Raw genomic sequence first — 131,660 nt, 5'->3', positions numbered from 1 at the left:
CCCGGCCACACCGAGCATGCAGTAGTGGTGGGCTGAGCTCAGGCTCCAGCCGTGCCTCCCCAGGGCTAAAATTAGCAGCCGAGGCCTGGCCGGGGAGTGAGCCCAGGTCCCGCCGGGGAGGATCGGGTTTCCCCCGCCCTCCCTGCCACAGGCCTGGCAGCCGCCGGGCGATTCCCGGAACCCGCCGGGCTCCCCCTGCCCCCGGCCCCACGGGCAGCCCTGTGAGCAGCTGCTGCCAGACCCTGTCCGCTCCCCCAGCCAAGTGTCCCAGCCCTGGGGCTCAACACGTGTCCCCTCTGTGGGGGCTCCAGGTGTGGCTTGGGGCCAGGGGGAGGCATGGTGGCCAGCACCGGCATGGCTGGGCCTCTTTGGCCATTGCTGGGCTGGGGCTGAGCAGCCTGCTGCCGGCACTTACAGCTGCCCTGGGGACCGGGCTGGTGGTCAACACTGCTCCCAGGCTCCTGGCAGCACTGGCAGCTGCAGACCATGGCTGCGGGCACAGAGCTGCTGGTGGCACAGACAGCACCATGGGCATCATATGCCGGGTGGCTGGAGCTGGCGGCAGAGATGGGCAGCAACCCCAAGTGCTCCCTGTGAGCTCAGGAGTCTTTTCCTGCTGTGTTGCTTTGTCCCCATGGCTGCACTGCCTGTGCTGCCTGCACTGCCCACGCTCCCTGCACTGCCTGCAGTGCCTGTGTTGCCTGCACCGCCTGCACTGCCTGTGCAGCCTGCAGTGCCTGTGCTGCCTGTGCCTCCTGCACTGCCCACACTCCCTGCACTGCTTGTGCCGCCTGCACTGCCTGCACTGTCCATGCTGCCTGCACTGCCTGCGCTGCCTGTGCTGCCTACACTGTCCATGTTACCTGCACTGCCCGTGCTGCCTGCACTGCCTGTGCTGCCTGAACTGCCTGTGCTGCCTGCACTGCCCGTGCTGCCTGCACTGCCTGCGTCGCAGTCTGCTGTAGCTCATCCTGTGAGCTGGGGCTGGCCAGCCTGGAGGGCCCCCTGCTCCCACCCGAGCAGGGGGGAGCCACCATCAATCATCCCTGCAGGGGTAGGAGCCGTGGAGCCAAGTGATTTCCTACTGTCGGGAACTGCGGAGCAATGCCTGGAAGAGCCGGGACGTGCTGGGCTCCTGGCTCAGCCTGCCAGCGATACAGCCAGGCCTCCAGTGTGCTGTGCCATGCTGCAGCCAGTGCCAGGCCATGCTGGGGCTGGAGGCGGCACTAAGGGATGGGTGCTGACCTTTCTGCCAGCTCCCAGCCTTCCACTGTGTAACGGCATGTTGAGCCCGGGCTCTTTGGGGCATGTGCTGCCCGCACACGTGGCATCCAAAGGAGCCTGAGCCTGGACAGGCCCTTGGTGGTCAGTCCATCGGGATGCTGATGCTGGGCATCGCAGCCCCAATGTGGTGGCACAGTGCTGGACAGAGGGCCGGCAGGGCTGGCCAGCGCAGCGCAAGGTTTGGCTGCAGCTGCCATCACTGTGGGCTGGGGCGGGTGATCCCCATGGCACAGCCACGGGGGGGTGGGGGGCAGGCAGAGCCCCCCCCCCGCCGGGCAGCAGCGGGCAGCCCCCGGTCCCCGGTCCGGCTGTGCGCATCCCGCACCGGGCAGCAGCCAGGCCAAGCCTCCGCGTCTGCCCGAACGGGCAGCGAGCCCCGCGGGGCCGGCGGATCGCCCGGAGCCCAGCGGATGCTGCCGGTCCCCGGGGCTGCGGCCAGCCCGGCCCGCGGGAGGTGCAGTGCCGGCCGGTCCCCCCGTCCCCAACCTGCGGGGCTGCTCGGGTGACCCCTCCCTCCGGCGGCAACAACTTTTCCAGTAAAACCACCGCAGAAATCCCGGCTTCCCGACAGGCCCGCCCCTCGGCCGCCGGGGGGGAGCGGGCCGCCCTTAACCCTTCCCGGCCCGGGCCCGCGGCCGCCCGCCGCCCCCCGCGCTGCCCCGGCCGGTGGCTCCGAGCCCGAGCCTGGGCTCCCCGCGGAGCCGCGCAGGGGTCTCTGGTCACCCGTCCCGCTTCAGCCGTGGCCCCGCTCCCCAGGAGGGTCCCGGGGGCGGCCGGGTGGCAGTGCCAGAGCAGCCTGGCCCACCGGGCAAAGGGGAGGTGGGTGCAGACACGGACCCCTCCTTGGAAGGTCTCTGTGTCCGAGTCCTGGTCTGGCCGGGCCATAGGAAGGGACCCCCATGCTCACAGTGCCAGTGGTGCCATGGGTTTCCCTTCCCAAGGTGCAGCTGACACGGGGGGAGCAGGGACTGGACCCCGCAGAAGGAGCATCCCAAGGCGCCAGAGAACCAGCTGGGAAAACAGCCCCTCTCCAAGGGGCACAGCCTGGGCCCTAGGGCTGTGGGCAGAGGGGCAGTGGGCACTTGGGTCCCCAGGCAGGATCCCATCCTGCCTGGGGACCCAAGTGCCCACTGCCCCTCTGCCGAGTAGGAACGATGTGCTGTGCAGGGTCAGCAGTGCTGGGAGCCAGCTGGTGGGACATGTGGGCTGCACATGGGCACACTGGGGTGAGACCCTACGTCTGCGCCCTGCGGCGAGGAGCGGTGCAGGCGGCAGCCGCTCCTGAGCCCTGGTGCTGGGGCACCCTCAAGAGCACTGCTGCCCATTGTGGCTTTGGGCTGGCTGGTTGTGCTGGCTTGGCAGCAGCAGGTAGAGCCCCACAGGGTGCTGGGTGGGCAGTGCCGGGACTGGCTGGGCTCATACCTGGCTGTGCCGTGCCTGCCGCCAGCCCTGGCCCCACGCTGGCTGCTGCACTGGCCGAGCCAGGGCTGAGGTAAGTGCTGTAATTGTTTTCTCTGTGGCCCGAGATGAATAATTGAGAGGTCTTTGAGGAGAATTAATTAGCCCGTTTATTGGCAGTAAACGCTTTTCTCCAGATGATGAAATAGATCCTGAGCCACACGTGGGGCAGGCGGATGCAGGTCGCTGAGGCTGCTCAGGAGCTCGCCGGTGCCAGGTCTGACAGCCAGCCGTGCCGGTGCCCTGTGTCCAACACAGGACAGGCACACCAGTGCCAACTCCCACGGACTCTTAGTAGCCCCACGTGCCTGGAGCTCACAGCACCCATGGCCAACGCTTTGTGTGGGGAACCCAGCGTGGGTGGGAGTAGGGCACATCAAGGGGTGGTCAGGACCCTGTCCTGGCCCCGTGGGAAGCTCATTCCGGGCTGCTCTGTGCAGGGTGGACTGGTGAATCCCTCTGGGACAGCACCAGCCTGCAGCATGGCACAGTACAGCACAGAACAGGAGGCTGGCTGGTGGCCCTGGGCAGAGGGGCAGGACTGAGCCACGCAGCCCCTTGAGCAGCGCTGCCCTTCCGCGCCGGCCCTCGGTTGCCCATTGCTGCCACCCCACTGTCCCTGTATCCCCACTGGTTCCTAGTGATGCTGTGGCAGTGCAGGGATGGCAAACCCCAACCACCGCTGTGTGGGAGCCCTCTGCCCCCCACCATGTCCCTGTGGCTCCCCTCTCTGGCTCAGCCTGTCCTAAGTGCTCCCTCCCCCTGCAACCCCTCTGCATCCCGTTGCATCTCCTTCCTTGTGGCTGCAAAGGTGGTGCCAGCATGGGGCTTGTGGCCTGCACCTCCTCCTCCTCCTCCCCTGGGTGTGAGGGGAAGGGCCCTGCATGGCCAGAAATGCTTAAACAAGGATTTCCTTGTTGCTGCACGCGCTGTTTGCCTTGCTCCCAGGCCAGCCGTTAATGAGGTTTGGCAGGAGACGCTGGCAGCCCCAGCCATTGGATTTCTATAAATCAACCTGGTGCTAATGCATGGGGCTTGCTGGGATGGAGCTGCTCCACCTCGGTGCATGGGGACCGCAGCCCGCGGGCGGCTCAGGGCTGGGATGGAGCTGCTCAGCCTCCATGTGCGGGACCACTGCCCATGGGTGCAGAAGGAGGGGTGGGGGGGCACAGCCTGAGGGGCTGGGGTGCTCTGCAGCACCAAAGGACAAACATCCCCTCAGCTTTGGGGTGGGTGCATGAGCCACTGCTGGGTTTGGGGGTAGGCTGGGCTTGGCAGCCGCAGCCCAGGGGGGACATGGGGGCCCCTCTGGGAGCCCCTGGGTGTGGAGCAACCTGGCAGGGCAGAGGGGTGGGGGCCGAGGGGGCCGTGGCTGCTTCCCAGCAGGCAGGTCAGGTCGAAGCAGCTCTCCGGCTGTTTGTTTCCAGGAATCACAGAAAGTGTAAAGCAAAATCAAGCAGCTTCCCACAGCCGAGGTCCCGCCGTATCCTGCTGCAGCCCCACAGCCCCCACCTCCCTTCCCCAGACCCGGAGAGGCTGCGGGGCTCAGTGTGCTGGGGGCTGGGGGGTGGCTCTGCTCCCCCGCCTGCCCTGCTTTGGGGTGGGGGCTTCTGCTGTGCCCGTCACACCGCGCGTGCCCTGCACCCAGTACTGCGTCAGGCATGCAAAGCAGGGCAGGCAAATTACCCAGCGCTCTGGGAAGCTGCAGCTGGGGCCGGTGGCTACAGCAGGGCTGGTGGCCCCTGCCGGGAAGTAACACCGGATGGCCGGGCCTGCACGTGGGCTCAGTGCCCCAAAGCTGCTGCAGCAGATGTGCCCGGCAACCCCTGGCACAGGAGGATGTGAAGGCTGCAAGTCCTGCGACCCCTCGGGGTGACACCCTGCTCGGGGACGCTGGCTGTACCCAGTCTCCCTGGGGCACCTGAACTGGGGCATGGAGGAGATCTGCACGGAGAGGGGCCTCCTGGGACCGGGCTCTCTCCTGTTTTGTTCCCACAGCCCTGTGCCCAGGAAAGGAGGCGCCGGGAAGCGGGACCTGTTATCTCTGGTTTCCTGCAGTCATACGCTCGCCTCACCAGTGCAGTCCCAGCGGGGCCTTGGGACGCCGGCGGTTTGCTCTGCCCACTGCGGGATGGTTTGTCTGGGGAACCCGCATGGCCTGTGTCCCCCACACTGTGCTTGCCGCAGGGCAGCAGCTGCTGCACCCCAAAGGTGCTGGGAGAGCGGCTGGGCTGCACCTGGGGCAGGACACCAGTGGTGCAGTGACGTTTCAGTTCCCGCTCTGAGCACACTTTCCTCGGCATCAAGAAACCTTCTGCTCTGTCTGTCTCTGCAGCACGTGGACACTGAGAGAAGCCCCAGCCCTTGCGTGGCCCTCAGACCGTCCAGCCTCCTGTGGGGTCACCGCTGGCTGCCAGCAAAGCCCCAGCCCACTCCCACCTCCCCACCAGCCGGAGTCTGGCCATGGGGCATCAGCAGCCTCTGCTGCAGCAGCCCCTGGGAAAGTGGTGTCCCCTCAGTCAGCAATGTCCCCCACAGTGCCCCTGCAGCTGGATGGCATTGGAATGATGGAGAGGGCAGCAGGTAGGTGTCTGTGGCAGCTTCCCCTCCATCTGCTGCCACATGCTTCCACCCCAACAGCATCCCCAGCTCCATTCCCAAAAGCCCAGGGTGCTGCCAGTGCTGCCAGGGTGTGATGTGCCCAGTCAGGGTACAGGGAGGATGCTGCCGCTTGTGTGCCCTCTGCGGCTGGGTCCCAGCATTTCCTCTCTGTTGGCACCTGCTTGTGGGTGCGAGTGCGGCAGGGGGCTGTGGACTGTGTCTGACAGCCTTGGTGACAGCCTGCTAGCAGCTGCAGCCACGGGGCGCTGAGCACAGGCAGCACCGGCAAGCCCATGGCCCCACGGGGACGTGTGTCTGGCTGGGGCAGCTCTGCGGGCACCGGCAAGTGCAGGTCTGGGGTGGGGGCACCCAACACCACATTGGGACCCCAGTCTGGTCCTAGCCCAGTCACCGGCTATGGTCCTGCCCCAGGCTCTGTGCCTTGGGTGGGCAGGGACCCTTGTCACCACGGTGACCGTGCCTGTGTGTCGGCAGCTGCGAGGCCAGGGCTGGGAACAGGAACCCAGGCGGTTGTGCAAGGGGGACCCACACTGCCGGGAGGGCACGGCGTGCAGCGGCCATGGCCGTGTCGAAATTCCACGCTCTTACAGAAAAGCCCCCAGGCAGAATTCCTGACAGGGGTGATTCATCCCCGCTGGAAGCGATGACTGCGCCTCTCCAGTAAACCCACTTCAGCCCCGCAGAAGGAAGGGGCTCAAGTGTGCCACCGCACCCCCACCCCCCACCAGCACCCACGGTGGGGTACCGGGGCTGCCCTGAGCCCTGTGGGCAGTGCCAGGGTGCCAGGTGAGCCAAGGAGGGATGAGGGTTAGTGGGGGGGCTGAGCAGCGCTGGGCAGCGGAGAGGCAGGTGGCCGGGTGCAGATCGGGCTCCCCAGCTCCCATCCCTGTGGAGGCCTCCCTGGTCCTGCTGCCACCCGAACCCCCAGTCGGTGCCGCAGCCAGGTGCTTCGGGGGGCCGGTGCCCCACCGCCGAGGGCACGCGGGACGGCCCTTTCCAGGAAGCGCGCGCGAGGGCAGCCAGGCTGCAGAGTTCCCGACAGCAGCTCTGGTTTTAATAACAGCTAATCAATGGATGCCCAATTCCGGCCAGAGCAAACTCCTGCGCTGCCTTCCCTGGCTTCCCGCGCCGGTTGGCGTCCCTGTACAGCCGAACCAACCGGGATTGGCAACCCCGACCCTGCGACTGCACGTGCGCTTCCGAGTGCTGACAGCCCACACCTGCCTGCCCGGCCTGCTTCACCCTCTACCTGCACCCCAGCCCTGCCCAGCTCGGCCACACTACACAGGGAGGGGGTGAGGAGGGGAGGATGGGGGTCCTCACCACCCCTGCCCACCCCCCACTTTGCCCCACACAGGTGCTGCTGGTGGGGTGGCTCCATGTCTGGGCATTCCTGGCTGCTCCCAGCTGTTTGCCTCCCCCCAGCCCCGTAGCTGTGATTCAGCCCACCCCCCCCTCTCCTCTTTCCCCGCGGGGTTTGCACAAACCTCCCCGCTCGCTCGCTTTGTGCTTGTTTTGAGAACGGATTAGTCATGGCTCTTAGCTGGCTTCCAGCAAACTGCACAACAGCACCATGGAAAAACGAGAACAGCAAAGTGATGACTCAGCAGGGCTCACACTCCCATCACTTGGGTGCCAACTGTCCGCTGCTCCTGTGCGGCTCCGGGGCACTCGTGGGGACCACCTGGCAGTCCCAGGAGCCAGGGTGGGTGGGCGACACAGGGAAGAGACCCCAAGGGCAGCACCTGCCTGCAAGCAGTGGTGGGTGAGCAGGGATGGCTGGGCGGGATGCTGGGTCCCTGGCGTCATGGGCTCCATCCCCGAGCCCCCTCTTGTGCCTAGCCAGTGGGGTCCCCCCACCTCCTCTGCTGGCACCTCGCTGCCCCAAGCCCTCCCCCTCACTCCCTGACCAGAGCATCCCACCACCGGCAGCACGAGCTCAGCACCACAGGGCTGCTGGGGAGGGGGGGGGGGCAGTCCTACCAGGGGCAGGGACCGCTGGTGAACGGGGCCCTCCCGGCCTGCACCTGTGCTCCGGGGACGTGACAGTGACAGGAACTCCTGGGGCGGGTCCTTACCGTACCTCGCACCTCGCTCTGCCGCCCTTTATTGCCCTGCCTTGGCTGGCTGCCCGGCGACAGGGTTGCGCTGCCAAGCCTCCGTGCCAGGTGGCTTATCGTGATCCCACGGTGCTGGACACCAACCGGTGCTGGCTGCCAAGGATGAACAATGTAATTGCTGGAGTTACAGTAAAATGCTCCCCTTCCCACCCGTTCAATGCTGAGACAGGGCCCTTAGGTCCTTCTAGGGAACATCTGGCCCAGCTGTGCCCTCTGCAGCTGCACATCCTGGCTCTGCTCCGCTCAGCGCCGCCTCTCCCATCACCCCAGCCTAGGGCTGCCGATGGGCCATGGGAGCAGTGGGACAGGTGGAGCCCACCAGGCTTGAGGGCACCTCTGTCACCCCCCGCCAGATTGTGCACCGGTCCCAGGGACACAGGGTTCCATGTCTGGGAGCCCTATCCCCAGCCACATGTGCAGCATTGCCACTGCCTGCTCCAGAGCCAGAGCCAGGGCCAGGGCTGATGCAAGGCCAAGGGATGCTCCAGGGCTGGGGTTTGGCACCTGCCCATGGCCACTCTGCCAAGGTCATCCGAGGACTCTGCCCCGTGCTGGGCAAACACACCCAGGCAGCTGGCAGCCTGCACCCCGGAGTACCCATGGCCACCTCTCGTGTGGTGCTATCGGTGTGCCCATGCTCAGTGCTGGCGGGCAGCTTGCCCCTCACTGCAGGAGCAGCACTGTCTGGGGCTGGGGTCACAGGGAGCAGGAGAGACGTCACGCCAGGGAGGGTGCAGGATGGGGGGTCTGCCCGTGTGCTTCACCATCTGCCCGCCCTGGGCATGATCATCCCGGTGACAGCACAGATGGTACTTGGCAATGGGACTCTTGGTCCCCAACTCAGAGTCAGGGCTGGGGTTGCAGGATGCAGCTCACCACCATCCACCCACCCAGCAGACCCCACACCACCGTTGCTGAGCTGCTGCCCCCCCCACCTTGGCTGTGTCCCCGGCTGTGGAACGGGGAGGGGGGGGGCCTGCGGCTGCCATTGCCACAGCAACGTGGCTTTGTTTGAAACCTTCCTCTGAAATGTCAAGCCTTTCTTTGAGCTCCAGCTGCCGGGATGAAAACTTCCTCCTGGGCTGTGGAAATGTGCTTGGGGGGGGGTTTCCACCCTGAGCGTCCGCCTCTGCGTGGGCAGCAAGAGCTCTGCCCTGTGCCGTGGCTGAAGGTCGTGGGGTGCATGTCCCACAGTGGGCAGGGGCTGCGGGGCTGAGGGGAAGGCTGCTGCCCTGTAGAGTGCATGGGGCTGGGGACAGGGAGGGCAGCAGGACCCCTGGGCATGGAGGGGCAGGAGGGGGTCAGGGGCTGGTGGCTGTGGCTGCAGGGCGCCAGGGCGGCACAGCTCGCAGAGCTGCTGATGGAAGGAGTGAGGAATCCAGCTGCTGGCGTCCTGGGAGCTGACTGCAGGCCTGGCCCGAGGAGCAGCAACAGACAGGTTTCCATGGGGATGTACACAGGCCTCTGGGCTCTTCTGCACTCTGAAACACCCCCTGGCCAGGGTGCAGGGGTCCCGCTGCTGCCCCGCCCGCCCTGCCTGCTCACAGCCCTGCGCAGGCTGGGGAGAGCTGGGGGGGCCCAGGCTGGGTGTGTGATGAGGGGGTCTCAGGGTGGACCCTGGGGTGGGTAAACATGGGCTGTGCCCCCACGCTGGCCAGGAGTCTCGTGCCATGCCACAGCGTTGCACTGCATGTGGGCAGAGGGACAAGTCAAAGGGATGCCGTGGGACCTGGGGGGGCTTGTGTGGGTCCTGCAGCAGTCGAGCTGCAGGGCTGCACAGCCCCACTCCACCCACAGCACAGGGATCCTGAGCCTGCAGCCTGGGACAGCCAGCACCAGCTCCAGGCTGTGCCGCAGAGCCTGAGCTCTGCTTCCCGGCAGCACGCTGGGGAGCAGATGTCTCAGTGGCTGTTCCCAACCGTCCCCGTGGCCCCGGCCCGCAGAGGAATTGCCATGTAAGGAGCAGGTGGTGCCATTTACAGTAAGTCCCCGGCTGCTGCTCGGCCCTTTCCTGCATCCTACTGGGAAATGCGGCGGTGGATGTGGGAATGTCCTGGCGCTGCAGAGCCGAGGCAGGAGGAAGTGTGCGAGGGGTGTGCCGCAAGGTCGGGGTGTTCACAGTGAGCTCCCTGCCTGGCTCTGCCATCCCGATGGCCCCAGGTGCTGCTGCTCTCTGCCACCTTCCTTGGGGCAGCTGCTGAATCCTGATGCAAGGGCAAGAGAGGCTGGTGGGTGACCAGCCCCCAGGGTGATGGCTCAGCCAGCCCTGAGGGACACCCCTTGGGTGCTCCGTGCCATGCCACCGCTGTGGTGTCCTGCCCAGCCCCACAGCTGCCATGTCCCATGGGGTGTCATGGGTGGGCTGGCATGGGGCTGGCATCTGCTGGCCGCCTGCCCTGCCTGTACATCGCACCTGGACGAGCCGGCGTGGCACAGGTGGGACAGGAGTGCTGCAAGCAGGAAGGTCCTTCAGTGCCCATGGCTGGTCCTTGGGCTGCCCTGAGTCCCTCTCTGGGGATGCTGGCTGATCACACGAGCGCATTGCTGGCAGCATCCCTGCCCAGACCCAGGAGACATGGAGTGGGGGGGGAATCCACAGGACTGCCATGTCCCAGCCCCATCCTCAGCCCCCTGAGCTCCTGCCCTACCTCCTGTCAGTCTCATGGCAATGCAGGGACAGGGTCTAGTCACCGCTGAGATTGCTTTCCCCATGCAGGAAGCCTCTGTGGGGGGTGAGCTCAGCCAGCCCCAGCCCCTGTTGCGGGGCAGAGGGGAACTGGCTGCCTGTGACACGCGCGATCAGCCGCTTACGAAACGCGGGGCCAAGTCCGCTTGGCTTTTCTGGGGAAGGCGAGAGGTTTGTGAAACCTTCGGCAGGGATTTGCCCGCCAGCTGCCGCGTCACCGCTGCCGTGAGGTTGGGTTTATTCCAAGAAACCCGCGGGGCCGGTGGAGCTTCCCGGACTCTCGACTCAGCAGCGGGTTGCAGAACTGCCGCGGCCAGAGCGGGAGGGGAGAGGCCCCTGAACGGCCCCTGAACGGGAAGCAGCAAAGTCGGGGCTGTTCCCGCAGGGACGGGAGGGCTGGGTTCTGCTGCAGGCAGCCCAGCCACCCTCCCTGAAGGGCAGCTGCCCGATTCTGTCCCACCGTGGCGTGCTGTGAAGCTCCTCACTCTGCCAGGGGGGCTTGGGGTGCTCAGCATCCCCGTGTCCCCCCACCCCAGTCCCAGTTCCCCATCCCCTGCTGTGCCTTATTCTGCCTGAGACCTACTCCAGCACCCCACGTTGTGCTGCGAGCGCAGTAGGGCGATGATCCCCACCAGCCCTGAGATGCTGTGCCCCGCGGCACTGCTCCCACCCTGCTCCCTGGCACAGGGCCGGGAGTCACCGGTGCTGCCGGGAGCCCTGACGTCGGGGATGTGCCTCGGCAGGGCCTGGCGGGCGGCCACCCGTGCGCATGGACATTCCTCACATAGCACCGGCGGGCGTCCGGGCAGGCCGCGTGGTGCTTCCTGGCAGCCCGCGAGCCACAGCCCAGAGAGCAGCACCAAAATAGTCGCTGGGAGCATGCTGGGCCTGCGGCCCGAGCGGGTACATTCACTGTCCTTGTGCTCCCTAAGGGAAGCATTCTCCCAGTGGCTGCCCTTTCCTGGGCGGGAGCACAGTGCATGATGCCTGGCATGATGCCCATGGTGTGGGGATGGGGGTGATGGAGGAGAGGTGCAGGGCGCTGCCCCCCACTGAACGCAGCTCTCTGGCCAGGCACCACACTGCCCTCCAGCCAGGGCTGGGGGTTGACACCCAGGCTGGCTCACACCCCCACAGCCGGTGCCTGTGAAGGCACCAGTACAGGACTGGGAGACTCCGGGGGAAATCCTCCTCTTCTTGCCCTTTCTCACGCATTTGTCTGGGCAGGATGGGGTCTGCAGGGTGGGGGTCTGCACAGGGCAGCCCAGGTGCCTCAGGAATAGAGTTGTGGGGGTGAGCAGGACGTCGGCTCCCCTGTACAACCCTCCCTGTCCTGAGCCCACTGCACTCGCAGGGGAAGCACCACGAACCCTCTTCTAACCCCGCACCCCTGTGTCCTGCTTGTGCAGCTCTTCATCCCACCTCACACCACCTCCCGCTCCCAAATGTGTGCTGGGGGCAGGACGGGAGGCAGCACAGCCTCGCTGCAGAGCACAGCACGAGCCCTGCGGAGCCGACCCTTAGCCACCAACTCAGCCCCTCCATGCCCAGGATGATGGGCTGTGTCCCACGATCCAGGGACAGCTTGTGGCCGCACCACATATCCAGAGCTGGGAGCAGGTCCTGTCCCCACGGCACCTCCCAGCTTGGCACAGCCGGCAGAACAACATCGTGGGGCTCAGACATACCTGAGCGCTGGGGTAGCGCTTACGCATGCCGGGCTGTGAGTCACCGTGGAGGGATCACCCCAGCACTGAGCGGCTCCAGGAAGCCAGCGCTTATGTGGCATAAACACCATCCCAGCATCACAGCGTCCGGCAAGAGATGTGAGTCAGGCCAGAGGGGTGGGGTAGGGGGGGGCCCAAGCAGCCTCATGGGTCCAGGGGAGGAAACAAACCAGATCTGGTAGGGTTTTTTTTTTTTTTTCATTAAAAAATAGTGCTCTTTATTATAAATTATGGAAACATTTCCTTTTTGAATATAAATATAAATATGTGCAAAGTTTCATCTGAGTTTTGTTTTGGTTGAATTTTCAAGCATGGTTTTTGCTCAGCCCTCAAGGCTGGAGGTGAAGATGGAATCTTTATAAAAGACAGTGATTCACGTTGGCCTGTAAACATCCCTTTGGTTAAAAATAAAATAAGAATAAAAAAAAAAAAAAAAGAAGCCAGAGAAAGAAAAAAAAAAAACACCCAACCACTTCTCCGAGAGGCTGCAGAAAAGCGCTCACGAGACGCCGTGCTCCGTGGGATCCTCCCATGGAGCGTTCCGTGGGAGTTGTGTCCCTGCAGAGCAGCGTGGCCGGGGGGTCTGTGGGGAGCAAAGAGGTGGGATGCAACACTCGGGAGTAATGGTCCAGCGGCAGCACCGGCTCCCTGGGATGCTCCTTGCAGACACAGTTACCGCAGGACTCTCGGCAGCATCAGGACGCACCGTTTCCCTCCTGGCTTCGTGGCATGTCACCGGGACCGTTCTCACGCAGCGTCACCAAACGATGTGCAGTAACCCAGACCACGGGATAGGGAGAATATTAAGGCTTAGTCCCCCCCCATGGAAAATGGCAGCGAGGGGAAAAAGGCAGCGACCTCCAAGTGTGGGGGCCTGGTGTGAAAGGAGCTTCCACCCACAAGGAGGCAGCAAGAGGTAAAGTACAGTACGGGCAAAAACTCTTTCCCCTTAAAACGGAGGAAAAGCGATCAGGCACTAGCTGGACTCCAGTGCTTTCCGTTCTCTGGAGGGGTGCTCTCACCAGGACATCCCCCCCGGAGTGGTCCCGCCGCAGCAGCAGGGATGCGGCTGTTGGGGCACACGTTCCCCCCCATGTCACGGGTGCCATCCCGGCCGCCCGAGCCCGTGGGGACTTTGCAGACAGGATCTCCCCAGCCATAATGGGGAGGCCGCTATGCTGGGCACACTGTAACATCCACAGTCTCACTGAAGCAGCCTCTTTCCCTGCGGAGAGGGGGTGTTGCGCTTCCTTGGGGTGTCCCTCCACCCCAGCACAAAGGGTGCCACCCTGTGCCAACCACAGCCCTGGGCAGCTCCCCCCAGTCCTCTCCTCTCCTTCCCAGAGGGAGAGGCTTGCTGTGCCCTGCGAGACCCCATGCCGGTGGGGCGTTGTGCGTGTCCCCTGCTCTCTTGTGCTTGTAGCGTGTAACCTCGCTCCGGATGGCCCTTTTAGAGGGGGGCATCGTACTGGTCCAGGAACTCCTTGATGGGGGCCGGCAGCTGAGTCATCTTCTCGTAGGAGTCCAGGTGCCCATTGACGGTCTTGCGGCAGAGGTGCTGCAGGGTGGAGACGCTGGAGGAGAGCGGGCGGCTCAGCACCAGCGGGATCTTTTCGCCACCCGAGTAGATGTAGTAGGTGCGCTTGGGGTGCAGGGCTCCCCCGGGCTGCTCGGGGACAGTGCAGGGCGCAGGCGGCATGTAGTGATGGACCAGCTTGAGGACGCAGTCGAAGCGGGGCACGGGCTGGCTGCTGCGTGGGTCGCTCTGCAAGGAGAAGCTGCCACCCTCACACTGGATGCGCAGGTTCTTGGTGCCCGACTCCGTCTTGACACTGAGGGTGAAGAAGTGCCGCTGGTCTGAGCTGTCCCTGATGAGGAAGGTGCCGGCTGGCTCAGCGCTCAGCAGCACGTTGGCTTCGCCTCCCGTCACCGTGCTCCAGTAGAACCCGCTCTCCTGCAGCTTGCGCACGGTGTTCACCACCAGCTGGTACTCGCTCTTGGAGCTGAACGTCTTGAGGCGCAGGCTGGTGTCGAGGGGGCGGCTCATCCCGGCGGCGGGGAACTTGCTGTGGGTGACCATGGCGCAGGGAGCCAGCTTTGCGCGCCCGGGTGCTGCTGCTGCCAGGAGCAGCGGCTGCTACACCATCACCTGCGGCAGAGACAGCGGTGAGCCACGGCACCCCCGGCTTTCCCTTCCCCTCCCGAGGCGGGGGGGGCACCGGCATCCCCGGGTGCAGGCTATCGCCCCTTCCCCCGCACGGCGCCGGCATCCCCAACCCCGGCGCTTCCCGGAGGGGGAAACCGGTATCCCCGGTGCCCGGCACTCCCCGCGGTGCACGGGCATCCCCGGTGCCTGGCTATCCTCTCGCCGCGGGGCACCGTCTCCGCTGGCCCCCGATTGCCTCCCTCGCCGAGAGCGTGGGGCGGGGGGGGGAAGGGAATGAACGACACACAGCGGCATCCCCGGTGCCCGGTTATCTCCCTCCCGAGCGGGGAGCGGGACACGACACCGGCATCCCCGGCTGTCCCTCCCGGTGGGATGCACTGGTCCCCTCCTCTCCCTCCCGGAGCCCGTCCCGGTCCCTCCGCGGGCAGCGCCGTACCTGGGGCGCGGGTGTCGGTGCCGGGGCCGGTCTCGGTACCGGAGCCGGTGCGTGGCGGCGGGCGGCGACAAAGCTGCCGGGGCCGCCCGGGGAGGCCCTCTTATAGCGGGCGCAGAGCCCGCCCTCGGGTTCCTGGAACTGCGCGGCTTCTTGTAACGCTCCCCGGCGCCCTCCCGCCGCCCCGCCCGGCCCGGCCCGCCTCGGCGCGCCGCCAGCCACCGCCGGCCCATTCCGGGCAGCGCAGCCACCCCCTCCCGCTCCCTTTCACGCTCTTTCCTTCTAAGAAGAGGAGAGTCCCGGCCGGCCCGGCCGCGGGCCCCCCCCCCCCTCGCCGCACCCCGCGCCCTCCCCTCCCTGCTCTTCCCGCCGGGAGAGCCGGGCTCGGCCAGGCCGGGTTGCCCCGACCTGGGGTGTGGGTAGAGCCGGGCCTGCCGTGCGCCTCTTTACCGCACTCCTTCTCTCCCTCCCCCTCCTCCCCCCCCACCCCCCCACCCAGTGCAGGGCGGCCACAGCCCCCTCCCCGTGCTGTGGGACACCCTGGCTGGGGTGGGAGTGCTGCCCACTGGGGACCCCCGGGGGGTGACAGCTGGGACCGGGGACACCGGTGCCCCAGGAGGGTCCTGTGAAGCCCTCGTGCCTCTGCCCGGGGGGCTTCTGGACCCCAGTTGGGCTCACAGTGCTCAGGGGGTTTTGGTTTGTCAGGGTCTGGTGAGAGGGGCTGCGTCATGTGTGGGGAAGCAGATCTGGCGTCCCCTCACCATTGGCCTTTATTTCCACGGCAAGGGGCTAGGCTGCCATGGCCTCGGAGCTAATCCCTGGGGGGAGACCCCCCCCTCGGTCTGCACACCTGGGGAAAAGGGGCACATTGTCTCCCAAAGCTGCACTGGGGGTACCAGGAGCCAGGCAGGTCAGCAGTGGCTCAGCCCCACACCCAGACGGCCGTGCCCAGTGAGGGCTGGTGGTGCCAGTGGTTCCGATGGTGCCTGTGGCTGGCAGCTGTGGCCAGTGCTGACTCTGGGAGCCCTGGGATGCTCCGTGTGGTTGGTGCTTTGGCACCTGGCACGGCCGAGGCGCCTGTCTGTGTAGCCACCGTGGGCTGTTGGGAGGCCACTGGGAGGCTGAGAAGCCAGGGCCCCCCTTCCCTGGCTGCAAGTCCCCCACACCATTGCAGGGCTCTGTCCCAAAGGGGTTTCCTCATCGCTTTGCCCAGCCTCAGGCCTGGCAGCCGGAGCCAGCAGCCGCGGTGCCAGTGCCCTGGGAGAGGACAGCGCTCGGCCCCGCAGAGCTGGCAGCCAGCATAGCTGAGGGGGGCCCCGGGCCCCCCCTTTCCCACCTGGTTTCTCTGCATTTTCTCTTGGCAATTATCAGTTTCGACCTCGAAAACAAACCAGACTTTGTCAGTGGATTTTATTTTAAATAGTTTAATTTGCCCTGAGGAGCTGCGCCGCTGCCAGTCAGGAATAAACAGCAGAGCGGCAGTTCTGGGAAGTGAGGCTGCGGTGAACCAGCTGGTCTGAAATGCAAACGAGCTCTGGAGCTCTGCCTGCGGCGGGAGTGGTGAAACACGGGGGAAGGGACGGGGAGGGGAGCGGGGCGGGAGGCTCCGGACGGGGGCCGCCACCGGGGCCGGGTGGGTGGGGGCTTCGTGCCCCCGCGGATCCCTCAGCCGGGGCTGGGCGGTGGGACCCGCACCCTCCCCACCCCCCCCAAACCTTCCTTCCCCCCTTGGGCTCCGCTTCGTCCTGCCCGGTGTGGGGAACCGCGGGGGCCGCCGCAGCCGAGGCTCAAGCCCTTCCCTGTCCCCGGGGGGCTGCCCTGCCAAGGGCGGGCGATTCCGCCGCGAGAAGGGGCCGAGAGGGACGGGGGGAAGGCGAAGGGCTGCACGGGATCGGCGGGGGAAGGGCTGGCGCTGCCGGGACGGCGGCGAGGTGCCCGGGGCGTGTGTGAAGCGTCTGCGCGGGCAGCGGGGAACCCCCGACCCGGCGAGACCGGACAGCGCGGCCGGACACCGAGCCCTTCCCGGGCCCCTCCGGCGGCGGCAGCCTCTGCCTTTGGAGCGGCCTCTCCGTGCTGCCACCGCGGGCTCTGTGCTCAGCGGGGCCCGGCGGCCGGGGCTCTGCGGGCACCCAGCGCCGACGGCCGGGCCGGACCCGACCCGGGCTCCCGCGGACGGCCCCGGACCGGGGGCGGGCCACGCGCGTTAGCGGGGCGGAAACGGAAGCCTCGGCCGGGCGCGTCGCCATGGCAGCGTCCGGAAGCGGAAGGCGCGCGGGGCGATGGCGGCGGCGGCGGGGGGCGCGGCGCTGTGGCGGCGGCTGTCGGCCTGGCTGCCGCGGGGCCGCCTGGGCCTGGCCGCGCTGCTCGGCCGCCTCTCCGACCGCCTGTCCCGCGGCCGCGACCGCCGCGCCCGCAGGTAAGGAGCCGCGCCGGGCCCAGCCGGGCTCCTCTCGGCGCGGGGCCCCCCCCCCCCTGCGCTCCCCCTCCGCTCCCCTGCCGGGACACCCTCCGCAGGCCGCGGCTGGCGGGAGCCCTCGGCCGCCTCCACCTCAGCCTGGCGCGGTCCGGGAAGGCCCGGGCGGGAAGCGCTCTGCCCGCCTGGCTCGGCGCGACGCGACGCTGCCCGGGGAGGATCCGGTCCGTGTGTGCCCGGCTGAGCCCGGGCAGCCACGGCCCTGCCGGCAAACGGGACCCGGCTGCTCTGCACGGGGAAGGCGCGTTGGGGCCGGGCCTGCTCCGCCAGCCTCTCTGATGTGCCTGGCTCCTGCCGCCTTCCAGGCGCCAGGCCGCACCGCTCGTGTGCTAGGGACAGTGCTGCGCCTCGCAAGCGCCCATCAGCCTCCGGAGGAGCAGCACTTCCCCGGGGTTCAGGGGTGCGGCACAGCCCGGGATGGGGCTGTCCCTGGAAGGCGAGAACCCCCTCCCCGTCAGGCACTGGGTGAGAAGAGCTCTCAGTCCTCTCCTTGCTGGGGCCGCTCCTGGCACAAGAGGTGAGGGCCGCTCCTTCCATCGGCACGCACCCTCCTGCCGCAGTAGGTGAGCTGTCAGACCGCCCGCAGAGCCTGTCCTCCCCTGTCGTTTTAAACAGATCTGAGCAGGCTGCTGTGGGAAGGAGTGGTCCCTCCTTCCCCTTCCCACAGCTTCTTCCTCACATCTCCATGAGGAACTGCATGTGAGCGGGGTCCAGGAGCTGACCTCTGGGAACTGCCCAAATCCTCCCTTTCCTCTCTCTCCTTCCCCCGGGGAGCGAAAGGGCTGGGGAAAGTGCAGCTGTGGGGAGCAGCTTTTTGTTGGGCAGGTTGAGTGCCATGTGAAAGGGAATGCAGAGCTGCAGCCTCAGTCTGTGTGTCCTCCTGTCAGTCCTTCCCCAGCTGTGCTCCCCTGAACACCACCTTGGTTTTGCCACTGCGCCGCTGCCTTGCTTTTGCTGACAAGAAGCTGCTCCTCCTGTGGGCCTGTGTGATTTGGAGCACAATTCACACTAAAACCAAAGTCTCAACAAACTGGGGGTGCTTGTCATTTTGTAGAGCCCTGTCCTGGGTTCAGAAGGGATCAAACTGAATGCTTTGGAGTATTTAAACACAAGCTTCCCCCCAGTCTTTGGGCATTGCTCTGCACTGTGCTTGGTAAGGGAGCGCTGGGAGGATTCTGTGGTTTGTTTTAGCTAGTGCAATGCCTGATACAATCTTCTGTTGGAGTTAAACTTGTTCTGTGAGGGTGGCACCTCTCCTGTCACGACATGTCTTAGCTGCCCTTTTCCCTGGACAGCAGCTGTGCAGCAGCCATCCCCCCTGTTGCCTGGGAGTGCCACGCCAGCCCGCGTGCTGCTCTGTGTTCTTGCTTAAACCAAGGAAATTCTCTTCACACTTCTCTTTTGGTTTCCTGAGTGTTTTTAGTGTGATACATTGCGAGACTGAGCCCTTGGAAAGAGATGACCGAATTCAAAGCCGAGCGATGTGTAGATCCCCCCCTGGGGTGGTGACGTCCGCGTGGGTGAAAGGACGGCGCCGGGTCCTGCAGTTTCACTTCACCCCTGGTGCTGCAGCTGAGGTTTTACACTGAAGAAGACTGTTTCAGCTCCATCATGAGTTTGTCTACCAAAACCACAATTTTTTTTTTTTTCTTTAAAAATAGAACACACCCCCCAAAAAAAAAATCCCTTGTTTATATTTAGGATCAAGTCTTTATGCAGAAACAGACTTGAGGTGGTTCCTTTTAGTTCTGCTTTCTCTTTCCGCTTAACTCGGTGGTGTGGAGTACAGGGGAAGGGTTCCCCCCCCTTCCCTCCCCCGCCCCCTTTTCTGTTTCTCTGAAAGCTGCTTTGTTGAAGGCTGGAATTTTGATGATTTCTTCATAATGTTACGTGGTTTCTGACTGGTGTGTGAACAGTCGAAGGGTTGCGTTGGGCTTGAGGTAGCTGCTTGAGCTGTTCTGTCACCGGCGGGTAGAAGCTGTTGCTCTGGTAGATGGTTGCTGTGCTGTTGTTAGTGGTGGCTGGGGCAAAATGCTGATTTGTTTGGTAATTATAAAAGCCTTTTGGGCTCTCAAGGTGAAGTAGGTGTTGGATTGGAAGACCAAACAGGGTAGATACACTCTGAATTGCGTGGGTGGTAAAAAATCCGGAGCACAGAATTCGTGGATATCAGTAGGTGTGTGGAATTAATGGGAAGGCTCAAAGCACACAGTGCTGGTGACACAGACCAGGCTGAGCACCTCAACAGTGCCAGGACAGGCTGCCTGCTCCGTCCATAAGCCTGACATTTTGGTGTGGAGCACCAGGGTGTAGTTTAACTTGCAGTTGCCCTGCTTGTTGCCAGAAAATGGCTTCTTGGAGTCATGTTTCTGGGAATCATGGAATTGTTAAGGTTGGAAAAGACCAACCATCTAGTCCAACCATCCCTCTACCACCTATATTACTTCCTAACCCATGTCCCTAAGTGCCTCATCCAACCTTCTCAGCCACTGTACTGGCTCTCAGAAGTGGAGTTGCTCAGGATTAACCGATGGAATAACATGGAATGGATTTATCTCCTCTTGCTGATTAATTGTTCTTGCCTAATGCATAATATTTGCCACTGTTACCTCAGTGGGAATAATCCCAGAGAACGTTAGGTGGGCATTTCATTGTTTTTTCAAAAAAAGGGGCTTTGGATGCTAGCTTGAGTTCCTGTAGCTCAGTGGGTTTGCCGTGCTCAGCTGCGGGGACTCTGTCCCATGAGAGGTGAGCTGAACACAGACGTGCAGAGGTCCTGCTTGGGCCTGTGAAGGTTGACTGGAATGTGCTTGAAATAGTGTTTCCTGAATGGCTTTTCTGCTTTGCTGGTTGGTTGGGTTTTCTGCTTAACATCTTCTCTGGAATACTTCATTGTTTTTAACAGCCTCTGTCGGTAATGTGTGTAACTTCTGCCTGTCAACCCTGAGCTGGGACCATGTGATCCTTTGGAAAACACCATCCTAGGAATTCTTGCACAAATTGACTCAGATTGCTGTTGTGATGAATAGTCAGTGACAAACCAGTGGATTTTCCAGGAAACACAACTGCAAACTGGCTGGCTTCTGCGTAAGGGTATTCGGAAACCCTGTGAAGATCCAGAGTTTTATCATGAAGCAAACGAGTGAGGTCATCTTCCTGGAATCTCTGGTCACTTGGGTTTTGGATTGTGGTAAAACCTAAAAGTTCCTCGTAAGAAATTCTGGTAAAGGTCGTGATCAGGTTTGTTCTTGGTAGGTGGTGATGGCAGGATGCATCGGGATGGCTCACCAGCTGGTGGCTGCCTGGTGGCCCCAGGGACCTGGCGTTCCTTGGGAGGAGATTGGCCGCCTGGGCTCTGTCCTCACAGCATTCCCCACTCCCATGAGGGGGGTTTGCAGAGCAGGATGTTTCCTGTTGGGATGGGGGGATGCAGTTCAGTCCCTTGCTCATCATTCCTGTATCTCATGACAGTTGCTGTTGCTAATTGTACTGAAACGTGGTTTTGTCATGTGGACAAACCCCTCTGGGGCTCTTGCATGACTCATGACTCCATGAACTTCCAAGCATGAAGCTTCCAGAGAAGAAAAGATGCTGTTTTCTCATCACCCCCCTGAAGCAGGACTCTTAGCAGTAAATCAGTTTCTTCCCAAAGTGACTTCAAAGGAGTTAAATTTGTTCTGAATTTCTTTTGAAAGAACAAGGCTGCTGCAGTGCCCCTCACAGCTACTGTGGAGTTTGCATGAGGAGCCTCAAGCTTCTTTTATCACATGCAGGATGAAAGGCTCATGGTGTAGAGGGTCACCTGATGGTTCTTGGTTGTGCTTGGCTCCTACCTCTTGAAACACACTGGATGCTTTGGTAGATCATGCTGGTGCTGTGGCTTCATTGCTTTTGCAAGGACTTGCTCTCAGGCCCTGTGTGTCTGGTAGATTTGGTTTTTGGCTGAGTTTGAGGGGTTAAAGTAAAGGAACTTTCAGAGCAGTGTGATTTTTAAGATACCTTTACCTGAAATAGAAGCAGCTGATTGTTAGCCCAGCTAAGAACTGTGCTAGACATGAAAAGTGACTTGGCCATGGCAAAGCCGATGGGCCTGTGATAAAGGTGATTGAGAAGGGATTGATCACAGAGATAGCTGGTGCCACAGCAGCCTCTGATCTGGGGCTGTTCAGCAAAGCTCTCCTCCTCTGTTTCATAAGCTTTCCAGCCTGTTTCCTCCCCTGTGTTCCTGTTCTGATGAGAGAGTGGTTTCCCCTCACCCCCTCCCCCCCCCAGCCAGTTCGGGGAAGAAGCTGATGCTAAAATCTGTTCTCCCACTTATTTTCTGGTGTTTTTCTGTTTCTAGATTTGGCTTCAGCATTTCAGCTGGAATTATGGAAAGGGAAAGGCATTCTTGCCATTGTGGATCCTTACACTATGCTGGCCCTGCCTGCAGCTTGCTCTTTGGAGGCTTTTTGTGGGAAGCAAAGGCTCCATCACACAGACTTTCTGCACCTTTCTTTTTGCAGGTCATCATGGCTTCTTCTTGCCCCACTGCTCACCCCTCCTGTCCCTGTGGTCACTGCCTCGCCTTGCTCCCTGTGCCCAGAAGGAGCACACAGGTTCCAGTGGATCAGGAATCTGGTTCCAGAGTTTGGGATCTCCAGCTCACATGTCAAGGTGCTTTCATCCCCAGCTGAATTCTATGAACTGCTGAAGGTGAGTCGTGGCTTCTGGATGGGTTTTGGGGAGCTGCAGTGGTTATGCAGACTTGCTGAGGAGTTGTGAGGATGGATTACCTGCAGGTTACTAGTCCAAAGCTTCTACTCAAAGCAGGTTTGTTGTCAACACTAGATCAGGTCAGGCAGGCTTTGTCTAGCTGAGACTTGAAAACAGCTGAGGATGGAGTTTCACCTCTGGTAAGCAGCTCTGGGGTTGCTCTCTCTTAGTAGTACACGTGTTTTTCTGATGTCAGACCTGAACTTTCTGCAGCTGCTTGTGCCTGCTGCTCAGCTGTAACTACCAGGAAGGGCTTTACATTGTTGTCTTGCTAACTGCTCTTTAAGTAGGTGCAGGCTGCTGTTGGATCAGCCCCCAGCCTCCTCTTTGCAGTACAAGCACAGCTCCCTCAGTCCCTCTCAAAGGTCTCTTGGGTCTTCACAGGGTGACTCCTATGAGGTTGCATCTCTTAGCTGAGTCTCTTCATCTTTACAGCAAGTTCCAGAACTTTTGAGACGTGGTCCTAGATCGCAGTGGTAAGCTGCTGGAGGGCAGCAAGGCTTGGGTGGGCCATGATGGGGGCAGCTCCCACCCCTGTGGCAGTGGGAAAGGAGGAGAGAGCTCTGTAAACAAAGGTCTCTGCCTTCTGCCTGGTCACAGGATGGGATATAAAGGATTAAAGCAGTTGCAGAATGAGAGCTGGGATTGCCAGTAGGTAGTATTACCAATACAACCCCAGCCTTGCAGTGGGTAACTGCTCTGTGTGTAGCAGTTGTAGCTGCAGGGAATGTGTGTCCCCTGTTTTACAGAGAGTACTGATGTCTTCAGTGCTGTTCAGATCCACGGTGCTGATGTTGCTCTCTAAAGATCTGAGTGTTTTGCCTCTTTGCTCTCAGTGTGTCGTCCTTGTGCCTCTTTGTACGAGGCAGGGGGGACAGAGCTGTGGTTTGGCTAAAGTGATTCCCCTCAGCAGAGCCATGACCCTTCTGTGGTCTGAATCATTGGCTCCCAGTCACCACAGAGATCAAGGATGAAACTGAACTTGTTTTCTACTTCTTCCAGGTGCAGATAAAAACAGCCCAGCAGAGAGTGGTGATGGCTTCACTATACCTGGGAACAGGGCTCCTCGAACAGGAGCTGGTGAGTCTGGCAAGGGATTGGGAAGGGGAGAAGGTGAATGCAGAAGGAAGCTGCCTGCCTTTGCAAAAAAGCTTCCTGCTCCTGCAGGTACCAGAGGTGTGTGTGAGCTGCAGTGTTCTTAAAACTCCCCATGCTTTATATACCTTGTCTCATCTCCCTGTGAGTTTTCTCAGGGGCCCCTTGTACGTGGGGTGGGGGAGGGAGGCATTGGGAAGGGAGGCAACTAAGCCTGGTACACAGCCATGCAACTCCTGAACTTCTCCATGGGATAGCAAGCCTGGAGCTTTCAGACTCTCAGAGGTTACTGGGATAATGTTCAGAAGGGTTTTACAGAACTCTGGGATCGTGGGCACTTTCACCTTTTGTCTGGTGTTGCTGTGGTGTGGTGTTGCTGGTTGGCTGCAGTACCAGCTCTGCATTTAAGACAGAGGTCTACTAAACAGGGTTTACTTCATGGGATTTACCTTTCCTGCTCTGCCCCATAGAAATAAAAGCATTAACCTGAGACCTTAAGGGAGAAGCCTGACCTTGGCTAATTTCTTCCCTTAGAATGCAAATTCTAAGGTAAGAAATGTTCCATCAGCAGAGGGGTGGCAGCAGGGACAGGGAGGGGATTGTCCCTCTCTGCTCTGCCCTCATGAGGCCCCAGCTGGAGTCCTGTGTCCAGAGCTGGGGCCCCAATACAAGAAAGATGGGGAACTGTTGGAGAGGGGTCAGGGGAGCCACAGAGATGCTCAGAGGGCTGGAGCAGCTCCCCTACAGAGAGAGGCTGAGGGAGCTGGGCTGGTTCAGCCTGGAGAAGAGAAGGCTGTGGGGGGACCTCATTGCAGCCTTCCAGTCCCTGAAGGGAGCAGAGGAACAGGAGGGGAATCAGCTTGACAATGGCAGGACAAGGGGGATGGAGTGAAGCTGAGGGAAGGAAGGGTTAGTTGAGATACTAGGGGGAAGTTCTTTACAGAGAGAGTGGTGAGGGGCTGGAACAGGCTGCCCAGAGAGGGGGTGGGTGCCCCATCCCTGGGGGTGTTCAAGGCCAGGTTGGCTGGGGCCCTGGGCAGCCTTGTGTAGCTCCAGGCCTGGAGGTTGGTGTCCCTGCCTGTGGCAGGGGGTTGGAGCTCTGTGACTCTTGGGGTTCCTTCCAACCCAGCCCAGTCTGTGATTCTGTGATTCCATGGCAGGATAAGGGTGGACAGCATCCTGCACAGTGCTCTGTGCCTGGTCTTGTATGTGAGATTTTAATTTGCATGTGACAAAACTGCCTCCTAGTTAAGGGATAAATTTGCCTCTGCGTCATTTGTGATCTCTCTTCGTTAATGCAAATCTGCAATTTGGGAAGGACCTTGGGACTTTTTCTGCTGAAGCTGCCTACTCTGCAGGGGCTCAGAGGATGTGAGCATGCAAGATCTACGCCCTTTCATGCATTGCTTCAGGCCTGCAGAGTAGGATGTTGGGCTGGCAGATGCAAAGCCTAAACTAGCAGTGTTTTGCATGACTAGGGAGGACTTGTACTAGGGTGTGGAAGCTTTTGTGGCCACCAGCCTCTTGGCTGCTGAACACTTTGCTTATAAAACCACGTCTGTGTTCTGTAATGAGTAGAGAAATCTCTCTCTGCAGGTGGATTGCTTGGAAGAAACACTGGAGAAATCCCTGCAAGCAAAAGGATCATCTAACCTTCGAGTTTCCATTCTTCTTGACTACACCAGGGGATCTCGGGGTAGATACAATGCTTTAGGCTTATTTTGCAGTAAGGCTGGATAAACTACAGGTTTTTTTTCCAGAAAGGGGCTGTCCTGACCTATTGGACCCACTTGCTTAAACCAGACACCTCTCAAAAACTGGCCTTTTGTATACCAGTAACTACTTGTTCCCAGAAAATCCTGAAGCTGAGCACTTTTTCATCCAAAAAAAATAGGTGGTAGGAGTGAGAGAGGCTGAACTCAGCTCTGTGCACCTTGTGCTTTCTTGTCTGCTTAGCTCCCTTGTCACTGTGTTTGCCTTTATTCATCATGCTCTTTCATATTTCATTTTTAAAGGGAGGTGGGAGTTGTTGGAAGTTGTGGAGCACTCAGCCAGAAATCTTGGTGGTGACTCTTTGTGGCACGTGATACTGCTGCGAGGTGTGTCTTGATTGAGAAGCTTGAATGGTGGCAGACGTGCTCAGAGAGCGTTGCCAAGGCCCCTTCAGCAAAGAACTTACAGTTCTGGGTGTCGATTTCAATATTGACAGAGTGCAAATGAAAGTGATTTAAAAAAAGAAGAAGGGGGGAAAGGTGTTAAGTGCCAGCAGATGAGCTGGCTGTTCCTCTCAGCAGCTTCTAGCCCGTGAGTGGTGCCGTGCAGTGATGTGTCCCTGCTCTGGGGTGATCCCGTGGCTGAAACTGCCCCTCTCTCCCAGGCAGGAAGAATTCCAGAACAATGCTGATTCCACTGCTGCAGCGATTCCCCGAGCAAGTCAGGGTGTCCCTCTTCCACACCCCAAACCTGCGTGGGCTTCTCAGGCTGCTGATTCCAGAGCGCTTCAATGAGACCATTGGCCTGCAGCACATCAAGGTCTATCTCTTTGATGATAATGTGATCCTGAGCGGGTGAGTCCTGCCTCTTCAGGCCCTCGTGCTCTTTCTTTAGCTGAGCTTTAGAGGCAAGGTTGCCATGCTGTTGGTGCTGTCTGCACATCATTATTTGCATCTGGTCTTTCCATAGGTACCATGTCAATGCTATTTTGAGATGGAAGAGCAACTGCAGCTCTCCCATGTGAGATTATAATACAAAAGTCTTTCTCAAAAGGGAAAAAAGAAGAATTCCTCCAGATTCAAAAGGAAATGGCCAATTGGTTCTTTAGTCATTACATGTGGAGGGAGATGTGTGGCTGAGGCTGGGGTGTTCAGAATCATATCCCTCCACTCTGCTGTGGAACTCAACTCTTCTTTTTCTCTCCTAGCGCAAACTTGAGTGATTTGTACTTCACCAATCGTCAGGACCGCTATGTTCTCCTGCAGGACTCTCCTGAGATTGCAGACTTCTTCACGGAGCTAGTGGATGCCATTGGAGATCTGTCTCTGCAATTACAGCACGATGATACAGTCCAGATGATGGAGGGGATGGTACACCCCTACCAAGGTAGGAAGGAGTCGTCTGACCTGGATGGGTGGTGTGGTCCAGAGGAGATCAGTGACAGCAGGGCTGTAGGGATGCTGGTAACCATCCATTCAGTAATTACCAAGGGTCTGACCAGTCTCTACAGACTGTGGGGTGTCCCATTTCTGTGCCATCCATTATAAAAGTTGGAATCGCTCGAGATCGGGGATCGGCTCTGTCAGTGTTCTGGTCCAGTGGCTATCACCAGCTACTTTGGCAGAGAGTGCAAAGGCTAAAAGCTCCTCCATAACCATCTCATTGCTCCTTCATTATTCTGCTGCTTGTGGCCTTAAACAAGAACTTGTATTCCCTGAAAGGTTCTTTCTGGTTTAGATATCAATGTCTCTAGTTCTGGACACTCTTGTGTGAACACATTCTGAAAGTTTCAGGAATGTAGTGCTATTTTTGGTAATTAATACTTGTTTAGTCAAGTCTATCCTGGGAGTTGAATATTGAATTAGGAAGACTGAGAACAAGTGTTGAAGTGAGCAGGGAACAGCTGCATGTCAGGCTGATTGAGTCATAAGAAGGTTTTGTCCTGTGGTGTGATGTAAGCTGAAGCTGTGGCAGCAGCTCACTGTGTCGTCCAGTTTGCTCTTGGTTATCATTTTACCTTTGCCCTGGTCTTTTAATTTCTCAGTGATTTTCTTTCTCCAAGCTGCTGCTAGTCAAGTTTCTTTTCCCTCTTAAAGCTGAATGGTTTAGTGGCTAACATAGCCTTGCTAACCTTAAAACATCTGTTTTTCAGACTTGGGGGAAAAAAAAGTTGTGTGGCTTTTTTGTCAGCACCATTTAGTTCTGACATCAGTGTCCTGGCAGTAGTTTTACCCTTTGCCTAGTAGGTGATGCCAAGCTCTGTACCTTTAGGTCTCAGACACCATCTCCCATGGTTTTCCTGCAGGAGACAAGATGGCTTATTGTGAGATAGCAAATCAGAGAGTCATGGAGGTAATCAACTCCGCCAGGACACGACAAGAGCTCCTCCACGCAAAGGCTTTCCACAGCAGCCAGCAAGGCAGCTCCTCGTTATCCCAGCAAAGCTCTCCAGCACCTGGGGGTCTGAAACCAGAACCCGACACCTGGATCTATCCCTTAATCCAAATGAAACCTTTTGGGATTCAGATAGATGAGATGGTCACAGAGACGCTGCTGACAGAGGCTGAACGGGATGCCAGGGTGTACCTTACCACTGGCTACTTCAACCTGACACAGGCGTACATGGACCTCATTCTGGGCACCAGGGCTGAGTACCGCATTCTGCTGGCCTCACCGGAGGTGAACGGGTTTTTTGGTGCCAAGGGGGTGGCAGGTGCCATCCCTGCTGCCTATGTGTACATTGAGCACCAGTTCTACAGCGAGGTCTGCTGCCTCCACCAGCAGGAGAGGGTCCAGCTGCAGGAGTACTCCAGGGCTGGGTGGACTTTCCATGCCAAAGGTAAGGTGGCTGTTTCCCAAGAGGATGTGCTCAGAGGGGCTTTGAGACCTGTACGCGTTCGGCTCACGCAGCTAGTGAGGGGATGGCTGGGTGCTGAGTCCAGACCTAACCCCAAAATGCTCATCCATGACTGGAGCAGCTTGAACCTGGAGGGTTTGAGTTCACTTGTGGGACAACCATGTGGGACAACCAGTCACATCATGTCTCTGGACTTGGGATTCAAATACAGGAATTGTCCCCGTGGTGACAGTCAGCACTGTCTTGATGTGAAACTTGATGTGAAAGAAAAGGAGGCATCTGGATGTGTTTGTGATGGCAGCAGCAGCTGTGATGCAGTTTCTCACATCCCTCTTGCCAGTTTCAGCAACGAGAAGTGATGACCCTGTCAGGGACCCTGGGGTGGGATCTGTGGCAGCAGCAGGAAGGGACCTGGTGATCCTGGGCACAGGTTTTCACAGGGCTGATCCAGGTGCTGAGGAATTTGCCCTGGCTTCTGTTCACAGTGTACAGGAAGGTGCAGCACAGTGAATAAATACACCCCATGCTACTGAGAGCTGGAGGGGAAGTTGCTGAGAAATTAATATTGCTCAACAAACGTAGTTAATCATGAACAGAAAACTAATTAAAACTGCCATCATAAGAGCCCGGATTCTTTCTTGCTTGATAGGCTGTGTACAGCTTGCTGAAGCCCTGTGCCACCTTGACCAAAGCACAAACATTCCCCTGCCTGGTTGTTGCTGGTTGTGTCTCTTAAGTTTTCCTTCCACAAAGTGCACTCCTTGACTGTTAGGTTCTCCTGCTTTCTACACAGTAGTAAGTACTTGGTTGCTCAGTAGTAGATTTTAATAATGCAGATTGCTTAGGAGATCTGCTTAATTGAGGTGATTTTTGGTTTGGGTTTTCATTTGTTTTTTTAAGAAGTCTGATGCATGCCAGACTTCAGAAAGATCAAGATTCCCAGAGTCTTCCCCACGTAGGTGGGACACCTCAGGAAGTGACTCGGTCTCCTTGCTTGGCGTGGCCCTTGGCCGAGCTGAGCTGTCTGTGCTGTGTTCTCTCCCAGCAGAGCCCTGCACCGTGTTGCTGTGTCTCTGATGGCTGCTGGTCCCTTAGGATGACCCTGTTGCTGTAAGCTGCCTGGTCTGGCACTAATTAAGATGCAGGTTTCCCAGGTCTGGCACTAATTAAGATGCAGGTTTCCCAGGCTGACTCTGCAGTGTGCTGAGGGCCATTCCCATCGCCTGCAGCATGTGTTGGATTCGAGCGCTGGAAAGATGAACCCTGTGCCTGCTGCCCCAGGGTTGTTCTCCTGGTGCATCAGGACCCTGCCTGTCAAAGATTGGGAATGGCTCTACCTGCCCTGCTCCCTGCAGGGCTGTACAGAAGGTTGAGGGGTGGTGGGGAGAGAAAGCTGCTGAGGAGGCCTTCTCCTGACTAAAGAAAACACATGAATGTTCCTAGGCTCCCTCTGTGTCGAAACTACAAACATTTCTCACCAGTGTTACACCTCTCCTGCAGTGAGAACAGTAACTGCAGTGAGCAAACCCTTATCTCAGTCCAGGAGCTGCCTGCCTGGCCGGGAAGTCGTGTGTTCTGTCTTCCAGGAAGCACGTGCTCAGGCGATCTGTGGTTCACAGGTTCCTCCTCTTGCAGGGCACTGCTGGCTCTGGGTGGGATTCTGTGGTTTGGTGTGGATTGAGCTGCTTTTCCAGGCTACCAGAGTGCCTGTCGCCCTAAGGCCATGCCTGGGAGTCTTTGGGCTGTGGCTTTGAGAGAGGGCTGCAAGACTCAGAGGTCAGCAGCTCCTGTCCTTGGCAGGAGGGATGCTTGGAGATGTTTGCTGCCTTCTTTCCATTCCCTCTTCGGAGCGCTGGAAGGATCAACCTGTAGCTCCCTTCTCTGGCATGCTCTGCCCTTTGGCAAGTGTTGGGTTCGCCCCATTTCCTTCTGCAGGAGTCAGGCAGTGTGTGTGAGGGAGGGAAGGGCAGGAGAGGGGAAAGGAGGAAACCCTGGACATAGATGAAGGGCAGTTGCACGCAGAGCCTGGCTCCTGGAAGAGGATGTGCGACTCTAGCTGCAAATACTGCCTGCTAACGCTTCCTTTCTGGGCTGAGACGAAGGACACCCTTCTGCCTCCTGTAGGACCTAGCAGATTCACACCCAACACCGTGCCTGCTGCTTTGTCAGCCCTTCCCACTCCCTTTAAAAGGTGCTGTGTCCTCACACACAGCTCAGCTCCTCACAGTGTGCATTCCCACCAGGGTTACGCTCTCCCGGGGTACTCTCGGCGTGAGTGTGACTGTCCTGAGCACCACACAGCCATCCTGCACGTGTGAGTAGGAAACCTCTGTGCTGAGAGAAGGTTCCCTGCATGGAACATACTGCCTACCTGCATCAGCATCCATTTGCTAGCCTTCACCCAATTTCTAGGTGGCACAGGGCCATCCCTTGGGATTAGGGTCCCTTCCAGGCAGGTGTCGGGTGACAGAGCGGCGGGGCGGGTGACTGTTTGCTCCGAGATAAAGCTGCTTTACTGCTGTTGAATGGTGGCTGGGAAACTGCTCGTCCCCTTTCTGGAAAGGTGAGTCACTGTTTGAGCAGATCCTGCCAGGTGGCCATAAAGCCAGGGATGCCATAAAGGCTTTAAGGCCACTGAGTGACTGCTCAGGAAGAGCCAGCTTGTCGCTGCTGCCTGGGCAGAGCTCCGGCCTGTGGCTGGGCTGGGGCACCGGGCAGCCCACAGCAGCCGACCAGTTTGGTGGTGGCAGAACTTGCCGAATCTCTGTGCTGCTCAGGTGCTTTTTGTGTCTCCCAGAGCCCCCTGCATCAGCACCCCTCACCCTTCTGTTGGGGCGAGCCTGTGGAGGGGTCGGTGTGCCACTGAGTCCTGGCAGTGCCAGCTCTGGGCTGGAGGTGTAGCTGAAAGTGGCAGTGGAGCTGCTGAGTGTGTGCGATGTGGGGGCGGGGAGGAGGTTACAGGAACCAGCGGTGAATCGGCAGCTTCTTACTCAAGGCATTCTTGGAACTGCTCTGGGGTTGAGTTAGGAAACCTGCTGCTATTTTAAGGCCTAGGTGGTTTTTATGCTACGGTTTCTTTGTTGTAGGCTTCGTGTGACTTGCCGTAGGGATAAGCCATCTATCAGGGACCTGCCCAGGGCTGTTCTAAGCACTTGTGCCTGCTAAGCAGAGATCAAACACTTCTTGGATCCATTTGTACGTGGAGAATGGCTGAGTAGATCTCCCTGGCAGGAGGCCTGGCTCTCCTGTGGCATCCCCAGTTGTTCTTCCCTGCTCTGCTGCAGCACTGTGTTTGAGAACAGCCCGTGTGCCCATCTCTTGTGCTTGCAGGACAGCCCTGGGTTGTATCACACGTTGAACTGCCAGCGTTGCCTGTGAGCTGAGGTGCTGAGGGGACTGGGGAGTCTTGCACCCTGGCAAGAGTCTGGTTTCATCTTTGGGTGGCTCCTCAGGAAGTGAGTGGGTGTAATAATTAGCACTTCTCTTACAAGTCTGTATTTCATGTGAATTCACCTGTCACTGCAGGGAGATGCCTCGTCACGTCACTGTCACTGCCTCCTGTATTTTCTGGAGGGGAGTTACTCACTGCCACTGCACTGCTTCCAGCTGGGTTGCTGCCTGCTGCAGGAGCCTGCCTGCCACAGTGCAGCTTTTCCTTTGCTGAAAGACTTCTTGTCTTAATTCAGCGGTTCTGAGAGATGCTGTGGTGCAAAATGACCTCTACCTTAACGACAGTGCCTTGTTCTGGATTGTTCTGGGGCTCTCCATGCAGTGCACTTCCACTCCTTACACCGAGCGTGCTGCAGCCCCCTGATAACAAAGCACAAGCTGGGACAATGCAAGGGTGCCCCAAGATCCATGGGAAGCTTTGTGAGGCCTGCCCATCAGCAAGGAAGCTTGTTTTGTGTCGTGATCTTTTATAGTTACTGTAATCTGACATGTTTAATTCATTTCTTCTAAGTGAAGCGATTGTTTGAGGCTACCCTGGTCATTTCCTTTGTCTGCCACGCTTCCTTTCTTCTCCTTTTCCTGCAGGCCTCTGGCTGTACCTGGCAGGAAGCGATCTTCCCTGCCTAACCCTGATCGGCTCTCCCAATTTTGGATACAGATCAGTTCATCGGGACTTGGAGGCTCAGGTTGCCATCGTGACAGAGAATAAAGCTTTGCAGCAGCAGCTCCATCAGGTAAGGGGCTGATCACAAGGAGGGGAGTAACGTGGACGTTGTGCTGCTTGGTCACATAGGGAATGCTGATGACACAGTTGCAATAAAACCCTACAGCTACAATAATTCAAAACCCTTCTTGAGCATAGGAAGTCTGGAGGAGCTGTCAGTTAAGTGACTATTGATGAGATGCCTGCTGCAAGTGCCTGTTTCTGGGAAACGGAGGCCGTAACGGGAAAGAACGTGTGTCCCCAATGAACTCGAGCAGCAGGAGCACTCAGGCACTGGATGCTGAGAGAGGCAGCGTTTGGAGAGCGTCTGCTGGCTCTCCCCTGCTCCCCAGCACGCCCTTGGGCCTTACCCTGCCTATCTGGGCAGTGCCAAGGTCGCACCGTGCTCCAGGGTAAGGAGGTCAGGCCCTTTGAACGGCTGATCTCAGCCTTCTGGAGGGCTTGGCTTCTCAGCAGCTTGGATAACCCTGTGTAGGAACAGCAGTGCCAGGCAGTTGGCTTTTGGGTGCACCACTGAATGAGGCAGAGGGATTTTTAGGAGAGGGATTTTTAGGAGAGGGATTTTAGGAGAGGGATTTGAGTGTAGTTTCTTCAACAAGGATTTCTGGGCTGCTGGGCTTGCCAGCCAAGATACGTGACATAACAGAGTCGTGAATAATAAGGCAGCATTATATAATCTCAACACAAAGGTTTCTCAGTGGTTTTAATGTTCAGCGTCCCAGTGGTTTGGGGTTTTGTTGTTGCTTTGGTTCAGCAGCTTGTGCTGCTCAGCACTTTGCTGCCTCTAAACCCTGCCTGGCTCCCCAGCTGTCTCCTCTGGAGCTTCTGCTGGGACTGACGCTGTCACAAGTCATTTCTCAGGTACAAAGCAAATCGGTTGGGTGCCTCTGCGTGAGGCTTCAGGACCTCAGGACGTGTTCTCTTCAGCCAGGTCCTGGCACGAGAAGGCACAGCTGTCTTCAGGATCAATGGGAATTGCCCTCTTGCATCAGGGCTCTTCCACAGGATGAGTCAGAGTGTATCTAATCAAAAACAATTCTATTACTGGAAGAGTTGCTCGAACATTTCAATTCATACCTTGCCTGTACTTGTTTCTAATGGAAGGGGAGAATCAATGAAAATATGACAAAGGAATTTTCTCCAGCAGTGCTGGGATGATCTCATTTCAAGGGCTTTAAGCCGATTCCTGTTGCTGGAAGCTGATTTTGAGGTTGGCTGGTTGTTTACTGTCCTATGATCTTTGTTTAGAAGACTTAATACATTACTGGTACGCTGCCACAAAATCACTTTGCCCATGAAATGTTCTGTTCTGGTTCAAAAACGTGTGATGAGATTTGGGAAGAAACCCGAGCGCTCCGGGTATCGCCGGGTGCTCCCCTCAATGAGCTGAACTTCAGGCTGCTGGGATGCCCTCACTGCACCCATAACCATGGTGCAGAATGTGCCTAGCAGGGCTGACTGTAGCTCTTGGAGCGTTTGAGGTTTCTAAAATTAGACTAACTCAGCACCTGAATGTCTTCTTTCTGTTGCTGGTTCATTGTTTTACCTGTTACCTTCCAAACCTTGGTTCCTGCTTCCCTGTTCCACCCTGGATTGACACAGCCCCGGAGCATTTTCTGTCCTTTGTGACACTTAGCTAGTGACAAAAAGGAGATGGTGAAGGCTTCTGGTAGATCTTCTACTCCTTGTTTGCCTGCAAGTGTAGAAACCTTGCTGGCTTTGATAAGAAAACCGCTTCTACCTTTGATCAGACAGCTGCTTTCACGTGCGAGGGGAGCGTATATCACCATCCTGAGGGTTCATTTCCTCCTTCAGGCACTGGAGAAGCCTGAGTGTTTCTGGTAATTGAGTTGAAATCATGACTGCACATTCATTTGGAAACACAGTGCTTGAGCTGTGTCTAGAAAGAGCTGTGTAAGCTGGTCTCTTGAGATTATGGGAAGGTTTCCTTTTCTGGCAATTACAGCAAGGGATTTAGGATGTTCCTGAAACAGCAGCTTACCTCTCCTGCAGCTTGGGCCACAAAAATGCCCAACCTACCTTTGCTCTCCGTGGAGCTTAAGTCCCTGGTTCCTGGGGTTCAGTGGCTTAGCACACTGACAGTCACCAAAAGGGGGAGTGCTGTGGCAGGACAGATCCTGTGCTGCCTCCTGGGTGGCCTGTGTAGAATTGGGTTCAGGCTTGAGGGAGACAAGATGCATCCTTCTGGCAGGATCCACGTCCAGTTTTAGCTGAGGATTTGCTTTCCTTCAAGGCCATTTCATCATTTAACACTTAGGATTTACTGGGATGATGTTTCTTCCCCTGTGCAGGAGCAGGAGCAGCTTTACCTCCGCTCAGGTGTAGTCTCATCCTCAACATTTGAGCAGCCGAATCGTTACGTGAAGCTGTGGGTGAAGCTGGTGACACCTCTCATCAAGAATTTCTTTTGAAAGAAGGGAAGTTGCTGCTTTGGGTAAGTTTTGTTATGGGGAGGTTATGATGCACTGACTGCAGTTTGTAAAGGCAGTGCTCTTTGTCAGCCAGAGGAAAGAGATGGGGAGCAAACAGGCATCTCAGTCCCTGAAGGGAGCAGAGAAACAGGAGGGGAATCAGCTTTTTAAAAGGGTAGATAATGGCAGGACAAGGGGGATGGATTAAAGCTAAAGGAAGAAAGGTTTAGATTAGATATTAGGGGGAAATTCCTTGCAGAGAGAGTGGTGAGGGGCTGGAACAGGCTGCCAAGAGAGGGGGTGGGTGCCCCATCCCTGGGGGTGTTCAGAGCCAGGTTGGATGGGGCCCTGGGCAACCTTGTGTAGCTCCAGGCCTGGAGGTTGGTGTCCCTGCCTGTGGCAGGGGGGTTGGAGCTCTGTGATCCTTGGAGTCCCTTCCAACCCAAACCAGTTTGTGTTCCTATGATTCTATGATCTCATCTCCTGGGGTACTTCCCACTGCCTGGAATTGTTGTGCATGGATCTATAGTGGGTTTTTGGGAAGGGTGATGAAAGGGAACCCAGGCCAAGGGTGTTTCCTGGGCACAGAAATACAACTTCCATTTCCACCACGTCCCTTTCAGAGTCTTGTGCAGAGCATCTGTGTCTATTTTATCTTGCCCAGTGACTAGAAAACGCTGGTGGGCGACTTAAAGTGTTTCTCTTTTTATCTGATCAGCACTTTGCTTTGACCTTGGGGATGGTGGTTGACAGGGACAGTTGGTTTGGCTTTTCTCCTTCATGCAGCGCCCTGGATTTCCCTGGCTGTTGGGCTGGAGCCCTCTGAGCTTCTCGGAATGGCTCTTGGGTTTTGTGTGTGCTCTGCACGTGGTCCTTGCAGTTGGCACCCAGGAGTGTGCCCTGGGTGCTGGGTGTTGGCACATCTTCTGTTTACAGAGATCCTGGGGTTGTTTACCTGGCGTGTGTGGAATCCCAGAGAGGGCACGGGAGGACTTCTGGTGCTCAGGCTGGGTGTTAGCAGCTGGGAGAGGGGAGCTCAGGCTGTGCCAGGGGTCCTGCAGAGAAGGTGTTGGGGATGGCAGGTGAAAATGTGCCAGGAGCTCAGGCTGGGGCTGGCACAGCGTGTGCTGCAGCTAGAGGGGTGCTGGTTTATCCCAAACACCCCGGGCTGGGAAGGAGTGAGCAGCTCCCAGCCCTCACTGTGGGGCTTTTCCCACCGAGGGTGGCTCCATGCAGCTGTGTTTTCTATCCCATGGTTCAGGGATCTCCCAGGGTGGAAGTGTGGTGGATTATTTTATGTTCCAGGAACAGGCATGGGCTTCTGAACCGTGACCTGGGCAGGTCTGATCACCCTACTAGGCGTTAACTGCTGACAGAAATGTCTGTTGTGAAAGAAAGGGCAGAGTAGGTTCTGTAACCAAGACATAAAGACCTGTCCTGCCCAGACTGAGTGCTTTGCAGGGGGGTCTCTCTCTGATGGGTGGGAGAACCAGGCCAAACCCCCCCCTCACTCCTTCCACCTGCTCTAAAGGGGTGCACGCTTCCACACAGGACCAGGCAAGTGTTGTGCATGAAGTGAAGCTCCCAGTTACCCTGGAGCAATCAGACAGATTGCTGTGGACAGACAGACAGAGCTCTGAGAAGGAAAGGAAGGTGGACAGTTGGGTGCAGTTGTTCCATCCGACTTCCTTCGGTGGTCTGGCTCTCAACCAGCACTCTGCCAGAAACCACCAGCTGAAAAACCAGTATCCCTTGTGAGAAACACTGGGTATTTTAAGACCTGGCTCCACCTGACAGCAGTTCCAGCGATGGTTTTTATTGCTACTTTTGCTCAAGTAGTTCTGGTACAACCAAACTTTGTCTGAGCTACGCAACTCGGAGGGATTTTCACAGGGAAAAGCTGTTTCCCACAGTCATTAAAGTCATTAAAGTTTAGATCTTTAAGAGCAGGATCCACTTAACAGCTTTTCCTTCTGTCTTTAGGTTAAAGGTCCAGACATAGGTGGGACCTCACATCCCTGTCTCATAGACAGGACATTCATAGACGTTCTCGGTGTCCGTGCGGCCCGGAGGGATGGCTCTGCTGAAGATGACTGGCACCATGGGCCTCAGCTCCTTCAGTCCTGCCTCTGCCATCACTCCACAAGGGATGTCCCATGGAGCACCTGCATGGTGACAGTGTCAGGGTACCGGCTCCCCGCTGGCTGTTCCCTTGGAGGGGCTGTTGTGGGTGGGCAGGAATCCCGCGCGGTGTGGGGAGCGTGAGGGGGGGGTGGCTGTGGCTTGGTACTCGTTAGGGTTGACACGTTGTCATCTCTCTGTGACTCCTGGGTGTGTTTTGCCTTACTGTGTGTGGGCTGTCTCAATAAACTCTGTCCCCACTGCTCCCCTCAGCACGGTTTGGGTGAGGGTCCTGCAGCTGGAGGTGGGGGCTGTGTGAGCTGTGCTCTCGCCCATCCTGCCATCTCATCCCCTCTCCCCCCTCAGTTTTTAGCTGTAATTCTTTTAGGTGCCGAGTTTCCTGATTTCTCTTGCTCAGACGTGAGACAAGAGTGTCACCTGTTGATTCAGGAGCACCCTGTAAGCTCCAGCCACCCCCCATGCTGTGTGAAAGGGCCTGTGGAGCGGGCGGGTGCTGCCCTCAGCTGGCCTGGGTGATGTGAGTGCGGGATGAAGGCTCCCAGCCTCAGCAGAAGCTGCACAGATTCACCCAGCCCTCACCCAGTAACCACAAACACCTCCAAGAGTTCTGAAGGCTGCCCCAGGCTTTCTCCATGTCTGAAACATCTCACAAAAGCTGCGGCCTCTCACCTTCCATGAACAGCCCCAGCACATGGAGCCCTCCCTGGGCAGAGCTGTTGGTATCCTCACAGCTTTTCCCAGTCAGACACATCTTGTCCAACATCCATTCATTTTTCCTGGCTGTGGACTGCATGATGGCAGGGAGGAGGGGCTGGAGGGTTGAAGAAACCCCCCCAGCCACCCTACTTCAGGCAGCACAAAGGCTGTAATCCAGATGAAGTACTGAAGAGCAAGGCAGGGTCTTTGAGTGGCAGAGCCCCATGCTGAGGTGCAGGGGGACAGGGCTGATGCTACACTGTGCCCAAAGTGAGCTTCAGTTCATCTCACAGACGGGGGTGCTGGGATGGAGGTGGTGTGTGATGATGGGGGTGGAGTTGGTCTGTGATGAAGGGGATGGAGGTGCACTGTGATGAGGAAATTACAGGTTCCACTCCAGCAGCAAACCCAAAACTCTTAATTTGGATTGGAGGAAATGCTGCTGCTATTAGGATGGGTTTTTTAGGAAGCCACACTCTCACTAACTGGTTTTATTGCCTTTTCCTTCTGAGCTGTTCAGAGTTCTGAGGGGGTTACTGATGTTCTTTGGAGTCAGTGGTACGCTCTGAGGGTGAACTGTTCTCAGCCCCCTGTGGTCATTCCTGGGGTAACAGGCCAGTTCAGGTACATCAGGCTGCTTAAATTAATATTGACTAATAAACCTGTTAACCACTGTATGCTGATGGAGGTGGTTCCCAGTCTGCTGTGGTATCTACTTCAACTTCCATGAGGAATCGCTCACCCTGAGCCGCAGGGTCAGGGGAGGGGGCTGGCCCAGCATGATCCTACAGCCACCCTACAGCCCCCACTGCCCTGACCCACCTCCACTGGCCCAGGTGGATGGCCTGCAGCCCCTCCCCAGATTTGGTCTTGATGCCCTGGGGTGTCCTCCAGCAGGGCCCATCGCTGGGTGGTGCAGAGGATGGTGGTGTTTTTGGTGGCCCTGCAGTCACTGGGCAGCCCCTGGCTCCTCCAGGCAGCCACGTTGGTGGCATCAGGGTGGAAGCTGAGTGGATCCAGCGCCGGGGTGATGGGGACATGGGGACGGGCACCTGCCAGGAGGGGCCACTGCACCGACCCTGGAAGCATCAGGGGAAGGAGCCCCAGGCACTCAGGAGCTTAAGGAGCAGCTCTGGCAGCAAGTTGGAGCACAGGAAGTTCCACACCAACATGGGGAAGAACTTTTTCACAGTGAGGGTGAGGGAGCCCTGGGACAGGCTGCCCAGGGGGTGTGGAGTCTCCTTCTCTGGAGAGATTCCAGCCCCATCTGGACACCGACCTGTGTGACCTGTCCTAGGGAGCTGCTTTGGCAGGGGGTTGGACCCCATGAGCTCTGGAGGTCCCTTCCAACCTCTATGATTCTGTGATTCAGTCAGGGATGTGGAATGCTGCAGGATGTGTGGTGAAGGAGAGAAAGGGATTGGGATGTTTCCACTGCCTGGAATACACTGGGAGAGGTGCCAGAGGTTGGAGGGGTAGTGGAACTTGATGGCTGTCAGCAGGAGGGTGAAGGTGCCCTTCTGCTGGAGGGCTGGGGGCAGGAAATGGAGGTGAGCAGGTGGCAGGTACCCAGAGACCCCAGCAGCCCCCGGTGGGATCCTGGAGCCTGGCTGGCTCCCCCTCCCATCGGCAGGTAGGACAAACCTGGGGTGCTGCTGCCCCCCACCTCACCCCCTGCTACGGCTCACCCAGTGTGGTGATACCAGCTGGGGCTGCAGCTGCTGGACAGGCAGCAGCATCCTGTGCCAGGCCAGGTGCTGCGTGGAGATGGTGCTGTACATGCTCAGCAGAGCCTTCTGGCCTGGAAAGCTCGTGGTGAAGACACAGAAGTGATGCTGCAGTGAGAGACAAAGCTTCAGGTGGGTCCCCCACTGTGTCCCACCCCATCCCACTCCATCTGAGCACCAGCACCAGGGGATGGAACCCACCAGGGAGCAGCACCCAGCCCCTTGCACCCTAGCATCAAGGGGGAAGGACGCCACGGTTGGGCTCACGTACTGGCAGTTGTGAATGTCCTTCAGGGTCACTTTGTTCCTGTCGTACCTGCACGGGGACTGTGCATGACACCCCGGGGATGGGCTCCCCAGTCAAGCTCCGTGCAGGGATGCCCTGGCTCTGGTGCTCTCGGTGACGCGTGGCCTCTGGCGCCCCCACAAGACAAACCTCCCCCGCTGGCTGCGCCGTCAGGAGCCGGGCGCTGCCGGCAGCCAGGCTGATGCTTTGCTCGGTACTTGGCGTTGGGGACACGGTGTTCCCATTCCGCTGCCACAAGGGGAATGAGCTGGTGGGAGGGTACAGGAGGCTCAGCCTCTCCGGCAGCGCGGCATGGGCAGAGCAGAGGATGCAGGAGAGGCAGCAGCACGAAGCAGAGGGTCACTGAGCACCTTCCAGTGCCCGTGCTCCACGTGCTGCTGGATGAGTGTGTGTGGTGCCACCTCCAGAATGTTCATGTCGTTGATGCTTCCTGGCCCCAGCTGGGCCATAGTTTCTCCACAGTTTCTTTCCCAGAGGCTTCTCCAGGACAGCGGCAGCGAGAGGAGCCGGCGGGCGGTGGGGCAGCACTGTGGGGCTGTGTGGCACAGCATGGCACAGCATGGCACTGGCTGGGGCCAGCCTTACCCTGCAGCATGGCTGAGGTGGTGTAGACGTTAAAGGGCACCAACCACACCAGCACATCGAGCTTGTCCTGCATCAGGACCTATTTCCCTGTCCCCATGTTCACCACCAGCACCACCGGCCTCTGCTTGACCATCAGCAGGGCCATGAAGGGGCGGATGGGAACGGTCTCTGCTGTGTGCACCACAGAGGCCTGGGGGGGGTCTCACCATCACTCCCCAAAGCTCAGCTCCTGCTGCCGGTATCCCCGTGTGGAAGCAGAGGCAGGATCTGCTCTTAGAGCAGCTGGAAGCCCTGACTACCTGTCCCAGCAGCATCCATCTAACCCAGGGTGCTCGCTCTCTCCAAACAAACCTGGTCCCTCTGTATGGGAAAGGATCTCAGATGCTTGTTACCCTCAAGACTTTCTGACCAGAAATGGGAGCTGTCAGAATACACCACCAGAGCCTGGTCCCTGAAACCCTCCCCAGCCCCTTTGTTTAGCCAACGCAGGGGCCAAATCCTGCTGCAGCGCCTCTCCCTGTCCCTGACACCTCCGACATCCCCGTCCCCCAGGAAAGCACTTCAAAGGACATGCAAATAAAGCTGTAAAGTTCATTTTTGCACTTGGGTAATTGTTACTTGATGAGAATCCACGAAGCCATGTGTCAATCTGAAACAAACCCCGGAGAGCTGCAGTGTGCAGCTCAGTGAGGTTTGATGCACATCTGCCCCGATGGACACACATCCCAGGAGCGTCCCTGGATCAGGGCTGAGAGCTGGGAAGGGCTGGGAGCACCTGGGTTGCCTGCATGAGCTCCTGCCAGTGCTGGTCACTGGTGGCTGGGTTCTGCAGCTCCTTCATGGCGTGCAGGGAACTTACCATGTTCTTCACACTGTTGTCCAGCCCTGTGAACGCATCCCAACTTCTCATCACCTTATTCAAGCTCTGAATGTCTTCAGCGAACTTCTGACAATCAACATCCAGCTGCTCAGCATTGATATCCTTCCAGCTCATGGTTCTCCACTCCTCCATGCTCGTGTTAACCTGAATTTGGGAAGACACCTTCACAGGGCACATACCCAGCAGCAGCTTTGCTTCCCCGGGATGGAGAGCAGCGTACCCTGTGCCCTCCGTGCGCCCGCTGCTCTAACACCGTGACAGCCTGTGCCGTGTCCCAGCCCCTTCTCCTGGCAATGGTGGCACAGAGGAGCTGTGCCAGGGGGTGCCTGCAATGGGTGCCCACAATGGGTGCCCACACCAGTCTGCTGCAGAATCCTTGTCTGGAGACAGCATTGGGCATCGCGCCCTGGCACAGGGCACAGCGCCGAGCCCATGGCTGCTGGCACCCGCTGCGGACACCGGGCAGCTTGTCACAGCCTCAGGACCTTCAGAACAGTGAGGATCAACCCAGAAGCCCATTCTGCACATCCCCCCTGCCAGCTTCTCCTTGCCCACCCCATCGTGCAGGCTCGCAAGGCTGTGGCACCTACCAGGATGATCATGTCCCAGAGCTCCTTCAGCAAGCGCAGGTCCCGCTGACAGGCTTTGAGCTCTTTATATTCTGGGATGGACACTTTGAAGTGCCCAGCTGACGTGGACAGGGCAGCCAAGTCGCTCTCCATGGCAGTGATGCTCTTCTGTAGCTGGCCACACACAAAGAAAAGGTCTAAGCTGGGGACTGTGTGCCAGGGCCACCTCACCTGTGCCCGCCATGGCTCCATCCCTGCTGCAGCTTCTGCCAGGATGTGAGCTGGAGCCAGAGTGGCTGCTGCTCCCTAGTCCCCCCTTGTGCAGCAGCACCCAGCATGGGGGGGTGGCCAGGCAGTGCTGGTGGGGCCAGCAGCAGCCCTGATATCCTCCCTGATGTCCTCCACATCCTTACCTTCCTCAAGGACTTGTAGGGGTTTGGGTCAGCGTATGAAAAAGGGGCTTCTTCCTGGAAAGTCTCCCGGAAGTCGTGCTGCTGGACCTGTGTGGGGGGACAGAGCTCAGGGGGATGCAGCCGGGACCTGGCAGGCAGGGAGAACAGCAAGGTCTTCCCAAATCTGCTGAGGAGCTGCTCGCTTGCCCCCCAGGCTCTAAGGGAGGGAGGCACCTGGAGCTGCTGGCATTTCCTACGGATGATGTTGACCTCCTGGGCTTGCAGGGGTGCCACGTGCTGCTTGACACGCAGGGAGAGCTTCTTGGTGCTGTCCCAGTGCTCGGGGAGGTCCTGCGGTGAGCACGGCGCGGTGTTGGCAGCCTGGCACCAAGCAGCCCATGCCCGGTGCCCAGCACCCTCCCCGGCTCACGTGGAGCTGCAGGTTGATCTCCTCTGGCATCTCCTCTCCGTATGTGCTGAGCAGGGCCACTGTCTCCTTCAGGAGCTCAAACGTGCTGTCAATGGCTGCCTGCTTCTCCTTGACCTTCACCAGGTGCCCTATCATCTCCACCAGCTCCTCGTAGTCGCCTTTCTCCAGAGGTTTACTCAAGCCGGCGTTCACCTCTTGGATGAAGTCCCCCTGATCCTTGAGACTGGGGGACGGTGCCAACACTCACCAGATGTCCCCACAGGGCCTCCCCTGTGCTCACCTGGGGGTCACTCGGCAGGGCAGGACCCCCCCCAGCCAGCCGGCTCTACAGGAGTGCCCAGCAGCCACCCCTGCACCCCTACAGCTCTGTCCCTCAGGGGCCAGCCCTGCCCTGGGACACAGCACGCAGCCTGGCCAGGCTCTGGTCAGCAGGAGCATCCTGTCCCCATCCCCGTCCCAGGGCTTGTGGGTCCCCTACCTGGTGCTGACTTGTGTGACAAGGTGCTGCCGGAGCGCCAGGCCCCGGCGCCTGACGGCGTCCAGCAGCGCCTGCTTGAAGGGGCGGCAGTCGCTCTGCAGCCACCCCCCAAACACCTCAGTGTTGGGGAACCCCGACACTTCCTCACACAGCTCCTCACAGGCATCAATCTGGGGACGAGAGCGGGTTGCAGCCTGTGGCTGGCCCTCCCCCTGGCACCCGGTGTCCTCCCTGGCACCCAGTGCATCCCAAACACCCGCCCTGTACCTCCTGCTGAAAGAGCTGCAGGGAGGGGGTCCCACAGGCCAGGGTGTCCCCTGGCTGCTCCTCCAGCTCCTCGGTGTCACCCAGGGCGAGGAAGCGCTGCAGGAACTCCTCAGGATCCTCCAGCCAGAGGTGGGCTTGCTCCTGGAAGCCGGCGCTGTACTCCTCACCCTCCGCCATGGCGCTGACCACCAGCGACACCACCTCCTCCCGCATCCCGCTGAGCTCCACCTGCTCCTCCAGCGCGGTCTAAGGGACGGGGGCAGAGCTTTTTGAGGACCAGCTGAGGAACCAGCCGCCCACAGCAGCCACCTGCCACCGACCCACCTTGTAGCTCAGCCGCCCCTCCAGCAGCCGGGGCACGCACGCCGCCGTTGCGTAGGCGTTGCTGAGCAGGCTTTGTACCAGCGCCAACAGGCTGGTGTCATCGGCCGTGTCCAGCGAGGGCCGGAACCGCGCTCTGCCATCACACAGCTCCATGCGCACCTCCAGCAGCGGTGCCGCCTCGGCCTGGAGGATGACAGTGTGGCCCAGGGTGCTTCATGCCCCATGGTTCATGCCTGCATTCGCCAGGGTTTTCCCAGACACAGATACAGACTGGGAGAAGAGCTTCTTGAGAGTAGCCCTGCTGAGAAGGACTTGGGGATTGTGGTGGATGAGAAGCTTGACATGAGCCAGCAGTGTGCTCTTGCAGCTCGTAGGGACAATGGTATCCTGGGCTCCATCAGGAGAGGAGTGGCCAGCAGGGACAGGGAGGGGATTGTCCCTCTCTACTCTGCCCTCGTGAGGCCCCATCTGGAGTCCTGTGTCCAGAGCTGGGGCCCCCAGTACAAGAAGGATGTGGAACTGTTGGAGAGGGTTCAGAGGAGCCACAAGGATGATTAGAGGGCTGGAGCACCTGCCCTACAAAGAGAGGCTGAGGGAACTGGGCTTGTTCAGCCTGGAGAAGAGAAGGCTGCAGGGGGACCTCATTGCAGCCTTCCAGTACCTGAAGGGAGCTTATAAGCAGGAGGGGATTCAACTTTTTAAAAGAGCAGATAATGGCAGGACAAAGGGGAATGGACTAAAGCTAAAGGAGGGAAGGTTTAGATTAGATATTAGGGGGAAGTTTTTTACAGAAAGAGTGGTGAGGTGCTGGAACAGGCTGCCCAGAGAAGTAGTAGACTCCCCATCCCTGGAGGTATTCAAGGCCAGGTTGGATGGGGCCCTGGGCAGCCTTGTGTAGCTCCAGGCCTGGAGGTTGGTGTCCCTGCCTGTGGCAGGGGGGTTGGAGCTCTGTGACCCTTGGGGTCCCTTCCAACCCAGCCCATTCTATGATTCTATGGTTTCCCCAGCGCCACGGTGCCTCCGCAGCAGGGAAGAAGGGGGGACACCAGCACCTCCGGCGCTCGCTGCCCAGGAGTGCTGGGAGCACTGGCACGGGGGTGTTTGGCATCCCAGGGGCACCGCGCTGGACGTACATCAGGGGTCATGCCGGAGAGCAGGAACTGCAGGGATTTGCGGATGAGCCTGAAGAGACCACCCATCACGATGCTGTCCAGGTACCCCACGTACTCCAGCCATGTCTGCGATGACTTCTCAGCCCTGAGCAGGCCAGCATTTTCCTGTGAGCAGAACAAACCCCACCAGTGTGTACCAGTAAACACCCAGCAGATGCACCAGCCTCTGCTGCGAGTCCCCTCACCGCCCTGCGTTTGCCCTGCCCCAGCTGTCGCTCAGATGCTGCAGCCAAGACCTCACCCCGAAGGCGCAGAGGATTTCCAGAGTCCACCCACGGTGTTCCATGGTCCTCTGGTGCAGCCTCTCAGGGTTGCACCCCAGCTTTGAGTCCAGCACCCCCAGTTATGAAAGGGGGGAGGGCAGCGGGGTCAGAGCATCGCAGCACCCAACCAGCCCCTGTCAAACCAACCCTGACCTAAGCATCCTGGGACATGTCCCACCTCCACCATCTCCTGGATCTGTATGCCCATGTCCCTAACAGCAGCATGGCGCTTGGTTAAGGCATCTGTTTCCTCACTGAGGTCCAAGAGGGTGGTGCTGTCCTTCCTTTCAAACAGGGGAGCAGCTGAGCACTCCTGTGGGGACAAGACAACGGGGCTGCTCTGCTGTGCTGGGGAGGGGAAATCCCATAGGAGGCTCCCAGGGAGGCACAGGATGGCACCTGCATTAGCTGGTTGATGTCTTTCCTGTTGACCTTCACTTTCTGGACCCTGGTGTGAAAGTCACACAAGACCTCTCTCATCTCCTGGATGTATTCCATGACTCCTGGGAGGAAAACACACAGCCCAAGCTCAAGACTTCACAAACACCCCCAAGGCAGCGAGTATGGGTGGGCAGGGGGGCTCTTTGGGGCTATTTACTGCAGGGTGGGATGCTGCCCGGCCTCTCCTCACCCCCCCACCCATATGCCTGTGGTATGGGGATGTTGTCTGTGTTTTGTGTGTGATGGCTGTGGGACAGCCCCCGAGCAGGAGGTGGGATGGTGCTGGGGGGGCTGCAAAGAGCATCTTGGAGGTCTGTACCTTCATGGTGCCAAAACAGAGTGTGCTCTGCGCTGGCCAGCTGGTCATCCACAGCCTCCAGCTCCCCAGTCACCAGCGGCACCTCCACGGGCAGCAGCCCCTGCTTCACCTGGGGAGCCAACGCAGCGCTGGTGAGCCCTGGGGCGCGGCAGGAGCGGCGCTCGCTCCGGCACCGGCTTTACCGAGGAATGGGGTCCCTGCTGACACCGTGCTTAGGGGTTCAGGGGGTGTTGCTGCAGTAGCAGCACCATGGGACAGGCAGGGACCCAGGGTGCCAGTGATGTGCCTGATGCACCCCAACCACCCGGGGCACCCATTTGCTATGGGCCTCTTCCCCCGGGGGACCCCCAACTAGTCTCAGCCTGGGTACAGAAAGCAGCCAGGTCACCTCCCCTTGGGCAACCTGCCTCGTTGTACCAGCCAACGATAAGGTCCAGGTTGTCCACAAGCATTTGAAAAGTCTCTTGTTGGGCGAAGAGGCTCTGGGCGCTTCCCGGGATCTCCTGCTGCTGCTGCTGGAGGCGCAGGTACTTCACCTCCCGCAGGGTGGCAGCGACCTGCCAGGGGTGATGGGTGGAGAGATCCCTGTAACGCCCCAAACATCCCACCGGGAAAGCTGGGCGGACATTCGGGTGGGTGACCCCCCCCTCCAAACCCTGTGCCAGGCTGCTGCCCGTGCCAGCACCGACCTCTTTGCTGAAGTTCACGCTGAGGAGGGAAGAGTTGGGGTCCCTGAGGAGCAGGGGCTGCTCCAGGCTGAGCGCGCAGTCCTGGCCGGCGCCGCGTGCCCATTCCCCGAAGACCTTCTCGCGGTGCCCTTGCAGCAGGGCCACCATTTCTTCAGCCTTCCCAGACACCAGTTTGGCTTCAGCACTGCCCATCACGCTGTCAGGGAGGGTGGCAGAGAAGCAGATGCTGCAGCAACCCCCAAGGAGGACCCACACGGGGCCGGATCCAGCCCTGGCCACAGCCCCATGGGGTGACCTTCACGTACGGGTGGCTGATGGCAAACACGTGGCGGTGTGACCACTCCAGCCGCTCCTGCAGCTCCAGAGCCCAGGCCAGCTGCCTGGCCACGGGTGGCATGTTGTTGTGGATGGCCTGGCCGGCGCCGTGCGGCAGCGGGGAAGCAGCCTGGGAGTCATACAGCGTCTTGACGTGCTCCAGCTCGGCACTGAACAGCCCCAGCAGCGCTGAGTAACACGGGGAGACCTCAGCCTGTATCAGAGGCCGCTCCAGCAGCGAGGAGAACATGTGTACCAGCTGCAGCAGGAGAGATGCATCAGCTCCTGTGCCCCAGAGCATGCGAATGGCTCGTGACACCCCACAGGCACCCTGCTGTCCCAGTGTCACCTGCGGTGCTCAGCTGGGGATGCCCCAGGGAGGAGGCTCATGGAGTCTCAGGGGCACATGTACCTTGATGGCAGATGCCAGGCAGTTGCAGCCCTGGAAGCCCTGGCAGAAGATGGTGGCCAGCCGCCTGTCCATGTCCTGAATCTTCTTCTGGAACACTGCAAAGTCTTTGTCCAGTTGCTGCCAGTAAGAGCAAAACAACTGAAGGCGGCACAGACTTTGTGCTCCCTTCCCAGATCCTTCCAGAAGCTTCCCCCCCCCTCCCCAGCACCGTGCCCTGCCCGGAGCGAGCAGGTGTGCTGCTGGGGGTGAGCTGTTCACACAGCTCTTCCAGCAGGTGATGTTTGTACCAGCACTCCCTCACCTCTTCTGCGGGATCCAAGGGGTCGTATTCACAATCAGCAAGACCCTTGATGAGCTCAGAGACCTCCTTGTAGATCTGCAGCACGTGGCTCCCCAGGATGTTGCCCCTCACCCCTCCCAGCTCTACCTCCTCCAGCTTCAGAAAGTCAACGGTGGTCTGGTACAGCTCCTGGTGAGCACAGACCCATCATCTCACTGGCTCCTCCTGCAATGCCGGGCTGCATCCTGCCCAGGGACCCTTTGCAGCCTGGCCAGGGGTGCCCATCTGGCCCCAGGGGGTTGTGCCAGGAGCGATGCCACTGTGCTCCTGGCCATGTCCCACTGTGGGGCTCCCATCTCCCCTCTGCTCCTTCACAGCCCCAGTCCAGGCTGCGGCTGGAACCCAGTTTGCGGCGGTGCCGCTCTCAGGGACCACCCCCCAGCACCCCCCCAAGGGAATGGGCCTGGTGCCATGTCCTAAAATACTCTGCCCTCACCTCGATGGTCTTGAGCCTGTGCAAGAAGGAGTCCATTCTCCTGAAGACGAGGGAGTGGGGGAACTCCCAGGGCTGTGGCTCCTTCTGGAGGCACAGAGGAGCCATCAGCAAGGGGAGCCGGCGTGGAGGGGGCTGGGCAGAGCTTCGCCACCACCGGCACCCACCGTGAACAGCTCAGGCATCAGGTCGGAGCAGTAAGTGCTGTAGGACTGGTAGAGCTTCTCTATGGTAGAAATGCTCAGCCTGACCCCTGCCAAGGTCTCTTGGGTCTCTCCTCCCAGCCCCTTCACCACATTCTTGGGGCTCAGGAAGCGTTGGGTCTAGGACAGGCAAGGGGGTGCATGGAAGGTGGGGTCCCTCCTGCCCCCATTCCCCCCTCCAACCCTCTGAGCTCTATGTTGATTGCCCCCCCACCTCCAGCCCTACGTGGGGGCTTTGCTGGTCCCTCAATCAGGGTGTCTCTATGTCACACATAGATTGTCAGCCCCCCACACACGCCTGCCCCATGTCCCCCCCTTCCACTAATGGCCCCAGAGCGGGGTGACTGGCAGAGCTGGGGAGGGCTCAGTGCTGCAGCCACTCCCAGCCCTGGGGCTCTACCATGGTGATGAGGAGGTTGCAGATCTTCTGCAGCATGATGATGACGCGGGCGGGTGAGCTGTAGTGGGGGCAGTGAGCCTGGAGGATGCGGATGGTGCACAGCACCCTGTCCACACAGGGCGGCAGCTGCGGGAGCCTCGTTAGTGCTGGGCCACGGCCGTGCTAACGAGGCTCTGGCAGAGCTGGGGGGGGTAGGGGGGGGCAATCTGCACCCACACATGGGCTCTGGGGCTCTGCACCACCACCTCTACCCAAACGAGGAGCCGGGTGGTACCTGGGAGTAATCGGTTTGCTCCATCTCTTCCAGCAGGATCCGAAGCGGCTGCAGGTGGAGGTTGATGTCCTTGGCTTCCTCCAGGCCTGGGCCAGGGGAGAAGCTTTGTGTCAGGATGGGGCAGCCTCCCAGGAGAAGTGGGGGGCACCTTGCCCGAGGCCTTACTGTCACTGACGGCCCTGCACGTGCTCTGGAGCACCGGCCAGTAGCAGCTGTCGGCCTCCTCCAGTGTCCTGGCCAGCGCTGTCACCGGGGGCAAGAGCAGCTGATGGGTGAGAGGCACCAGGCTCAGCATCAGCCTGAGCATCGGGCTCAGCACTGGGGACACGCAGCTGCCCAGCACAGGGCAGTACCTGGTGGTTGATGGTCTCCAGGTTGTCCATCCGGGTGTGCCAGAACTCGAACTCTGTCCCGGGCAGGGGGTGCAGCCCCTCCAGCAGCAGCTCTGCTGAGTCCTTGCTCAGGATGTCTCTGAGCTGGTGGGACCACTCCATGATGACGGTCTCGATGGAGCGCAGCACTGAGACATCCACGGGCCCCTCCAGGCTGGAAGGCAGATGGGATACGCTGCGGCGCTGGGGCTGGGCTCACAGCAGAGCTGTGCCACCTCAGCGACCCCACACAGCTGCTGGCATCCCCCCCACTGCCATGGCAGCCTGGCACGAGCCTCTTGAAGGTGCTCTGCTACCCAGGGGTGCCCAGGGACCGAGCTGTGATCCCAGCACCCGTCACTCCCCAAGGGACTCGTGCTGCCTGGGCCAGGATTTACTGGCACCGAGCGGTGCCAGTGGCACCCACCAGCCCAGGATGGTGCTGGAGTCATACCAGTCATCCAAGTGCTCTGGCAGTGGGAGCAGCGGCTTCCCCTGGATCTTCCCACCCATCACGAATATCTCATTCCTCAGCCAGTGGATGCGTTGCTTGATGTCATCCACCAACACGCTGGGCCAGGCCGCCACGTTCTCCTCGCTCAGGATCAGCGGGGACACGACCTGGAGGAGAGAGATCAGTCAGGAGCAGCGGCTTTCGGTTGCAAAGGGCAGCGAGCAGCTGTGCCAGTGTGCACAGCATCCCCTCCAGTGTGCACAGCATCCCCTCCAGTGTGCACAGCATCCCTTCCAGTATGCACAGCATCCCTTCCAGTATACACAGCATCCCTTCCAGTATGCACAGCATCCCCTCCAGCGCACACAGCATCCCGTCTCACTGCCCATCCTACCCTTGGCCCGCTGCAGCTCCACCCCCCCACGGATGGGTTTCACTGCAGCATGACCCTGCGATGCGTTTCCAGCGCTCTCCGGTGGGGAAGTGCTGGGAGAGACGCGGTGAGCGCACCCAGCCGGGTTCAGGGGCTGGAGCACAAGCAAAAGCCTCCAGCATTGAGGAGGAGGAGGAATCACAGAGCTCCTGGAGCCTGACAGATTTTGGGTGCTCTGGGCAGGCATTCTTCTGAGCAGGAGCATTTGTGGGAAGCAGGAGGGAAATCCACTCATACATGTCCCAGCTGCAGGGCACGGGGAAGGGGGAATTACGCTGAGCTTTTAAGAACACAAGGAGGAAGGGACCCAGCTGGGCCCCAGGAGAAAAACCAGGCTCGTGACTGTCACCCAGCCTGTGTCCCCACTGGCTGTTTCCCTTCTGCTGACTTCATTCAGTTTTGTTTTGAGCCCACCTAGAAGTTCTGACACCAGCAGCCCATGGTGGGTGTCCAGGCGGCCGTGGCCTCTGCAGGGAGCTTGGCTTATCCCACCTGCCCCAACCCTGAGCCCGGTGCCCACCCAGGCACCCCACCTACCTCCTCCACCATGGTGATGAGCTGCTCCACTGGTGAGGGGCCGATGTCCCCCACCAGTAGCCCGCTCTGGCAGTTGTCTGGGGTGATGTTTTCCTTCTTCTTCTTCACAAAGTAGATGCCCTTGTTCCCAAGGGTGGGCGGGAAGGAGGCCGTGGGCAGGAGCTGCCTGGTGGGGTCCAGCTGTAGCACCAGCTCCAGCACGTCCTGCTGCCTGAAGAACGTGTCCAGCACGGCTGCGGCCTCCTTGCTGTCCACAAACGTGCTCCACTCGTCCGGCTGGACGCGCAGCAGCAGCCTGGTGAAGCTCTCCAGGACGCCATACCGCTTGTCCAGTGTGGCCGACATCCTGCCGGCACCCGGCTCCGCCGCGGCCTGTAGTGTGTGGGCAAAGCCCCTCTCAGCCAGGGGCTGCACAGACAACCCCCCCTCCACCCCAACCCAACCCCAGTCCCCTCACTCTCCCACCCCTGCATGCCCCGGCCTTCCCTTGGCATACCACAGCACCGTGGGGGGCTGCAGGCCCCACGGCTGCCTGGCCCCACTGCCCTCTCGGTCCCGTGGCCTCCCAGCCTACCCCATTCTCAGCCCCATAGCTCCCAGCTTGCTCCCCAGCCCGCCCCAGCCCCAGCCCCACGGCTCCCAGCCCACCCCATCCTCAGCCCCACGGCCCCTGGCCTGCTCCATCCCCAGCCCCACGGCCCCCAGCCTGCTCCATCCTCAGCCCCACGGCCCCCAGCCTGCTCCATCCTCAGCCCCACGGCCCCTGGCCTGCTCCATCCCCAGCCCCACAGCCCCCAGCCTGCTCCATCCTCATCCCCACAGCCCCCAGCCTGCTCCATCCTCAGCCCCACGGCCCCCAGCCCACCCCATCCTCAGCCCCACAGCCCCCAGCCTGCTCCATCCCCAGCCCCACAGCCCCCAGCCTGCTCCATCCCCAGCCCCACAGTCCCCCAGCCCATCTCATCCTCAGCCCCCCAGCCCCTGGCCTGCTCCATCCCCAGCCCCACAGCCCCCAGCCTGCTCTATCCTCAGCCCCACGGCCCCCCAGCCCACCCCATCCTCAGCCCCACAGCCCCCAGCCTGCTCCACGGGCCCCCAGCCTGCCCCATCCTCAGCCCCACAGCCTCCAGCCCTGCCTGCTCCGTCTGCTTTGCCACCCTGCTGTACTCAGCTCTCCAACAGCCACCAGCATGAGCCCAACCGACGCAGCACCAGCCCAACTGACCTGGCACCAGCCCAACCGACACAGCACCAGCCCCCCTGCCTCAGAACTGCAGGCCTGTGCCCCCACCCCCAGTGCCTCTGCCTGGTGGCCTGTGGCCAGGGCTGGTCTCCCCCCACCCCCAGCCAGACGCAGGGCAGGGGGTGCCCCAGCCAAGGTGGGCACAGGCCACGCCGGGGCTGCCCCCAGCTCCCCACCATGGCTCTGGATTCTCTTGGCAGAGGTGTTCACGTGGCTGCACCCACCACCCCAACCCCGGCACTGCCAATGCTCAGCACCATCCTGGGCTCGCCCCTGCCTCAGATTTGCTTTCCACCATGTTCCAGTTTATAGCTTGTACCACCCAAGGGAGGGTGATACCCCTGTACCCAGCACAGCCCCGGTGAAACAGGCCCCCATGATCTGCTAGAGGAAAGCCAGCACATGAGCAGGGTGTACCCAAGGGGCTACCCCACTCCCCCCCTCATCATCCCTGGTATGAGGCAGGGGCCAGCAGTGGGGGCCAGGGTCTCCTACCCATCCCAAGCCCCACACACAGAGCACAGGAGGCCAAGGCTGAGCGCGGTTCGCTGTTTATTTGCTGCAGATCCTCAGAACTACTCGACAAGGCCGTGGCAAAGAGAAATAAAATAAAATAAAATAATTATTAAGAAAAAAAAAACAGGTTAGAATACAAAATCCTGCCACCCCCGCCCTCAGGAGAGGCCTCTGCACGAACAACCCCACATACAAAATAATCTAAAAGGAGAAAAACTATACAGGAGTATTTACACCTCTGATAAATAGACTAATACTGATCCAGGCACCTCTCTCCAGACCGTGTGCCTCCGGAGGCCGGGGAACCGGACAAGACACGGGTGTTTGCAAGGCAAGGCAGGAGGGCTGCAGCCCCCCGCCCAGCTGGACCCCTCGGCAGTGGCCATCGCTCAGGGCACGTCCCACCACTGGCTCCTGCTTGAGATGATGGCCACACTGCTCAGCTCCTTACCAAGGACACTGTGCTGCAAGGATGCACCCGACCGGGACCCTCATCCGAGCTCCAGCACCCTGCAGCTGGGTGAGGATGTCTGTGCCCCACGTGGCACCGCTGTGACCATGACAAGACGCTGCCCCTCGGCCCTCCCAGCACCCTTGGGACTGTCCCCACTCCACAGGACAGCTCAGAGCATCTCCAAGGCAGCCCAGAGCAGACCCAGGCCCGCTACAACGAGGGCATCAGGCCTCTGCAGGGCCACCCCCAGCCGCCCTTCACCCCAAAACCACCAGCCCTTCACCCCAAGAGCTGCAGGACATGGGTGCTGGAGGGACCCAGCTCCATGCGTGGCTACACACTTGCTGGGGGACTGGGAGCAGGGAGGGTGCCCGAGGTGCCCCAGCTGGCCAAGGCAGGAGGGGAGGATGGTATGTACAGCCACAACCCCCATCCTGCAGCCAAAACTGGGGCAGGACGGGGCTCCCTGTGTGCGGTGGGGGGTCTCTGGCCCAGCTCCAGCCCATGAATATGCTGTCCTGGAGATGAGGCAGTGACGGGGGGGCTGGAGCCACCGAGGCTCCTATATCCCCTCCCGTCCCCCATGGTAAAGAAACTGTGAAGCTGAAGCCGGGTGCTGGGTGCCCAGGGCCAGGCTGCAGCACAGCCCCAGCCCTGCGGCCCCCCAGGAGGGGGGACACTGAGGCACGCCGGCCTCACAGCGCTAGTGGAAGCAGCTAGTGTCTCTTGGTGGAGGACACCTTCTTCTTCCGGGCGGCCAGCATCTCGTAGAAAGGGTCCCGGCTGATGGCTGCCCTGGCAGGGGGAAGGAGGGTGTGGGTTAGCTCTGGTGCCACCCCACAGGGCCTGGGAGAGCAGGTCCCCTGTTCCCCACCCACCCATCCTCACAGGGTGCCCTGGGAAGTGCTGCCTCGCCAGCGTCCTGCCCCCCCCACCCCCCAGCTCCTCTGAACACTCACTTGATGCACTTGATCCACTCCTCCTTCTCCTCGGGTGTGGGGGCTGAGATGCGGTACACGGTGTGGTTCCCCTCCACCACCCGCCCGTCCGCCTCGGTCTTGCAGGCCTTGATCACCTGGTCCTTGTTGTCGGGGATGTAGAGTTCAAAGCAGTTCTGGAAAGGAGAAGGAGGCTCAGAGGCAGCCCCCCAGCTTCCACTGGGGACCCCAAAGCTGGGAGGGATGAGGCAGCGACCAGGGCTTCCCTGCAGAGCTGTCCCCAGCGCAGCAGGGAGGGATGGACATGCTGTGGCCATCACCTCATGGTCCCCAGGCGTGGGATGCTGTGGTGACCTGGCTGCTGCAGTGTGTGGAAACCCTCCCGCCTCTTCCAGGGCATCCTGGGGGCCACAGCACCTCCTGGGCTCTCCCTGTCCTGCTCCCACCCCAATGGAAGCACTGGGGCTGCCCCTCCAGCCCCCGGACACTCGGCCACAGCACTCACAGGCTTCTTTGAGTCCTCCACCTCACGGATGCTCAGGTTCTCCAGGGGGATGATGCCACGGGGCTCTTTATCCTGGTGGGACCAAGCAGAGGCTTTAGCTGAGGGCTGGATGCCTTCAAACCCTCCCCTGATCCCCTCAGCAGGGCTGGGGGCTGCAACCCCCCCATCCCAAACACCCCTAATGAGAGCCATTGATCTGAGGGACACATCCTGCATCCCTACAGCCACCAGCACTCCAGGAGGCAGAAGCCAGGCTGCCAACCCCCACGCCAGGAAGCTGTGCCCAGTCCGTGCCACGTCGGCAACCTGAGTGCTGGGTGGGATCCGGTGCCCTTTCCTGCCCCCAGCTCAACACACCCCAAGCCAGAGTCACTGACCGTCGTGTACTCGAAGTAGTAAAGGCAGTTGTCGGTCAGGATGAACCAGCGTCGCTTCCACGTCTTCACCCTGCCTCCTGGGAGCAGAGAGGGGCAGGTTGGCCGCGGCACGCGCCGGGGGGGCTGGCGGCACATGGAGGCTATGGCAGAGCTGGAGCCCACGCGGACACACACAGACAAGCACCGGGCGCCGGGGCGCAAGCAGAGCCAGGCAGCACACACCACGCCGGGCAGGGCACGAGCAGGAGCGGAAAGCAGACGGATGAGCATGATGGAGGCAGAGGTGCCGGGCCAGGAGCGCTGCGCCCCTTCCCACCCAAAAAAACCCCACCCCCACTGATTCTGGAGGATGCTGCAGCCAGGCAGCTCTCACGGGGACACAGGGACTTTCTGTTCACATTGACCATAGTCCCTCCGTGTCCCGGCCAGCACAGCGCGGTGCCGGGGCAAGGCATGAGCCTGGGGTCATGGCTCATGGCCCTTAGGTTGGAGAGAGCTTTCTGGGTGCCACAGCAGAGGGGGAAGCCACTCCCCAGGCTCAGGGGCTGCTCACACCGGGGCTGTCGTGGTTTAGGAGCCCAGGTCCCCCTCCAGCGCACCGGCACGCTCTGGCCATCGCCGCGGTGCCACCGTAGGACGAGCACCCAGGCTGCTGCCTGGATCCGGCATGGATGCAGGGAGGCACAGAGTGCACAGGGGGCCATGCTCATCCCCGCAGGCCAAAGGGAAGGCCCTGAGCCTCCCCGCTCCCCAGTCCTTGTCCCAGAGCCAGCTGGACCAGTGCATCTAGAGGAAAACCCCCTCTGTTTCCCCCCAGCCAAGCCCACCCCAAAACCCGGGGCTTGACACTCTGCAGGCCCCAGCCCCAACCCAGGCACCCTCCGTGCCAGGGCAGGGTCCAGTAGCACAGGAGGAGCCCAGGATTTGGGGTCTGTAGGGGTCAGGCAGGACCTGCAGAGCCGTACAGCCCCATGGGGAGCACCCACGCTCCCCAGCACCACAGGGCTGCAGGTGATAGAGCCAGGGCAGTGCCACCCCCAGCACAGGGACAGCCACAAGCCCCGGGCATGGCACAGGGCACCATGCGGCCAGCTCTTGCCTGCTTCCCGTTCCCACTCAGCTCCAGGCACTCCAGCACCCCCGCCCCAGGCTGGGGCCCTTCCCCAGGCCACCCCACACCCATCCCCATCCCCATTCCTTGCGATGACAGAGGCAAAGACCCCACGCAGCTGGGCCGAGCTGCCCACACGGACACATGGCGAAGCACAGACGGGTGGGTGACCCCCACCTTTGGCTGGACAAGGAGCGGCGGTGGCCCCATCCGTCCCCAGGCCACAGGGGATACCAGAGGGGGCCGGCAGGCTTGGGGGGGTGGGGGGCTCAGCCTTGGCAGAGCCGGTACCCCATCCCTGCCCTCGGGAGCGAGGCTGTCCCCGCGGCAGGCGAGGTCCCTGGGGCGGTGTGGGTGGTTAGCAGCAGCAGCAGCAGCAGCAGCAGCAATGAGACTCATCACCAGCAATTAAAAACGAAAAAGGAAACGAAGCCCCAGCGGCGTGAGCAAGAGCGGGGAGAGGGGTACGTACCTCCTGGAGTTGGGGGGCAAGGAAAGGAAGAGCCAAAATCATGGAAACATACAAATGAGGGAGAAAAGAAAATTAAAAAAAGGAAAAAAAAACCCTAAAAAAAAGAAAAAAAAAAAAAAGAGGAAACCCCCAAAGAAACCACCCCCCCCTTTGCCCCACGTGGGTCAGTGGCACAGGGCTGCAGCAGGGAAGCTGTGAGGGCCAGGCCAGAGGCACCACCGTGAGGGCCAACAACCTGCCCTGGCTCGCTGTGGCTCTGGGGGATGGATCTCCTCATGCTTGGTGGGATGCAGAGCCTGGTTCCCCCCACCCCGAGGTCTCCCTGTAGGGTTCCTCCCCACCCCATGAGTGGGCTGAGCCGTGGCAGCCGAGCCAGGGAGCGTGGCTGCTCTGCCACCCCTGTCGCCCATGGGGCCACTGCAGTGGGTGCAGAGCACCAGCAGGGTCAGGAGAGGCAGGGACCAGGGATGGGGCTCTCCCCTCACTTCCCCTTGCCCCTGGTGGGGACAGACAGCCCTTGCTGAGCCCCAGGACAGGGCTCCGCACTGCCCAGGGTATGGGTGGTGGGGGATCAAGGCCCCCCTCCCACTCTGAGTGGAGGGCAGTACAACAGAAACATCCTCCCACTAAGCAGAGTGCTGACCCCAGGGAAAGACCCCACCAGCCCCCACTTCTACCAGTACCCCAGGACTCCCCTTCCCCTCACTTCATCCCCACCAAAGGGTCCCCAGAGCTGCCGAGGAGAAGCCACAGGAGCCAGGGCGTGGGGGGGACAGGCTCGCCGGGCTGCGCAGCGGGGATGCCATGCACGTTGCCTGTGTGTGGAGCCGGGATGCGGAGGTGATAATGCTGTGGGAAGGGGAGGCAGGGACCGGGCCGTGGCATGGAAAGGGGTGGTGGTGGGGGGGACACGCACGCAGCCTGGGGCAGCTCGCCGCTCGCTCCCGGGGGGCCCTGCTCCAACAGGACCCTGCCGTGACTCGTGATGAGAAGGGCCTGGTGATCTCTGTGCTTTGCCGCCAGATCCCGGTAACCAGCTCCACAGCCCAGGGCTTGACCAACCTAGAGGCAGGCTGCCCTGGGACACACACCCAGCCGTGCTGCGGGGCCTCATCCGGCTCCTGCCACACAGCCCAGGGAAGGTGGAGGGCTGCTGGATGGATGGACAGACGCCTTTCCCACAGGGATTGTAGCCCTGCCTGCAGCCACAGGGCCACGTGCCAAGGCACCTGGGTGAACCACAGACCAGGAGCACCCACACCCAGCTCCTCCCCAGGCCAGCACTCACCGAGCTTCAGGAGCCAGCCCTCCCGGTCAGGGTTGAAGAACGTGTGGGTGAGGTCGTTGCCATCGTCCTCGGGGATTTTGAAGGGCTCGTTCTTGATGCTCTCATAGAGATTCTGGTGCAATGACAGGAGGTGTCAGCTTGGCTCCTTGTTGGAGCTCTACGACAGCCCAAACCTGGCCCCTCCGTGTCCCATTCCTCACCCGGAGCAGCTCCTCAGGTAGGTCCCCCCCATCGTTGATGCCACGGTTCATGGCGATGAAGCGCTCGGCTGTGGGTTTGTCCTTGACGTTGGGGTTGTGCAGGCTGGTGTTCAGCATGATGATAGCGAAGGAGAGCACGTAGCAGGTGTCTGCAGGGGCAGAGGAGCATGTCAGCTGCGAGGCAGGACGGGTGGGCAGAGGGGCTGGGGGGGCAGGTACTCACCTGTGGACTGGAAGACGCCGGGGTTGCACTGGCAATACCGCTGGGCAAAGGCTTCCATCATCCGGTCGATCTTCTGCGCCTCCCCGGGCAGGCGGAAGCTCCAGAGGAACTGCCTGTGAAGAGCGAGGTGTTGTGTTGCTTTGGGGGGCTCCATACACCCCCTGGCCACGCTCACATGGCTGCAGCACCCCCCTGCCAGCCTGCTGCCCATCAGCCCTGAGAAGACACAGCTCAGCTCCCGGGCCCCCCGGCTCACCGCAGCGCCTGCACGAGGTTGAGGTCAGTGAACTCGTGCAGCTCCACGAAGGCATGCAAGACTTGGATGTTGAACTCATCCCTGTGGGAATAAAGCCAGAGCACGAGGGATGCATGATCAGCAGGTCCTGTGACTGCCAAGAGGCCCCACACATCTCCCTGCCCTGCTCCAGGCTCTGCTCCTTTCCAGAGGGGAACTTGCAGCTACCCCTGGGCTGGTTCACACAGGCTGGCATCTCCAAGTGCCACCCAAGGATGGGACAGCCCCCCCTCCCAACCCTCACACGCAGGGGCTCAGCTCCCTGTGTTCCCTGGCAGTCCAAACCACCACAGCATCCCATCTCTCCTGGTCTCATCCCATCTCATCCCATCCCTGAGCCCGGGGCCCCCTCGGGAGCGGGCAGCGTACCTCTCGCCCAGGTAGTCCCCAATGGCTGTCTTGTTGAGGCCCTCTCCCTTGTAGAGGAACTGTGCGATGTCCTCACACGTGTTCTTCAGCAGGTCGTTCTCAATCAGGAACTGGATGCCCTGGAGAGGTGCAGAGGGGGTGCTCTGGGCTGGCTGCTGGCACCCCCAAGCTCACCGCTGCCCCCCTGCCCTTACTGCTGGCTCTGCCCCAGCCAGGTGCCCTGGCTGTGAGGCGGTGCAGCCCCACAACAGCCCCAGAAGGGCTGGCAAATGCCACGGCCCCACCAGGAGCCTCCTGCCACAATCCCTGCCCATCCCATCCTGTGGTACCTTCTTGGGATCCATGTTGAACTTCTTCCTGCCCATGGCCACCTGCTTGTTCCTCTGCATGTTCTTCCTGCAAGGTACAAAGCAGCTCTGAGCACAAGGAGGGACCTGGCTCCTTCCTGCCCCCCCCAGCCCTCGGGGAGGGAGGGGGGGGGCGGACCAGAGCTGAGTGACTGGCACTGGGCTAGGCCCCTGTGTCAAACCAGCACTGGGCAGAGCTGGGACACTGCTCTGTGTCTCTGCCCTGCTCCCTGGCAGAGCAGCGTGGGGCTGCTCTTGGCTTGCTGGGCCCCAGAGCAAAGCGGAGCTGTCACAGGCCACCCAGAGACGCAGGGAACCACATCCCATCCCTCTGGAGTCCTGTGTCCAGAGCTGGGCCCCCAGTACAATAAAGATGGGGAACTGTTGGAGAGGGGTCAGAGGAGCCACAGAGATGCTCAGAGGGCTGGAGCAGCTCCCCTACGGAGAGAGGCTGAGGGAGCTGGGCTTGTTCAGCCTGGAGAAGAGAAGGCTGTGGGGGGACCTTATTGCAGCCTCCCAGTCCCTGAAGGGAGCAGAGAAACAGGAGGGGAATCAGCTTGACAATGGCAGGACAAGGGGGATGGAGTGAAGCTGAGGGAGGGAAGGGTTAGTTGAGATATTAGGGGGAAGCTCTTTACAGAGAGAGTGGTGAGGGGCTGGAACAGGCTGCCCAGAGAGGGGGTGGGTGCCCCATCCCTGGAGGTGTTCAAGGCCAGGTTGGATGGGGCCCTGGGCAACCTTGTGTAGCTCCAGGCCTGGAGGTTGGTGTCCCTGCCTGTGGCAGGGGGTTGGAGCTCTGTGCTCCTTGGGGTCCCTTCCAACACAACCCAGTCTATGATTCTATGATCCCAGCAGGGCCCCTCTGCTCAGGGGAGGTGAGGGTGCCACAGGGCTCTGGGAGAGCAGCCATTGGGCACCTGCAAGGCTGGTGTGACCATGATGGGCTCCACGCCCCAGCAGGCGATGGGAAAGGACACCGGCATCCGCTCCCGTGGCTGCCGGGACCCCTAATCCCCGGCTGGCACCGCCTGCGCCAGCTCGGAACAACACAGTCCAGCAGTCGCTGTGGCCAGACAGGGGCTGAGGCTTGGACAAACAGACCTTTGGAGCAGCAGTTCATCCCACCACCGCTCCAGGGAATTCAGAGATCCTGGGAAAGCCGCTCGCTCCAGCGCCCACGGGGGCTGCGGCGCTCAGCTGCCCACGGCACCCACAGCCAGCGGGCTGTGGTTTGGGGCTGGCTGTGCCGTGGGGGAAGGGGCTCAGTGGAGCCCCTGGGCTGTGGTGGCTGCAGAGGACTCACCTCTCCTCCGTGGATCCCAGGTTCTCGATCTCATTCGTCACTTCTGCTATCTCATCCTTCAGCCGCTGAGGGGAGAGAGGGCACTGAGCAGAAGGTGCCTGCTTCCCTCCCAAGCCCTCCAGCCCCCTTGGTAGCAGAGGCCATTCCTCCAGGAAGCCCCCAGAGCCTCTGCTTCTCCCCTCCTTTCCCCACACCCCCCCTCCCAGCACTGCCCTGGGGCAGAACCAGCTGGGGGCACTGGCAGAGGGGGGTTAACTGCACTGTGCTGCTAATCCCCCTCTCCCCCCCCCCCCCCCCCCCCAGCATCACCACGCTCTGAGTGCGCAGGAAGGAAGAGATTGAGAGGTTAACAAAATTACCCCCTAATCCCTTTAGATCGTGCCCAGCATATGGCAGTAATTAGCCTCTGCTGCCTTAATCAGGGACACACTGACGAGTGTCCCAGATGAGCACTGACCTCCAGTCACTTGCCAGGGCACTGGCCTGGCCCAGAGACACGGTGCCTGCCCGTGCCAGGCATGGGCTGGCACAGAGATGCTGGTGGCCTGGGAGCTGGCCAGGAACACAACCTGACCCACAGACTGCTCCCACACAGGCTCTGCACGTCTGGGGTGCTGCACCCCTATCTCAGGTCTGGGGCAGCCCCTCCTGCCCTGGCCCACCCTCCCCATTCCCGGATGGAGCTGCAGGGCCCCTGCTCAGTGAAAGGCAGGGATATTTTGGGTCCTCCCCCACCCAGGGCAGCCCTGAGCAAAAGGCTGCTGCATCCGGACAGGAGCCCCCCAGCATCGCACCTGTATGTCAGCCAGCAGCTCCTGCTTGCGGCGGCGGATGTTCTCCAGCTCCTGGCACTCCTCTGGAGTCAGGTCACTGGGCACTGAGCAGAGACACAGTCAGTCAGCACACGGGGCTGCAGGAACCATCCCTGCTCCTGGGATGTGGAGCTGCTGGGGGCCTGAAGGAGCCGGCTTGGCCAGCAGCCTCCCGGCCCCACGCAGCAGCCAAGTGCCACCGGTGGCACGCGAGGAACGTGAGGGCCAGGGCATCACCCCACTGGGCAGTGGGGGAACCGGGCACCGCTGGATGCTGCTGATTCAGCCCGCAGTGGCTGGGCAGCCAGGGCCAGCATGGCCACTGGACCCACTCCAGCACTCCTCCCCGGGGCCCTGGCGCCGCTGAGCCCCGTTTAACTCTGCTCTGCCCCAGCCGGAGCTCCACAGGTCACTCTACTGCACTGGACCAGTCCTGGGACAAACCAGCTTGGGGCCACCCCTGCAGCCCCCTCTGTGCTGGATCCGTCCTTCCAGCCAGGGCCCGGAGCCAATGTACCCTCTGGACAAGCCTCACCTGCCCCTGTCACATCGACACCTTGCTGTGACCCCACGGGAGCCAGGCACACCCCCCCTCCCACCCCTGCCGTCCCTAAAGCTCAAGCCTGGAGCAGCCACACGCCCCTCCTTGCTCCTGAGCCCCAAGGCTCCCAGGACATTCCCAGTGCTCCTCAGCACGTGACCTCCTGCTCCGCAGTGACACGGCATCCCATTCCCGTTCCTTCCCATCCCCAAGGTCGCTGGCTTCCCCAGCAGCACTCCCACCCAAACCTCCCACCTCTGCCAGCTCCCAGGGGCTGCCCTGCACGCCAAGGTCACCACTGAGAACACCCAAGCACTGTCCCCCACCAGCACGCTGTCCCCAGGGAGCTGGCAGCACCCACTGGCTTAGCCCTTGTGCCCCCTCCCAATTCCCAGCCGGGGCTACGGGGACAGGCACCAGTGCCATTCTGCCAGGGTGCCACCACAGCTGTGGTCTCCATGCCACTGCACTCCCCCAGAGCATCCCCAGCACGGCCACCTGCCCTGTCCCAGCACTCAGGGACTCTGAGTGCCTTCAGACCAGCACCATCCTCACCCGCTCATCGCTCCTCACCCAGCTGCTGCCTCCTCTCCTCTCCTCTCTCCTCTCCTCCGTGGGAGCCGCATGCGCCCCTGGGGCGATCACCAGCACACAAACCGAAAAGCCCTGAACTCAGCACTTCCCTGGCTCTGGCTCCAGCTTTCTGACGAGCTTCCTCCTTCGCAAAAAAGCCCCGGCTGCCAAGGCTGGAGCAGCCTGGGCTTGCGACACCGTCCCTCCCACCGCGTCGGCAGCACTTCCCAATATTTTCAGTCTCCGGCGCCAAGAAGTGTGATCCAGACAACCTGGCTCACGGCACCAGGTTAAGAGTTATTTCACTTCGAAACACCGCGAGCCTTGGCCTATCCACACAGCCCAGAGCTCTCTGTGCACCCCAGAGCTGACGCCGCAGGCGCCTGCGCCTCCTGCCCAGTGCCCAGCGTGCCCAGGCTCGCTGCGGGAGGGCTGAGCCGCATCAAGCACCCGCTGCCAGTCCCAAACCCCTCCGCACGCCCGTGCCGCAGCGCGCGCCGCAGGACCCTCCTGCCATGAACTCGGTGCCAGGGCTGGAGCTGCTCTGTCTGAGGCTGGAGCCAGGAACACAAACCCCAGCTGGAGCAGGACTGCATCCCCTTGCCCACCTGAGAGCAGGCAGAGGTCTCGACAGGCGCAGCAGCGGGTGAGATGTTGGGTAGAGAGGGCTGACACCAGCGCTAGGAAGGTCCCTCCCCAGCCGCGCTGCTGCGGCAGAGGGTGAGCACTCGTGACACCGGCCCAGCCATGTCAGCAGCAGCCAGAGGAAGAGAAACCCCAGACGCAAGAGCTTTTCTGGGGAAGGAAGAGGGCGTCAACACGTCCCTGGCGCTGCACAACACCCACCCTGCAGCACCGAGCTGAGCGCAGGCGGCTCTGGAGATGCCAGGGAGCCTCGCCGTGGGCACAGCAGTGCTGTGGGGATGGGCAGGAGGGAGCAGGCTGGCACTGCCAGGGCTTCAGCCTGATACAGGAGTCAGGGAGCAGAGATCCCAGCGCCAGCACAAGGCCCCCAACACAGGGGCTGGGAGGCAGCTGCAGCCCCTGCTGCCGACAGCCAAGCTGGAGGAGCCTCCGTGGCAGCACGGGGCACCGGAAGGACTCATCTGCCCATCCCGCGCTCCCAGGGCGCTGGGGCCTGTGGCAGGGGCAGCATCCCCCCGTCTCCCCCAATGCCCAAAAGGCTGCAATGCACAGCAGCCATGCTCACCCCCCTGCTCTTTCCTGCCCTGCTCCCCCAGCCCAGCAGCCACGTCTGGCGGCACACGAGGGGGGGCCAGGCACCGACCTGCCGCTCTCGTCTTCACCCCAACCCCACCAGCCTTCCCACACCCCCCTGGCCCAGCTCACCGCTGCCCTCTGCCCTGAGCACCATCCTGGCAGGCCGTCCCCACCGGCTCTGGCTCCCTTGGCTGTGCCTGTGGCTCCAGAGAGGTGCTGCTGTTGTTTCGGGCGCGGGACACCTGCCGCCCCGGTGCTTCCTGGGGTGAGTCAGGGCTGAGCAGGGCCAATGAGCTCCAAGGCCGCCCAGGCGTCATCCCGGCCTCGCCAACACCCTGTTCCTGCCGCAACCAGCCCAGGGCAGCCAGTGCCTTAACTCCTCTGCTCCCAGGCTGGTGGGGGAATGGGGCAGCCAGGGCCCTGCTCCCCCTCCTCAGCCCTGGGGTCAGGGGATGTGATGTGCTGGGGTCCCAGCCAGGCAGACCCTGGGGGCTGGCCCAGCCCCTCTTTCCTTGGCAGCTGCCAAGACACTTGACTTGGCACATGCTGAGCTGGCTGTGGTGATGCCAGTGTCCCCCCTCCCCTCCATCAGCTGGGACCCCCACCCCAGCAGTGCCCTGGCCCAATCCTGCAGCTCCAGCTCCACCAGATCCCCCTCCCAAATGCAGGTCCAGGTCTCATCCAGGCTGTACAGCCCAAGCCTCAGGCAGGACTGGGTGGGCTGTGGGGACCACCAGTGCCTGCTGCCCTCTGCAGACCCCACAGCAGCTCAGGGCCAGGGCCAGAAGCAATGCTGGTCCCTACAGGAGGTTGCTCCCCATCTCAACCCCTTGCTCCAGGGTGCCTGTATGGACCCTGCTGCATGGCAGGGGCTGGGGGCCATGCCTGCAGCAGGAGCAAACCCCCTGTCCTGCTGTCAGCTGCCTGGAGATGCTGCGTGAGGCTCGGCCGCCTTGACTCAGCTAAATCCTGCTCGGCAGCATGAGATGGAGAAACAGCACCCAGAACGCTGGCTACAGAGCAAGGGGAGGATGAGTTTCGGGGGCCTCACGGTCACTCTGACCACTGCCACACTGTGGTGCTACCCACACCTCCCACCACCCCATGCCAGGCCTGCACCAGCTGTGCCAGAGGGATGGGCTCAGGCAGAGTGTGGGGACAACAAGCCCAGAGTGCTGGGAGGGGCTGTCACTGGGAGGGGCTGTCACTGGGTGCTGTTGCCCACCGCCCTTGTGCCCCACAACCAGGGGCCCGTGGGGACTTGAGAAACTTCCTGCTCGTCTCAGCACACCACATCCTGTTTTCAGCGCGCCGCGTGCGCATCCTGGGTTGCGTCAGCACTGTCCTTCCCCACCGGCAGCTGAGGCACAGCAGAAGGGTCTGGGGGCCAGGCAGCTCCAGAAAGACCCTCGCCAGGCAGCTGGAGCTGGCGCCCAGAGCCAGCCAGGGCCCTCGTCCTGCTTTCACACAGCCCTGCCCAGTAGCTGTGCTCTGTGCCCTGAGCCTGGCAGGGAACCCACAGCTGCTGCTCGCTCCCCAGTGGCACCCACAGACCCCACACATAGACCCCCAGCCTGCCATGTGGCTGGGCAAGCACTGGCTTGGCCACGTCCACACACACCAAGCACAGCGTAGGTGCTGGGCACGCAGCTTGACAGGCACCCACTGTCCCTTCTGTGCCATTCGTGGTGCCAGGCAGCAGCAGAGCCGGCTGCTGCTCAGCCTCAGGGCTGGCCTGAGGACGTCTCGCACCCCACAGCCAGCCCTGGTCCCACAGACAGGAACCCACAGACAGTGGCGGCTCACGCAGGCAGCCAGCCCTCAACTGCAGCCCCAACACAGGAGGCACCTGGCTTCCTGCACAGATTTCGGGTTGGAAAGCATCGCCCCAGCCGTGCTTGTGGCAGCCAGGGCAGTCACATGCTTGCCCAGGGCAGCAGGGCCAGGGGCTGGGGCAGAACCAGCCACAGCCGCACAGGGCTGTGGGGATCCACCACCACCGGCACCCCCCAAACACCCCCTTGTCCCAGCGTGGCACCTGGCACCCCCCAAACACCCCCCTGCCCCAGTGTGGTACCTGGCACCCCCTAAACACCTCCTGTCCCAGCGTGGCACCCGGCACCCCCCAAACACCCCACGTCCCAGTGTGGCACCCGGCACCCCTCAAACACCCCATGTCCCAGCGTGGCATCCGGCACCCCTCAAACACCCCATGTCCCAGCGTGGCACCTGGCATCCCTCTGTACCAGTGTGGCATCCGGCACCCCCCAAACACCCCCTGTCTCAGCATGGCATCCGGCACCCCTCAAACACCCCATGTCCCAGCGTGGCACCCAGCACCCCTCAAACACCCCCTGTCCCAGCATGGCACCCGGCACCCCCCTGTACCAGTGTGGCACCTGGCACCCCCGAAACATCCCCCGTCCCAGCGTGGCACCCGGCACCCCCTTGTACCAGTGTGGCACCCGGCACCCCCCAAACATCCCCTGTCCCAGCGTGGCTCCTGGCACCCCCCAAACACCCCAGGTCCCAGCGTGGCTCCTGGCACCCCCCAAACACCCCCTGTCCCAGCGTGGCACCTAGCACCCCCCAAACACCCCATGTCCCAGCGTGGCACCCAGCGCTGGTGTGGGGTAACACCACACAGGACAACCGAGCGCCCAGCCATCCTGCCAGGGCTCAGCGCCCGCAGACACCCCAGCCAGGGGAGGCTGGCAGCGCGGGGAAGGAGGCGGCGAGAGGGGGAGGACGCTCCGTGCTGCTGTCAGCAGCAGCCATATGGAGCCGGAGCCACGGGCACCGCACGGAGCCACGGGCACCGCTGCGTCTCCTTGGGCGCTGGGAACCCTGCGGCAAGCAGCGGGGAGCGCAGGAAGTGCCTACCTGCCTTGGCAGCCACCGAGGGGCAGAGGAAGGCCTGGAAACTGGAGGCACAGAGCTCGCTGACTGTCCCCATGGTGCAGAAGTCCCACGCAAGACGCCGCCAGCTCCGACAGGGCAGGCAGAGGCCTGGCAGGTACGTGCGGCTCGGCTGCAGGCTCCCCGGTGCCGCGGCCTGGGCACAGGCAGGGCAGCCGGAGGACTCCTGGCTCTCTCTGGAGCAAGGGAAGGCGGCTCTGGCAGGGCAGCTCCAGCTGCTGGAGCCCACACGCCAGCCCCAGCCAATCCCCGGCGCTCCGTGCCTGCACACCAGCCCGCTCCGCTCCTCAAAGCCACTTAGAGGACGAGGAGTTTGGGAAGTCCCCAGCAGCCCCCCCCACCCCCCCCAACCCGCCCCAGGCCGCCTGCCCCTGGCAGCCCCCTTGCCCCCGTGGGGGGGGGGCTGGCAGCGGGGTATTTTTAGAGCGGTTTTATCCCTCCGTATTAGAGCATTAAGCATCGGGAGCCGGCGGTCGCGTAGCAACCGGCGCTGCATAAAGGAAGGTGCACCAAGAGGCGACGCGGCTCTGGCGAGGCGTGGGGGAGCTGGGGGTGCTGCCACGGCCCCCGCTCAGGGGGTGCAGGACCTGGGTCCCGATCCCAGCACAGCCCCACAGGCTGTGGACGGGCAGGCTCGCTGCCCCACTGCCAGCCCCACGGCGACGCCGCTCAGATGGCTGAACACCGGCCCTGCCTTGGAGGCCTCCGGCTCTGCCGCAGTGCCAGGGTACCGAGAGGTCCCCACAGTAGAATGGCAGGGGGGGCTCCTGCCCTGGGATCCTCTCCTTTTGGCTGGCTGTGGAGCTGGGGGAAGGAGCAACCCTCCTGCCCCCCGGCCCTGCTGCGCCTGCGTCCCCCCAGCCCCCACGGGTGTTGAGCAAACCCAAACCGGACCAGCAGCTCTTTCCCTCAAAGCAGGAGTGATCCCCAAGCGCAGGGCACGGCGCTGAGTAACAAACCCCAGAGCCTGTTGGGGCAGGAGGCAGCGTCCCATGGACAGCCCGGCTACTAGCTCACCTGGGAGCTCTGCTCACCTGTGCTGGCACGCACCGGGACACGCTGCGCTGGGAGAGACAGGAGTTGGGCAGGCAGCTGGGATGGCACCTTGGAGCCAGCTGCCCTCGCAGTTAGGAGGGGACCCCGGGTCCCAGGAGTGGGATGGGATGGCTGCGGCCAGGAGGAAAGGGGAAGGAGACAGGCAGCTCTGGGGCTGTGAGGGCAGCCTAATGCTTACATGACTGACCTTCTGGTTTCGGCACCACTTCCCCCCTCCCAGGGGCGATGTGGTGGTTTGCACGAGGGAAGGACAAGGGCATGCAAAGGGAACTGAGGGGACAGGGGACCGAGCCAGGCACGTGCCTGCCCAGGGCCTGGACTGGCATCAAGTGAACCCCCTGTGTAGCAAAAGCACCCGTGGGTGCAGGGCCATGCAGCACCTCCCTCACTGAGTGACCCAGATGCCCTGCTCCATCTTCACACTCTGCCCAGGCGGTGCAGGGTGTTTACAAACACCCTGGGGTTATGTTGACCTCAGCTCTGGGCCCTGATCTGCTGCCTGCCAGAAAGCCAGGCCCCAGAGAGCAGCCTCCCTCCAGCAGCTCCCCCTCCCTCACGCCCAGAGCAGCAGCGGCCGCCCCCGACCCTGCTGCGATGGCTGTGACAGCCCCTGGGGACTGAGGGCCTCACTAGGTCTCTGATGGTAATTACTGAGCGCCTGCAACACAGCTTATCATTCCCTGCTCCAGAGCATCGCGGGGGGGAGGATGGGGACATGATGACAACGACACCAGCTCAGTGCTTCTGATCACCACAGCGCTGCCCAAGCCTCAGCAGCCCCAGCTCTGCCCTCTGAGCCCAGTGACATCCCCATGCCTTCAGGCTGGGAGCCCCAGAGCTCTGCAAGGAGCTGCTTCTCCCATGGGGTCCAGCGATGCACCTCGGTCACCCCACACCATGCTAGGGAAGGGGCTGGTCTGTCAGCAGTAGCTCCCCCAGCACCCTGCCCCTGTCCCCTCAGTGCACACCATGGTCCCAGGCTGCCTCCCAAACTGCTGAGCCTGTACCGAGGGGCCTGTGGCAGCATGGGGCTGTGCAGGCTGGCAGCGAGCAGAGGGTGGGGTTTGCCCCTGCTGGGGACCTCCCCAGCCTGCCAGCACACCTGACAGCCCCCCCTCCATGGGGATCTCCCACACCTTGCACAGCTACCACCACCACCCAGCTCTGGCCACCCTGCCCCAGACCGTGAGGGTCCCTGTGTACAAGTAACCGTGCAGGAAGCTGCATCAACCCCGCTTAGAGAAATCCCTTAATCCCCCAGGCCCAAGCACCCAGTAATCCCTCGAGTGCACAGGATTACCAGTGCTGCCAATCCCCCTCAGCCCAGAGCTGGGTCTGAGCCGAGATGGGGCCCAGCTCAGGACACGGTGCTGGGACGGGATCACGCTCCCCACAGCTGCTCACCAGGGTGGCAGGGTAAGATCTTGCAGCCAGGCCAGGGCCCCGCTGCCACACTGTCCAGAGGTGTTTGCGTTGGCACCGCTGCTCTCAGTCAGCTCCAGTCGAGCAATGGGTTTGGTCTCATCACCATCCCCATGGGTAGGGGGTGGGAGTGAGCGCAGCCCTGTGTCCTGGCAGGAGCAGGGGGGAGCCCACATCTGTGCTGCCAGCTGCTCACCCTGGGATTTGCTCTCTGCTGAGGCAGACGGCTGGAGAGGGGCCGCGCAGCGCAGGGCAGACACCAGTGTCAGCACAATCCCACCAGCAAGATCCCCCCTGTTGGGCTCCCCCTGCGCTGGGGCTTTGGCAGACTGGCCTCTGCAAAACCAACAGAGCTCGAGGGCTTGGGGAGGGCTGCAGACCGTGATGTCTTTGTGACAGGGACAGCGGTGGGGATCTGGAGATGGCCATGCCACCCACCCTGCATGCCACCCTGCAGTATGGTGAGGGGCAATTCCTGATGCTGACAGGTGACCCAGGACATCTTCCAGGCAATTCCGAGAAGCGCTGAGACTACGCCGGCACCATCGCTGCCCGCAGTGCTCTCTGGCTAATGGGCCTGTGCCAGGCCACAAGCCAGCAGGGCTGGGCACTTCCACCTTATCTCACACACGCCCCATCACTAAGTGCAGCTGCTTCTGGGGTGGAAGGGCAGCCTCCTAATCAGCTGCCTTACACAACTGCAGCCAGCAGGAAACCGGCTGGTGAACCAGTGCTGCCAGCAGCATCTTCCCCAGCACTGGTGGCTCCCGAGTGACCTCGGCTCCCGGGGAAACCAGCTGCCAGCACAGCGCTGGGATCTTGGTTCTAGGTCTCACCCAGAGAGGCTCTGGCCTCCCAGCCGTGGGAAACCCACCTGCCAACAGGCAGGAACCCAGCGCCGGGCGTCAGGCGCTGGCAGTGCCCTCTGCCCTATCCTGCCCCCCGGCACCGGGGGAGAACGCTCTGCGGACACGGAGCGGGGCCCGGGCACACACCGGGCGCTGCCGAGCCCTCCTCCCCGCGGAGCCCCGAGTGCGGCAGCTGAATACAAAGCGGCAGGGAGGGGAGGGGGGGGGACACGCACAGGCAGCACCCGCACCGCAGGCGGACGGGTCCGTGACCCGGCGGCACCCGCAGCGCGGCACCGGCTGGGGAAGGGGCCGCGCCGCCCGGGGGGGACCGACCGGCGGCAGCTCGCTTCGCGGGCCCCGCGCTGCTGCGGGCACCGGTCTCCTCCCGGCCGCTCCGTGAGCCGCGGGTCCCGCCGAGTCGTGTGTTCCCCCCCCCCCACCATCCAGGCTGACGGTCCCGGTCCCGCACCTGGGCGCGGCCCAAACGCTCCCTTCCCGCTCCACTGGGGTCTCGCCCCCAGCACCAGCCCCACTAACCACGGCCCGGCCCCCCAGCCGCAGCACGCCCCGGGGCCGCGGCCCCGTCCCCCCGCCCGCACTGACCGTAGCCGGCCTCCTCCTCCTCCATCCCGCCGCCGCCGCTCCGGCCCCGCCCGCGTGACGAGGCCGCCGAGGCCGCCACGGGCGGCGGCACGTGACGGGGGAGGGGGTGGGGCCAGCGGCAGCCCCGCCTCCTCCTGAGCCGCCACCGCCCCTCTCTCCCCATCCCCTCGGTGTCACCCCCCCCTCCCCTCCCCTCCCCTTCCCCGACCCTCTCCCCCCGCCCTGCTGTCGCTCCTCTCCCCCCCGCGAGGCCGCTGCCCCCCTCCCGTCCCCCAGTATCGCTCCTCTCCCCCCCCCCCCCCCGCGACCCCCTCTCCCCTCTCCTCCCCCGGGATGACCCCTCTCTCTCTCCCCTCCCTCCCTCCCACCCCCCCCCCCCCCGGTGTCACCGTCCCACCGAGCCGGGTAACAAGACAAAACTTTATTGCGCCCCGGGCCCGCGGGACCACCCCACCCCCCCCCTACCCCCTTCCCCCCTCCCACGTCCAGCGCGGGGCCACCCAGGGAGACACGGGTGTCACTGCGGGGGGAGAGGGAGTGGGGGGGGAGGGGATGGGGAGAAGGAGCGGGGTGAGGGGGATGGGGAGAGGGAAGGGGCAGCGGTTCCCACGGGGCAGGCAGGGGACGCCGAGCACGGCCCAAGCCCCGCGGGAACGGTGACACATTCCCCCCCCCAACCGCCAGTTCTGGACCCGGGACTGCTGCACTGGCCGGCTGGGGATGCAGGGTTGGACCTGGGAGGAAAGGAGCAGTGTTAGCACTGGGGGGGGGTAGTCACCCCCACTTCCTCTGTGCCCCCCCCTCCTCCATCCCCCTGCCCCTTCCTGCTCCCTCACCTCAGAGCCGGTGGCTCAGGCTGGCACCCTTGGCAGGGTGCGTGACGGACCAGAAGTTGTGCTTGCTCTGCAGCTGCTGGAAGGGATTGAAGTGCTGCCTCCGCTCCCGCCTCAGCTTCTTCATCTTCTTTACCTGTGCAGAGGCAGGAGAGGTTGGGGAGGGGGGGGTCAGCAGCCAGAACCCTGCCTCAATTCCTCACCCCCCCACCTTGACGCAGCCAGCACCCACCTTCCCTCTGTCAAACTCCCTGTCCCAGTCGTCGATGATGGTCTCGTTCTGGGCCTCTGTCGCATCCCGAATGGCATCCTGGCTGACAGCTGAGGCCTTGCCTTGCCAGGTCAGGACTGCAGACCAGGGGTGTGAGCAGTGAGGACCCAGCTTTGTGCTGCTGCACTCACCTGTGCAGGGCCCCAGAGCTGGGGGAGCTAAGGGGGCAGTGGTTGCCAGCCCACCCAGAGGAGGGGAGATTACCTTCTTTGCCATAAGCCTTGTCCAACGAGTTCCTGAGCAGCTCCTCCACCACGCTGGCCTTCTCTGGGCTGCTGGGTGCTGTGTGAGCCCGACGTTTGGGTGCAGGACTTGGGGCTGGTGGGCTGCACCTCCAGCTGGCCCCAGGCTGGCTCTCCCGCTCAGACGCTGCTGCCACTGTGGAAACAGCCATGGTAAGGACAAGCTGAAGGGAGCTGCTGTGTCGCTGCAGCTCCAAAGGCAGATCTGGCCCAAGGAGACACTGTGGGGATGGCACAGGGTGTTTGGAGACACGGGCCTGTCCTGGGCAGGGAGAAGCTGGGGGTAAATCTTCACCCCTCAAGGGGACCATCCCCATGGGTCTGGAGAGGAGCACACTCTCATGAGCAGCATGCAGGCTGGCAGGCAGTGCCAAGGACGGAGTCTGGCAGAGCCCCAGGCAGGTGTGGGGAGCAGCAAACACCAGGGAGGGCACGCTGGGTCTGGGGAGCTGCATGGTGGGCAGAGAAGGCAGCTCTCCCCTGGCTGGCACGTGGTCATACCTGGGGTGGTGTCCATGGCATGGATGCTGCTGGCAGGAGGCTGCTCTGACACTGGGCTGCTGAGGCTTTCCCTCCGCTTGCGCTTGCGGTGCTCGCTCTCTCCAGCCTCAGTCTCCACGTCCTGCCGCCGCTTTGGCGTCGTGGGCTCCATCTCACCCTTCCTGGAGCTGGGAAAGGCAGCAAGGGTCAGCTCCCTCTCGTTAAACCAGAGGGGGACGAGCCTGAGTTCCCTGTAGGGACACCCTCACCCCAGGGCCATGCTCAAGGAAGGGCAAAACCACCCCCAGAAAGCCAGTGGGTGCTTCAGCTGGCACCATGGTGAGCCTCATCCCACCCACAGAGCGATGAAAGGCATGTGCCCGCTGTCCTGGGAGCAGGGAGCATGGAGGTGCACGAGGGTCTCATGTGGCCCCAGCCCCTCACCTGTCTGAGGAAGGTGTCCCAGAGCAGTGCTCTTCCATTTCCTCCCTTTTCCTCTTTTTCTTCTTTTTCTTTTTCTTCTTCTTGGAGACTTTCTCTGCATCCAGGGGAGCAGCAGGATCCGATCCTTGCTGCCTGAGCCTGCTCTCCGCATCCTGACAGCCTGGTGCTACCCAGTCACTGCCAGGACCCTTCCCTGCTGCCTCCTTCCCCTCGAGGGACATGGAGCCATCCAGAGCAAGCTTCTTTTTTGTCCTGGGGGGGCTGGAGGTTTCACCCTTGTCCTTCCTAGCTGGAGCACAAGGGCTTCCATCTGCTCCATGATGACGCTTATGCAACTTCTTTTTGGAAGAAACGGGGCTGTGCTGCATCACCCCTTTCTCCCTGCTGCAGGGAGGAGGGCCAGTGGAACTGGTGGTCAGGGGGGAGGCTGGGAGCCCAGGGGTTGAGTTGGTGATGGAGGCAGGCTTTTCAGGATTCGGCAGTTTACGTGCAGGTGAGGACAGCCTGAAGGACAAGGAAAAAAAACCCTGAAGTGATCTGGAAGTCAGGTCAGAAGAGGGATCCACCCCCTCCTTCCTCCCCACCCCAAGGTGCATGAGCACAGAACCCAACCACCACCATCTCAGCTGTGAAATCCAAATCAGACCCCACTCCTAGAGCAGCAGCTGCAAGCACACAGTGACCTGCACCTGCCCCACGCCAGCCACACGCTGTCCCTTGGGGGATTAGGAAAGAGCGAGTGTTTCCACAGCACGTGCTGACAGGGTAGGTTACAAGAGAGACCCAGAGCATGATCTACACCAGGCTGATGCCTGCTGATCCTGTGGGACACAGCTCAAAGCCTGCAAAGCTCCCTCCCACCCTGTGCCAAAACTGCCCTGCTTCCAGGATCCTAAGCAAGACCCACCAGCCTAGGAGAACAGGAGAGCCAGTTGCCAAAAATCACCCCTCTGAGCCAGACACAAGGCCCTGTGGTTGCCTCGTGGAGTGCTCCAAGGCTTTGCTGCTGTGCAGGAGCCTGGAAGTGCCTGACACCACTTACCCCGACTTGCCCAAAGGCCAAGAAGTGGAATCGGGGTGGGTGGTGTTCATGGGATTGGTGCGGTCAGCAGATTTTGGGTGAGGTTGTGCGTGGTGGTGACTTCTGCTCGCCTTCTGCTTGGTGCTGCCCTGCATTTATTGACATAAATAAAAACTTGGTGGTCTAAAGAAAAAAAAAGGTTTCCGTGAGCCAAGGGGAGAAAATAAAAAAAAGGGGAGCCCAGAGAAAGGGGAGGGGAACAGACACAGACGGGGGGAGGGAAGCAGGGAGGGTGGTAGAAGAAGAATCAGAAGTGGTTTTGGTTAGAAGCACAAAGGAAAAAAGGAAGGAAAGACATTTAAAGAACAGAAGCCCCAGCACACCCTCCTGAGCCCCAGCTGCACTGCAGTACCTGCAAGCCAGTCCCACGCTGCTGCCCTGGGGAGAGGCGACTCTGCAGCCCTCCAGCTGCAGCATCACCTGCTCCCACCACCCCACACCACCCCTCCATCCTCACTCAGGTACGGGAAGAGCAGCGGGGCCTGACCCCACACCCTGACCCAGAGCAGGGCAGAGCACCTGCTGCAGCCCTGCAACCCAGGGGCTCTCCCCACCCGCCTCCGGCTTAGCGTGACACCCCCCATCACCAGCTCTACGCCCCCCATCACCAGCTCTACGCCCCCCATCACCAGCTCTGTGCTCGTCCCCAACAAGCCCCAGGTCTGAAGGCACAAGGTGCCTACTGAAGGCTCCAGGCAGAAGCTCCAGCTCACCTTTTTGGCAGAGAGCGCCAGCTTCTTGGCCGGTGGTGGTGACATGGTGCTGCTCAGCTCCTGAGCGTTGCTGGCCAGGATGTCTGACTTCAGTTTTGCTGGTTTGGGGTCTTTGGGAGCAGCCAGCTTGTTGCTGGGGGCAGCGGGGATGTTCGTGCCACAGTTTGTTCCCTGAGAGGTGCAGAGGCTGTCACCTCTGCTCTTGGCCTTCTGGGATGCTGTGGATAGCTTCTCCACTGCGCCGTGCGCTGGGTTAGCGGCACTGTTGCCGTGGGAGTCCCTTTCCAGGCTCTTGGTCTTCTCCCTGATGCCCCTGGGATCCTGGCCAGGCTCCAGCCTGGATGAGGTAGGCTGTGGCTTGTGCTCCCAGGACCTCTGCCGGTGCAGCTCCGCTTTGGCCCTCTTTGCATTGCTGGCGTTGGAGGAGCCCTGAGCTGTTCTGGGTGTGGGTGTCAGCTGCTGGAAGGAGAACATCTTCTTGGGCCTCAGGGCTGCATCATCAGGTCGCCCTGCAGCCCTGTGGGCAGCTTTGGGGGTTAGTCTGGGTGATGGGGACCCAGCAGGCAGCTTCTGTGGAGTGGTTCCATTCTGCAGCTTCAGCCCTGGCCCAGATGTGCTGCGGGCCACAGGGACTCCGACCTCCTCTGGCACTTTCTTCCCTGGAGGCACAGCTGGTCTCTAGATGGAGGGAGAGGTTCAGTGAGGAAGGAGTTCAAGGGGCCAAGGATGCAGCATGATACTGCCCTCCCTGTTCTGCCCCTCAGATCCTGGGGATGGCATCCAAGAGCAGCCCGCGGGACTCACCTGGTGCCTCAGTGGTGAAGACAAGGACCCATTGGTCATGGTCTTCTTGACCTGATTGGACACACCAGCAGCATGGCCAGGCAGGCTGGAGGCAGCTTTGGCACCAGGCTCCTCCGAGCTCTTTTTGGGGTTGGAGACTCTGGTGAGGGCAGAGAAGCACACACATTAACTGGGGGGGCTGGAACACTCCCATCAGGGATGCCCACAAGAAAGAGGAGCTGGACACTGTGAAGAGAGGAGATGCTCTCCAAAGCCACGATGAGGGGCTGGACCTCTTCCCACCACCCTCCTCTGAGCACATGGGCACTGGGGCTATGTGGTCTGAGGCTACATGGGCCAAGCTCCTTCCCAGGCCTGGGCACGTGCTGCAGATGCTGAGAGCCAGGGGGGGCACCCTCACCTCACATAGAACAGCAGGTAGGCCTGCTGGTTGAGGACCACCTTGATGTTGCTGAGGCGGACCACCTCATCGTTCATCTGATACCATTGCCCGTTGCTGGCCTGCAGAAGGAGAGAGAACAGGGTTGGGCTGCATCCAGAGACCCTCCCGGCCTGAGGAGCAGCAGGAACAGCACTTGTCAGCAGAGCTCCTCTCCCCAAGACCCACATGCAGCCCAAGGCAGGAGGGGAGACTCTGCCAGAGCAAACCTCCACATTTCCTGGGGCAGGACACAGCCTGTGCCCCTCTCCCGTGCTCCACACCACACACCCTCCCCAGGACACTCCTCTCTGCACACTTCAGGGACCCACAAGCACCCTGCAGCGGGTGCTGGGAGGGCACCCTGGGCTCACCTTCACGTAGCAGTAGTAGTGCCCAGCGTGGCAGCTGTACCCAGAGTGCACCAGCACCGCGTAGAGCCCGTACGTGATGGGCTCCCCTTTGTTCCGGGACATGTAAGGACGGATGTTCAGGAACTCAGGGTACCCCACATCCTGCAGGGAGAAGATGCTCTCAGGAGCTGCACAGCAGGCTGCTTTTTTGCTAGAACAAGGGCAGCTCAGCTGTGCCATGAGTCCCAGCTCCCTTCTCTCAGGCTCTGCTCTCCCTCAGCAGAGCTCATGGTGAGGTTGGGTGACTGCAGGCTGAACATGAGCCAGCAGTGTGGCCAGGAAAGCCAATGGCATCCTGGCTTGTGTCATATAGTGTGGCCAGTAGGTCTGGGGAGGTGATTGTGCCCCTGTACTGGGCATTGGTGAGGCTGCACCTCGAGTGCTGGGTCCAGTTCTGGGCTCCTCACCATAAGGACATTGAGGTCCTTGAAAGAGTCCAGAGAAGGGCAACCAGGCTGGGGAAGGGGCTGGAGGGCAAATCCTGTGAGGAGCAGCTGAGGGAGCTGTGGGTGTTTAGCTTGGAGGAGGCTGAGGGGAGACCTTAATCACCATCTACAGCTACCTGAAGGGAGCTTGTAGAGAGGTGGGCGATGGTCTCTTCAGCCAGGGGACAGAAGATGGGACAAGAGGAAATGGGCTCAAGCTGCACCAGGGCAGGGGCAGAGCAGATATTAGAAAAAAAAAAAAATCACTGAAAAACTTGTCAGGGCCTGGCACAGGCTGCCCAGAGAGGGGCTGAGTCACCTTCCCTGGATGTGTTTAAAAAAAGGGTAGATGAGATACTTAGGGATCTGATTTAGCACAGGACAGGAATGGTTGGACTTGATCATCTTAAAGGTCTTTTCCAACCTTGTGATTCTGTGAAGATGCCAGGATGAGCCACACTTGCACTGCACAGCTGGGGAAAGATGGGCAGCCTGACCATGGCAGAGCTGGCACTGCTCACAGGACCACCCACAGGACCAGCCACCTCCCACCCTGCTCTGGATTGCCAGGCACCCACCTTTGTGATTTTGCCTCCACCGTAGTTGTTGAAGCGCTTCAGTGAGAGTGTCAGGACGTTGGGGGCTCGGTGGATGGATAAGCGTTTGGTGGCCTGCACTTTCTTCTTGCATCTGCACAGGAAGAGCTCAAGCTCAGGCTGTTTGAGCTGCTCCACTACCCAGGTGACTGCCAGCCCCAGCCGAGCGGCAAACCCACCCCAGAACCACAGAATCCCAGACTGGTCTGGATTGGAAGGGACCCCAAGGGTCACAGAGCTCCAACCCCCCTGCCACAGGCAGGGACACCAACCTCCAGGCCTGGAGCTACACAAGGTTGCCCAGGGTCCCACCCAACCTGGCCTTGAACACCCCCAGGGATGGGGCACCCACCACCACTTTGGGCAGCCTGTTCCAGCCCCTCACCACTCTCTCTGTAAAGAGGTATCTAATATCTCTAATATCTAATCTAAACCTTCCCTCCTTCAGCTTCACTCCATCCCCCTTGTCTTGCCATTAGCTACCCTTTTAACAAGCTGATTCCCCTCCTGTTCCTCTGCTCCCTTCAGGGACTGGAAGGCTGCAATGAGGTCCCCCCACAGCCTTCTGAACCAGCCCAGCTCTCTCAGCCTCTCTCCATAGGGAAGGTGCCCCAGCCCTCTGCTCAGAAATGACCCCGTGCCACCAGGCACCGCTCCAGGCCACGGCCGCTGGCCCAGGTCCTCCTCACAAGAGGAGGAAGCTGAGGAGCAGCACGTTTCATCCCAGACTTCCACAGCTGTGGGGTGGGCAGGGGAGTTCTCCTGTAGCCCCCCCAGCCCCCAGGCAGCCCCACACACTCACATGGCACACATGTAGGCGTTCTCGCCGCACAGCACCTCTGACTTCACAAACAGCTCCAGTGCCTCCACTATGTTTGCAGCTTTCTGCAAGGACAGAGGAGAGGTCAGGGCATGAGTGACAGAGGAGAGGTCAGGGCATGAGTGACAGCCCAGCTCCCAGCCCAGACAGGAGCCCTGAGGGATAACACAGAGCAGGAGCTCAGGGCTGCTGACTACACAGAACCCAGGAGCCCATCACCAGCCAGGCACTGGCCAGATGCTGTGGGGGATGGTGGTGCTGCCCCCCAACCCCATGAAGGAGGAGTCGTAGCTCACGACGATGCAATGGGCACTGCCATGCCAGACAGAGAAGGTGGCACAACAGAAGCTGCTTCCCTCTTGCCTGCACTGTGCCTTGGCACTGGCAGGCTAAGGAGCACTGAGAGCAGTAACAGGGGGATTGCAGGGACACCCCCCATGGAGGCAGAGCTCCTCCCCTGCTGCAGTACCTTGACCTCCAGTGTCAGGTCCAGGTAAGGGTCATAGGTGTCCGAGACGTTGTTGCACACAGAGCACCTCACTGCAAAGGAGCAAGCGATGAGCACACCCTGGCACAACACCTGCACCCACCACCACCCTGGCACACCCCTGCATTCCCCCTCTCCAGGGTTTGGGCCCGGGGATGTGGACACCAGGACTCACAGCCCAGCACAGAGGAAGGCTGGCAATTCCTCTACACGCTGGGATGGGAAGTGTTGCAAGATAGCTGGCAACATGGGATGCTTTGCTGGTGGTAACAAGCTGGAATGTTACAACCAGCAGCTTTTCCCACCCCCACACCAGGGGTCACAACCCACAGGTACCGCAGGACCCACCAACCGCACCTCCAGTTCACCCACACCTGACAGTTTTCCCAAAGGAAACTGGGAAAGCTGTTCCCTGGGAAACTGTGGCCCTGAGAATCACAGGGCCAGGCAGCTGACACTCACCACGAGACCGCAGGTAACCGCCAAAGATCTGGTGAACCAGCGTCGTGGCCTGGGTCTGGCGATCCAACCTGGAGGGAGCAGCAGGGATCTCACAGGGCCCCACTGCACGGCCACCCACACGGGATGGGGATGGGGACAGCTCCTCTGCACCTCTAGCCTAGGGATGGGCTGCAGAGCTCTGGCAGCAGAGGCAAGGCGCAGCCTCTCCCAGTCTGCTCTCCCAGAGCTGGAGCTGAAGGGCTGGCACCCAGGATGCAGTGTGCACTCTCCCTCCTCCAGAAGGAGCAGAAACTCCTGGCCAGTGCTCAGAGCTGGGCACCACAGGCTTCCCAGGATGGAGGGCCCAGGGGAAAGCTGCTCAGCCACAGAGCTGGGTCTGAACTAGCCAACGTGCCTCAATTCCTTGGCAACTGGGGCAGGATCCAAACCCACAGCATCCTCAGCATTTGGGGACAGGACTGTGGCTACGCTGGGGTGGTGTCAAGAGAAGGCAGACAACAGCCTAGGGCAAGGTGGGGCCATCCCCCTGGTGTCAGCATGAGCCTGAACTGGGGGACACGTTCACCTCCCCAGTCCTGTACCACAGGAGCAGGGGACCAGCGGAGAGAGCAGTGACAGACCATGGGAGGCCCCACGTACTTGGTGTAGCCGTTCAGACAGGCCTTCTGCATGGCATCGATGGCGTAACGCAGGAACTCGTGTGCATCCTCTTGCCTGCCAAAGCGGATGTGCTGGGCAATCTCTGCAGGAGAGGGAGGAATCAGCGCCCGCACAGGCTGTGACAGATGCAGGCCTGCCCTCACTCCCTCAGCGTGGGGACTCTGGGGTTTGACCCCCTCAACCCAAACCAGTCGTGACACAGGGGGAAGCCCCACACAGGCCATGAAGTCATCAGCTCCCCCCACCTCCCCGTAGGTTCGGTGAGTCATCCCAGAAGAGCTATCTGCCAAGACCTGCCCTGATCTCAGAGGTTCTGCTCCTGCATTAGTCACTGCTCTCCTGCACAGCTAGAGGAGGGGTGGGCAGCCATCCTTACTCTTGAGGTCTCGGATGAAGGCCACTGGTTTTATCACATTGCCGCTGTTGGCAAAAGCCTGGATCGTGTGGTTCTGCATAATGCACAGCATGCAAAAGCCTCCTTGCTGACCTGGAACAGAAGAGAAGACAGGACATTAGGGACAAACCCAGGACAGAAGGAGGTGGTACAGGGGACAGACAGCAGAATCTCTAGTCTAACACAGCTTAACCATACGCAGTTTCCCTGATGAGCTGGAAGACCCCATGGGTCAGCCCTGAGGGGCACATCCCACCAGAGCCTCACAGACAGGACTGCGAGGCCCACACGCTCCCCTTGGTCACAGTGTGGAGCAGTATTCCCACTGTATTCCCTTCCAAAGCCACCACAGACACCATCTACCACCTGTACGCAGCCTTCCACCCCGTCCTCACAGGCAGGGGCAGCTTGCGGCCCCCAGGAAGACCCATTTCAACCCCAAAGTCCTGGCTACACCCAGCAGAGACAAAGCTTCCTCAGACACAAGGATGCAAAGCCTGATGCCGCCAGGAAAAGCGAGCTGTCCCCAGGAACAGGGTCAACCCAGCAGCACAGGAGGCACCTCCTGCCCCCGTGCAGAGCTCGGCAGAGCACAGAGACGCTGAGCGCAGCACAGGAGCGGGGGGCTGGTGTGTGCTCCTCCTCCCCACTCACAGTTGCGGCTGTGCTCCTTGGAGAGCAGGTAGTTGGCGAGCGGCGGGGTGTAGGTCAGGCACTGCACGGTTGAGTTGAGGAAGCAGGTGTTCCCGAGGTTGTGCAGCCCCGCGCCGACGTGGGAGATGCGTTCCCATTTCATGGAGAGGCGCTTCACCGGGAACAGCACCTTCTGGGGCGCGGGGATCCCATCCCCCTGGCCGCTCTGGCCACAGTGGCTCTCTGCAAGGAGAGGGGTGGTGAGATGCTGGGTGCTGTCTGGGGGCGAAGTGTGTGGGGGGGTCCTCTCTCTCTCCAGACTTACCCTGCTTGCTGGATGGCTCCTCCTTGGGCCTGGTGGGCTTGACGGGCTCGGCCCGGGGGCTGAGCCGCAAGTACTTGCTCCGCAATGGGTCTGCTGGACAGGACGAGCAGCGCCTGGCGGGCTCAAACTCGATCTTCTGCAGCAAGACCTTCTTGGCGGAGGCAGCCAGAAGCAGGCCCAGCTCCCCGGCCTCACCCGCCTCCCGCCGGCCCGGCTTCAGAGCCTCCTTCAGCTTCTCCGCGATCGGCATGGCGGGGCCCGACGGCCCCGGCTGCGTGGAGGGAGCGACCGGTCGAACGGGGGCCCGCTCGATCGGGCCGGACCGCTGCCGTAACAAGGCCGCGAGTTGCCAGGGCAACGGGTCGCGGAACGGACCACCGCGCCCTCGGAACCGGCCCCAGCCATGGCCCCGGCCCCGGTCTCAGTCTTAGTCCCAGTCCCGGCCCCGCACTCAGTCCCGGGCCCAGCCCTGGCCGTCGCCCCGGCCCCAGTCTCAGCCCCTGCCCCAGCCATGGCCCCGGTCCCGGGCCCAGTCTCAGTCCCGGGCACAGCCCTGGCCCTCGCCCCGGTCCCAGACTCAGTCCCGGTCCCGGGCCCAGTACCGGCCCCGGTCCCAGTCTCAGTCCCGGCCCCAGCCATGGCCCCGGTCCCAGTACCGGCCCTGGCCCTCGCCCCGGTCCCAGACTCAGTCCCGGTCCCGGCCCCAGCACCGGCACCGGGCTCAGTCTCAGTCCCGGCCCCGGCCACGGCCCCGGTCCCAGTACCGGCCCCGGGCCCAGTCTCAGTCCTGGTCCCAGCCCTGGCCCTCACCCCGGTCCCAGTCTCAGTCCCGGCCCCGGCCATGGCCCCGGTCCCAGTACCGGCCCTGGCCCTCGCCCCGGCCCCAGACTCAGTCCCGGGCACAGCCCTGGCCCTCGCCCCGGGCCCAGTCTCAGTCCCGGCCCCGGTCCCAGTACCGGCCCCGGTCCCAGTCTCAGTCCCGGTCCCAGCCCTGGCCCTCGCCCCGGCCCCAGTCTCAGTCCCGGCCCCGGCCACGGCCCCGGTCCCAGTACCGGCCCCGGGCCCAGTCTCAGTCCCGGCCCCGGCCACAGCCCCGGTCCCAGTACCGGCCCCGGCCACAGCCCCGGTCCCGGGCACAGCCCTGGTCCTCGCCCCGGGCCCAGTCTCAGTCCCGGCCCCGGCCACAGCCCCGGTCCCAGTACCGGCCCCGGCCACAGCCCCGGTCCCGGGCACAGCCCTGGTCCTCGCCCCGGTCCCAGTCTCAGCCCCGGCCCCGGCCATGGCCCCGGTTCCAGTACCGGCCCCGGTCCCAGTACCGGCCCAGTCCCGGCCCCGGTCCCAGTCTCAGTCCCGGCCCTGGCCATGGCCCCGGTCTCATTCCCGGGCCCAGTCTCAGTCGCGATCCCGGCCACAGCCCCGGCCCCGATTTCCACGGGTCCCCCCGCCGCCGCCGCTACGGGCACCGCGCCCTTGAGCGCCGCCCCCCTGCCCTGCCCTGCCCCAGCCCGCCCGCCGCCACGTGCGGCCCGCCCGTTACCGGCGCTCCGCCGCCGCCCCCGTCTCCCGGCTGACCCCACGGGCAAAGCAGGGGCGGGCGGCGCGGAGCCCAGGCCCCGCCACCTCTCCGCGCCTCTTACCCCCCCAGCCCCAGCCTGGTCCCCCCCTACCCCGCGGCCTCCCTCACCATCCGGGCCTCCAGCCCCGCCGCTCGCACGTGTCACCGCCTTACAGGGACGTCCGCCCTCCGCGATACAAACGCCTTCCGCGCCTGGCCCGCGTGGGGCGGGACCCGGGGGCTGGCACCGCCTCCAACACAGACACGGCCCGACCCGGCTCCCGAGGAACACGCCTGCGCTGCTCCGCTCGCTCGGGGGCGGCGCCGCGTCCGTGCACTAACGGACCGGGGCGCGGCCTGAGCAGCGAGGCGGGGACGGGGCCACACCAAGCCCCGCCCACCAACCGCGTCAATGATGCTCACAAAGGGCGCGTCCTGTGATGTAACGTGGGCGTGGCCTCCCCAAGCCCCGCACACCAAGACAAGGGGGCGTGTCCTGCTCCGCCGCAAAGCCCCGCCCCCCCCATAGCCCAGCGGGGACACCCCCCCACACACATCCCCCTCCCCTCCCACCACCACCTCCCCACCGCTCCTCCCTCCGGTGTCGGTACCGGTGCGGGGCTGACCCCCAGCCGAGCCGGAGGAGCGGTCCCCGCCCCGCCTGGTGTGATGAGCGTAGCGCTGGACGGAAATCAGAGCACAGGACAGAGGCGGTGGAGAAGACAAGTGGCAGTGTTCAACTCAAAGGCAGACTACCAGCGGGGCGGGAGCGGGGCCGGGGTTACCGTACAGTAAGCGGACATGGGGGGCGGGGGGGAGCCGTACATGGGAGGGAGCGGAGGGGGTTGTTTTTTGGGGGGGTGTTGTTGTTTCATCTCTTTCTTTCCTTTTAATGTTTCTCTTTAATATGTTGAAATTGCCCAGACTGGTCCAGTACGACATCTTAAAACACACAGCATGAAAAGGCCCCCCGGAGCGGGGCTCCCAAAGCTGCGGGAAGGGGCGAGAAGGGGCAGGCGTCGCCCATGGGCATGTCGGCCGCGCCATGCGGCAGCGCCGCTGCAACCGGGGAATGGCTCAGAGAAAGCGGGGGCCCGAGAGCTGCGTGGGAAGGGGAAGGGGGAAATGGCTTTTCCGGCGGCCACGCTGCTGCCTGCGCCCAGCCACGTGCCAGGCTCCGTCCCCACCACCGAAGAGGAGGGAGCTTGGCCGGCTGCGGCGTTGCCGAAGGCCAAGGCCCGGCAAACAGCTGGGCGAGGCGGTGACAAACACCCTGCGCTGCCAGAGAGCCCCTGGGGACCCGCTCCCAACTCTGGCACCCAGCTGGGATGGGGAGGGGGGAAGAACTCCCTGCCCAGCCCAGCTGCCTGCAGAGGCCGGTGAGCCACAGCGGAAGGGATGGCGACAGCATCCTGCCTGCGCAGGAGGCGGCAGGGGGTATGGACACCCCTTGGCAGTGCTGGGGAAGGCAGAGAACCCCACACTCACCCCCTGCGTCCCCACGGGGCGAGGAGCATGTGTAGCACGGTGCAGCAGTGCCCGGGCATGTCAGGGGTCACCCCAGCCATACTAACATGCCCCTCTGGCTTTTTGGGACAAGACCCCCACACAAGAGCCGTTGTGCCCCATGAAAGGCCCGTGGGCCCCTTGCACACAGCTGGGGGCTCCACTGTACTGCAAAGCCCCCCCCCCACCAAAGACCCTGCCAGGATGGCCATACCCTTCCCACAGCCCAGCAAGGGAGGGCCAAGCAGGAGGGACAAGGGGGACAGCGGGGGGCCCTGGCAGATGCTGCAGGGGCGGCTCCCCCCTCGCAAGGGCACTGGTAGACCTGCTACGCAGACGGGGCAGCTCCCGCCACCCACGAGGGTTCAATTCCTTCAGAGCTGCCGGGGGTCAGGGCTGAGCGTGGCCAGGTAGGGACGTGACCCCAGGGAGGGGAGGGTATCCCCATGCCCCGCTCAGCCCTGCGGCAAGCACAGGACCACCAGCGTGGCTGTGGCAGAGCGGGTCCCCGTCCCTGCCCGGGGTGCATGCGTGGCAGCCGCCGCAGCCCGGGGATGCCCACAGCAGAGCGGATTTTCATGCTGTCTCCAGGAATCGATATCAGCGTGGACCAGTCTAACATCTCGCAGGTTTGGTTTTTTTTTTTTTCTTCTCTTTTCTACTGGCTACTGGAATGCGCTCGTTTGGCTTAGGGGTCCTCGATGTCGAGAAACTCTTGCTTGGGGGGGGCCATGCCGCGGTACCAGGCGCACGAGCCGTCGCTCCTCTTGATGCAAGCGTAGTGCTTCGCCTGCCGCCCGTCCACGTTGTTCTTCTCCATCGCCCAGTCTGTCCAGAGACACTCATCCGAGGAGGAGACGAAGCAGGGGATGGAGAGGCAGCGCGAGATCTGGGCACAACAGAGACCCGTCACCAAGGGGGAGTGCCAGCGGGGAGGGGGCGGGAGGAAGCAGCACAGGGTGGCTGGTGGTCCAGCTTTAGGCCAGGGATGCTGAGCCACCCCATGGGACACGGGGGGGGGATGCAACCCCAATGCAGGTGGGTTGAGGGAACCCCTGGGCGCCAGGGCTAGCCTGGGGTCAGAGAGCCTGAGGCTCAGCCACCCTTCCTGTCTCCCCAGCCACATGTTGTGCTCCCTGCACAGCATCATCCTTGAAGGATGCAGAAGAGCATCTCCCTGCCAACCCTGTGCTTGCAGACACCCCCCAGCAGTGCAGGGAGCGGGGTCAGCCCCTCACCTTGCACTCGCAGCCCATCTGGTACCGCTGGTTTAGGCTTTTCTTCTGGGTTGGGCTCAGCGAGTCCCAGGTGGAGACCAAGTCGCAGAGCGTGATGTGCATCTTGCCGTTGCCCTCTGACTTGCCTGGGGAGAGGACGGACAGACAGCTCAGAGGGTGCCCCTGGGACCCCGTGTGTGTGTGTGTCCCAGAGCCCTCCCACAAGGCCACCCACCTGCGATGAGATACTCCTTCTTCCCGCCGGTGTCCAGCAGCCGGCCACACACGGCAGTGGAGGGGGCCGTGTAGATGAACTCTATGTCCTGGTCGGGGCCCTTAAACATCTGGGGAGAAGGAGTGGCAGTGAGCAGCTGGCACCGCGGCTGCCCCATCACCCCCACTCCCCCCATCTCCTGCCCCCATGTGCCCCGTTACCTTGATCTGCTTGATTTCATACTGGATTCGTTTGATCGGATTCCCGTATATATCATTCCCCGAATCCACCTCCTTCGCCGAGACAGCCTTTGCCCGGATCACTGCAAAGGAGAAGTGCCAAGGTCAGCGGGGCTTCCCCAGGGGTCATGCGGTGCTGCCCCGGTGGGATGGTCCCACTCAGCCCCTCCTCCACCCACCCCACAGGGTCTCACCCTCACAGGGTGCCTGCAGCCAACCCAGCTGCCCTCCCCACACATGTCCTGCTGGCTGTCACACGCCGTCCCCAAAGGGACAGGGCTCTGGCACGCGCTGCAGCAGCTGATAAGGAAAGGTCACCCCGGGACCGGCCGGCCCCACCGGACCAGTCGCCCTCGTTCAGCGCTGGCTGGGTCTCACCCATCACCCAGACATCACTGGGACAGCTAAAACCTGCCAGCAGCGTCCTGGGAGCACCACAGTATTTGTTCCGCTGTCATTAATTAAACCACTCTTAACGAGGGCCCCAGCCAAACACCCATGTGTCCTGGCCGGGCTGGAGGAGAAAAGGGCAGAGGGAGATACCTGGAGGTCACCTTTGGGTTCAGAGGTGCCCACCAGCACAGCCCACCAAGTGCCTGAGCTCGTGCTGAGGTCCCCAGCCCCACCAGCCCCTCTGCACCCCCATGCCAGGGAGCGAAGGCCTGGGGCCTGCCTGCCTTTGCACCCCAGGACTGGAGCAGGGGGTCCCTGTCCCACCCCTGAGGGGTCCCAGTTGCCATGGGGGGGATGCTCTGGCTGCCATCTCCCTGCCAGACCTCAGCCACTGCTGCACAGAGCCTCACGGTGCAAAACCCACATGCTTCCGGGGCCGGGGACTGTGCAGTATCGCTTCCTGCCCTCCCTGCCTGCAAAAAATAACCTGGGGAAGCCAAAAAACACAGCATGGTGAGGGGAGACAGCGAGCTCCCGGGCCAGCAGCCCCGCTGAAGGCAACAGCCCCCCCAGCTCTGCACCCCAAGGCAGTCCCAGCGCTTGGTGCAGAGGGACAACATCCATCGGGTGCCCCAGGGCTAGTGAGGCCGTGACACCCTGGAGCCCAGGGCTGGCGATAGGGGGACAGCTCTGCCACGGCCAGGTCCCTGCGGTCACGCAGCCGGTGCAGCCTGGGCACACGCAAACCAGCATGTGAGCGCTCAACACGTGGCCGTGACCTGCCAGGCAGCAGGCAGCCAGCTCACCCTTACTCACCGGCTCGGGACACAGCGGCTGGTGTGGTGGATGTGGCCGGTCAGGTGCTTGGGGCCTGGGTCCCTGCACCAAAACCTGCAGCCCAAGCATCCAGCCCCAGGTATGCTGATGGTGCCAGGGGTAGCTCCAAGGCTGCAGCTCCTGCTCAGACCCTCGCAGCCAGGGAGGGGGCCTGGCTGCAGGGCAGGGGGTCGTGGGGTTCCTTGCTTGGCTCGGGGTGCTGCCACTCCATGGGAAGGCCAACTTCCCATTCTTGGGGGCACCAGTGCCCCACCAGCCCCACTCCAGGGCAGGGAATGAGGAGCTGTGCTTTGCCAGTGTGGCAGGAGGGCAACTGCCAGTCAGGGTGGGGAGCTGTCTCATGCCCCCCACTAAAAGGTGCTGGGGTGGCAGCAGTGGGGGTGCACAGGGCCCCCCCACCAGCCACGCACAGATGAGCTCCCTGTGTCTCGCCTGGCACAGCAGGGAGGGAATCTGACCGTGTTCTATAAATACCACAGGGCACGAGGCTGTGATGTATTTAAGCTGAAGGTCAGGGGTGGGGGGCACGGCCCCACATGGATTCTGGTAAGCGCCAACCGTGTTTACTCGATGTGAGTGACCACCAGCTCAGGCAGGACAGTCCCCAGAGCAGCCACCCCAGTCACCGTGGGCGCTCGCTTGGTATGGCACAGGCAGATGGGATGCCTGCTGGTGCTCTGCACTGACTGGGCTTTGCCCAGTGCTCCCCTCTGGGATACACCAGCAGCCCCTCAGCCATGCAGGAAGCCCCAGCCCCTTGCCTACAGCAGGACAAGTGCCCCAGCGCAGCCCCTCATCCCAGTTGCCTGCTTGGCCCTCACAGACTTTGGCCCCTCTTGTGCCAGCACCACGCCTGGGTCACCGCAGGCACATGCCAGCCCTCACCCCACAGCCCCAGAGCCACCGCATCCTCCGGTCCGCCAGCCCCTTCGCTGCGTCCGCGGCGTCACTTGGGTACAACCGCGACTCCGGCCCCGTGGCTCCAGGCGCGGGGAACGGTTACTGGTTCAGTGGGCTCCAGCCTTTTCCATTCACGTGCTGATGAATCACTTGACAAAAATGCAGCCCAATTCTAGGCGGATTTGTTCTGAACAGTGCGGCTTTGTGGAGGGGACGGCTGCGCTGCGCTTTCCCCGCCAAGACCCCAGCAGCACAGCCAAGCTGCTCCACGCCAGCCAGGAACCGGAGCGGCAAGGAGGGCAAGCTGCGGGGATCAGGGAGCGGAGCCCGGGAGGAGAGCCCGGCTGAGATCCCTGGGACAAGCAGGCAGGGCCGCGGGATGGAGGAAACTCCCAGGAGCTCGGAGACCAACAGTCCCACCTTCCCTGCTGCCAGTGCCCCTGTTGGCTGTGGCATCCACCACTCAGAGACTGGACCCTCGGAAGCAGTGTGAGGCTCCCCCAGCTTCCTGGGCAGGCACAGAAGCTGCAGGGCTGTGCTTGCAGCCAGGGTCTTCAGAGCCCCCCCCCCCCCGGCCCCTACCCACTGAGTGGGACTGCCCCCCGTGCCCACTGCCTCTGAGAACTCCTGGTTCTGAGGGTTTTAGATCACCCCCTCACTGGAGCTGCCTCCCAGCACCGCTCCTGTCCCATCCTTCTGCCTAGGGCAGGATGCAGGGATGGGCACATGGGCAGGCAAGGAGGGAGAGGGGGGCATCTCCCCCCTGCTGTAGAGGGAGGGAGGTTGGTGGGGAGCTGGGGGACTTCCCACACTGGCCAATCGATGCAGCCAGAGCATCCCACGGCAGAGTATGGAGGGTCCCACGCCAGCCAACCCTGCACTGTTCCACCTGGCTGGGTGATGGGCATGCAACCAGACTGGGGCTGCGGAGCAGCTCCAGGAGCAAAACTAGAGGCAAAGAGCCACCCAGCACCAGAAATGCTTGGGACATCTCTGGGCTCACCATCCTCCTCAGCCCTGCTGCATAGCTGCCCCAGCTCAGGGGCTGCACCCTGTGTTTCTGGCTGCTGAGCAGGGGGGTTCCTGCTGTGACAGTTGCCATCACAGCAGGAGTTGCTGTGGGTGGCTGGCAGGTAGTTGCTGCAAGACCCTGTGGGGAGCTGTGGCAGCCCCAGCTTCTCCCTGGGGAAGGAGGAAAGGGGATTGGGAAGTGATGACCTGTGCTGGTGAGATCTGCTGGGAGGGGAAGGCATATGGGTGCTGCTCTGCAGCCGACGTGGGCCCGGCCACGGCCCCCCTGATCCTGGGGGCTGCTGAAAAGCACCCACCCACTCATATCCTATGGGGAGAGGGGCAGCACAAGGAGCCCGACCCTGGGACTCCCTTCCTCACCCCGGACATGCCAAACAGCTGCCCCTTGCTCCACCATCCCACCCCAGACCCTGCCACATGGCCCTGCCAGCACCCGACCACGGCTGCCCGGGAAGCGCCGATGCCCACAGACCACGGGGGCCACTGCCAGGCTGAATGGCCAGGGAACAAAGCTCCCTTCTCCGGGGCTGCTGGCAGCCAGCGGAGCGGAGGGGCTGGCTGCCAGTGCCAGCGCTGCCCGCCCGGCACTGCCGGCCCAAGGGCCCATCCCCATGGCAGGAGCAGCCCCAGGGTCACTCCAGCCCTGCTCGAGGCTGGCCGAGATGGAAAGCAGGCAAACCATCCCTGGGAGGGACACAGCCCCAGCCCTGGGGTACACAGGCAGCAGCTACCCCCAGTTGCCTGCCTGTACCCTGGCAGCTGTAGGGGCAGCGGAGCAGGGCACCCCCACCCCAGCATGGTGACGGGGCAGTTTTGGGGACGCAGAGACTGGAGCACGGGCAGCCCCACAGCAAGAAGCATCAGAGGCCATGGGGGCTTCCCGGCGTGAGGCAGTGCCCATGGTGAGGTGGGGGGCAGCACCAGGCCCTACTCGCCACTGGCCTGCGCGGGAGCGGCGGGTTCTGTGCTGCCATGGCCACGTGCGTCATCCCGGCCCTCTGACGGGAGCGGGATGGGGCCCAATCAGCAGCAGCCCCAGCAGTCAGCCCACGGCCCTTCCGCACGGGAAGGGCTCTGAGCGCCGGAGCTCGGCGAGGCAGCGCCGGGGACCGGCAGTGCCCTGCCCCACCAGGCCTCGGTCGGGACCCCTGGCAGCCGCGCTCGTCCTGGCAGCCCTCGGCAGGGCCTGCTCCCGCCTCTCCCCAAACCCTCGGACACCCTGCCAGCCACCGGCAACCCCCATCCATCCTCCCCTGCCCCCGTGTTCCCTGTGCTCTGCCCTGAGGAACTGAGCACTGGGACAACTGGGAGCGGCACAGCACTGCCAGGGGCTGCATCCAAGATGCGCCCGTCCCCTGAAGTGCACTGAGCCCCTGCTCTCCACTGCCCCATCAAGCCCTCCTGGAGCCACCCCCGCCGCACAGGGCCCAAGCCATGGCCATGCCCAGAAGGGCTGAGCCTCCTCATCCCCCATGGCTCCAGAGGAGACCAAGAGGGGTCTCCTGCTGTGACCCTTCACCCAGCCACACACCCATCCACAGGGAGAGCAAAGCCCCTGGCTGGCAGAGAACCCAGCATGGCCAGGGAGGTGCAGGTGGGGAGCCCTGAGCCCCAGGCCCTACAGAAAACCGCTGCTCATCTCACAGGTCAGGAAGCAAAAGTGCAGGCAGGCTGGGTCACTTGTTCCATGACTCCAGCTCTGATGACACGAGTCCCAACCCCTCTGGCACCCCGTGCCCAAGGCAGAGTCACATTCAACCCACCCTGTGCCGCCTGGAAATGGAACCCTGAGCTGTGGCTGCTCTGGCCCCACTCCAAATGCAAGCTGGCTGCAGGGGTAAGAGGGCAGAGGGGCCATGGAGAGGTGCAGATGGATGTGGCAGGCACTCCCCACACTACAGAGCGGGGATGCCAGCCCCACAGGGCCCAGACCCCACACCGCACTCACCCAGCTTCCCTGTACCAAGTGCTGAGCTCGAGCCTTGGGGCTCATCAGCTAACCCAGGTGCATCCAGGCATCAGCCACCACCACATCTCCACCCAGCCTGGAGACAGGCCACTCCACCCACAGCAACTGGGGATGGTCCTGGCTCTCCCTAGGCTCTGCACACCTGTAGGGAGGGAGCTGGCTGTGACACCACTCAGCTCCAGAGAGCATCATCCAGCGGGAAGACGAGGAGCAGTGAGAAGGGCAGGGATCCCCCGGCACAGGAATGGATGTGTGTTGTGTGGGAGCAGAACGCTGGGGAGCTCATGCCAAGACGAACCTGGCTTTCCCAAGCCAAACACTCATCCCACCTGGGATCACAGAAGGCAAGATGGATTTGGGGAAGTGGCACAGGGGATGCAGCCGAGGAGCCAGGAGGTGCCAGCACTGCGAGCAGCACAGCCCAGGAGGAGGATGCTCTGGCAGGACGAGCTCAGAATGCCCACGGGACAGGCACCTGTCATGGGCAGTGGGGCAGCCCATGCCGCAAGCAACCGCTGCCCAGCCACACCATACCCTCCCAGGGGATGGCTGAGACAGCCAGGGCTGCTGAGACAGACAGTGACTCAGCAGCTGAGTCATGGCTGAGCCAGCACCCCGGGACGGGCAGTGAGTCACAAGTGCCCCGGAAAGCTGAGCCTGACCCAGAGCGTGACGGGAAGCTGTATCCATGCTGCCAGAGCAGACGTGACATGGGGGAATCCTGCAGTCCAGAGGCACCAGCTGGAGCAGCAGCTCTGAAAATCCAGTGCTCCATTTTGTAGAGAAACCTCCTCGCCTCCAACACGCTTCGTGGCACGCCCTGCCAAGCAGCAAGGCCAGGCAGAGCCGGGGCACACGGGGCAGCAGCCAGATGCTGTGGGAACCATCCCCACAGAGGCAAAACACTTGGACTGGGGTCTGGAGGAGGGGAAGAGGAGAGCCTGGGCGTCCATCAAGGAGCATCCTGGCACAGGAGCAGGGGATGGGGCAAGCACATCCAGAGGATGGGGCTGCCTAAGTGTTTGGGAATGCTACCTCTCCAGCTGAGCCTGGGAACGTCCCGGCAAAGGAGAGCGTCAGGAGCCGGGGGTTGGTCTGTTTGCTTAATATGTTAAAATTTAATAAGGGCATTATTCATGGAAAGAGGAATCCAGATCCCGGCGCTGCCAAGCCCTCCCTTTCAGCGGCATCCAAGCCGAACAAAGTGGGACGGGGGAGAGGAAATGCCTGGAAATAAGGAACAGACGGGAGGTGGCCGAGCCCGCTGCGGCTGCCGCTCCCGGGCCGGGGCTGGCTCCGCGCTCCCGCCCGTCGCCGGGCTTGGAGGGGGGCCCCGGGGCCGCGGTCCCCGCGCTGCCACGTACCGCCGCGGTTCCACCGAAGTTGGGCGAGGCCGTGTCACCGGCTGCGCCCTGGGGAAACCCGGCCCCGGGGCTGAACCGACGCTCCCGCGCATCGCCCGGGAACCGGTGCCGGGTGCGGCCGTCAGGGTGTCTCCCCCCCAACCCCCCCCAGCCCGGGACGGCGTGAAGGAAGGGAGGGAGGGAGGGAGGGATAGACAGACACACCCCGGACGGACAGACCGACCGCGCCCGGCCGCGCATCTACTCCCGCCGACACACCCCCGGGGCGCGGAGCCCGCACCGGGTGGCGGGCAGGTGCCGGGGGTCGGGGAGGCTCTGCCCGTTTCCCTACCCGCTCCCCAGCCAACTTTCCACCCCTTTCCCCCCCTACCCCACCCCACCCCGGGAAGTTCGCTCGGGGCCGGGCCGGGCCGGGTCTCCCGTCGGGACAAAGCGCGGGGGCGGCGGGCGGTGCTCACCTACATCCGCGTTGCAGAAGGCCTGTTGCGGGTGGATGGGCGAGCAGCTGCAGGCATCGGCCGGGCGGGCCCTGCCGAGCAGCAGCACCGCCAGCCAGGCCAGCAGGCTGGGCAGCGCGGCGGGCATCTTGCGGCGGAGCTACAGGCTCTAAGCGACCCGCCCGAGAAACCCGCATCCACCGCCGGGCCGGGCCGAGCCGCTGCCGGAAAGTTTGGCTCCGGCAGCCGCGGCCCCTGCGCGGTGTTACGGGCGCTGCTGCTGTTTGTTGTTGCTGTTGCGGCCGCTCCTCCGCTGCCTTCTATGGGGGTGTTTTTGCTTCCTTCCCCCGGCTGCCGCTCAGCCTCGCTTTTTAACGTGCTCCGGGGATTTGCTGCTCCTCCTCTGCATGGCGCGGGGCCAGCCCGGCTGCTCCCGCCCCTCCGCGCAGGATGCGGCTCCGCGACGCGATCGCCTCCCCCGGCCCGGCCCGGCCTGGCCCGGCTTGGCCCGGCCCGGCCCCCGCCGTGGGTACCGGCCACCCCCTTCCCACCCCCCCCGCTACCCCCTCACCGCTCCCACCGAGTCCCACCGCCCCCTCTCCCGGGCGGGGCCCGGCGGCAGCGGGCGCGGTGCGGGAGCCGGGGAGGGGAAAGCGCGGGGAGCTCGGCCCCCCGGCTCTCAGACCTGGCGCCCGGCCTGCGCCGAGCGGAGCAGTAAATTGCAGGGGAGGACTGCGATTATGTCTGTGCCCAAGCATTTCCTCCGCTTCCGGCTCCTCCAGCTCGGCTCAGCTCATCCTGCCGCCCGCAGCCCCTCATCCCCTCCCTCCATCGCGCCCGTGGCACGGCCAGACGATGGCTGAGCTCAGCCCGGGGGGTCCTGAGCCACCCAGGTGCCCGCAGAGCTTCTGCCCGTCACCCTTGGCCGTGGAGCGCGTCCCCAAAAACTCCACCTTGTCCCTGTCCTGGGTGCATCACTCTGGAGGGTGTCAGGATGTCGCTGGCCTCATCATACCTGTACACCCACGCCCAGCCACGCTCCAGCAGCGTCTTCATCCTGGTCAAGTGGGCAGGGAGCCCGGCTCTGCCTGCGGGCAGGGACATGGCTTCTGAGCACAGCCCGGCCAGCGCTGCAGGCACGCGTTGGCAGGGAACTGCCAGCACCGCAGCCACGCAACCTGCTCCTGAGCCGGCCTCACGGCACGGAGCTGCCTTGCCACGGCTCCTCGGGGGTGAGGGAGGTGTCAGAGCTGCTTATCCTTCAGGATGAGAAGCAGCAGTGGAAGCGTGGGCAGGTGAACCCGGTCCAAGCGCTGTTTGAGCCTCCTGGGCAGCCGTGGGAGGGGACTCTGCCTTCCCGCTGCTGGGATGTTGGATGAAACCTGGAGATGGGGCTCCAGGTTCCTGACTCCACTGCAGGGCACACGGTTCACAGATGCTTCGGCAGCAGTCGCCAGGATCCTGCCGGTCTGGCTGCCCACGTGCCCCTGGTGCTGCTGGGTATCGCAGGGCTGAGGGCCTGGGGATGCTCCAGCCCCCATCCTGTTCAAGGTGGGGCAGGGGCTGGTGGTCGTGCTTGCCCACGCCACACCCCAGCAGCCTGCCAGGCCCCTGGTATGAGGAGAGGTGAGATGGGCTGCTGCCAGATCACCAGGACAAGGGCCAGGGCAAGGGCAGGCAAGACAGCTGGCAGGATGGCCCGAGGGTGCAGGGGGATGTGGTATGGGGAGGCCACGCTTCCTAGTGGGGTGCAGGGCTCCTCACCTAGCTGCGCCCAGGGGACAAGGAGCCACACAGCCAGGACAGCCCCAAGGGCAGCCCTAGGGCCAAGACAGGTGCTGCCGAGCTGCCAGCCTCAGGGGCCAGGAGGGTGAGCAAGGCCGGGACAGGCTGTGCCAAGTGAAGCACAGGCCAAGGCAGAGCAGCCAGCGCAGCCCAGGGCCAGCCAGCACCCAGCATGGGCTGGGAAGCGCCTCGGACGCTGCACAGCCCCAGAGGCCACGTGCACGGGCAGAGGCCGGCTCGGCCTGCGGCACCGGGGACGGGTCCATGCCCGGGGTAGAGCTGCCCCGCTGAGGAGATGAGCGCGTCTGCTCACAGCCCCAGCGCTGGAATGAGTCATTGGGCTAAATGAAAACACATGTCCAGCCTCGTACGCGCTCCTCTCGAACTCATGGAGGTGCTGGACACTGTAAACAAGGTCAGGGGAAGGGGTGTGGTGGGGGGCAGCAAGGCTAGGCTCTCAGGAAGACCCCCCCCCCGTCCCCTCCAGCCTCAACGTGGTGGCCTCACAACAGGCCCCCTCGCTCTCCCTTCACATGGCTGGTCCCCAAAGTGGGGCAGCACTGGGGGTCCAAGGAGCCCCTGACCCACAGTAGCCAGTCCCAGCGCTCTGAAGCCCTGGAGATCACATGGGTGTCATCGGGGTGCTTATGCCCAGAGCTATGAGGCAACTGCATGTCAAGCTGTGCCTCTGCCTGCTCCCACCCACACTGGGCACAGGGTCCCTCTGGCAGCTGCTCTGACACCCCTGCAGGCACCCCAGGCTGCTGGGAGGTTGCCCCAAAAAAGTACTGGACCCAACAATGCAGGGCCCTGGACAGCAGCCTGGCTCGGGGGGGGGGGTTGTGGGAGAGGGGTGGAAGTCCTGGGCTGACAGTGTCCTGGCACTGTGGCCCCCCTGCCAACTCCCCCAGCTGCCCCATGCCGCAGGGGGGCCATGGAGCCCAGGCACTGGTGTGATGCTGAGCTGCCCAGCCAGCCGGGACAGGGGCTGCAGCTCTGTGGTTAGTGGAGTGGGGAGGAAGCCAGGGGCCTGCAGATCCCCGTGGTTTGCACTTTTGGAACCCAAGACCTGTGCAAGTTCCTCCCCGGGGGCCGGAGGCTGCTGCCATGATTTCACAACACCGCTGGCGAGCTGGGGAAGGTTCCCCAGCCAGCAAAGCCCTGGGGCTGCTGCGAATGCTTCCCAGCTGCTGCTGGCCCTGGGAAGCCAAGCTGGTGCTTCTGGCTCTGCCTCGGCACAGGCACAGCCGCGCTGTCCACCGGCTCCCCGCCAGGTCTCAGCTCTTCCCAGAGCTGACAGCTCTGGGTCTAGAGGCACCTCTGGGGTCTGAGCCGTGCAGGGCTGGGGTTAGGGGAAGGCACGCAGCCAGCAAACCATGTACTTCCTCAGGCCATGGACAGCACATGGCCAGGCACAGGGATGTGTCCGTGTTACACTGGACCCTGGCTCTCAGCCCCAGCAGTTGCATGGGCCACGCTTGCTTCCCCCAGCCCTGGAGGCAGAGCTGCTGTACTGGTACCAGGAACAGCCCCAGCTGCTGGCACTGGAGGCTGCCAAAAGCCTCTTCCCCAGCGCTACGGGAAATGCCGGAACTGCTGTGTCCCCACTGCCCCCACAGATGGGAGCAGAGGGATCCTGTCACAGCACCCTCCCACATGAGACTTACCCAGAAAGCCGTGCCTGGGGCAGCCCGGTCATCACCTCACCCAGCTTACAGTAAAAGGAAAGGATGAAACAGCTTCTGGGGAAACATGGGAAGACCCTGAGGAAGTCCCCTCAGGTATGACGTTGGTGGCCCTCGCTTGCCCTGGCACCCCACACTCCAGAAGGGTCAGGAACAAGGTGAGACCTCCTGAGCTGTGCCCCTGGGGGATGCTTGTCCCAACATCTCCAGTGCACTGAGGAGAGGGAGAGGAGGGAGGTGGCCCCAGGACAGGGTTCCAGCATGGCTGGGCTCCCCCAGGTACCGGGACAGGCCTGGTGCTCTGGCTGGACTCCTCCCCTTCTGCCTGGGAAGCACTGCAGCACGGTGGGACCTAAGGCAAAGCACAGAGCCCGGGCTGAGGCTCATCCCCCACCACAAACCCCGAGCCCGGGTGTCACCAGAGCCACCGGCTTCCCTCAGGGTTGTGTTTAAGCCAGAGCTGGGCTGCAGCACAGGGCCAGCACAGCGCAGGGACTCGAGTCACCTGCAGCACCCTGTGCCAGCAGCCACCAGGTGCCACTGCCGAAACACTCGCACCACGCCTGCTGCAGCAGAGCCAACCTTTACAGGGGATGCCAACTACAGAGCCGGGAGCGCTGCCCGGCACCCTGCTAGGAGCGAGCTGGCAGGGCCTGCACCAGCACCCCTCAGCCTCCCCCACCCCTCTGGTCCAGTGCAAAAGTCAGTCAAATAAACTCAATGCCCTCGTATTTCACGCTCCCGATCCTGGTTTCGGGCAGGAGGAAGCGCCCGTCCAGCGTGAAGGCCATGATGTAGCTGGCGATCTTGCCGTTGTCCTCCTCCGATTTAAGCGCCACGATGATCTGGTCGTCCGTGTCTGGGATGAACTTGAAGGAGGAGAAGCCGTGGGTTGGGATCACCTCCCCGACGTGTCCCACCGTCACATCCCCGAAGTCCTGGGTGGAGCTCAGCAGCAGGTTGGTGCCTCGATGCTCATCCGCCTTCTCGTTGTATCGCTCGTGGCTGGCGCGGCGCGGCAGGAAGAACCAGCGCTGCAGGGTGTCGCTCCAGGAAGCCGACTCATGGATCAGGTAACCTGCGGCAGGGAGGGGAGTCTGATGGCATCAGGGCACCCACCGGGCTGGGGCAGGACACTTCCCCATCCCAAAGGGCGCCACAGCCGGGAAGGAAGCAGCTCCGTGCAGGCAACTGCTGCAAACGTTTCTACTTCCTCCTGCCCCAGTGCTTGTGCAGCTGCTCCCCAGTTCCTCCCAGAGCTGGACAAGGGGCACCCCGGTACATCCCCTCCCTGCCCCGAGGCCTGGCTACCAGGCACAGCTCTGGCTGAGCCACCTGCTCGTGGCACAGACAGGGCACAAGACCGGAGAGGAAGGAGACAAGGATGGGAGACGTCTCCAGCTTCCTACAGCTTTTAAATCTCACCCCAGTCCCAGCATCTACGGGGAGGGAGACCCTGGCCCTGGATCCCACATACAAGTGGTGGCAGGAGGGATCCCTGCTCAATACCTGGGGGTCGGATCCCCGCCGCGGCCCTCAGCGCGTTGTAGTTCGCCACCCAGTTCTCGTGGCCCACGTCGCCCTTGTAGCCGATGACCTTCACCCACTCCGGGTTCTCGTTCACCACCTCCCCCGTCGTGGTGGTCCACTCCTTGCCCAGTCCTCCCACGTACAGGTGCTCGTCCTTCACCGCCAGCCACTCCGCCTTGAAGCCTGCAGTGGGGAGAGCAGCACGAGCCGGGGTTCAGCCAGCACACTGACACCAGACCGGCCCCCAGTCCCCCAAAACACCACACCAGACAGCCCAGTGCTGGGCACAGCCTCCCCCCATGCCCTTCTCGGGCAGGAACAGCCCTCAGCCTGGCTCATGGGGTGACAGAAAAGGTGCACCCCACCCTGGCAAGCCACAAGAGCTCACCTTTCCCTACTGTGCCGTCCCCATCTGGGAGGATCACCCAGGGCACCACCTTGTTGCCCTCAATCTGGTAGACCACTCCTGTCCGGTCATCCACGGCATAGAGCTTCCCATTGAAGACAACCAGCTCGGAGAGCTCCATGCCCCTGCCCTTCTCAGCCAGGTGGGACTGCAGCACGCTCTCATCTTTGTCCCACTCCACCGTCACGCTGTCCCCGCTGTCCGACAGCACCAGGTAGCCCTTCTTCAGGTAACTGAACCAGGTGTGCTCCTCAGAGCCCCGGGACTTTGTGTCCAGGTCCGCAATGACTCCGATGCGGTAGCGCACGCCCTCGGGGTTCCGCTGGGGTGGGGACAGTGGGTAGGTGTCATTGTAGCGGTCCCCCGCCTGCACGCTGAGCTTCCAGTTCCGAGGATGGGGTGGGACGGGCCGTGTCGGGGGGGACCGGTGCAGGCAGAAGAGCAGCAGCACAAGCCCCACGCAGGCTGACGACAGCACGATGGCCTTCCAGCGCAGTCGGAAGCGGGGGTCAGCACCCTTGGTCATGGACGCGAGGACAGGCAGACCACCCACACTGATCCGGAGGGGGCTCATAGACTCATGGCAGGGCGGGATGGGCATCAGACTGCGGGCGAGGAGGACCTGGCAGCAAAGAGGGAAAGAATTGGGTCAGAGAGCTGGAGCCTGGTGCCATGCTGAGCTCAGGTGCGGCAGGGCACAGGCATGAAGGAGAGGTGAGAGGCCCCATCCCCTATCCTGCTGCCTCGTGCGGGGAAGAACCAACAAGCCAAGGGGGCTGCTTTGCTGCTGGAGGCCCTCTTGGCCCATTCTCACCCCACCTCTGCACCCCCCCCGACCAGAAGAAGCCCCAGCATGCTGGCAGGCATGCATGACCTGCTCAGCACCTCTACCTGCCCCAGGGTCCGCAGCGGCTGCGTTGGGGCGTCCTGCGGAGCAGCGTCCCCACAGCGTCCCCTCACCGCCCCAGGAGGAAGGAGGTTCCCGTCCGGCGGTGAGGATGACCCTCGCTGCGGCCCAGCTCCGGCGGCTCCCAGGAGCCAGCCCCACGGGTGAGCAGCAGGCGTGTCTCCAGGCCCCACGGGGACACCGGCAGACACGTGGCAGCTCCGCCCGAGCAGGATGCCAACGCCTGAGCAGGAAGCACAGCGCCCGGGTCCAAGGGACACACTCCCCAAGCTGCCCAACCCTAAAGCCACAGCAGCCCCCTCCCCCATCCCTACCCATGGCCACAGCATCTCCTCTGGGAGAGATTCCGGCATGGGGACCTGCAGCCCCACCCTGAGCTGTGCCCACCCCGAGCTGTGCCCGCCCGTGGGGCTGGGGTACCAGCGCTGCCGCCCCCCCCCCACTGCCCCCCTCCGTGCCGCTGCGGGACACGGCAGCTCCCGGGGCTCCTGCAGACGGTCACTCCGGTCTGTGCCGGGAGCGAGATGCTCCCGGGGATGGGGCCTGCCCCCCTCCGCTGCCCCCCGCACCGTGCTGTGCGGGGCAGGGCTGGGAGGTCCAAAGGGGCCTCGCACCGGCCACAGTGGGGCCCCGGGCCTGGCGTGGGCACGGGCCGGGCTCCCCGCCGCGGCCGCACCGCGGGGCTCTCAATGCGCCTTTCAGCAGCTTCAGGCACCAACAGAGGCTGCATTGAGCGTGGGGGGCCGGGCCCCGGCCGCGGCGGGGGCACGGGAGCGGCCGGGAGGCAGGGCCGGCCGCTCGACCCGGGGGATGCCCGACCCCGCCCCTGTCCTGCCGGGACCCCAGAGCATCACCCTCGGCAGAGGCCCGGGGACCCCGCCCGGCGCATCGACCCCAGCATCCCGCCCCGAGCGCGGTCCGGGGGACGACCCCGGCTCCGCCCAGCGCACCCTTGGGGACCCCCGGGACGGAGCTCACTCCGATGGACCCCCGGGACCCGCCCGCAGCCCCGGTCCGGGTGACGGCGCCCCGGCTGCCACCTGAGCAGGGCGCTCGGGGCCCGTGGTGCTCCCAGCCCCGCGGGGACCCCCGTGCTGCGGGCCCAGCCCGGCTTCGCGGACCCCGCGGCGGCGGCGCCGCCCGGTCCCAGCCCCGCTCCGGCCCCCCGCTCCCGCCGCCCCCACCCCGCCGTCCCCGCTCACCGCGGCGCCGCCTGAGCGCAGCAGCCGCCGCCACCACCGCCGCCGCGCGCAGCCGCCACCGCCTACAGCTCCCGGCAAGCGTCGAGCGCCGCTACGGCAACCGGCAGCGGCCAAGCCGCCGTAGCCGGGCGGGAACTACAGCTCCCGGCAGCCCTTGCGCGCCGCCACGCTCACCGCCCCGCTGGGGGCTGCTGGGAGTTGTAGTCCAAACCGGGCGCGGCGGGGAGGGTCCCAGCTGGAGCCCTGTGTGTCCATCCCCCGTGCCCCCCCCGCACACGGGCGATCGGAGCCCAGCCGGTCGCGGCGCGGGACGATGAGCTGTCCCGGCCCTGGGTGCGCCGAACCCGGCGGGCACGACCCCCGGTGCAGGCTGTCCCCTCCAGTCCTCCCTCCCGCAGCTCCGGACGCGCCGGTGCCGGTCCGGACACACCCCGCGCACCCCCGCCGCTCGCGGGACAAATCCCGCCCGGCGCTGCGGGACACACTCGGGTGTCCGGCTGCGAGCGGCCTCCCGCCACAGGCCCGTCCGGGATCGGGGCCGGGGCAGCTCTGGTGCCCCCCAGGCCTGAGAACGGCCGGCGGCTCTTCCCAGCGTGGGGCAGGGTCGGGGAGCAGCTGCGGCCACCGGGGAGGGGGCGGTCAGGGAGGGGGTGTGGGGGGGGTCCCGGTCCGCGGCGCCAACTCCGGTAAAGGCACGTGCCGCCCCCGCTCGCTGGCTTCGAGCCGGCCGGTCCCGGTGCTGGCGGGCGGCGGGAGCACTCACATGGTTAAGGCTCCATCTGGCAGTGGGAGGGCTGCGTGCCTCGTCCCGCTCCCCCGCCGCCCGCCCGCCGCATTTCCGCCCGGCCGAGGGCCCGAGGCTGCGGGACCAGGAGGCGGCCGGTCCGCCGGGTAGGCTCTGCCCGAGCCGGGGGTGACGGGCGGCACTGGGGAGGATGCCCTAGGGAAGGGAAAGCGGCGCCGGGAGGGAGCAGCCCTGCCCCAGAGGTAGGTGCGGGGCGGGAGGCGGGTTTGGGGAGGGTCCCTGCAGGCCCGGGAACCGGAGCTGTGCCTCGGCGTGCGCCCCTGGGCGCCGGTGCAGCCTCCCGGGGTGTCCCGCTTGCGGCCAGGAGCCCACCCTGCCCGTGAAGGGGCCGTGGGGACTCCAGGGCCCAACCTCACGGTCCTTGGAGCACAGGGCCTGACCCTCAGCAGCACTGGGAGCGTGGGGACTGGGGAGACATGCAGCCGGAGCCTGCGGCACAGCCCCCCCAGCCCTGCCCCCCAAAAAGCCAGAGACCAGGACTGCCCCCCCTCTCCACATCCTGCCAGGTCTGTGCTGCTCCGGGGTGCAGGGGGGGACCCACCCCACCCACCCCACCCATGTATCCCCCAGCCCAGAGGCATCCCAGCTTTGGATGCTCTGGGAGGGCTGTGCCCCCCCACCCCGCCCCGAGCCAGGACAGTGGGTGTGCAGGTCCCCCTGCCTCCATGTCACCCTGAGCCCCCTCACCACCACTTCCCCCCCCCCGGGCTTTGCTCTTGCTTCATCCCAGTCTTTATCACTGCCTGGAATGTATTTCAGGAGGAAGTCTCAAGGCTTTAGCAGCCGCTGAGTTGAAATTGGAGTGAGTCTGGAGAACATCCACCCCCGGCAGGCAGAACCACCTCACCCCTTCTGCCGGCCTGTGTGCATCCATGTGCACACACCTCCTACCCCATGTGCCCCTGGGGCACAGGGGGGAGACCGGTACTGTGGGACACACTGGGCTCCATTTCCAGCCCTCCAGCTGGGAAGCATGCTGCCGTTCTTGGTGGGAATTTCCTGGTAAAGGATTTCTTTTCCCTGTGGAGCACTTCCCTGCTAAGCTGTGTTTTCCCCAGGGCTCAGCCTGGTGCATGTCCCAGGGGAATGACTGGCTTGCTGGTCCCAGAGCTGAGGGAAAGCCACAGGCTTCCCCAAACCCCAGTGGGATGCATTCCATGCTCGCTGGTACGTGGCTTGGAGAACAAGCCGGGTGAGGAGGGCCAGTGCCCCTCGGTGGTACCAGCTCACAAGCCCCTGGCTGGGCAGCTCTGTTCCCTGTATCCCTGTGTCCACCTCACCCTTGCCAGGCCAGGGCACAGGCAGGGGGAATGCAGCACCAGGCTGCCCACACATGGTCCCTGCCTCTCCCCAAACCTGGCAGCACCAGCGGGATGAGATAATCAGGAGAGCAGCGGGGGGAGCTGAGGCAGGGGCACCACAGGCACCCAGGAAGCACATGAGGGTGTGAGCAGTGGGAAAGCCCTTCGGAGTTTTTCCCCATCCCTCCACCCTTTCCTGGCCCTGGAAAACGTGACTCATAAGCCAGGCATCCACCCTGGCCTCAAATGCCCTCCACACCCCTCCTAGAGCACACCAGCTGGTCCCAGGACCCCACCAGCCCCCACACGTGAGGGGCAGTGAGAACAGCCTGCCCGGGGACTGGCCCAGCCTGGATTGCTGACTGGGGACCCCAGTGCTTGAAGAGCAGGTGTTCACCAAAACAGCAGGATTCTACCCCAAACTCCTTCCTCACAGCCTGGCCCAGCCCCAGGACACAAGGCTGAGCTGCACTTGGCTCTTTGCCCCTTGGGGCAAATGTTCCAACATCCCAGCAGAGCCCAGAGAGCACAGCCAAACAGTGCAGGGGGAAGGCTGCTTGGAGATGGGAGCCAGGCAAAGGCCACAGCAGGAGCCCAGTGAGCCACTGTCCCCATCCCAGCACTGCAAGGCCCCAGCTCAGCGGGGTGCGGGACAAGGAATTCCACACCCGCAGCCCTGGGCCAGGCTGGTCACACCCCAGCACCACCTCAGAGCCTCCCGCTGCAGGATGGTGAGCAGCCAGGCAGACACAGCCACATGTTTGGCCAGGACTGTCCTGGCGCCTTGGGGGCTGCAGGGCAGGGTGCTGCTGCCTGGCCTCCCGCCTGCTACACCTCAGCCTGGCGGATACGGTGGTGATAAGGCAGGGGAAGGGCAGCAGAGCTGCACGGGTTGGGCCACGGTGCCACTGGCTACTGCAAATATTAGCTCTGGCCCCACTCAGGATATGGGCTCCCAGGGAGGTTTCCCCCACGGTGCCCAGCTCCTAGCTCTCTGGAGAAGTCTTGCCTTCCTTACAAGCCCTCAGTCTGAAGGCCCCAGACACAGGGATGGGGACGAAGGACTGGCAGCTCCCAGCACACAGGAACTCCTTTCCTGTGCTCTGGGGCAGGAGGAGGGATGCAGACCCCTGTGGCAGGGCCACAGTTCCCCCCAGCATGAACCTACCTGTGATTTTCCCAGGTGCTAACATGCAGCATTCCTGCTCTTGGGCAGGCATGGGAAGCAGCTGAACTGGAGCAGCTTGGGCCAAGGCTGGGACAGCCAGCCAGAGCCTGCTGCTCCACTCCACCAGCTAACCCCCTCTGCCATGCGTGCTGGGGCTCTGGGGGCTGCATAGCCCCCACTCGGCAGTGGGCCCAGACCCCCTGCACTGGCCAAACCTGAGTCTCCCCCAACAGCATCACTGCAGCACATGGCCCAGCTAAAAAAGCAGCTATTTAGGTGCAGATGGTCCCTGCAGCTGCGAGGGATGTGTGTGTCCAGGCTGCAGGCTCTGCTGGGAAAGCGCTGCCACAGGAGCAGCCATCTGGGGCTGGCAGGACAGCGGTGCCCTGCCTGGGGTGACAGCAGGTCCTGTCTGGGGACAGCGCAGGACACAGCCTGGCATCTGCAGCTCCTGCTGTTCCCCTCAGCTGTCCCGGGCATCTCACAGGGCACTGCTGCAGCATGGAGGGGCTCGGGGCGCTCGGTGTCCTGCTGCTCTGCATGCTGCTGCCCAACCCTGCGCGGAGCCAGACCAGCCCCAGCCCTGACTGGCATCTGCAGACGGACCCCGAGGTGGCACCATCCCAGCACCACACTGCCAGGTGAGGGGACACCAGGGCCAGGGCGCATTGCAGTGGGGACAGGGCAGCCCTGGCACCACAAAGGGCCCCGGTCCCGACCTGTAGCTCCCCGTTGTGCTTTGCTTTCTGCCCCCACCCAGGCCCACACCAGAGCAGAAGTCCGGCAGTGCCCAGGAAGGGCCCCCACGGCCCCGCTGCGTCCGCTGCTGTGACCCCCCCGAGCAGCGCTTCTCCTACCCCCAGTACCAGCCCCTGCCGCAGATCAACATGACCATCCTGAAAGGTGAGTGCTGCCAGGGCCCCATGCTGCAGCACTGCCCTACAGCCAAACCCATGGCCTGGACACCATCAGTCTGCCCCCTCTCCAGCATCTCCCCAGGATCAGCACAAAGCTGGGCTCTTTGGGGTGCTGTCCTCACACAAACTGGGAGTGAGATGCTGGGGCTGGTGCCTGTGGTCCAGCACCCTACCAGGCAGAGGGGCCATGGGCAGGAGACCCCAGGGCACGAGCTGCTCCTGCTCTGAGGGCCTCTGGGCAGTGGCTTTTGAGACAGAATCAGAGCCCAGGGAGGGAGCAGGGCAGGGCTGGGGGGTCCCTGCTGTCCCCATCCCCAGGGCACTCATTCTTCTGTGGAGATGGCACCCCTCACCCCATCAGTACATCTGTCCCTCCTGCTTTGCCCAGGTGAGAAGGGGGACCGTGGCGAGCGAGGCATGCAGGGCAAGTTTGGCAAGACAGGGGTTGCTGGCAGCAGGGGCCACACAGGGCCCAAGGGACAGAAGGGCAGCGTGGGCGCCCCGGGGGAGCGCTGCAAGAACCACTACGCAGCCTTCTCGGTGGGCCGCAAGAAGCCCCTGCACAGCAACGACTACTACCAGACCCTCATCTTCGACACGGAGTTTGTCAACCTCTACGACCACTTCAACATGTTCACGGGCAAGTTCTACTGCTACGTCCCCGGGATCTACTACTTCAGCCTCAACGTGCACACCTGGAACCAGAAGGAGACCTACCTGCACATCATGCGCAACGGGGCGGAGGTGGTGATCCTCTACGCCCAGGTGAGCGACCGCAGCATCATGCAGAGCCAGAGCGTCATGCTGGAGCTGCAGGAGCAGGATGAGGTCTGGGTGCGGCTCTACAAGGGCGAGCGGGAGAACGCCGTCTTCAGCGATGAGTACGACACTTACATCACCTTCAGCGGCCACCTCATCAAGTACAGCGGGGACCCCTGAGCACTAGCCCACCCTGCTCCCCCCTCCCCTGGGGCAGGTACTTGAGGAGCTCCTGCTGCCCTCTCACCCCAAGCACCCCACCTGCTGTTAAGCTGTTAGCCCTTCTATGCACCACTACCCCCCACCCCCCATCCCCTGCAGCCACATGAGCGTGCAAACACCCCTGACACCCAGCTCCTCTGGGCCAGGAAGATGCACCCAGAGCAGTCAGAGCATTTGTGACCCAGGCAGTGGCTGCTCTCCTGGGGTGGGCAGGGAGATCACCCCCACTGCACTGGTTTTGGAGCTGGGCTCACAGGTGGTTGTGACACTGGCTGTGAGCTGGCACCAGCTGAACGGGTCTGAGTGTGGGTGCCCTGGTGCGAGGCAGCCCAGACACGGGCACCCCGTGCCTCCTCTGCCCTGCTTCCGTAGGCTCCTGCTAGACAAGGGCAGCGGGTGCTTGGCACCCAGGAGGAAGGGCAAGAAAACCACTATGGGGCCCCAGTTCCTTCTGCAGAGCTGGGTCCCAGCAGCACAGACGCTTCAGCAGGGTGTAACCTGGGGGCTGACACTTCCTCAAGTGCTCCGGCGGGGCAGCAGGTTGCATCAGTTCCCCTCGACGAGTCCCCATTTCCCCCCCCCGCCACTGCCAAGGAGGGGCCAGCAGCCCACCACAGCCCTGGGTGCAGGGCTGTTGGCCTCAGCCGCTTCCTTTTCAGTTAGATATCTGCTGGCCAGGCTTTGTATTTCTGTAGATGCAATAGCAGAGTGGGGGTAGGGCAGCGTGCTGCCCCCCCCCACCCCCACTCTCTGTAAGGCTTTTGACCACATTAAACACCCCACAAGTTTGAGTCTAATCACACATTCAGCTCATCCTCTTGTTTTGTGTCTGTGGAGGCACCGAGCGGGTCAGGGCAGGTCGCTGCTCCCAGGGGGTGGGGGGTCCCCAAGAGCTGGCATGGTGATGCTGAGCTGGTGGGAAGGGAAGGGTAGACTGACCCTGGAGACCTGAGCTCTGTAAGGCCTGGCTGCTTCTCCACTGGGAGCTGAGCACAGTAACAAACCCCTCAGCCTGCAAGCAGGACGGGCTGGCAGTGTTAGCCTGGCTTACCCAGAGCCCAGATCATCCTGTGGTGCTGAGGCAGGTCTGAGGTCAAACAGGGCAGCTATGGGGTTGGGGTCTGGATTGGTGTGGCCGGGCAGAGCAGGGCTGCAGCTGGAGGCCAGCACAGCAGGGAGGGAAGGCTCAGGGCTGAGCTTAAATAGATCTCTGGCCCCAGGGGCAGGTGGGGGGTTCAGGTGGGGCTGGTTGGGCCATCTAGGGTTGGCTGCATCTTTGACCCCTGGCGTCCCCAGGAGGCTACCCCAGGGATCCTGCTGGAGGGCTGGAGGCAGCCACCCTGATCCTGGCTGGCTCTATCCCAGTCCTGGGGTGGGGGCAAAGCCCCACGGCAGCACACAGGCCCTCGGGCAGCAGACACCGCATGAGGGGAGGGCTGCAGCCAGGTACCGGCTCTGTCCCAGCCTGTGCTGGGACACACATCCCATCTCGGGACACGCAGCCCATCCCTGGACACACATCCTGTCCCAGAACACACGTCCCACCCATCCCGGGACACAACATCCCGTCCAAGGACACACGGTCCCGTCCAAGGACACACGGTCCCGTCCCGCAGCACACGGTGCATCCCAGGACACAACATCCCACCCCGGGATACACATCCCAGCCCAGGACACGCATCCCTTCCCGCACCGCGCAGGTCCAGGCGGTGCCAAGCGCGGCCGGGGCGGGCCGGGCGCTGGGGGCGGTGCGGGGCCCGGGGCGGGCCGAGCTCCGCGGGCGGAGCCTCCGGGTCAACCGGGCCAGGCTGGGGCCGGCGCCGGAGCCGGCGTCAGTGCGGGCAGCGGCATGGCGGAGGCGCGGGAAGGGGCCGGGCGGCGCGGCAGGAGAGCCGAGGCCGAGCCGGAGGAGCCGGCGGAGGCGGAGCGGGCCAGCCGGCGGCGGCGGAGGTGGGCTGGGGGGCTCGGGACTCGGGGGCTGCGGGTTGGGGCTCGGGGCTCGGAGGGCGCTGGCCGCGGTGCTGGCCCGGCCCGGCCCGGCCCGGCCGTGGGTGTCTGTGGGGAAGGGCAGCCCCGGGGCTGCTTGGAGCTCACTCGCCTTCCTTGGGCAGCTTCCAGCCGGCGGAGGAACCCCGGGGAACCACGGTCCTGCACGACACGGTCAGCGCCCGCCCGCCGCCCCTGCCAGGTGAGGCACCCCGGGGTTCCACTCTGCCGGTGCTGATGCTGGTGCCGGTACTGGTGCCAATGCCGGTACCGGTACCAGTGCTGGTGCTGATGGCAGTGCCGGTGCCAAGCCGCACTGGTCCCCACTGAGCCCGGTCTCTCTCTCCCCGCCTGCCCCAGCGAGGCACTTTGACACCAAGACAACTGAGCCCATCAGCTTCTTCTTGTCCGGCCTGGAGGAGCTGCTGGCCTGGCAGCCCGACAGCAACGGCGACTTCAACGTCTCCACCGTGCCGCTGGCAAAGCGCCAGCCGCCGCTGCACAGCAAGAGGCCCCGGACACTGGTGTGCCATGACATGCGTGGTGGATACCTGGAGGACAGGTATGTGCTTGGTGGGGAGGAGATGTGGCAGTGGGATGTGACATCTCCAACCCCAAACCTCTTCTGGTTCTACTCGGTTTCCTTCCTGCCAGGGCAGGGTTGGGGGTGGTTTGGCTCTTGCTCGGGACCACAGGGGTGGCTCGGTGTCATGGTTCTGCCCCGCTCCTGGGACCTGAGTCAGATTCCTGCCCAGCCCTGCAGCCATCTACCAGCGTCCTTCCCGCATTGCCCAACACTCTCTTCCCTCTCTGCTGCTGCAGGTTCATCCAGGGCTCGGCCACACGCAACCCCTACGTCTTCTACCACTGGCGGTACATCGACATCTTCGTCTACTTCAGCCACCACACCGTCACCATCCCGCCCGTGTGCTGGACCAACGCAGCGCACAGGAACGGCGTCCCCGTGCTGGGTGAGGGCAGGGCTGGCTGCAGGGATGAATTAAAGCTGAAGGAGGGGAGGTTTAAATTAGATGTTAGGGGGAAGTTCTTTCCAGAGAGAGTGGTGAGGGGCTGGAACAGGCTGCTCAGAGAGGGGGTGGGTGCCCCATCCCTGGAGGTGTTCAAGGCCAGGTTGGATGGGGCCCTGGGCAACCTTGTGTAGCTCCAGGCCTGGAGGTTGGTGTCCCTGCCTGTGGGAGGGCGGTTGGAGCTCTGTGATCCCTTCCAACCCAGACCAGTCTGGGATTCTATGATTCTATGATGGGGTTGTCAGGGTGTGGGGCTGACTCTGCCCTCACTATTTCCCCAGGCACATTCATCACGGAGTGGACGGATGGGGAGAAGCTGTGTGAGTCGTTCCTGGCCGGCGGGGAGGAGGCGTACCGCGCCGTGAGCGAGCAGCTGGCCCGCATCGCCCAGCACTACCGCTTCGATGGCTGGCTGGTCAACATAGAGAACACGCTGAGTGTGAGCCACAGCCCACCCTGCCCGCCTCCTTCCTCCTCCTCAGCCCTCACACGTCTCCCACACAGGGCCTCTCGCCCACCCATGCCAACCTGTCCCTGCTCTCCTTACCAGGCAGCAGCGGTGGCGAACATGGCTCCCTTCCTGCGGCACTTGACGGCGCAGGTGCACAGCGCTGTGCCGGGAGGGCTGGTGATCTGGTACGACAGCGTCCTCCAGAACGGCACCCTCAAGTGGCAGAACGAGCTGAACGAGGAGAATAGGTGAGGCCGGGCCCTGTCTGCCCTGTCACCTTCCCCAGGAAAAAAACAGCCTCAGGTTGAGGGGCCACAAGCCCACCCCGAGCCCAGCGCTTGGGGTCTGCACGGCCCTTGGTGGGGCGGTCTGCAGGGACAGCTGCAGCATACACCCTGCCACCCTTGTCCCCAGGGTGTTCTTTGACGCCTGCGATGGGCTGTTCACCAACTACAACTGGAAGGAGGAGCACCTGGAGCGCACACGTGGGCTGGCTGGGCCGCGCCACACCGACATCTACGTCGGCATTGACGTCTTTGCCCGTGGGGATGTGGTTGGTGGTGGCTTTGACACTGACAAGGTGTGTGTGCTGATGCCAGGCCAGAGCTGGGCCTCCACACAGCGCAGGGCTCCGAGCGCCCACTGCTGTGGAGGAGCAGGGGAAGCCAGAGGCTGGCAGCCACGTACACAGAGGGAGCTGGGCAATCCTGCTGCTGCACTCCCTGGGGAAGGAGATGCCACACATCCCCACGGTGTTGTCCTTGCCCCGGCACGAGGCCTGGGGGAGTTGTTGACAGGGCAGGTGATGAGGTGATCACCTGTCCTGCTCTCGCTCATCCCTGCAGTCCCTGCGCCTGATCCGCCAGCACGGCCTCTCCACAGCCATCTTTGCTCCCGGCTGGGTCTACGAGCACCTCGGGGAGGAGAACTTCCTGCGCAACGAGAACAAGTGAGGGCGGCTCGGGGTGGGGGCCTGGGTGGGGAGATGGGCCCATGAGCATCGTGGGCTGGGGGGGGCTGCAGGGCGGTGGGACAGAGCTGTGGTGAGACCGTGGCTGTGGTGAGACTGGCTGCCTGCTGGGATCGGGCTGGCCCTGCTCTGGTCCCTCTGGGGCAGCACCCCATGCCAGAGCTCCAGCTGTAGCAGTGGCCTCTGCTCAGACACCCAGCTTTTCCTCCAGGTTCTGGGGCTCTCTGGCTGAGTACCTGCCCACGCATAGCATCTGCACGCTGCCCCTTGCCACCTCCTTCAGCCTGGGCATGGGCACCAGCAGGTTCCTGTCTGGGAAGGTGGGTGTGGGGTGATGGCTTGGCTCTGACCAGGCTGGGGTGGGGGGTCCAGCTCCCCATTCCCCACCTGGCCATGCTCACCTTGTCCTCCAGGAAGAAGAGGCCGGGCCCTGGTATGACCTGAGTGCGCAGGAGATCCAGCCCCTCTACCCAGAGCACGAGGGCAGGCTGAGCACCAGCTGCTGCCTGCAGGACGCCTGGTGTGGGGGCAGCTCCCTGAGGGTGCAGGGGACCATCCCCCCCGGCGAGGAGCAGGTGGCCATCCGGTGAGTTGGGGGAGAAGCCACCTTCTTAGCACTGGGCTGGCACCGTGCTGGTACAGCATGGCCAAGGCAGAGCTGTGCGGCTCTTGGGCCTCATGGTGGGCATGCCACAGGGCGCTCTGGCCTCACAGCCCCACAGACCTAACCCGATGCATCTTCTCTTTCTCTCCTCTCTCTCTCTCTCTCTCTATGTCTCTCTTTGGGTGGATCTGGGGTCATCAGCCTTTTCTCTTTCCAGATGCCAGCGCCTCCCAAGCTCTTCCTGACCCTGCTGTACAAGCTGGAGGGCCCACACCCTGAGGAGCTCACAGTTTCGCTCGAGCTCACCACCTGGGATTCGGGTACCTGCCTTGAGGGCAGCATGACCACCCTGCCCGGTGAGGGCCCTGCTCCCCCTGCCTCCCATCCTCCCCCTTGCTCTCTGCAGTGAGCATCCACTGTGGGGTGTGGGACCAGCTCCTCGCCCCTCACCCCCCCTGACCCCACTCCCTCTGGCAGAGCCCAACGGCCGGCACCACCCCCGGTTCCTTCCAGCGCCGCCACCCAGCCTGGCCAAGCTGCTCGCTGCCTGTGACCGTGGCTCCCATGGCTGGACCAGCCGGTGAGCATCCTGCCAGCACCCTGCGCCTGCCAGCGAGTGGAGGGGGCACCCCAGCCTCCCCCCCCCAACCCAGCACCCTGCCCATTCTGCCCCTTTGCTCTCAGGTGCTACGAGCTGGACCTGCAGGACTGCGGCCTGCGAGACCTCTCCCTGCTCGTGTCGCGCCGCCAGCCCAGCCCGCAGGAGATGTTCTTCTCCTGCCTGCTCGGGGAGGTCCGGGTGAGTGTTGTGCCCACCGCCCCATGCCAGGAGGGTGGGTGGGCGCTCACTGCTTTCAGCCCTGACCCTCCCATGGTTCCTTCTGCAGGTGCTGGATGCAGCCAGCGCAGTGGCCTCCCCGCCGCAGGTGCAGAGCCTGGCGGCCTCACAGATCTGGTGGCAGGACGGCCCCGAGGCCTCGCAGCTCTCGCTCAGCCTCACCCTCCGTTGGACATTCCCTCCTGGCCGAGCCAGTTGCTTCCGTGTCCTCAGCCAGGGCTCCAGCTGCCGCCGGGACCAGACGTCGCCGCAGCTCCTGGGGCTGGCGCACGCCTGCCTGTACCGTGCTGTGGGCCTGGTGGTGCCGCGGCCGGTGGATGGGGAGTCCTGCCGGCTGGAGCTGCTGGTGGAGCCGGTGCTGAGCGACAAGCTGCCTGTGGACCCCCACCATTGGGGGCGGCTGGTGCTGGTCTACTCCCAGCCAACCAGCTGAGATGGGCATTAAAAGCGAGCGTGGTGCAACCTACGTGTCCATGTCTCCTCTGTGCCGGTGCTCAGGGCTGCAGGTGGGGGCACGGCAGAACAGGAGCTGGGGGGGTGCCTGAGAGGGTGGAGGCTGGACTTCCTCACCTTGGTCCAGCAGGTCCTTCTTATCCCACCCCTCTGGCAGGGCTCAGCTCTTGCTGGGGGTGCCCTCTGGGTGCTGGCCTGCCCAGGGACCCCCAGCCCCCGCAGCCCTCGGTGCCTGTGTGCACCTAGGCTGGGGTTTCCTTCCTGGAGACCCCTTCCATCCCCATGTCTACCCACCTTGGTGACCGTCCCGGTGCAGCTGCCAGCTCCAGCTCAGCTGGTCCATCCCTGGGGACCCAGCCCAGCACTGCCCGGCCCCCTCCGGCCTCTTCCCAGGGGCTGGCAGGCAGTGGCCAGGCCTGTGCTGCCTCCTCTGGAGAGAGCTGATCTGGAGAAGGAGAGAAAATTTATGGCAGCAATTATTTTCTCACAGTCTGGTGAGCAAGCAATTAGCAGGCAGGGAGGCAGGCGAGCGCGCTGCGCAGTGGGGTCACCCAGCCCCAGCTCCCCCTGAGCGCCAGCCCCCATCCCACAGGCAGGGAAACCGGTCCATCAGCAGGTAAGCTGCTGCTCTCTGGCGGGGCGCTGGCTCTGAAATGAGTTATTACATTCATTAGAGGAACGAAGGGCTTGGCACAGCCAGGGAGGGGTCCTGTCATGCCAGCACCACACTCCCTTGCCACGGCAAGGATGGAGACCCAACAGGCTTCCCCCTCACCTGCAGCAGGCTGTGGCCCAGCTCCCCAGCACTGTGTTGGGATGGCCAATGCCAGCGTGCCAGCCATGCCAGCGTGCCAGCACCCCAGTCAAAACCTGAGTCGCCTTGGTTGAAGAAAGAAATCTTTATTAATAATTTCAATAATAATAATAATCCTCGTAATAATAATAATAATAATAATAATAATAATAATACTGTTTATTAGAATGGTCACACCTTTGAAGCATACAGGATGGGCCGGCGCCAGCCTGCGCACCGGCGGCCGGCGCAGGGCTTTGCTGTAAGGAAGAAGCCAGTACAGCGATGAAGGGAGGGGGGGGCTTTATACAGGGGGCGCGGGGCCGGGGCGGCCGGGGTGAGGGGGGGGGGGGGGCTATATACACCGGGAATAGAAAAGGGGGAGCTCGTTGCTGGGGCGTCTGCAGACTATAAAGTGAGGTTTGAGGAGTGGCGGAGCCTTGGGGAAGGGGTGGGGGTGGTAGGGGGGGGTGTTGAGCCCCAGGGGCTGCACCCCGGGATGGGCTCCGCAGCGCGCTGGCTGCTGCAGCCCGAGCCCGGGGCTTGGGGAGGTTTGTGCCGGTCCCCGGTCCCGGGTGATGGGAGTACCGGCGGGGTGTGTGGGGGGGGTGGGAGCGGGGTAGCCCCCGCCCCGTTCTCAGCGCAGGGGACCGCAAAGCGGCGCCGGTCGGGGGCTGCTCCCCCCGGGGGGAAGGGAGGAGCCGCGGGCGCGTCAGGGGACGGAGAGGAACGGGAAGGAAAGGGACGGGACGGGACGGCAAGCGAGTTGCAAGCTCCTCTTAACAAAATTTCCCTTTAAAAGGCGGAGGCTCGCCCCCCTTCCTCCCTCCCCATCCCTCTTCCCCCCCCCCCCCCTCCCCGCAACGCCCGGCGCCTCGGCTGACCCCCCCCTGGGGAGCTGAGGCCTCGCACACTCGACACACCGATGCTCAGAAACGCGAGGCCGGGCTTTACCAGCCCAACACCCGGTCCCGGAGCCGGGGAAGGGGCACCCACACACCCCACCCCCCCCCCGCCTCACCCAGCGCCGCCGCCGGGGCGGAAAGGAAGACGTGGTGCCCAGGCCCTGGCCTGGGTGGGTCCGGTCGCCCCGCCGGCTCCCCCGCCCTGTCCTGCCGCGGGGCCGGGGCCGGGAGGGGCCTCTCTGGCTCGGCCGGTCCCTGCTCGCCGCGGCGCTCCTCCGGGACTCGCTCGGTGCGTGTGTGGACGGGATGGGACTGTCAGGTGGCTGCTGCCGCTTCGCTTGATTATTTTTTTTTTAAAATTATTATTTTTTCTTGCTTTGCTTTTAGTTTTTTGGAGTTTTTTCTGTGTGTGGAATTTTTTTGTTGGTTTTTATTTTGGTTTTTTTGGGGTTTTGTTGGGTTTTTGTTTGTTTTTTTGTTTTGTTTTTGCGCCCTTCCTGGTCCCAGAAGGAAACGGCCGCGGTTTCACTACAACAGAAACAAGAGAGAAGCAGGGTTTGGGGTGCGGGAGCCGTGCGGGGCAGCCTGGCCGGGAGGGACCGGCTGCCCCCTTCCCCGCCCCGGAGAAGCGCTGCTGTATTAGTGGGGTTGTCCCAGGGCTTCCCCCTCACACCCCCGCCCAGCCCCGAGGAGCGCGCAGCATCCCCCGCCGGCTCCTGTCTCTCCTACGGGGAGGGTGCAGAGGGGCTGCTCGGGGCTCCGCGGAGCATCCCCGGCGGAGCATCCCCAGCCTCGGCAGGGGACGAGCCCTCCGCGCCCCCCAGCAAGGGCGGGGACCCTGCGTCACGGTCCCCAGTGCCCGGGGATGCCGCAGGCAGGAGCTACCCGGGGCTCCGCGGTGCCCGGCAGCACCGAGGCGGGGGGTGGGCGGCGGGATGGAGCCTCCCGAGGTACCGCCGAGCGCAGCCCCAGCCCGCCCGGCTCCTCCTGGGGCTGGCGCTCGGCCTCGGCTCTGTCTGCCTGGCTTGGGCTGGCGCTAGGGAGCGGTCAGTGCTAGTGATGGGAGGGGCTGGGTCTGTCTTGCTAGTAGGGAGTGAAGCGGCTGTACCCTCCTCGGTATAGACTAGCCTGCAACATCAAAGATGAAAAAAAGCCAATCAGTATTCGAGAGAGAGGCGAGGCCCCATTCTTCCCTTTTAAAATTTTTTTTCTCTTTCTTTTTTTCTTTCTTTTTCTTCTTCATTTTTCTCTTTAAAGTGGCCCCAAATCGCTCATCCTTGGGACTTGAGGGACATCCAAGGCCGAGAGGGCCCAGCGATGCTATGGGCACTGCCATGGGGCACTGCAGGGGCCAAGGGCTGCAGGGTGCCCCTGGCATGAAACCACCCTGGCTTGGCCTGGATAAGACCACAGAGGAGCCCTTCCCCATCCTGGGCTGGTACTGGCCCTGCCAAGCCCTGGGATGGAGGGGCTACAGCCCCTCACTGGGGGTGCCAAGGGGTGTGTGGCAGCCCAGCCTCAGCCAGGGGTGAGTGGGTTAATCCAAAAAAAAAGGAAGAAAAAGACATTTTGGCTTTGAGCCCCTGTCCATGAGTGGGATTTTTCATCTTTGATGCTGGTCATGAGGCTAGCTAAAAGCTGTGGCACATGGGGGGGCTGCAGGTGCTGGCGCCCAGGCTGGGGATGACAAAGGGGGTCCCGCTCCCCAGGTGAGGGGGCAGCTGCCCCCAGGAAGTGGTGTGTGTGGGCAGGACTGCGTGGGATGGCTGGGAGTAATGGGGTACGGGGAGTGAAGGCACAGGGTTGGGGGATTTCCTCTCTTGCCTGCCTGCAGACAGAGCCGGTTCCTGCCACCACCGCCAGCTCCTGGCTCCCCCACCCACAGCCCCTGGGTGTGGGGCTGCCCCACGCCCTGGATCCCCCTCCCTGGGCTGGCTGCAGCTCGTGCTGGGAAGCAGATAAAGGCCACGGGGGCTGCTCTTACCATGGTGCCGATGCTGTACGTGGCAGCGGGGCCGATGGTGTGATGGTATGGGTCTGCTGCTGCATACACTCTGCCATAACTGGAAGCAAACACAGCAGTGGCATTAGTGACTGGGGATGGGGTCCTATCTCCCCTCAGCAGCCCCCCTTTCTCCAGCTGCTAGCCCCCCAGCACCCTCCCACTTTCCCCTGCCTGTGCTCCAGTCCCTGCCGGGAGCCCAGTGGAGCTCGGGGGCCAGGGGCTGCAGGATCCCCTCACCACGCTGGGCTGCGTCATCATGCTGGGGGATGTCAGACCAGGCAGTTCTGAGGGCAAAACAGAGCCTCCCCCCTCAGCCCCAGGCCTGGAGCGATACCCATGGGGCAGCGGTGCTTACCTGTCGCTGTATGCTGCTGCTGCTGCCGCGGGCTGGGCGTATCTGTAGGCAGCGTAACCCCCCTGCATCAGAGGAGAGACTGCCGTCAGGGAGGGGGCAGCACCCGCCAAGGGAGGTTGGGGGGGGGCTTGGGGCAGCTGGGCACCCTTTGGGTGCTGCCACGGAGCAGCGGTGGGACCCCTCGGGGAGCCGGTGCCAGCAGGCGCGCACCAGCCTCATTACCATTCCCCGGGGACTTTCACAAACATTAACCTTAAAAAAAAATCAAATTTCCAGAGGAGAGAATGTCACGTCCCCGCTGGCTTTAATGAGGTGTCACCTTAGATAAATCCTTCAGCCGCCCGCCTGAAATATCACCACCGGCTGCTTAAATATGGAGGTTAAACGCCGGTGTGAGGCAGCGCGCCGGCGCTTCCCGGGGCCGTAAATCCCACGCGGTGCTGCCCAGCGAGGGGCCTGGCTGGGGGCACAGGACCCATGTGTTGCCACTGTGCTTGTGCTGGAGCCATGCTCATGTCCATGCTCATGTTCACACCCTGCCCAGGCTCCAGCTGCTGTCCCCAGGGAAGGGGTTGGCTGGAGAAGAGCCCAACGAGGAGCTGCCTGAACCAACCCCCCCAAACCCTGGCACAGGGTCCCAGGTATGGCCCAGACCTGGCACAGCACTTACGTAGATCTCTGCTCCGTAGAACCCGTCTTGGTAGACGACCCTGCAAACAAGGCAGAGGTGTCAGGCCCGGCCTGGCACTGGCTGAGAGGGCTCAGGGTGAAGCCAGCAAATTGGGGGCACAGCTGATGGGTGAGGAGTGGCACCTGAGCATCCCAAGTGTCTGGGCATCCTGAGGGCACATCCCAGGGTTGGGACTTGTGGCAGGGATGTTAGGGACAGGCAGGGGGCATGGGGATGCCACAGGGATGGCAGAGACCAGGCAGGATCACTGCTGGGAGTGACAGAGCGGCCTTACACCAGCATGGCCATGCCAGACACCAGAGCAGCCATGTGTGCTGGCACAGAGTGTTTCGGTTAAACCAAGTGATGAGGCTGGAGGAACTGTCCACACTTTGGGGCACAGGAGGCTGGCGAGCTTGTGGATCACCCCAAGGGGCAGCAGGTTGGGGGGGTTTCAAGGGACGTGAGGGGCAGGGAGGTGCCAGGAGAGCCACAACCCATTCCTGAAGCACGAGAGCGTGGCGGTGCTGAAGGCAGCAGTTGGAGCAACACAGCAGCAAACAGACCCTGCACCCCAGGGTAGGTGGTGCCCCCCTGCTGCCCGGGTACTCACGCGCCGTAGGTGGGGATGGGCGGTGGAGGCGGCGCAGCCCGGAAGGTGTTGTAGACAGCACGTCCTCGTCCCCGTAAGTGTGCCCCTCGGTAGGCCACGGCCGTACCCGTGGCGGGGTACGGGAACCCCGTTACTGTGGGGGGGGAGAGGACAAAGGTGGGTTTTCTGCAGCAGCTCCCGACAGCCCGACACGAGGCATCGTGTGCCAGAGCCTGTTGCCATCCCAGGGGATGCTGAGGACTGGCCTCGTGGGGACACTGGGGATGGGGCATGGGGGAGTGGGGGGAGGCAAGGGCTGCACTGCTCAGAGCAGCAGCGGGGTCGGACACAGTGCAGAGCTGACTCGTGGCAGGGCCGTCCCCAACCTGACGTTACCTGCGTAGAACTCAGGGCCGTAGACTGCTCCCACCACCGGGTTCAGCTTCCAGCCTGCGGGCAGGGACAGGCGGTGAGGCCAGGGCACCCCCCCTGCAGTGCTCCCCCCAACCCCAGTTGGGTGGGTGCAGGGTCCTGGGGGAGGGATGCCCAAAGGCACGGAGGGTGTTTGCCCCCTCCTGCCGCAGCTCTGGCTCTCCTCACATGGTCCTTACCGTTGGTGTAGGGGTTGGCAGACTTCTTGTTCGTCATGACGCGGGCCGTGGCGTTGTTCACCTGCAGAGAGAGGGGATGGGGGCTCAGTGCTGGTGGGCAGCAGGACGGGCGATGCCCGTGCCAGGGTTTGCTTGGCCGCACTCGGCACGTGTCGCTGCCGCGTGGGATGCCGGAGCGGAGGGTCCCGGCCGCGCAAGGAGGAGCCTCTGCCTGCAGCAGCCCTGCCATGGCGCAGTCCTGCCCGCATCCCTGCCCAGCCCAGACATGAGCATCGTTTGGGCTGGTGGCCGATGTCCCAACCACTGCAGTGTGTGCTCAGGGCCTGTCCTGCGTCTCAGCCACCTCCTGTTCCCCCCCTCCCCAGCCTGCCCCTGTCCGGGAAGGACATGCAGCGGCAGGAGGCAGGGTCACTCCCTCCAGCTCCCTCGCTTCTTTGCTGGACCACGTTCTCCGACAGGCAGGGCCCATCCATGCGGCATCACCGTGCCCTGTGTCCGCCCTTCCCCACACTCAGCGCTGCCAGGGATGCGAGCATCCTGCTCGCTCTGCCCCCACTCCCTGACGCACGGGCAGAGCCTGATCCCTCTGCCTGGCTCAACAAGGACTCCACTCCAGGACCAGGCAGCGCGGCAGCTGCGGGCGCAGCCGGCATGGGAGCCCTGCAGAGCAGCCTTCCCTCCCGAGGAGGGCGTGTGGAGCCCCTCTCCTCCCTGCTGAGCTCATGGCAGCTGCACACCAGGCACGGGGCCTGCGGGTAGCTGGGGATGCCAGACCCCTCTGTGATGGGGCAAATCGGGTGCCCAGTGATCCCTACATGCAGGGGCTTCATCTGAGCCCGGCCGTGCCAAGCCACAGCCTTCCCAGCAGCCGGCACACATGCTCCTGTGCCGCATTCATGCACGTGCCGGGCAAACCTCCCCTTGGGCATGCGGGGCCAGGCTGGGACCCGGGGTTTGCCCCCCAAAGCATCCCCTGGCCTGGCTCTGCCCTGCCTGCAGCCCCCGGGCAGGGCGGAAGGACACACGCACACGCAGGCATGGCACTAGCACACTTATCTGAGCACCTCAATCTTCCGGCCCTCTACGATGGTGCCATTCAGCTTCTCCCGTGCCCGGTCGGCATCTGTGCTAGTTTCAAAAGTTACAAACCCAAAACCCTGTGAGCAGAGGAGAAAAGGAGAAAGAAAAAGAGACAGAGAGAGACAGAGAGAGGGTGCGGGGACAGAGAGAAGAGAGAGGGGGTGAATCAGGAGAGCTGGTGCAGGAGATGAGGCTGCCGCAGTGCAGAGGTAGAGAGCCCGGATTGTGGGCCCCCACTGAGGCCCCAGCATCGCCCGTGAGCTGGGAGAAGAGTCTGGGAGAGGGCACAGAAAGCAGGGAAGACAACAGAGACATCCACACACAGAGGGTCACAAGCTGCCTGCGTGAGGAGGGGGGGGAGAGCCAGCCCTGCCCTCCCTCCGGCACTTGGGGCACAGGGACCCACACAGCCCCCTGCCCCAGCCAGCGCAGGGCAGTGGGACGGGGCTGTGCCAAGATGGGATACCCCATGCCTGGGTCCTGTAGGGCGGGAGAGAAGGGGAGAGCAGGCAGAGGAGCCCCCCAGGCATCCCAGCACCACTGGCCCCATCTCTGGGGCTTGCCGTAACGGCACCGGCCACGGGCAGAACCCACCTTGGAGCCCCGCTCGTTGAAAATGATCTCCACGTCCAGGATCTTCCCGAATTGCTGCAAGCAGGAGAAGAGAGGGGTGAATGCCCACAGAGCCCCCGGGGCTGCTGGCACAGGGATGGGCAGGGGGGCTGCCACAGAGGACAGCCCCAGGGTCCCTTGATGCCGTGCAGGGCAGAGCAGAGCACAGCCCCATCCCCTTCCAGGACCCAGATTCTCATTAGCCTGTGCTGCTCTGAAACCTAATGAGGGTTGAGAAGGGGATGAGGGGAAGGGGACCAGAGCCCCAGGTCACCCCCCCACCATGCACAGGCCTTGGTTCCATCACCCCACTGTTACCCAGGGTGCAAATCCCATGCCCCCCAGCTCCCCCCCCCCAGGATGCTGCTCCCGCTGCCTGACTCACCCCGAACATTTGCCGCAGGTCGGGGTCCCGGAATCGGAAGGGGATGTTGGAGACGTGTAACCGCTTGGGCTGCTGCTTGTCTGTGTTGTCTGAGGAGTGTAGCTGCTGGCTGTCTGTCTGTGCCGCCTCGTCTGTCTGCTGGGGGGAGCGTGGCTGGCTGTCAGCTCCTGGTCCCACAGCTCCACATCCCCGGGTGGGGGATCTGGGTGTGGGGTCTGTCCCCCTCCCCTGTGCTTGGCCTGGTCTCCCCAGTGACACCCCGGACCCTGTGGCCCCTCAGCTCCAGGCAGCATCTTTCAGGTGTCCACTCCTTGGGTAGCTGGGGCAGCGCAGGAGCCCCAACTCCTGAGAAGGGTGTAGGGGGGTCCCAGAGCTCCCTGCACAGGCTGGTGAATTGGGGGGATGCTGGAGGGGATCTCTACCCACAGCGTTTTGGGGAAAGCCCACCCACCAGCCCTGCCCACACCTTCCTGCCTCAGCCAGTGCTGCCGGTGGGGCCAGGGCATCACCTGCCCCACAAGTGATGCTGGTGGGGACCTGGGGGGCTTGAGCACCACAGAGATGTGGGGAGCACACTGCAAGGAGGGGAAGGCCTGGGAAAGGGGTGGGGGTGGGGATACCCACTGCAGAGAGCCAGCCAGCATCGGGTGGCCTCGACCCAGGCTGTGTCCCCAGCTACCCAGAGGCACGGTGCCCACCACCGCAGCACATGGGTGGGCACAGGGTGTGTGTGGGGGGTGGCACAACCACACGCAGGGCTGCCAGCCCAGGCTGGGAAGTGCCTGCTCAGCACTTTCCCGGCGCTGCATTACAACCCCGTAATTGAAGCTATCTGGTGGGAAGGCAGCCAAGCAGGTAGATTACAAGTGATTAGAAATGATGGGGGGGGGCTGTGAGGGAGAGACCAGCAGCCGTGGTGGGGGGCAACCAGCCCAGCACCCCATGACCAGGCGAGTGCTGCTACCATGGCATCTGCCCTGGCACTGCCCTCAGCCCCCCCAGCATCCACCCTGGCAGCCCCAGCACTGCCCTCAGCCCCCCCACCCCGGGGTGCTGTGCCCTTACCGGTACCGTCTGCGTCCCTGCTATGGACTGTGTGCTGGCGTCGGTGCCCGGCTGCTCGGCGTGGCTCTGTGCTGGTGTGTAGAGGGTCATGGCGTGCTCCGGTACTGTGCTTTGCCCCGAGTAGTCCTGCGTGGGGTGGGGGTGCGGTGGCGCGTACTCTGCGGGGATCCCGTTCTGGGGGGGCGGGGGGTACTGGGCTGGGGGGTAGGGTTGAGCCATCGCGTCCGGCGGAGCCGTGGCGTCCTGGTTACCCTGCCGAGACAGTGGCACCAGCCCCCTTACCCACCGACATCCCCGGGATGCCTGGGTTGCCCACCTACCCTGGGGAGGGGTCCCGGTCCCCCCAGCCAGCCCCAGTCCCATCACACCCCAGCTTTTGGTGTCCTCCCCCAACCCAGGGCTGCCTCTGTGCTGCAGCAGCTCCCAGTGGCCAAGACCCTCTCCCCTCCTACTCCCAGGCCCTGTGTGCCCAGCGTGCTGGGGCTCGGGCAGTGGGAGGGCAGAGCCCACCCCAGCCCCTCCAGCCAGGTTAACAGCACATCACCCTTTCCTGGGGAAGGAACCAGGGCAGAGCCCTCAGTGGGGAGCCCAACACGGGGCAGAGCAAAGCCAAGCTGGCAGCATCAATGCCCCCCAGAGCATCCCAGGATAGGAAAGGGGAGCAGTGCTTGGGAGAGGACAGCTGTTAACGACCCCTTAACAAACCCCAGGCAGGCAGCAATTAACTACTAAACACTTGATTAGGCCCTTTGCTGGAAAGCAGCTGGCCCTGGTCAGAGGGGGGAGTGGCACCTGCACCACCAGCCAGCTGAGATGGTGAGGGGCTGCTGCCTGCACCCCTCCTGCCCACCATCCATCCTCACAACCCCCGTGCACCCACGGGCTCTCCCCGCTTGCACACGCGTGTGCTGCCCCCACAGCCACGCACAGACACCCAGCGCAGGGCAGCAGCCCCCATGGAATTCCTCCAGCAGTGCATGGGGCAGCACCAGCCAACCCTCAGATGCTTTACAGCCCGCGGTGGCCTCTCGCCGTGAAATACACCCGTGGCTCAGCCTGTGGAGACAAGCTCCTTAATTGTGTGTGTGGCCGATTTATGGTGTGGAGGGACGGCGGGGGGAGGGGGGGTTGTGCTGCCAGCAGCCGTCCCCAGGCCGGCAGAGCCATCGCTGTGCCTGTGAGGCTGGCAGTGGAGCCCGTGCCGGGGGCATGGTGGGGGCCACACGCAAAGCCAGTGCAAAACGGCCCCGCTCAGATCTGCAAGTCATCGGCAGGCTCGCCAGCGCCTTCCCGTGCTGACTCAGCTGCCTGGGGATGCACCAGCCAGATGCACCTGCCAGCGCGGCCGGGGGATGCCGATGCCGATGCTGCAGGACGGCGGAGCCCCAGCCCCCCCCCGGCACTTCTCCCCCCCCCCCCGAGCCCACAGCCGGGGCGATGCTCCTGCCTGTGCCACAGGGGCAAACCCCACCTCGCAAGCTAGTGGGTTTCTATCCTCCCCTCAGCCTGCTTCGGGGAGCGGGCAGACACTGAACAGTCACTGCTCCCAGCACCCAACCCTCCCTGCCTGTATCCCTGACACCCAGCGCTGGACCCTCCCTGCCTGTATCCCTGACACCCAGCGCTGGACCATCACTGCCTGTATCCCTGACACCCAGTGCTGGACCCTCACTGCCTGCATCCCTGACACCCAGCACCCGACCTTCCCCACCTGCATCCCTGACATCCATCTCCCAATCCTCCCTGCCTGCATCCCGGACATCCATCTCCCAATCCTCTCCACCTGCATCCCTGATATCCATCTCCCAATCCCCCCTGCCTGCATCCCTGACACCCTGACCCTCCCTGCCTGTGTGCACGGAACCAGCAGCCAGAGCAGCACGCAGCACCCCTCTGCCTGCTCTATGCCGGACACTCGTCCTTGCTGTCACCACAGGCAGGACCGGCGGCTGTCACAGCCAGGACAGGCACTGCTGCCCAGGCAGGAAGAGCCAGCGGGCAGGGGGGGACGCAGAGGGGTGCTGAGGCAGGGACTGTCCCCACCTGCCCAAGTCTCAGGCCTCGCTGGCCAGCCTGTCCCGACAGCCACGTTCATATCTGTTATTAATTAGGGCTGTCGCAGTGCTTGTCAGCCCAAGTGTTATTTCATTCAGGGACCATTAGGTTCCCCTGTTTTGCTGCTCGCTGTCGCTGGGGCTGCTGGTGCTGCAGAGGCGCAGATCTACGGCTCCCAGCACCTCCCTCCTGCCCATCCATCCCTGGGCGAGGAGAGGGCTGCTTGGCTTGCTGGCAGGGGGCTGCTGAGGGCCAGGGCCTCATGGAGAGAGGGATGGAGATGGGTTTGGCTCGTCGATGTCACAGTGGAATGACTGGGCTGTTCTGGGCTGCCCACAGCGTGGGAAGAGTCCCATCCCTGGGGAATCACCACGGTCCCTTTGCTCCTCCCAGGAGGGTTTTGGACCCCCCACAGCCAGCACTGGGAGCAGCCCCTCACCCCTCCTTGCGCCGATTGCCTGGGGGGTCCTGGGGACCCACCTCAGCTTCCCAGGGGAGGCAGCCAAATGGCATCAGTGCTTCCAGCTTGGGGTGCCCAGCCCTGCTGGGAGCCCCTGGGGGTGCTAGCAGGGTGCTGGCCCGTGGGTGCCAGGCACGGGGTCTCTGACAGGTGCCCTTTGCTTGCACTCTGCCTGTCCCTGCTGGGGTGTGGGGGATGCTCCTGCACATGAAGCTGCTTTCCACGCTTGGAATCGGAGAAATCCTGGTTGTTAATGGCGCGCAGCCGTTGAGCCGGGAGATCAGCGCGGTGCCCAAGGTGGAGTGTGGGGCAAAACTGGCAGCGGGGGCACCAACAGCACCCTACCGCCCACCCACGCTGCCCATCTGCCTGGGCAGGACACTGGCGGGGCTGGGGCACGGCTCTGTGTTGAAACACCATGGCCCTGGGGCTGGCAGCAATGGGGCTGCCATGGGGAGCTGAGCCCTTTGGCATCAGGTGGAAGAAGTGGCTCTGGAAAGCACACCACACATCCCTGCATCCCATGGGTTGGCCGGCATCCCGCTGCCTCCCAGCTCCTTGGCGGACCCCAGCGCCTGGCAAGCCCCCTGAGAACAGCTCTATCCATGTGGCTGTGGGATGCTGCCCATCCCATCCCATCCCATCCCATCCCATCCCATCCCATCCCATCCCATCCCTGAGTGGGGCACAGAGCCAGGAGGACCCAGCGATCCCCTGCCCCGCATCGCCTGCCCTACCCTCAGCTCAGCCCTACGCAGCGAGCGGCTGCCGCAGCAGGCAGGCGGGCGGGAGGGGGTGGGGGGTGGGGATGGGGATATCATCTTTAGCTGATTAAATGTCCCTCATTAACGAGTTTCTTTAATTAATGAAGTTTTTTTTTGTTTGCTCCACTTGCGCTCTCCCCACCGCACTCTGCCTCCTCAGCACAATCCAGGCCATTTCCTTTCAAGTCATTTAGCGCGTGGGGCCGGTTCCTGCCGATGCCGCACTTTGGTGATTGTGCCTGTCAGCTTCAGGCTGACGACGCCATTTCTAACAGGTTTCTGCTCCTTTTTTTTTAAGGAAGTAACGCGTCCAGAGCCCCCCCCCCCCCCTCCCCAAACGCAGAGGATGTGCCTGAGCAATTAGCTGAGCGCAGAGCGGCTGCGCTAACGAGAGGGCACCCGCTGGCCCTCTGCGCCCTGCGATGCGCTGACACCCATCACCCGCCATGGGCAGCACGGCGGCACAGCATGAGCTCCCTTCGGTCAGTGGCCGCTGCCAACCACCTCCAGATGTAGATGGGCAGGGGAGCAACCCCATGGGGGGGTGCTCTGGGTGAGAGAGGAGAGCAGGGACCCCCACCCGGCCAGTGGACCCTCTCTGCCAAGGCCAGTGCTGCTCAAGGTGCAGGGGCAGCACAGCACTGCTGGCTCCTGGCATGACACCACTGGCTCCTGGCACAGCACCGCCAGCTCCAGGCACAGCACCGCTGGCTCCTGGCATGGCACCATCAGCTCCCAGCACATCACCACCGGCTCCCTGCACATCACCACCAGCTCCCGGCATGTTCAGCCTGGCTGGCCAGCAGTGTGCCAAGCCCCAGCACAGCTGGGGAGGGGGCACAGTCCCTCCATCACACTGCTCCCCACTGCCAGTGTGAGAGGGGATCCCCGGGAGCGGTGCACACCAAGGACCCTGCAGCTCCCCATCATGGAGGAAAAGCGGATCCATGGGCAGCCAGCCCAGCTGCAGTCCCCAAAGCCTGTGGCTGTCCCACTCCTTCCGCTGGGAACCAGTCACCCACCACGGGATGCGGTGTGGAACCGGGGTCCTAACGACACCGCAGCATCCAAGGAGGCCGCTGAGGCATTCCTCCAGGCTGCAAAGCCACAGCAGGCAGCGCATCCGGCAAGCACGTTCCCCATCCATGCCCAGCCTGTTCCCCTGGCCCAGCCTGTCAGGGTGTCCCCTTGCCTCAAGGCGCAGACACCCAAGGTCAGAGCCTTGAGCAACTCCCCAAGGGTGCCCAGCTGCGTCACCTGCACCAGGACAGCTGCTCACACTGGCAACAGGTCTGGAGTATGGTGCTGTGGCGGGTTGTCCTGGCAGGATGCAGCGCTGGGGCCGACGGGAGCATCCGTTGGTGCTACCTGGGATGGTGCCACACTGGGTGTCAGGGAGGTCCTGGCAAGACCCCCAACGTGCCCCCCAGGTACCACATGGTTGTGCCATCCCGTTGGGCTGCCAGGAGGCCGTGGCCCCGCGCAGCTCGTCTGCGTGACAGCCGCAAAGTCCCCCTTCGATCCAGCCGCTCGCTCACGCTAATGACTGTCAACATGAAACAGAGGCCGTGAAGGGGAAGAAAATTACTCCCTGAAAAGGAATTGACTGATCCCCGTCATTTCTCAAGGAATCACTGACCTGTGAATATTTCATTACCCAAAATGCTGTGCCATCCATACAAAGCAGCGCCGGCCCCGGGAAGGCACCAGCCAGAGCCCTGGGCGGCAGCGGGGGAGCGGGGCTGGGATGCTCGCTGCAGGGATGTCGCCAGCCCACCCAAGGACAAGCCCTGTCCTCTTCAGGGGGCAGCGGGAGATGGTAGGGGGGGGGGTTGCTTCTCCTCTCATCTCCTCTCATCCTCAAAATGGGGCCATCGCGGCCCCACAGTGCCCCGGCACAGCCCCCCCTCCCCGGGAAGGAGCTGTGAGAGGGGGTGAGGAGCTGCCAGGCCAGCTGCAGCCGCCGAGCTTCTTGTCTTCATCACGGAGGAGGCAGGAGGTGAGCGCCTGCTGACAGCCCTGCCAGGGATGCTCGGGCGGGATGCTCTGCACAGAGCAGTGCTGGGGAGCAGGGGCAGGACCTGAGGGGCAGCAGTGACAGCGAGAGGAGGAGGAGGAGGAGAGGGGGAGGCAGGGCAGCGGGCCAGCATGGGAAAAAGACTGATTTTCCAGGCTTTCATGTGCTGTCCTACCCCTTCTCTGCGCCAGGACCCTGCCAGAGGGGAGCTACTCCTTGCCAGCCCCCTCCTGCCCTCGGCCCTGTGAGCCCCCTCTGGCACAGCCTGGCTGCTGTGGCTGCCAGGGCACAGCCAAGGCTGGACACTGCTCCCCTCTGCCCATGGGAGCCCGGCGATGGAGGACGTGGCAGCGGGCGGCTGTGCCGTGCCCGGCAGACGGGATGAGACACCGGGCACAGACCTGTCTGTACGGGACAGGGGGAGCAGTCCCAGCCCCTGGCTCCACCAGCCGGAAACTTCGGAGCTGAGGCTGCATGAAATATTCATGAAGTAAATGGTGCAATTTCATCTGCATTCAGCCAACTTCATGTATATTTCAGAGTATTATGAAATGATAATGTTGTGTAACCGAGGCGAGGGGGGGGGGGGGGGAGTGGGGCAGGGGGAGGTGTTGGGGAGGGGGCTCCTGGCTGCCCCCCATGTGGGTGCAACCTGACATCTCCCAGGCTTGCATGTACCTGTGCCACTGCACCGGGGAGGGACCAGGCTGCGTCACTGCCACAGACATGATGGGATCAGGCCCACAGCGAGTGGGAGGACCACAGGTCCGGAACATGCAGCACTACTCCCTCCCTCCTGAGCAGGGCCTGGCATTCCCAGTGGTGCTGGGATTCACTTGCAGCAGCTCCCAGCATCGCTAGCAGTGCCGGGATTCACTCACAGTAGCTCCCAGCATCACCAGCAGGGCCAGGATTCACCCACAGCATCACCGGCAGTGCCGGGATTCACCCACAACTGCTCCCGGCATTGCTGGCAGTGCCGGGATTCACCCACATCAGCTCCCAGCATCACCAGCAGTGCCGGGATTCACCACCCACAACCGCTCCAGGCATCACCAGCAGTGCCAGGATTCACCCACATCAGCTCCCGGCATCACCAGCAGTGCCGGGATTCACCCACAGCAGCTTCCAGCATCACCAGCAGTGCCGGGATTCAGCACCCACAACCGCTCCCAGCATCACCAGCAATGCCGGGATTCACCCACATCAGCTCCCAGCATCACCAGCAGTGCCAGGATTCACCCACAGCATCACTAGCAGTGCTGGGATTCCTCTCCCAGCCTTACCACCACAGCTCTTCTCACAGGCACACCGGAGCGGCACAGATCCGGTGTCTGCGGCATTGGCCGGGATTCCCGGCTGCACTTTGCACCCAACACCCAATGAAGGGTCCAGGACAGGCAGACACACGAGGGACAAGCCCAGGGACCTGAGTCCTCAGCAGCACCCGCCTGAGCTACCTGCTGCCCTAAGGCCTGGAGGGAGTGGAGCGCCGGACCCTGGGGGCAGCCGTTGTGTCCCCACTGCCCCCGGGTCTGGGGGTCTGACTGGTGGCTGCTGGGTGGGAAGGGCCCGAGAGGCACAGTGTGGCTCTGAGCAGGATGCAGCACCTTTGGGAGCTGAGTTAAGGGTGGCTGCCATGGCCCAGGCAGATGGGAAGTGCCCAGGCAGGTGCCGGCACCTTCCTCTGGCGTGGCCCTGTGCCAAGAGGGACACGGTGCCTTCCCAGGCCTCGAGCAGGGCCTGCTGTGGGTGTGAGGCTGAGGGGCCCAGCCCATGGCAAGTGCCCGAGAGCGGGGCTGCTGATGCGGGGCTGCTGGCTCCCAGCCCTGCCCCAGGTTTCATAGGACAGCACGGGCACAGCACTGGGCTCGCTCCCCCAGCCTGGGGGCTGGTGTCCCCCCACCAGCCATCCCTGTCGGCTGCGACCCTCACACGGCGCTGCTGGAGCTACCAGCACCTGCCTCCAGCCCGGCTGGATCTAAACATCTCAATGCACAGCGAGCAGCAGGACAAACAGCCACATCCACCAGCCTCATGCCTCCCCTGCAACCAGCACGCCGGCTCCAGCCACCACCCCTGTGCCCTCCCAGGTCCCCGAGGAGCCCAACCAGTGCTGCCCACACCTGTGCCCCAGTCCTGCAAAACCCTTTGCATCCAGGAGCCCAACCATGGCCCTGTCACCGTCATGCCACCACCACCACCACCACGCTGGGGCTGTGGCACAGCCGTGCGTGGCACTTGCTCGCGTGGGTGCTGGGGACCCGTGGACCTGTGTGCACAGCCGGACAAGCTCCCTCGCACAGCCCTCTCTAATAGGCAGTCAGGAGCATAATTTTTCCTCTAATTACATATTCAGCACTTCTGAGAAAATGAGATTTTGGTAATTCAATTGGACTGAGAAGCAGGGCTATAATAAAATGAAATTTGTAACAATCGCGCAGTTAAATTAGTTAAATGGAGAGGAAGGAGCTGTGGAAAATTGACCCCTCGATCTCCTAAAGACTAATCAGACATTTGAACCGAGTTGTGCTAACAAAGCCCCTGGGGTGTTGCGGCGGCAGCGCGAGGGGGAAACCGGAGACGCCGTGAGGGAAGAGCTGGAAAACAGCCGGGACCGCGCGGTGCCACTGAGGGGACCCCCCCCCCTCCCTCTCCCTGGGCTCTGGTCCGGGATTGGATGGGTTCAGTGAGGAGGGTGTCAGAGCATGATGCTGGTGCCCTGCCATCCACAGCGCCAGCCGACACCAAGGCTTGGCAGCAGAGTGCCAGGACAGCCCTGGGCCTCTGCTCCTGATGATGGGCTGGTGCTGCAGAGGCCACGGCCTCCACCAGCTCCTCAGCACATGCCGCATCCCTGCTGGGCACAGGGCATGAGGGTGCAGAGAGGACGGCGGGTGGTTTCTCTCTGCCAGCCAGGACATGGGCAGCTCTTCCTGGTGCTGGGACCAGCCACAAGCGGGGACAGCCAAGGCAAGAACACCGGGACAGGGCCGGGCATGGCATGCCACGGCACATGGCATCGGGCAGGGATGCTGGTCAGAGAGAGGGGCAGCCCGTGAGCCCGAGGGGCTCTGCAGCAGGTACAGAGTAATTAGCCTCAATATTTATCTTGTTGTTCATCTTTTTTTGTGGGTTTTTTTCTTGTGAAAGAAAAGGAGAAAAAGACGAGTTTCTCATTTGCAAGTTAATTAGTCTAATTAGCTCTAATTAAGAGCTCCCCACACAATGCAGATCACAAATAAGCTGCCACCGTCGCTCGTGCCCGCTCTTCTCTCCAGTTTTGGTTTTATACATGAGCCATTTGAAGGCTGTGGCCGGTACTGTGGTGGGGAGATGCTGAGCGGGCGCAGAGCCGGGCCAGGGGCTGCACCCCTCTGGCACTGCTGGGACTCCTCTAGGGGCTGCTCCCTGGGGATCCCATCCCGCAGCCAGAGCTCAGCCCATGGTGGGTCTCTGAGCCCCGCACCAAAGCTGGACCCACACAGCGTGCCCCCGCTCCCCTCCCTGGGTAGCTCCTGCCTGCTCGATGGGCTGTGCCCGCACGTCCCAGGCGGCCCTGCTGCTGGGGGACGAGCTGGCCGCACACCCAGTACCCGCGCATCCTGCCGGGCAGCCAGAGCGGGGATGCAGCCAGCACAGTCCCGGCTCACAGCCCAAAGCCCGGGGCTCGAGCGCTGGCCCTGCCAGTGCAGTGCATCCCCAGCCATGTCCCAGCAAATGGACTGGGATGGGAATCTGCTGGCAAACCCTGGCACAAGCTGCCCAAGGGTGCTGACAGACTGGGTGGGCACTGCCCAGCCCCATGAGGTGCTGCCGTGGGGATGTGGGTGAGCAGGACAGCCCCTGGCACAGAGCAGAGGGGTGGCGAGCACCCAAACTGGGACAGGGCACATGGGCAGCTGGGCATGAGCACTATGCCCAGCTGCCCTACTGCTTGGCTTGGCCGCTGTGCCACCTTGGCACTGCCGGACCCTCCCATCCCTGGCTCTGCCGTGGCTCGGCTGGAGGGGGACGCAATGGCAGGGAGAGTGTGGGGTGAGGAGCTGGGGGCAAGGCAGCGTGCCACCCATGCCCCCCCCACCCCAGGAGCTGCTGAGGGGCGCTGGGAGCCGTGGCAGTCATGTCAGCTTATGTGTCATTTTCTACTCGGTAACGCGAGCGGTGAGGGATCGCTGCTCGGAGACGGGGAAAATCATGACAAAGTGCTGCAAGCCCGGCACTCTGGGAAGGGAGGGCTGGGAACAGCCAGACCTGCCAACCCTCACGCTGTGGGGGCACTGCGAGGCCACTGCCAGGCATGCCAGCAGCCACTCCCACCCACACCCCACAGCAAGCCCCACTGCCAGCCTGGCACTGCCAGCACACACCAGCCACTGCAGCCAGGTGCAGCCACAGGGACCCTGACTCTGTGGCCATGCTCCAGCCTCAGCACCCATTTCACGCTGGTGGGCACCTTCAGGGGACCAGGGTCTCCCTGATGGAGAGGGAATGGGTGAGGTTCCTGCGGGTAGGAGCAGGACCCGGCTCTGCGGGCGCTGACCCTGGTAGGCACCAACCACCTTCCCTGGTCGCACTGGCCTGTCCCGTGCACCGAAACCCTGGCAGCACCAGTGCCGGAGCAGCCCAAGCGCCACTCCCGGCACCATCCCTGCCTGCAGACTGCCTCCTCCGACTGGGTCTCCTTCCAGCGCTCGCCTCACTCTGTTTAATAGGTTGCTGCTGCCAGGGATCACATCTCAGCAGCGCTGCTCACACCGGGGCTGGAGCAAATCCTGCTGATGCCGTGCAAACCCCGTCTGTGAGATCCGTGCAGCACAGCCAGGATGCCAAACCTGCTGGGGTGGGGGCTCTGCCCAGGGGACGCCGTGGCTGCAGACTGCCAGACCCGGCTGGACGCTGGGGAAGGTCCCAGGGGAGCAAAGCGAGAAGCCAGGTGGGGGGAAACCAGCTGGGGAGAGTGGGGCTTAAGGGGGGTTAGGGAATCACCCCCCTTGCAGGCAATGCCTGCAGCCCCCAGGGATGTCAGTCCTGTGGTGGGCACCACAAGCCCTGCCAACCTGCAGCCCACACCCTGCCTGTGTCTGGGGGCTGCCGTTTACCCCAGCGCTCCCCCCAGCCCAGCCCCGGCCCACAGCAGGACAAGGCCAGGCTGGCCTGGCTGCTGTGCCGCAGCAGAAACACAGCAGACCCGACTGTCTATGGGCTTGGAGCCTCCTCAGCCCCAGCCTGGGTGTCCCAGCTCCGGGAAGAGCCAGCTTCTCCTGGACGCAGACATTCGGATCCTGCCTGCACCACGGCACCTTTCCCAGCGATTCCCCATGCCGGCGCTTACCCAAACCAGCAACTCAGCCCTGTGCTGCACCTACGGACCAATGTCTGTTCTGGAGAGGCCACCTCTCCATGCCTGCTCCATGGTTCCAGCATTTCACGGACCAAGCCCTGGGAACAAACAGGGCAGCACTGCTCCCCGCAGAGCCACCACACTCACACCTGGGCTGGTGCTGGCAGTGCCACTGATGCGAGGTGCCCACACCCGCTCGGGGCCAGCAGCAGGCCCCAGGCAGGTCCCAACAGCTACCCCGGTCACCGCTGTGACTCTGCAGATCCCCAGAGGAGCCTGCGGTGCCCAGCACCCAATGCTCCGCACCCTGCCCAGCTCCCACAGGGAACCCCACATCGCAGGACAATCTGGATTCAAAGGCACCATCCCATTTGGATGCCAGGCCCAGAGCAAGGGCGGTCGCAGGTTGGGGGCAGCCAGAGGTGGGAGCAGCCTCCGCCTCCTCTCCTCATTAGCCCTTCTTTGTTAAACCGTGCCCCTCCACCGACTGCCAGTAATGCTTTAAGGAATGATAGATACTAAATCTAATTTAATCTACTCATTCACCCATCACTATAGGACTAAAATAGGAATATACCTATAAAAAGAGCATCGCCAGGCAGTGTAGGCCTAAATTACAGCTATTGTGGGAAAACCAGCTTTGGAAAGCTAAAATTAATGTCGGTGTTTTCAATGTATTTGGAAAAAAAAAAAAAAAAAAAGGAAAACATGGGGTTTTTTTTGGTGGTTTCAAAGCTTTTCCTCCACCGTGCAGGCGAGGAGGCCGCTGCAGTGCGGGCGCTCGGCCGGAGCCGGGAGCCGCTGTGCTGGGTCTCGCATCTGTGCAACGCGCAAGCAGGGGGGGAGAAAGCAGGTTTGAAACGAACCCGCTGCTGCAACACGCTACAATATTGCTCGGAATAGATTCGGGCCCTAAAAATATGCTAAACTTGGCAGCAGCCCTTTTGGAAAGGAATTTTCCAAGCAGCCTTTTGCAGAGGCTGTTTCCCGGCGGGCCGGGAGATGCTCTGAGGAGTCTCCTGTGCCGTGGGCTGGGCAGAGCGGTGTGGCTGTGGGTTTTGGGGAGGGTCGCTACCAGCATGTGGGAACTCGGGGGCAGCTCTGCTGTGGGGTTCAGCCCACCCGTGTGTCAACCCACAAGCACCCAGCCCTGCACACACATCACTGCCTGTGCCGGAGTCTATGCCACGCTCCAACGCTGATGCTGAGCCTCAGAGCCCAGGTCTGCTCCGGGTCAGCACCGTGCCTTGTCCCAGAGTGATTAGCTGCTCACTTGTA

The 131,660-nt window shown here is 62.7% G+C and overlaps 10 protein-coding genes across 13 annotated transcripts; 3 read left to right on the top strand and 7 right to left on the bottom strand.

The window, feature by feature from the left end:
* Positions 1-13,318: 13,318 nt before the first annotated feature.
* Positions 13,319-14,562, bottom strand: SOCS3 (suppressor of cytokine signaling 3). Its single transcript, XM_084273563.1, has 2 exons — positions 14,501-14,562; positions 13,319-14,046 (listed from the first exon to the last, which is right to left on the bottom strand). Exon 2 carries the CDS (start codon positions 13,975-13,977, stop codon positions 13,348-13,350), a length of 630 nt encoding a protein of 209 aa, XP_084129689.1. The 5' UTR covers positions 13,978-14,046; positions 14,501-14,562; the 3' UTR covers positions 13,319-13,347.
* Positions 14,563-16,776: 2,214 nt separating this feature from the next.
* Positions 16,777-36,444, top strand: PGS1 (phosphatidylglycerophosphate synthase 1; the record flags this gene model as incomplete). Its single annotated transcript, XM_084273763.1, has 10 exons — positions 16,777-16,913; positions 21,476-21,665; positions 22,728-22,805; positions 24,417-24,516; positions 25,198-25,387; positions 25,741-25,919; positions 26,839-27,372; positions 31,426-31,574; positions 33,877-34,019; positions 35,980-36,444. 9 exons carry the CDS (start codon positions 16,777-16,779, stop codon positions 33,994-33,996), a joined length of 1,677 nt encoding a protein of 558 aa, XP_084129889.1. The 3' UTR covers positions 33,997-34,019; positions 35,980-36,444.
* Positions 36,445-40,155: 3,711 nt separating this feature from the next.
* On the bottom strand, positions 40,156-41,090 carry DNAH17 (dynein axonemal heavy chain 17). The gene is made up of 2 exons (XM_084273523.1): positions 40,924-41,090; positions 40,156-40,477 (listed from the first exon to the last, which is right to left on the bottom strand). Exons 1-2 carry the CDS (start codon positions 41,053-41,055, stop codon positions 40,196-40,198), a joined length of 414 nt encoding a protein of 137 aa, XP_084129649.1. The 5' UTR covers positions 41,056-41,090; the 3' UTR covers positions 40,156-40,195.
* Positions 41,091-51,627: 10,537 nt separating this feature from the next.
* On the bottom strand, positions 51,628-69,512 carry CYTH1 (cytohesin 1). Of its 2 annotated transcripts, none has more exons than XM_084273450.1 (13): positions 69,489-69,512; positions 60,285-60,367; positions 59,491-59,555; positions 58,170-58,236; positions 57,841-57,959; positions 57,433-57,513; positions 57,177-57,289; positions 56,954-57,102; positions 56,754-56,865; positions 53,883-53,959; positions 53,506-53,577; positions 53,022-53,176; positions 51,628-52,857 (listed from the first exon to the last, which is right to left on the bottom strand). In XM_084273450.1, the coding sequence occupies exons 4-13, from the start codon at positions 58,227-58,229 to the stop codon at positions 52,779-52,781; spliced, it is 1,017 nt and encodes a 338-aa protein (XP_084129576.1). In that variant the 5' UTR covers positions 58,230-58,236; positions 59,491-59,555; positions 60,285-60,367; positions 69,489-69,512; the 3' UTR covers positions 51,628-52,778. The 2 variants fall into 2 exon arrangements, with proteins under 2 accessions (XP_084129576.1, XP_084129575.1); XM_084273449.1 differs by lacking the exon at positions 69,489-69,512 and adding an exon at positions 62,025-62,039.
* A 388-nt stretch (positions 69,513-69,900) lies between these two features.
* USP36 (ubiquitin specific peptidase 36) lies at positions 69,901-79,703 on the bottom strand. The gene is made up of 18 exons (XM_084273408.1): positions 79,686-79,703; positions 79,014-79,124; positions 78,617-78,719; positions 77,978-78,045; positions 77,498-77,568; positions 77,011-77,093; positions 76,191-76,302; positions 75,149-75,289; positions 74,757-74,857; positions 74,357-74,495; positions 73,553-74,230; positions 72,801-72,928; positions 71,759-72,262; positions 71,336-71,502; positions 70,797-70,970; positions 70,554-70,669; positions 70,325-70,457; positions 69,901-70,222 (listed from the first exon to the last, which is right to left on the bottom strand). The coding sequence occupies exons 2-17, from the start codon at positions 79,102-79,104 to the stop codon at positions 70,326-70,328; spliced, it is 2,808 nt and encodes a 935-aa protein (XP_084129534.1). The 5' UTR covers positions 79,105-79,124; positions 79,686-79,703; the 3' UTR covers positions 69,901-70,222; position 70,325.
* A 2,555-nt stretch (positions 79,704-82,258) lies between these two features.
* On the bottom strand, positions 82,259-91,995 carry TIMP2 (TIMP metallopeptidase inhibitor 2). Its single transcript, XM_084273626.1, has 5 exons — positions 91,674-91,995; positions 84,703-84,803; positions 84,503-84,611; positions 84,289-84,413; positions 82,259-83,939 (listed from the first exon to the last, which is right to left on the bottom strand). Exons 1-5 carry the CDS (start codon positions 91,798-91,800, stop codon positions 83,739-83,741), a joined length of 663 nt encoding a protein of 220 aa, XP_084129752.1. The 5' UTR covers positions 91,801-91,995; the 3' UTR covers positions 82,259-83,738.
* A 3,662-nt stretch (positions 91,996-95,657) lies between these two features.
* Positions 95,658-99,196, bottom strand: CANT1 (calcium activated nucleotidase 1). The gene is made up of 4 exons (XM_084273575.1): positions 99,168-99,196; positions 97,041-97,680; positions 96,632-96,835; positions 95,658-96,200 (listed from the first exon to the last, which is right to left on the bottom strand). The coding sequence occupies exons 2-4, from the start codon at positions 97,657-97,659 to the stop codon at positions 95,830-95,832; spliced, it is 1,194 nt and encodes a 397-aa protein (XP_084129701.1). The 5' UTR covers positions 97,660-97,680; positions 99,168-99,196; the 3' UTR covers positions 95,658-95,829.
* Positions 99,197-100,068: 872 nt separating this feature from the next.
* On the top strand, positions 100,069-105,141 carry C1QTNF1 (C1q and TNF related 1). Of its 2 annotated transcripts, none has more exons than XM_084273528.1 (4): positions 100,069-100,154; positions 102,929-103,082; positions 103,202-103,344; positions 103,747-105,141. In XM_084273528.1, the coding sequence occupies exons 2-4, from the start codon at positions 102,943-102,945 to the stop codon at positions 104,295-104,297; spliced, it is 834 nt and encodes a 277-aa protein (XP_084129654.1). In that variant the 5' UTR covers positions 100,069-100,154; positions 102,929-102,942; the 3' UTR covers positions 104,298-105,141. The 2 variants fall into 2 exon arrangements, with proteins under 2 accessions (XP_084129654.1, XP_084129655.1); XM_084273529.1 differs by having other exon boundaries at positions 100,129-100,154; positions 102,909-103,082.
* A 1,047-nt stretch (positions 105,142-106,188) lies between these two features.
* Positions 106,189-110,666, top strand: ENGASE (endo-beta-N-acetylglucosaminidase; the record flags this gene model as incomplete). The annotated part of the gene is made up of 14 exons (XM_084273630.1): positions 106,189-106,289; positions 106,451-106,527; positions 106,686-106,887; positions 107,148-107,296; positions 107,635-107,792; positions 107,904-108,052; positions 108,219-108,384; positions 108,650-108,753; positions 108,986-109,094; positions 109,188-109,360; positions 109,580-109,734; positions 109,856-109,958; positions 110,063-110,177; positions 110,266-110,666. 14 exons carry the CDS (start codon positions 106,189-106,191, stop codon positions 110,647-110,649), a joined length of 2,145 nt encoding a protein of 714 aa, XP_084129756.1. The 3' UTR covers positions 110,650-110,666.
* A 1,583-nt stretch (positions 110,667-112,249) lies between these two features.
* On the bottom strand, positions 112,250-119,991 carry RBFOX3 (RNA binding fox-1 homolog 3; the record flags this gene model as incomplete). Of its 2 annotated transcripts, none has more annotated exons than XM_084273376.1 (11): positions 119,749-119,991; positions 118,678-118,815; positions 118,275-118,328; positions 117,665-117,757; positions 116,601-116,661; positions 116,386-116,439; positions 116,011-116,143; positions 115,398-115,437; positions 114,728-114,789; positions 114,352-114,430; positions 112,250-112,895 (listed from the first exon to the last, which is right to left on the bottom strand). In XM_084273376.1, exons 1-11 carry the CDS (start codon positions 119,959-119,961, stop codon positions 112,893-112,895), a joined length of 930 nt encoding a protein of 309 aa, XP_084129502.1. In that variant the 5' UTR covers positions 119,962-119,991. The 2 variants fall into 2 exon arrangements, with proteins under 2 accessions (XP_084129502.1, XP_084129501.1); XM_084273375.1 differs by lacking the exon at positions 112,250-112,895 and adding an exon at positions 113,451-113,495 and having other exon boundaries at positions 119,743-119,976.
* Between the last annotated feature and the right edge of the window lie 11,669 nt (positions 119,992-131,660).

This window comes from Gallinula chloropus (assembly GCF_964237585.1).
Source record: "Gallinula chloropus genome assembly, chromosome: 20".
Lineage (NCBI taxonomy): Eukaryota > Metazoa > Chordata > Aves > Gruiformes > Rallidae > Gallinula > Gallinula chloropus.
This window is presented reverse-complemented; position numbering and strand designations above follow the sequence as displayed.

What these genes read in the sequence shown, in the direction of transcription:
- CANT1 (XM_084273575.1), bottom strand. Translation starts at nt 97,659, where the DNA reads ATGCCCATCCCGCCCTGCCATGAGTCTATGAGCCCCCTCCGGATCAGT. An exon ending in GGACGGCACAGTAGGGAAAG is followed by an intron (nt 96,836 to 97,040) that starts GTGAGCTCTTGT and finishes TCCCCACTGCAG; the next exon opens with GCTTCAAGGCGGAGTGGCTG. An exon ending in GGCGGGGATCCGACCCCCAG is followed by an intron (nt 96,201 to 96,631) that starts GTATTGAGCAGG and finishes TCCCTGCCGCAG; the next exon opens with GTTACCTGATCCATGAGTCG.
- DNAH17 (XM_084273523.1), bottom strand. Translation starts at nt 41,055, where the DNA reads ATGGAGAGCGACTTGGCTGCCCTGTCCACGTCAGCTGGGCACTTCAAA. An exon ending in TCTGGGACATGATCATCCTG is followed by an intron (nt 40,478 to 40,923) that starts GTAGGTGCCACA and finishes TCCCAAATTCAG; the next exon opens with GTTAACACGAGCATGGAGGA.
- C1QTNF1 (XM_084273528.1), top strand. Translation starts at nt 102,943, where the DNA reads ATGGAGGGGCTCGGGGCGCTCGGTGTCCTGCTGCTCTGCATGCTGCTG. An exon ending in TCCCAGCACCACACTGCCAG is followed by an intron (nt 103,083 to 103,201) that starts GTGAGGGGACAC and finishes GCCCCCACCCAG; the next exon opens with GCCCACACCAGAGCAGAAGT. An exon ending in CAACATGACCATCCTGAAAG is followed by an intron (nt 103,345 to 103,746) that starts GTGAGTGCTGCC and finishes TGCTTTGCCCAG; the next exon opens with GTGAGAAGGGGGACCGTGGC.
- USP36 (XM_084273408.1), bottom strand. Translation starts at nt 79,104, where the DNA reads ATGCTGTGCATTATGCAGAACCACACGATCCAGGCTTTTGCCAACAGC. An exon ending in ACCTGACACTGGAGGTCAAG is followed by an intron (nt 77,094 to 77,497) that starts GTACTGCAGCAG and finishes CTGTCCTTGCAG; the next exon opens with AAAGCTGCAAACATAGTGGA. An exon ending in TGGCCTTTGGGCAAGTCGGG is followed by an intron (nt 72,263 to 72,800) that starts GTAAGTGGTGTC and finishes CTTGTCCTTCAG; the next exon opens with GCTGTCCTCACCTGCACGTA.
- CYTH1 (XM_084273450.1), bottom strand. Translation starts at nt 58,229, where the DNA reads ATGCAGAGGAACAAGCAGGTGGCCATGGGCAGGAAGAAGTTCAACATG. An exon ending in TACCTGAGGAGCTGCTCCGG is followed by an intron (nt 56,866 to 56,953) that starts GTGAGGAATGGG and finishes TCATTGCACCAG; the next exon opens with AATCTCTATGAGAGCATCAA. An exon ending in ACTACTTCGAGTACACGACG is followed by an intron (nt 53,578 to 53,882) that starts GTCAGTGACTCT and finishes TGGTCCCACCAG; the next exon opens with GATAAAGAGCCCCGTGGCAT.
- SOCS3 (XM_084273563.1), bottom strand. Translation starts at nt 13,977, where the DNA reads ATGGTCACCCACAGCAAGTTCCCCGCCGCCGGGATGAGCCGCCCCCTC.
- TIMP2 (XM_084273626.1), bottom strand. Translation starts at nt 91,800, where the DNA reads ATGCCCGCCGCGCTGCCCAGCCTGCTGGCCTGGCTGGCGGTGCTGCTG. An exon ending in CTTCTGCAACGCGGATGTAG is followed by an intron (nt 84,804 to 91,673) that starts GTGAGCACCGCC and finishes TCTCCTTTGCAG; the next exon opens with TGATCCGGGCAAAGGCTGTC. An exon ending in GAAGGAGTATCTCATCGCAG is followed by an intron (nt 84,414 to 84,502) that starts GTGGGTGGCCTT and finishes TCCTCTCCCCAG; the next exon opens with GCAAGTCAGAGGGCAACGGC.